This window comes from Pimephales promelas, chromosome 2 (assembly GCF_988280905.1).
Source record: "Pimephales promelas chromosome 2, fPimPro1.hap1.1, whole genome shotgun sequence".
Classification (NCBI taxonomy): Eukaryota; Metazoa; Chordata; class Actinopteri; order Cypriniformes; family Leuciscidae; genus Pimephales; species Pimephales promelas.
The window spans coordinates 48,114,779-48,238,245 of NC_142770.1; the positions used below are offsets into that span (position 1 = coordinate 48,114,779).

Genomic DNA, 123,467 nt, shown 5'->3' on the forward strand with positions numbered 1-123,467 from the left:
ACAAATGATGTATAATTACATTTTTAGAAGATATGAGGCTTTTAGTGTTTACTTTTTTGACATTACTTTAATCTTTTGCCAAAGTTGCACATGCCTACTGGCTAATAAATGTGATGTATCTGTCGAGCTATCTGTATCTATCTGTTTCAAGCAATTTCAAGCATGCTAAGAGTCCCAAAAGTATCAAAAAAGAATGTTAAAGTTTGATTTGTTGCCACAGCAACAGTATCAAAGATATCAAGAATCCATTCACAGGTCTACATCTGCTGTATTTTTACATTATACAGATGAAGTTTGAAGCAAATCGGTTAAAAATAAGAGGGTGATATCAAAGCATTTTGAAAGTGACACACTTCCTGCTGCCAGTTGGTGGCGCTATAACTTTGACTCACAATAGTCACATCCATGTAATCAGCCTCTTACAGTGAACACACTGCTGAAGTTTCATCAAGATCAGTTAATGTATGCTGAAGTTATAACACACTTCCTGTTTCACGTTTCTCGCCATAATTTTGTTTCCTCGCCACGGCCAAACCGTTCGAGATATCAAAAATCCCCTCGCAAACTTTCATCCTCAATGCCTTGACTTCATGCTGACCGAGTTTCGTGCCGTGTGTTTGAATTCTCTAGGAGGAGTATTGCACATTCCACTGCGAGCGTTTTACAAACAAACCTCAATAGCCGACTTCCTGTTTAGCTGGGGTAAAAAGTAAGAGCGTGAGGTATAGATGAAACGATGAGATCAACATGTGTACCGAGTTTCATATTATTACATGCAAGCGTGTTTGATTTATGGACCAAGTGTTCGGACCCCGTTCCAGGGGGCGCTGTCTAGCCCCCCTGCCACACCCAGGTACCATCTTCAGCCCGGCTCTGATGGCTGTGGGATCTGACCTGTGTGCAAAGTTTCAAGAGTTTTCAAACCCGTTAAGGGCCCCAAAAGCCGCTAAGAGTCTCAAAATCATAAAAAAAAAGAATTTTAAAGTTTGATGCGTTGCCACGGCAACAGTATCAAAGATATCAAGAATCCATTCACAGGTCTTCATCTGCTATGTATTTACATTATACAGATTAAGTTTGAAGCACATCGGGTAAAAATAAAAGGGTGAGTTCAAAGCATTTTGAAAGTGACACACTTCCTGCTACCAGTTGGTGGCGCTATAACTTTGACTCACAATAGTCACATCCATGTGATCGTCCTCTTACAGCGAACACACTGCTGAAGTTTCATCAAGATCAGTTAATGTATGCTGAAGTTATAACACACTTCCTGTTTCACGTTTCTCGCCATAATTTCGTTTCCTCGCCACGGCCAAACCGTTCGAGATATCAAAAATCCCCTCGCAAACTTTCATCGTCAATGCCTTGACTTCATGCTGACCGAGTTTCGTGCCGTGTGTTTGAATTCTCTAGGAGTAGTACTTCAAATTCCATTGCGAGTGTTTTATGAACAACCCTAAATAACCGACTTCCTGTTGGGCTGGGGTAAAAAGTAATAGTATGAGGTATATATGAACGATGAGATCAACATGTGTACCGAGTTTCATATTATTACATACAAGCGTGTTTGAGTTATGGACCAAGTTTTCGGACCCCGTTCCAGGGGGCGCTGTCTAGTCCCCCTGCCACGCCCGGGTACCATCTTCAGCCCGGCCCTGATGGCCGCGGGTTCTGACCCGTGTGCTAAGTTTCAAGAGTTTTTGAGCATGTTTAGGGCCCCAAAAGTGCCCGAATAGTCGTATAAATAATAATAATAATAATAATAATAATAATCCTAAGGAAAACAATAGGGCCTTCGCCCTTTCAGGGCTTGGGCCCTAATAATCCCAAGGAAAACAATAGGGCCTTCGCCCCTTCAGGGCTTGGGCCCTAATAATAATCCTAAGGAAAACAATAGGGCCTTCGCCCTTTCAGGGCTTGGGCCCTAATTATTATAATAATAGAGAAGAAAAATAATCGCAAGGAAAACAATAGGGCCTTCGCCCTTTCAGGGCTTGGGCCCTAATAATAATCGTTAGGAAAACAATAGGGCCTTCGCCCTTTCAGGGCTTGGGCCCTAATAATCGTTAGGAAAACAATAGGGCCTTCGCCCTTTCAGGGCTTGGGCCCTAATAATAATAGTAAAGAAAAATAATCCCAAGGAAAACAATAGGGCCTTCGCCCTTTCAGGGCTTGGGCCCTAATAATAATCCTAAGGAAAACAATAGGGCCTTCGCCCTTTCAGGGCTTGGGCCCTAATAATCGGAAGGAAAACAATAGGGCCTTCGCCCTTTCAGGGCTTGGGCCCTAATAATCCTAAGGAAAACAATAGGGCCTTCGCCCTTTCAGGGCTTGGGCCCTAATAATCCTAAGGAAAACAATAGGGCCTTCGCCCTTTCAGGGCTTGGGCCCTAATAATCGTTAGGAAAACAATAGGGCCTTCGCCCTTTCAGGTCTTGGGCCCTAATAATCCTAAGGAAAACAATAGGGCCTTCGCCCTTTCAGGGCTTGGGCCCTAATAATAATACTAAAGAAAAATAATCCTTAGGAAAACAATAGGGCCTTCGCCCTTTCAGGGCTTGGGCCCTAATAATAATAATAATCCTAAGGAAAACAATAGGGCCTTCGCCCTTTCAGGGCTTGGGCCCTAATAATAATAATAATCCTAAGGAAAACAATAGGGCCTTCGCCCTTTCAGGGCTTGGGCCCTAATAATAATCCTAAGGAAAACAATAGGGCCTTCGCCCTTTCAGGGCTTGGGCCCTAATAATCGGAAGGAAAACAATAGGGCCTTCGCCCTTTCAGGGCTTGGGCCCTGATTATAATAATAATACTAAAGAAAAATAATCCCAAGGAAAACAATAGGGCCTTCGCCCTTTCAGGGCTTGGGCCCTAATAATAATAGAAAAGAATAATCCTAAGGAAAACAATAGGGCCTTCGCCCTTTCAGGGCTTGGGCCCTAATAATAAAAAAAACACTGCTGACAAAGTATTATGATGCTGTCTACATTACTCAAAGATACCAACTTAACTAAGTTAAAGATAAAAATGACTCTGCATAATTTTAAAAAAGGATAATTGCATAATGGCAACAACTTGAATGTAATATGATTTTATTCTGTCTTAAGTGCAATTAATCTTACCTCAACTAATATTCTATTGCATTTTAGGCTCATCAGTGTAAACTCTTCAGATGGGGGAGAAAGGTTAGCCAGGTGAAGGCTGGTCTCCAAAACACAGGGAAGCTTGTGCAGAAAAGGCAGCAACTAATCCTCATGTAGACACCCTTATCAAAACCTCATGGACTTTGAATGGAGATTTATTTAATCATCTGAAGTCATTGTTCTACTACAACCAGATGCTAATGTTAAGTCACAGCATTAATTCACATGTTCAGTCTCACTGGCGAAATAGCGGTAATGAATGTATTTGATACATTATTAGCTTTAATAAAAGCATAAGGTTTTAAGGCCATCTTTTGTTTGAGTCATTTGTTTGCAAGTAATTTTTAGTCATTTTCATTTAAAGGTGCAAAACGCAAGTCTCTGAGTTTCTGCAGAACTACGCCTCCTCTGGCGACAAGCGAAACTGCAACCAGAGGTGTGCACGCTCATGGATCACACACACACACACACACGTTTGCATGAGCTGTTCATAACCAAAGGAGCATCAGCCACACACATCTTTTGTTACAGTCATAATGATGTAATAAAGTTATAAATCTGCAAGTCATTTAAAATATATGAAAGGCATTTGAGTAAATTACACACTTATGTGTGTGTATGAGGGGGAAACAGGGGTGGTGGAAAACTTGTTTTTGTTTCCATCTGGTTTTTGTTTCCATCTATCTCCATTTTGAACTGTTTTATGTGCTTACTGTATCCACTTATGATTGTATTATTATGGAAACACGTTCATGAACAATATTTACTTTGTATAGGATCCGTTTGAGCCTAGAGCAGACCGGAGATCTTTCCGTTTGTTGAAAGCCTTCACGATGTTGACTCTCGTATTATTCCGACATCTGGCACTGGACTAGACAGACAGAAGTTTTATTTGCTTTGTCTTACGTGGAGTTTGCGTTGCGGTTTGGAATGAACTACAAGCCGGTCTCTTTGGGGCTGTTTACACCTGGCCACTTCATGCGTTTTCTCAGATCAGATATCTGATTTATCAAAACGATTCCATTTACACCTGGGGCCTCATGTATAAACGTTGCGTACGCACAAAATGGGCATAGAAATATGCATACTCATTTTTCCACGCGCACATCGGGATTTATAAAAAATAAACTTGGCGTAAATAAATGCGCATGTAAGGATGCTCTTGACCGTGCGTACGCACTCTTTTAGAAGAGTATGGGTTTTGGCGACACTGATGGTGAGCTGGAGTCAAATGTCTTTTTGCTCACTATTAGACAGAGAATCTAAAGAAAATTATACATCTACAGAAAGATAATACAAATATAATTTCACAAACCTATCATCACTTGAAGCAAACATCCATCCCTTCTTAAATGACCGCGCCAGCACGCGCGTTGGGCCGTTTGGTGAAACTGACGCACATATAGCCTATAATCTAACGGCAGATGGAGTAAAACCGTAAATCTCCATTATGAGTCCAAATCATAAATACAGTCCATATTCACAATAGCAGTTTAAATAAATAAATGGCATATTTAATCTAAATGTTTATATCAGAAGTAAAAGTTTTACTTCTGATATAAACATTTAGATTAAATATGCCATTCTCATTAATGGAGTTAAACTCTTAAACTACATGAAATCATTACTGAGAAGTTACAATATGTATATATATATATATATATATATGTATATATTCAATAAATAGAAATAGACCTATTTGTTGTGGATGCATTGCTTTTGAACACTTTCCCTCTGGCCTGTTGTGTTTTATGTTTTAACTAGAGATTGTCTGAGAAAACTGTTTCGTGCAAATAATGCACAACCATGTCTATCTCTTTCCATTAAAATATGAATCAATTAAAAATACTATTTGGCCAGTGGAAAAGATTGAGAAAAACTTTCTCTGAAATGTATTTAACACTATTTGATTTATTCATTCAAAAACAAGGCAAGGATATAGGCTACTAAAAAAAAATGTTTGTAATAATGTGACGGCACATCCGCATTTCATATTTTCCTAACGTCTTGTACCGTTAAACTTGGTATCACGTGGATGAATAATCATACGCAAATGATATGCAGATGAGAATATGCATATTTAAACTAGGCGTTGTAATCTCCATATATGGTTATTTCGGGGAGGAGACGAACGTGCACACAATCTCCCGCTGACTGGGATTTATAAAGTGAATTCTGCGCAGGTTCTGGCGTACGAACGGTTTTATAATTCTGAAAACTTTTGTGCGTACGCAAATTCTGCCTTATGTGCGTACGCACACTTTAAGGATGAAATCTACGCAAAGTTTTATACATGAGGCCCCTGGTCACATAAATGTGTTTTTGCAAAACGGATATAAATCTGATCTTCAATTCCCGCGCTATATACAAATTTAATTGGGTGCACGTCACCGAAAGCAACAGATATGAGCTGCATTATATTAATCATCGGCTAATTTCAAAATCAGCAAAGACAGCAATAAGAGAGAGTGGCAACAGCCCTGGTAAGATCATTTCATTTCTTTACTTTTAATGAAGATGGTAGTGTTAAGCGTCTGCGACTTACTTTCACTTTGATTTGCGATAGATTGCGGAGCGCTGGCTTTATGAATAGGCGCTCAGCTACTCATCTGAGGTGATGCGCATCGTCATATATGACTAAAATAACATGAAATACAGCCTGGTTTCAACAACCAGATGCACTTGTCCAGTTTCGTCTGGAATGCGGCCCAGACCACGTCCTCAAGTGGTTTGAGCGATCGGATTCAAATCCGTCTCGAATGCATTTCGGAGGGTCTTTTCACGATCGAATAGCTATCCGATCACAGAAAACGCATGAAGTGACCTGGGGCCTCATTTATAAATCTTTGTGTAGGATTTGCGTCAGAAGTGGCGTACGGATGAAACATAGGACGTGCGTACGCACAGAAATATTCGGATTTATAAAACCGTGCGCACGCACATCCTACGCATTTTTCCCTTAATAAATCACAATCAGTTCTAAATGTAGCGCAGCTTTTGCGGCTTCATGTCACGCCCATAGTTGCCCATAAATAGGCCGTGAAACGCCCACAAGTTAATATTCATCAGTTGCGAAATCATGTCAAACACGGAGAGGAATTTTTAAAAAAAAAAACGTAACTCAATGTGAAGTAGAAGTATCATTGGCGAGGTGGAAAAGATGAGAAAAAATGTTGTTTGGAGGGCACAGTGTGTGCATTACTAATGCCAAAAAGGCACTTGAGTGGCTAAAGGTTGCAGACGCCGTAAATGCTGTAGCCTCACAACCTCGGACTGTGGCCGAAATCAAAAAGAAATGGTCGGACGTCAAAGTCGAGGCAAAAAAGCGTCTAGTCATTAATTCAATTAGAGAGGTGGACAAGGAATTGGGCGAAATCAAGACTGTCCTAACTGAAATAAACTGCACAATGAGGGAATTCTTGAATAAATAATATATTTTTTCCACACCTTTTGTTATGTTATGTCTAGAGTTATCCATTCTTCCGCACTAGATGGCGCTGTTTGCTTTAGTTTTAGTTGAACTTCCATTGGAAAACTTTATTTGTTGTACTTCATAGTGACAATCACGCAAACTTCAGTAGCCATTTTTCCAGTTATGCGCAGCAGAGATCGCGTGCTGTTTTCTCTGGATTCCAGTGTTGTTGTGTAATGCCTCAGAGAAGCTTTGCTTGTAAGTTTATTTCATATAATTGTAATATTATATACTTTGTATCTGTATCTTATTAAGATTAGACGCACGTTAGTGGTTCCACGTGCTTTATACGGACATTTCAAAGATCGCCATGTGATCTCGTAACAATTACTTTAACGATGTTAATGTAAATTTGTGTAAGTAGTAATTGTATTTTGGTTATATTCTAATAAGTATTTTTGTATTTCTTTTCAGTTTCACAAAAAATAATGTAACATTGAGAGAAACAACATGATTGCACTCAAGTAAAGAAGATAATTGACATCCTCTGAGTGGTCATTGAAGCCTTTTCATCACGTTACATAGTGTTTAGCTATCTGTATATGCATGCCCAATGTACACGCATGCAGAGGACAGAATAGTGAAAAAGCATCATGACGGGCTTACGACAAAACTCTTGAGAAGGACAGCCATCCAGTTATTCCACTTATCACAGTTGACTCAAGATGGATCTTAAAGAGAAAACTGAAGAGCAACAGCTGTCCACATCGAATGCCTCACTCCGTCAACTGGAAACCAGATCGGTGATATCTGCATCTTCCAAGAGCTCAAGATTATCCACAGCAAGTATGGCGGCAACCAGAGCACGAGCTAAAGCAGAAGCAGGAGCACATACAAATTTCGTGGAAAGAGAGGCTGAGGTACTTTTAGAAAAAGCTAAACTGGAATCTGAATTGTTATCACTACAGCATAAAAAGGAGTTTGCAGCGGCAGCAGCAGAGGCTGAGTTTCTTGAAGCGGCTGCATTAGAGATTGAGTCAGGAGAAATTAATACGACGACTGATGTCACAGCGTTTCCACCGAAGACTATTGAAAAGCGTACAAAGGACTGTGTCGACAGTCTTTCTGGATTAAATTTTCACCGTCTCCCTCATGTTAAAGCAGAGTCTGACTCCTGTGATCACGAACAGTTTATGATCGCGCCTGTGTTTCCCACCACGGCTGTCATCATGAGCAATGCCACACAGAACGTTGACAGACTTAACCATATTTCAACTCCTAGACCAGACACTGTAAACCAGCAAAGAATGCCCAGTGCACGGTTATCATTTCCCCAGCACACTCCTGGCAACCTGTCAGACACATCAATCTCTCATAACAAAGACTATGTAAAATTTCCGGTTTCAGAGAAAGTGAGCCAACCTCAGACTTCCTATCTCAGCAGTTCTACGCAACAGCCTCCCTCGACAAACCATGCAGGTATGAGTGAAATAGCCAGATACCTTGTGCGCCGTGAACTTGTGAACTCAGGGCTTAGTAAGTTTGATGATCGTCCAGAAAACTACTTAGCCTGGAAGTCATCATTTAAGAGTGCTTTAGAAGGATTATCGCTCACCCCAAGCGAGGAGCTTGATCTTCTGACAAGGCGGCTGGGACAGCAATCCTCAGAGCAAGTCAAGAGATTGAGAGCTGTGCATGTTGCTGATCCAGCAGCCGGTTGTAGAATGGCATGGTCCCGTCTAGAAGAAAGCTTTGGGAGTGCCGAAATTATTGAGAAAACACTTTTTGATAAGCTGGATTGTTTCCCTAAAGTGAGCAATAGAGAACCCCAAAAGTTAAGAGAACTTGCAGATCTGCTCAAAGAAGTGGAGTCAGCAAAGCTTGGCGGCTACTTACCCGGGCTCTCTTTCCTGGACACAGCAAGGGGCGTGGCACCTATTGTCAACAAACTTCCTCTTAATCTCCAAGAAAAGTGGATGTCCCAAGGGTCTCAATATAAGCTTCAGTACCAAGTACCATTCCCTCCATTCACATTTTTCACAGATTTTGTATGTAGGGAGTCCTATATGCGCAACGACCCAAGTTTCGCACTCCACTTATCTACAGCTGCCCCTGTAAAGCCTGAAAACTCAGTAAAAAGAGGTGGACCACTGAAAAGCTTGTCAGTAAGCCTGATATCAGCAAACAATGCCCCATTCACAAAAAACCCCATCCTTTCAAACGGTGCAGAGCCTTTAGAACTAAGAGCATTAAGGAACGGAAAATGCATAATATCTGAGCATAATATCTGCTTCAGATGTTGTTCTTCGAATGAGCATGTGGCCAAAGACTGTGAAGTTGTCATACAGTGCACAGAGTGTGGCAGCAACAAACATGTCACAATTCTTCATCCCGGACCACCTCCATGGATACTAAAAACACCCAACACAGAGCATGGCGGGGAGAGAGAAAGTGCAAACCCTTCCATCAACTCTAAATGCACAGAGGTTTCTGGGGATACAAATAGTTCACAGTCCTGTTCGAAAATCTGTCTCATCAAAGTTCACCCTAAGGGAAAGCCAGACAAATCATTGAACGTCTATGCTATTCTCGACGATCAAAGTAATCGCTCACTTGCCAGAGCTGAATTCTTCGACTTCTTCAATCTCAAGGGCACAGAATTTCCCTACACTCTGCGTACATGTGCTGGAGTCACAGAAATGTCTGGGAGGCGGGCTATGGACTTCATCCTGTAGATTGGCAGTCTTTCAGTACCACTCCCTACGCTCATTGAGTGCAACTACATGCCTGAAGACAGGTCAGAGATACCCACTCCTGAAGCAGCAAAACACCACCCACATCTCAAATCTATTGCTCATCTCATCCCTCCTCTAAGATCCAAATGCTCAAATACTTCTCCTTCTTGGACGTGATATCCTCCAAGTCCACAAGGTAAGAGAGCAACGCAATGGGCCACAAAATGCTCCCTATGCTCAGAGACTGGATCTGGGCTGGGTTTTGGTTGGTGAGGTGTGTCTTGGGGCTGCTCACAAGCGTTCAACTGTTAGTGTTTACCGCACAAACATTCTAGAAGACGGGCGTCCATCTTACTTTAGTCCTTGTCCCAATAAACTCTACCTCAAGGAGAGATTAACTGCACAGCCAAGTGTTAAGGTCTCTCACCTGCCCCAATTTGCTCCCAGCCCTCCAGCCACTTCAGTCTTTGAAAGAACGGAGAATGATGAAAAAATAGCCCCTTCGATTGAGGATAGGCAGTTCATTCAGTTAATGGTCAAAGAAATGTTCATGGATGACACTAACAGCTGGGTAGCACCCCTTCCTTTCCGTGCACGTAGACAACGGCTTCCAAACAATCGAGAGCAAGCCCTGAGCCGTTTGAACTCTCTCTGCCGTACACTACGTAAGAAACCTGAGATGAGAGAACACTTTGTAGAGTTTATGCAGAAGATCTTTGATAACAATCATGCCGAGCCAGCTCCTCCTGTGAAACCAGGGGAGGAGTGCTGGTACTTGCCCTCCTTCAGCGTATACCATCCACGCAAGCCTGGTCAAATTCGGGTAGTGTTCGACTCCAGCGCCCAGTTCCATGGCGTGTCTTTGAACGATGTGCTGCTAACAGGCCCAGATTTAAACAACAGTCTGCTAGGAGTCCTACTTCGATTTAGGGACGAGCCGATAGCCATCACTGCGGACATAGAGCAAATGTTCCACAGTTTCATCGTCAGAGAGGATCATAGGAACTTCCTCCGCTTTCTGTGGTTCAAGAACAACGACATCTCCCAAAGCATGGTAGAATGCCGCATGAAAGTCCACGTCTTTGGCAACAGCCCCTCCCCAGCTGTTGCCATTTATGGCCTCAGACGTGCTGCTTTGTATGGGGAAGCGGAGTTCGGTGCTGATGCGAGACATTTCATTGAAAGAGGCTTCTATGTTGATGACGGACTCAAGTCATTTCCTTCCATCAACGAAGCTATCAGTTTGCTTAAGGCTACTAAAGATATGCTCGCCATCTCTAACTTGAGACTCCACAAAATAGCATCCAATAGCCCTGCTGTGATGCACGCATTCTCTCCAGCCGACTATGCCAAAGACTTAAAACATTTGAATCTAGACACTGATTCACCCCCTTTACAGCGCAGTCTTGGCTTGAGTTGGGACCTTCAGAAGGATACTTTTACATTCCATGTCAACCTCAGCGACAAGCCATTCACACGCAGAGGAGTCCTGGCGACTGTAAACAGCTTGTTTGACCCTCTTGGCATGGTGGCGCCAATCACAATCCAAGGGAAACTGCTACTCCGTGAACTTTCGAATGGGAAGTCGGACTGGGATTGCCCCCTCGCAGCTGAAAAGGAAACGGAATGGAACCTCTGGAACGAATCGTTGCAGGACTTGGAGCAGCTCCAAATTCCCAGAGCTTACACCGTAATGTCCATTTCTCAATCTGTAAAAAAGGAGATTCACATCTTCTCAGACGCATCTGTTCAGAGCATATCTGCTGTTGCATACTTGAAAGTGACGGATCATGATGGAATGTGTCAAGTTGGATTCATTATGGGAAAAGCCAAGCTAGCCCCACAGACTGGACATACGGTTCCCAGACTCGAACTGTGTGCGGCCGTCCTTGCAGTCGAAATGGCTGAACAAATCGTCCAGGAACTAGACATCAAACCTCACACCCTACTGTTCTATACAGACAGCAAAGTTGTATTGGGGTATATCTACAATGAGACTCGCCGCTTTTATGTGTACGTCAGTAACAGAGTTCAAAGAATTCGAAAATTCTCTCACCCAGAACAGTGGCTTTACATTCCAACCTCACAAAACCCTGCGGATGTTGCTACTAGACCAGTTCCTGCGTGCCGTCTGACTGAAACAAACTGGCTCACCGGTCCTACATTTCTGCGGCATCCTTCACCCACCCCTGTGAATGAAGCTTCCTATAATCTTATCGACCCAGATACAGGAAGTGCGAGCAAACGTCACCACCTGTTTAAACCCTACTTCTGGTCTTGGTTCTCACCGCTTTGAAAGATTTTCAACCTGGAGATCCTTAAAAAGAGCTGTTGCTTCTCTTATTCACGTCGCTCAGTCTTCCAGAAACAAAGAAAAGTCGTGTTGCGGCTGGCACCACTCCAACTGTTCGTACACGCCCGAGTTACTGACTCACGCTGAAAGCGTCATCATCAGGTGTGCACAACAAGAGGCTTATAAAGCAGAAATCACTTGTCTGGAAAATGAGAGTGACATTTCTAAGCAGAATTCTCTCAAGAGATTTAACCCTATCCTGGAGGACGGACTCCTAAGAATTGGTGGCAGACTAGAACAGTCCACACTCCTCAGCAGAGAGAAACACCCTCTCATCATACCTGGCCATAGTTACATAGCAACCCTCCTAACAAATCATCACCATGAGAAAGTAAAACATCAAGGCCGAGTATTTACAGAAAGAGCAATCCGCTAATCCAGCGGAGATTTTCCGAAAAAAAAAAGAGTTTCCGCAATCCGGTAAAACAGCTGAACAAAAAATGGCAGACCTCCCTTCTGACCGCATCAGCATGGAACCACCCTTTACTAATGTCGGCTTGGATGTGTTTGGTCCTTGGAATATTTCAGCTCGCCGTACCCGGGGGGCCAGGCCTTCAGTAAAAGATGGGCTGTAATATTCACATGTTTATCCGTGCGAGCCATTCATATCGAACTGATAGAGTCAATGGACACATCAAGTTTCATTAATGCGCTTCGCCGTTTCTTCGCCATACAAGGCCAGGCAAAGATCATCCGATCCGACTGTGGTACTAATTTCCAAGGAGCATGCAGAGAGTTGAATGCACTTGTGGTCTCGACCAAAGATTCAAGCGTAACCAAATACCTCAGTGAGGAAGGTTGCAAATGGATCTTTAACCCACCTCATTCATCCCACATGGGAGGAGCATGGGAGAGGATGATCGGACTTTCGAGACGAATCTTAGACTCCATGCTTCCTCAAATCAGCTCCTCACATCTGACTCATGAAATGCTGTCAACTCTAATGGCTGAAGTGTGTGCTGTGATCAACGCAAGACCTCTCGTACCCATTTCCACTGACCCCGAGTCGCCCTTTCTCCTCACTCCAGCAATGATCCTCAACCAAAAGGTGTGTACCCCGTACGCACCTCCAGGACCTTTTGAAGGTGCCGATCTATATCGGAAGCAGTGGGAAAGAGTGCAGTACCTCGCAAGCATATTTTGGGAAAGGTGGAGACGAGAATACCTTGCATCTCTTCAATCGCGCAAGAAATGGCAAGACAACAAGCCTAATATCAAAGAAGGAGACCTGGTCCTCATGAAAGATGATCAGGTGAAAAGGAACGAATGGCCAATGGCTCTGGTCACCAAAGCCATCCCCAGTTCAGATGTCAAAGTCAGGAAACTGGAACTCAAAGTTACAAAGAGTGGAACTGCTAAGACATTTTTAAGGCCTATTACAGAGGTTGTTTTGCTTATGTGTTAAGTTACTCTGTGAATGCGAATTCACTTGTTGAAAATTCAAGTATGGCATTATGCTTAATACCAGACGGGGAGTGTTATGTTATGTCTAGAGTTATCCATTCTTCCCCACTAGATGGCGCTGTTTGCTTTAGTTTTAGTTGAACTTCCATTGGAAAACTTTATTTGTTGTACTTCATAGTGACAATCACGCAAACTTCAGTAGCCATTTTTCCAGTTATGCGCAGCAGAGATCGCGTGCTGTTTTCTCTGGATTCCAGTGTTGTTGTGTAATGCCTCAGAGAAGCTTTGCTTGTAAGTTTATTTCATATAATTGAAATATTATATACTTCGTATCTGTATCTTATTAAGATGAGTATATTAGACGCACGTTAGCGGTTCCACGTGCTTTATACAGACATTTCAAAGATCGCCATGTGATCTCGTAACAATTACTTTAACGATGTTAATGTAAATTTGTGTAAGTAGTAATTGTATTTTGGTTATATTCTAATAAGTATTTTTGTATTTCTTTTCAGTTTCACAAAAAATAATGTAACATTGAGAGAAACAACATGATTGCACTCAAGAAGATAATTGACATCCTCTGAGTGGTCATTGAAGCCTTTTCATCACGTTACATAGTGTTTAGGTATCTGTATATGCATGCCCAACATACACGCATGCAGAGGACAGAATACCTTTTGTTGTGAAGATGATGCGTTTACTCCGAATCCTTCCATTTAATCGCCACATCTTCTAAGAGCGCAAGATCAGCCACTAAGCGTCATGATGCTGGGACATTTTATTTACATCCATTTAATTCTGCATCTGACAAGCTACGGATGTCGGTTAAAATCTAAATGGGAAATAGTTCAGCGCAAATGTAATTTCTTGCAGCTTTCTGAATGGTTGAGACATACGTCATACGTTATTTTATCAAAAATAAAACAAACTAAAGGCATATGCATGAATACCATGATTCCGTAGCTGATGAAGATATTTTTACGCTGAAAACAACTTTCCCCAGTGGACAAATAATACATCTATCTATTTATCGATCTATCTATCTCAATTATCTATCTTTCTGACTGACTATCTAAATGCTATATCTGCTCCGTGGATGAATTGTATATGCCAATATTATTGAAGAACATATGAAGAGTTCAGATGCAAAAGCCTCTAAGTGCCATTTGAAATTTTCTTCTAGAATGATCATTTTTATCAAGCTTGTATATTTAAGTTCAGTGATTTCACTTAAATGGCAATGATAATTACCTATTAATTGTTATTTAAGTGAAATTACTGAACTTAAATATACAAGTTTGATAAAAATCATCATTAAAGAAGAAAATTTCAAATGGCATTTAGAGGCTTTTGCATCTGAACTCTTCATATTTCTTTCTTTTTGGAAATAGGCCTTTGTGTTAATTTGCATTTCTGTTACAGATCGATCAAACGGGTGTTCGTGTAGGCTGTTAATTGTAAGACTTGCTTTGTGAAGTCTTCGTGTTATTTATGAGGCAGTATTGCCATTTATTTTACACAACCGTCTACAGTTTCACACACTTTCACGTGTTTTTTCCAACTGCCGACGGTGTCGCCATTTCTCATTTCACCCGTTTTTGTGCGTACGCCTGGGTCAGAGCTTGTGTGAAGGACCGCACATTTTACCGTCAAGTTTGCTTTTTATAAATACCAACTATTGCGTAGAGAGCGGCGTGCGCCTTCTTTTGTGCGTATGCAACGTTTATAAATGAGGCCCCAGGTGTAAACAGCCCCTTTGAATCCATGTTCTACTTTTGTGGAAAGTTGACTAAAGTTGTGTCGCTCGAGTTGTCTTCTCTGAGGGGCTGTTTCTGGCCACTTAATGCGTTTTCTCAGATCGGATAGCTATCTGATTTATCAAAACGATTCCATTACACCTGGTCACATAAATGTGTTTTTGCAAAACGGATATAAATCCGATCTTTAATTACCGCGCTATGCAGATTTAATAAAAGTGCACATCATTGAAAGCAACAGATATGAGCTGAATTTTATTGATCATCGGCTAATTTCAAAATCAGCAAAGACAGCAATAAGAGAGAGTGGCAACAGCCCTGGTAAGATCAGTTTCTTTACTTTTAATGAAGTTAAGGTTAAGCGTCTGCGACTTACTGTCACTTTGATTTGCGATAGATTGCGACGCGTTGGCTGTTCCATACAGCTGCTCATCTGAGGTGATGCGTGTCGTCATATCTGACAAAAATAACATGACATATAGCTTATCACGCGCTCTCATGCGTTTATTTTTTTAGCATTTTTGGGAGTAGTAAAATGTACATATGTGGTTTCAACAACCAGATGCATTTACACATGTTCAGTTTCATCTGGAATGCGGCCCAGACCACCTCCTGAAGTGTTTATTTCACTGTACAGGATTATAGAGGAAATCGCAGTGATCAGAGAAGGGCTCATTCAGCCCATCAGGCAATTGTTTAAGCATGTATGGGTTAGAAAACGGGTATTTTTAATATGAAATGTTGCGCAATGCACCTTTAAGAACAGCAGTGATTAAAGTACTTTAATACATTTTATAGTAATAATGGAGATTAGGAACATTAAAATAACAACCACCTGACAGTATTATACTGTACAGCTTATATTTTCTACAGCACACCCCTGTAATGTTTTTACAGTATTAACTGCTGTTGCAGATTACAGTAGCTACACTGTAAAATTACAGCATTCTACAGGCAAATCTAGCTGCCTGTAGTTTACTGTAAATTAACAGGGACTTTTTATTTACAGTGTATAAATGTATGAAGCCCACTATAAATAGGTATACTTTCTGTTAAATTGTAACGACTAATTTTGTACTAGAAGCATCTTAGTTGTCCAAAAGTAGTGCTGAAGTTCAACCAAATTTGTTTTTTAATATACTTGTTTGTGCTAAAGTGGAACTATTCCAAGTATACTTAAGTAGACTTTAAACGCTTTAAATACACTTTTGTAATTACGTTATGAAATGCATAATTCACTCAGCATAAACCTCAAATGTACTTTGGTGACATCACAATTCATTTCAATTACACTTTAAGAGTGTTGAACATACATTAATTTTATACTGATAACATATTTTTGTGCTTTTAAACACATTGCAATGGAATTCCAAGTAAACTTGAACTATAATCAATATTGTGTGCTTCAAATACAATAAAGTGATGTTATAAATTATGGAACAGCTTAAGAATTTGCCTTTTACTGACACCCACCAGTATACCAGTCTCTTACTTATCTGGAGAACATCAGTGAGACAATGAGAACAGATTATGTACAATGAATGTAGGAACCACTACAGACTGGGATTGAACCCGGATTGCTGCGACACAAGCTCATTCGTTTTACCAGTGGCAACACCAACTCAAATACAGTCAATTGTATTGGACATTTAATAACAGGTCAACAGAGGATTTAACACTAAAGAATTACTTCAGTATTTAATTGCAAATTTAATATAATTTATTGCAAATTGCTCGTTACATTTGCGCTGTAGGCAAAAGTTGTGTTTGGAAATTCTCCCATTACAGCACCTGTTGGCAGAATCAAATTATCTATTTTCTTTGATTTGCACAAAAAGAAAGTCTCATCTAAAAACAATACATAGCATCATCTAAAATAATTTAATCATTCTCAGAATTGAAATACATGGCGAGACTTGTGTCTTTAGCTGCAATGAGTTTCCTTCTGACAAATGTGCCAAATCCGAAACACAGATTACCATTAGTGTGCAATCTATTGCGTTTGGTTGTTCAGATAAAGCACAGCATTGTTGGTGAATGGGATGGCATTGTCTTTATGGCGTGTTTGAAATAGATCATGTTTGAAACATAGATCAAGCATAGCGGTCTGACATGTCAACTTCTGGTTCAACCAATGATAGACGCTGGGCAGGCCAATGGGTGTTAAGGTTTAGCAGGCAGTTACAGTGTTTTCAAGTCATCTCAGAAAGAATATACTGATTAGATCAAATGCACAAGAACATCAGCACAACTCGTATTTATGAGTTTTGGTAACTTTGGATTTCCTTAAGAGTTTCTGAGTTAGGTGCGTGATGGAGAGAAAACATGCAGAGGAAATAATTGGAGAGTCTGCCCTATAGTGAAACAACTATACCAAAATATGTTTTAAATAGGCCTACATTTATTTCATGTTACCTATACTACAAACCCATGAATATATTTACTGACATATTGCTTGAGACTTGATATAACTGAGACTGATATAAATATTATAATTAAACTTTATTTGGAGTACTTTTCTTAATATTAATAACATTATTAGTAACGATAACATATGATTAAATATCTTAAATACAAGATATTTAAAGTGTACCTAAAGTATACTTGCAATAGTTCCACTTCAGCACAATCAAATATACTTAAGTTTATCTTTAGTTGAACTTCAGCACTATTTAAAGGTGGGGTATGTGATTTTCTTTTTTAACCATTTTTTTCAAAATCACTTGAAATCCTATTCGTAACCCACTTACTGGCTGTAAATTAGAAGCACTGAAATGAAAATTAAGCAATTTAATCATCTGTGGAACGGGCAGGACTCGAAAAACTCCAGCCAATCATTTTCAAGAACCATCTAATATCATTGGACAGAAAATGCGTCAATCAAACGGTCTTACCATGCCCCCCTCCCTCCAACCCCCTCGCGCACGTGTCCCGTTCTACTACCAACAGATGCGTGGCATTTTTTTTCTGCTTGACAGGTGAGAAGCCGATTGACTAGTAACATTTACTACTAATCAGGGAACTGTATTTACTGACGATATGCGCTTGAGAATTGTAGCTGTTCTAACGTTATAGCCCAGCCATATGTATAGCTAGCTAAACAACCTGTTTGGGGAGGAAGCTGATGTGAGCGATTGTATTTATGCATCTGAGTTTTCGCTCGTGCTTGATTGCGCGTCCATGTTTTTCAAATGGGGCCGGCCGTTTTGCAAATCACATACCCCACCTTTAAGATAGCCTTACTATTTTAAGATAACAGATAACTAAAGTGCATTAAGTACACAATTAGTTGTTCCAATTTAGCAGACTTAAAGTATACCAATTTAGTAGGCTATACTAATTACAATTGCAGGGTATTAAGTACATACATGTACTTGTAAATGTATTTGTAGTATACTTAGCATAAAATAAATGTATTTCAAATACATTTTAGTATATTTTTATTTTTAGGCATATCATGGATGAACACTATTTATTGTCACTCCATTTTCTTTATTTTTTTAGTCATTTATGCATCATAGTGCTCCTCGGATAGTTTTCCTTCTCCTGGGAAAGTTTTCCTTCTCTGGCTCTCTTCTTGATGTTTTCCAGTGATTCAGCTTTTTGAGGCTCTTTGATTTCCTTCATCTTCTCAATCAGAAAATCAGTGTGCAGAAGTGTGATCAGTGAATCAGCGTTGAGTGTGATCATCTGCAGAGTTTCCACACACTGAAAAGCTTCCATCACCAGCTTTACTTTCTCAATCTGTAATTCCTGCAGTTCTTCTTCCAGCGTCTGGACCACAGACACACTGTCCCCAATCTTCCCATCATATTCCTTCTTTAAATCTTCATATGTCCTCGTCTCCTTCTTTGTCTTTGTTACATATATTTTTGCTTCTTTGACATGTTTGGTGTAGTGGCATTTCTTTGTGCACACTGTACAGTGATTATCTTTCATCTTGATGCACCATGAGAGAGGGGTGTAAGACCAGCAGTCTGGATAATGACAGTTCTCCTCACAGACGCTGCAACACATCGCCACACTGGCTACAGAGAGATCAATATCAACCTTCTCTTGATAGGACACTTCAACTTCATACTCAAAGTTCTTATTGTTCTTGACATATTTCTGGTTCTGATTCAGAGCTTTCTGAGTTTGTTTCAGGTCATTTTGTTTTAGTTCCATTATTAGAACTTTTGATTGGAGATTGGAGATGTTTTCTTCTAACTGCTTCCATTTTTGAAAAACAAGCTGTGTCATCAGCAAGGATTTCGGTTTAATGTTTTCAAGAAACTTGAACAATCCTCCCATTCCTCTAAAACTGAGATTCCATGATTGTTCATGGATCATTTCATATTCTTCATCAGCAGCTTCTGACTGACAGTTGTCAAACAGGAAAAACACTGGCTGATTCTGTTCATTCACTGCACACTTGATTTCAGCCTCTTTAACAGCCTTCAGAGCATTTTTAGGAGGAGCTCCAGTTGAACGTGTGAAGAGCAAGATGATGTTTTCAGCGATATCTCTTCCAAATAAAGACTGAACAGCATCAAACATGTATATTTGTCTGCCAGAGAGTTGATTTTGGGTTGAATTAATCACCAGACAAACTGCATCTACTTCACGAACCAAGTCATCAAATCCACTTAAAGTAAGCAACCTCATGGTAATTTTCTTGTCATTCTCAACTCCACGTGTACCTCCATATCCTGGTGTGTCGATGATTGTTAAATGGATTGGACTCTCTTGTAGATAAAACCCATAAACAGTGATGCTGGAGGTCTGACTGTGAACTGATGTTCGGTCACTCTGATCATCTGTGATCTCAAACCAAACCTTGTCTTCTCTCTGAACACCCAACATGTAGTTGATCATCGTGTTGATCAGGGTTGTTTTTCCTGTTCCTGTTTCTCCCACCATCAGAATTGTTTTATAAGGTTTGCTTGTGTCTCTCTCACCAAATGTTATTTTTCTATATGGTTCAGATTGAACCAAATTGTCTGAACTTGTTTGCAGACGATATCGAGCAGGATTTCCATCTTCGATTAAGATCATGTTTTCCTTTTTGCATAAATCTTGTCTTAAAGTAGCCATTTTCCTCTCTGAAAAGTTATATAAAAAAAACATTATTTTGCACAGCTTGTTAAAACAGAATAATGTTCAATGTGTATTTTTTTTATTGTATTAGTGAAGCAAGGGTACCTTTTTATATATATAAAGGTCTTTATGATTAATAACAAAGTCTTTATAATCAAGCCAACACCACATCGTAGACCCACACTTTCAGTTACTGTCACATATCCTGCCTCTGTGGCTCCCTCTGATCACCACCAGAGGGCACCGTCACCACCTGGTGCTGATTACTGACACCTGGGCCTGTATAGAGTGCCGAAGTTACGACGTCACTTTGTAGGCCAAAATGCGGAAGTGAGTCAGCATTTTAGCACTCCCGGATTTTTGAATGGGTTTTTGCTAATTCGCCTGAAATAAGGTCTGTGGTGAACAAAGCCTCGAAATATTTTCACGTTTTGATCTATGACATAAAACCCACAGTTATAACCTGCTTGTGTTTTTTTAAACTTTATTGTGTCTGCTTGTGTTTTTTTTATTTTGCAAAAGTTTTTTATACAGGCTTCAAAATGTATAAATTGTGGATTAACTTGTAAAGATTATCTTGATAGACAAAACGTGTAAGGGTCACAACTCTTTGTTAAACACAGATCTTATTTTTTCTAATTTTCCAAAAGTCTATAGGGAAAATTCATATCTTTTCGATTGAGGAAACCCATGCGCCGCTTGCTTCCGAGTTGTCCTACGAAGTGACGTCATCACTTCGGCACTCTATTCATAAAGATTCTAAGAATCCTCAGAGAAAACTCTTAATTTAGCTTAAACTTTTACGTAGGAGTCTTAGCTTAAGAGCGATTCGGGACCGATCTGAGAGCAACTCTGAGTAAGGAAAAGACAGAAGGCTTGTTCGACCTCATGCAGCTCTGCGCAGACCGATCGGTGGCTGACTTGAAGCAGTGCACGCATAGAAATTTTGTCCGACTTAATGCAGCGCTGACTCCACGTGACTGTGACGTATGCTATCAAAGTACCGCGAGAGTGTTTCGAGAGTAGCCGGAGGACTCAGCCAGCGCAGTTTCTCAAGAGCGGCTGAACAAGCTCTGATGACGACACAGCTGTTCCATGATTCGCCGGATTCACCGCATGACAACGATCACGTGCGTTTCGTGCTTATTCTCACACTTTTAGTTCCACTAAAGCTCACAAATCAGTTTTTTTTATAACAGTAAACAGTCTTTTCATGTAGTCGCGATGTTATATTGTGTCATGTTTATCATGTTTATCAAAACCACAATATCTCACATATTTTAACAGTGTAGCCGATCTTTATTATTAGGCTATTTATTATGAATTTATTAAATAACCAAACTTCAACAACATAAGGGCAGATCCTCTTAGCGCTGCTGATGACACAGTGAAGTGACGCTCACGTGATCAAGTATTCCAAAGTAGGCCTATATAAAAAACTTTTATTCGATTCCTCCATCCTCATTTCCTTTCCTCGCTTCCTTCCCTCGCATCCTACAGGGGGTGGAGCTGAGACGCAAGGAAAGGAAGCGAGGAAAAGAAACGAGGATGCACAAATAAGAAATGAGAAGCACCCCTAGAGACTCTCATCTTAGTGAGGAGGTGGGGTTGACCCTGTTGCTATGACACAATCTTTTGAAGACTGTGATTGGTTGGTAAAAGAGCCTTTTAAGTATCCACCCTTTTCTGCGCTAAACAATGGGCGCCGCCATGACGACGATGTCGGTAGTCAACTTCCGGTTCCAGTCTGGTCTATGCATTTTTGCCATGTGTTTTAGATTGTGTCATCCCCACATCGCTAAACTAAATTGAAAAAAAAAACATTCCTCAAATGTGATCTGATCACGTTATTTTTTAATAAATCACAGATTAAAACAAAATGAATCTGTGAATGAATCTTTTTCTTTGCTTCATAACTTCCAAAGGATAGCTGATGCATGACTGCACCATCTCCCTAATCCAGCAAATATTCGACAGTTTCTATCACCCCGACTGCTGCAGAATAACAGTACTATAAGGTTAGGCTGGTTAGCCCTTTGACTCCTGTCTACATCTGCTTTCAAAGATGCATAGTCTATATATTTCTCAGGCCTGTGAGGTTAGCCAAAACGTTACGCAGAGTTTCATTCATGAGACCAAAGTCCAGTTTGCGCGCTTTCGCCTCCGTCATGATCATCTATTGTTTACTATATACTTCTTATTTATTAAAACCAGGCGATTGGTTGATGAAACATTAATTGCAATTAAGATACAATTAGTGAAAAACAGACAGCAGGAAGTAGAAAACCGTCACGTCAGTTGAATCTGCTATGAATCACGGGAAGGCAGAAAAAGGTGGATAGAGTTTACTCGCACACAAGCACATTATATTTATGTATATATATACATACTTTTTTTTTTTTTACCATGCTGTTAATTTCCTAAGGTATTTGATTGGCTTAGAATGTTTAAAAAATTGTTCCACTCTTTCCAAAACTGATTGCTGTCTATTTAACTGATGGTTTGAATGTTGGTTTTAATATAGCAAACATCGAATAAAAAACGAGAAAGGCGAGAAAGCCCGACTGGACAGAAGAACCGTGTTTACTGTTAGCCCAGTTAGTGAATGAACACTAGGCATCATTAAAGGAAAATTCGGTCAGGGTGTCACAGCACGGGGCAAGAAGTGGATGTGGGAGCCTGTAGCACAAATTATTAACGGTTCATTCCCCTGCTTGTGCGCACCAGGGAAGCTGTTATATTCATCACTGCAGTTTTTTGAGCCTGCAAGATGGGAATGTCCAGTGGCCTCTTCTGCGACACAAGAAGAGGTTCTGAAAGTGCTGTAATTGTTTGTGTGATCACTGCTTACAGAAGGTTGTGACAGACCCAAATCACTGTTGCTTTATTGCATTTTCCCATTTGCCAAATATCTTAAGATAACTTTCATTTCTGGCAATATGGCATTCCTGCGCTGTGTCTGAGATATTAGCCTGTCTCTAATAAGATCAGTCACAAACATGATCCCTGCATGATCTCATCTATAGTGTCTTATTAACTCACTGTCATCCATTGTCTGCAACACATTTATTCTCTCTCTTCATCGTTCTTCCATTTTCTCCTCTGCTAAAGAAACTCTTAAGCCTCTTAAAAGTCCTCATCCGTACTCCTAACAATTTTGACCTTAAGACCTCTTTAAAGGGTTAAGATGCTTTCTGAATTACTTTTTTCTTTACTATGATTTTTTCTTTAATTGTAAGAGTAAACGTCCACATTTCTGAGAATTTTCTTAGAATTTTGACACTAGGGGCTACTCTGCACTAAGATTCTTTATGAATACGGGCCCAGATATTCAACATCAATCCAAAACAATTGGGTAAATACACATTCAAAGAATAAATGTTTTATTGATTCTTCTTCCGTGTTACAAAAGATGCATGTTGTCTCCATATCTCTAAAAAATCTTGAGACTACTTGTCTCACTGGATAAATCAAATGAATTATCTTATATAATAACTTATGTAATTTCTTTAACTTTATTAGTAAGATAGTATTTACTGGGTAAACTCCAGGGCCTGTATTCATAAAGAATCTTAATGCAAAAAGTAGCTCCTAGTGACAAAATTCTAAGAAAATTCTTTCCTTCGTTTACTCTTAAAATTAAAGAAAAAATCCTAATAAAGAAAAAAGTAATTCAGAAAGAATTTTAACCCTTAAAAGAGGTCTTAAGGTCAATTGTTAGGAGTACGGATGAGGACTTCTAAGAGGCTTAAGAGTTTCTTTAGCAGAGGAGAAAATGGCAGAGAGACGGAGAGGGAGAAGAAATGTGTTGCAATAGATTACAGTGAGTTACTAAGACGGTATGAGATCGTGCAGGGATCATGTTTGTGACTGATCTTATTAGAGACAAGTAAATATCTCTGACACAGCGCAGTGCCATACCGGCAGAAATGAAAGTAATCACTACATTAACCCTCCTGTTACCCTCAAATCTGATAACACTTTTTACCCTCTGGGGTCAATTTGACCCCAGTAATTTAAACCTCCACAATATGTGTATTTTTTTTACAAACTTTTGTCTTAGTTAATTTATGTCTTTGTTGACTACTTAAGTAACGTTTTAAGTTGACATCCACCCACCACCCCCCTCCCCACCCCACCTAACCCCACCTAACCCCACCTAACCCCTTACACATCCAGAATACCCATTGTACGACTATGGACAAATTTACAAATCAACATAAAATCTTACTGATTTGACCTAAAATTGGAAAAGTATAACTACATCTGGTGTTTTATTTTGTTTTATAATATTTCTAAGTATAGATTTTTGTAATCTATAAAATTTGGAAAGAAAAACTATTTATTTTATCAAGGATAGTAACACGAGTTATGTTTGGGGTCAATCTCACAAAAATTATGTTTTCTCCTCCCCCATGGCACGGGAAACATCCAAGTTCTCACAAAAATGATGTTTTCCCCTCCCAAATACACAGGGAAGAATTATTAGTTATCTTGAGAATTATGTCACATGTCATGTGAACTACTAGTAGTTCTCGCAATACTACAGATATGGTTATGTTTGGTTAGAGCCCTAAAACAGAGGGACGTTTTTTGAAAATGATATTGAATATGTAAAATTACAATGAACATTATAAATTCAAATTATAACATGTTATAATGACCTCAATATAACAACCAAAACAAATGTGTGTGAAATTTCAATATTTCTTCTGTTTTATTATACAACTAAAAGAGCCTGGGGTCAAATTGACCCCAAGGAACACCGATGCTACAAAATTTGTACAGGACTTTGAAAAAATATTAGCAGGTAAATTTTATGTTTTCAGAGTTGTCCCCATTAAATTAGGACAAGTCATTAAATTTGAAGCAAAAAATAAAAATAAAATTATGTTTTTACAGACGTTAAACATTGAATGGGGTCAAATTGACCCCAAGGATAATAGGAGGGTTAAGATATTTGGCAAATGGCAAAATGCAATAAAGCCGCAGTGATGATTTGGGTCTGTCACAACCTTCTGTCAGCAATGATCCTACAAACAATTACAGCACTTTCAGACCCTCTTATTATGTCACAGTTTTTATATCCCACCTTATTATGTCCCACCGTGCAGGCTCAAAAAAACAGCATTTATGAATATACCAGGCTTCCCTGATGCGCACAAGCAGGGGCGTGAACCGTTAATAATGTGCGCTATAAGCTCCCACGTCTGCTTCTTGCTCCGTTTTTTTCTTTAATGATGGCCTAGTGTTCATGCACTAACTGGACTAACAGTAAACACTGGTCTTCTGTCCAGTTTGGCTTTCTAATCTTTTATTCCTTGTTTGTCATATTAAAACCAACATTCAAACCACCACTTGAATAGAGATCAATCAGTGTTGGAAAGAGTGGAACATTTTTTATAGTTCTAAGCCAATCAAATACCATGGGAAATTAACAGCATGGTAAAAAAAAAAGAAGGGATTTATATATACATAATATAATGTGTTTGTGTGTCTGTCTGTCTGTCTGTCTGTGTGTGTGTGTATGTATGTGTGAGTAAACTCTATACTTAAAATTGCTCTTTTTTTCCTTCTTGGACAACCAACCAATCACAGTCTTCAAAAGATTGTGGCATACATAGCAACGGGGTCAGCCCCGCCTCCTCACTAAGATGAAAGTTTTTTTTTATCTTTTCCTTACTCAGAGTTGCGCTCAGATCAGTCCTGAATTTCTCTTAAGCTAAGACTTCTACGTAAAAGTTTTTAAGCTTAATTAAGTGTTTTCTGAAAGGATTCTTAGAATCTTTATGAATACGGGCATCTTTCCATTCAATTGGATTATACAATGAGTTTCAAAAAGGTTTACATTTAGGCAATAATGTAGTCCTACATAATTCTCTAATATAAAAGTTATCACATTTTTTGTCTATAATTTTATTAATAATATATTTATTGGTAGTATATGTGGAGATAGATTCAGAAGATACATACAAAAAATTGAATAAGGCCACTAGGAATGGCACCAAATACTACTGCAAACTCTTTAGCAGTTACAGGGATCTTATAATAGTTCAGGAATTCACAGTAATTAAAATGATGTCCATTACTCTTAAATAACTGTCTGACCAAAATAATATCATTCTTGTACCAGTTTCTATAAAATAAAGACTTATTTTTAAAGGTAATGTATTTATTGTTCCAAATCAAAGATGTGTGTGGAGAAAAGTTAGGCTTATAAATGAGCATCCATAATAAAAAAAAAACCTGTTTATGAAAAGAAGAAAGCTTTATCGGAACCTTATTTACGTCAAAAATACACCTAAAAAAAATTGAAACCCCCCATCTTCCAAATGTATTCCAAATGTTTCCTTTAGAGTTCAAGTAGTTCTTTATCTACTTATTCTTAAATACGGAATTCGCAGTATTAAAGTCAAGTGCATTAGACCACCATGCTCAATTGGATTGCAACGGATGTAACCCTCGTTCCCTCTGATCCAAATTCGACGAAACTCAGTCAGCGTGAAGTCAAGACATTGAGGATGAAATTTTGCGAGGGTATTTTTGATATCTCGAACGGTTTGGCCGTGGCGAGGAAACAAAATTATGGCGAGAAACATGAAACAGGAAGTGTGTTATAACTTTTGCATACATTAACTGATCTTGATGAAACTTAAGCAGTGTGTTCGTTGTAAGAGGCCAATCACATGGATGTGACTATTGTGAGTCAAACATATAGCGCCACCAACTGGCACCAGGAAGTGTTTCACTTTAAAAATGCTTTGAAATCACACTCTTACTTTTACTCGATTTGCTTCAAACTTCATCCGTATAATGTAAACACACGCCAGATGAAGACCTGTGAAAGCATTATTTAATATCTAAGATAATGTTGCCATAGCAACGCATCAAACTTTAATTAGGGCCTAAGCCCTGAAAGGGCGAAGGCCCTATTGTTTTCCTTGAGGTTATTCTTCTTTTCTATTATTATTATTTTTCTTACGATTATTCAGGCACTTTTGGGGCCCTTAACGTGCTCAAAAACTTTTGAAACTTTGCACACAGGTCAGAACCCGCGGCCATCAGGGCCGGGCTGAAGATGGTACCCGGGCTTGGCAGGGGGGATCGACAGCGCCCCCTTGAACGGGGTCTGAAAATTTGGTCCATAAGTCAAACACGCTTGCATGTAATAATATGAAACTCGGTACACACGTAGAACTCATCGTTTCATATATACTTAATACTTTTACTTTTTACCCCAGCCCAACAGGAAGTCGGCTATTTAGGGTTCTTTGTAAAACACAAAACGGTCAGCGTGAAGTTAAGACATTGAGGATGAAAGCTTGTGTCGGGATTTTTGATATCTCGAACGGTTTGGCCGTGGCGAGGAAATGAAATTATGGCGAGAAACGTGAAACAGGAAGTGTGTCATAACTTCTTCATACATTAATTGATCTTGGTGAAACTTCAGCAGTGTTTTCGTTTTAAGAGGCCGATCACATGGATGTGACTATTGTGAGTCAAAGTTATAGCGCCACCAACTGGCAGCAGGAAGTGTGTCACTTTCAAAATGCTTTGAAATCACCCTCTTATTTTTACCCGATTTGCTTCAGTCTTCATCTGTATAATGTAAATACACGGCAGATGAAGACGTGTGAATGGATTCTTGATATCTTTGAAACTGTTGCCGTGGCAATGCATCAAACTTTACCATTCTTTTAGGATGCTTTTGAGACTCTTCAAAAGAGTCAAACACACTTGCATGTAATAATATGAAACTCTGTACACTTATAGATCACATCAGGCCAAACAACTTTCGTGCTCTAAGTTTTACGACAGTTCAAATGGAAGTTAGGAATTATGGGTTGTTTGAATAAATCTCCTAGGAGAAATACATCAAATTACAACGCATGTGTTTACCAATCACCACCAAACTCGGTGTGCATGAAGTCAAGACATTGATGATGCTCAATTCCGGACGGATTTTTGATATCTCCAACGGTTTGGCCGTGGTGAGGAAATGAATTTTATGACTAAAAAAGGACACATAAAATGTGTTATAACTTTGCTCGTTTTACCTACATTTACAAAACTTGCCACGTATATTGTTCTCGTCAAGCCGATCAACTTTCTAATTAACAGTAAGCAGCTCAGACCAAAAGAAAGTCAGATATTGTACTTTGGATATGTATCTTGTCTGTATCGGTGTCTGTGTGTGTGTGTGTGTGTGTGGGGGGGGGGGGGTTGCTGGTGTCTGTGTTTGTGTGTGTGTGTGTGTGTGTGTGTGTGTGGCTGACTGTAGATTTTTCCTGCATGTCCTTATCTTTTTGCATAACAATTTTGTATTTTTTTTAATGACAAAATATGCATATAACCCTAATCTTTTAAATGTATAGTTTGCTTTAAATAAAACTAAGATAAATTGGTAAACTACAAATTGGTAATTGAAGCTGAATGAATTTAAAATCCATGTGCTATATTTCAATATATTTGCTTTCCTTAATATTGTAAAACACTAACCTCATTCTCATCTGAATTACAAATATTTTTTTTTTCTGTATAAAATAATAAAATAAACAGATTAGTGCTCTGTTTGAGGACAATCCTGTGTGGGGAGTGGGCAGGGGGATTTCTCTGTTGGGTGAGATTTAATTAATTTTGTTTTTCAAGGTAGCATTCTAATCAGGTAAAGCAAGTAATATTCTCTGTCTTTATATATACTTGTGCAAAGTGCCCGTGCAAAATCAGTTTTTGTGTGTTTTTTTAGTAATTGTTGGTTTGGTGTGTTTGAGTGCTCATTGTTAGAAATACACAGCAAAAGTTCAGTGACATTTTTATTTGTTTGTAGCTAATCTAAACAACGTCAAACTCGGCACTGCACCCGTAGCAAGACACCCGTCAAGTGTGAAATCCATCAGACTAACACAAACACACACACACACACACACACACACACACACACACACACAGAGACGTTCCTGTAATTTATAGATAGAATTCCTGCAATTTATAGATAGATAGTGCAAAATGCCCGTGCAAAATAATGGCCGTGTGTTTTTAGCAATTGTTAACTTGGTTTGGTGTGTTAGTGCTCAAATGAATAAGCGTGACGATTCAGGGAGGAAATCTGCTTTCTTCATCCCTCTGTCTGTGGTCCTGCGCTAATAATGCCCGTGTGTTTTTAGCAATTGTTAACTTGGTTTGGTGTGTTTGAGTGCTCAAATGAATAAGCTCGACGATTGAGGGAGGAAATCTGCTTTCTTCATCCTTCTGTCTGTGGTCCTGCGCAGTGCTAGCCTGGTAATACCAGACTCTGCTACTTCACTTTGCTTCGTAGACAGAGTCTGGAATGGCATAATAGAGAAGTGTTTTCTCTCTCGCAAGGGGGCGCTTCTCTGAAGTTTAAAATCATTGGTTACCCGTAAGCCAATCAGATAAGTTTATTTATGACGTATGTTATGCGCCGACAAGGCCGCATCGAGACATTATGCATCGAACTCAAATCTATGATCGAGCTTCCACTGTAAACAGGGAGCGGCGCTTTTGTAAGGGCTGCAAAATGTGTGCCAACCGGGAATGAACAATTCACAAACTAGGTTATTTATATTACTGAGTTGCGGCCGCCTCACGAGTCATGAATAGGAAGTTCATTTTACTGATTTTCAGAGTCATTCGAGTCATTTTGTTTATTTAAGTGGTTTAATGTTTTAACAGCCAAATTCCCCGATCATATCCACCTACGCAATGTTGATCATATTCTGAATTAAGAAATCATAATGCAGTAAAAAATGATTTACAGGGAACATAAATCACTTTACCTTGCTTCCGAGTCTTACGTTCATTTGTCATGTGACATACACAATGAACAGATTGTTCATGAATCACATATCTGGGACTAATGCAGCAGGATGTCGAAACGAAATATGGTGGATTATTATTATGATAATAAGAGCGCGCCCAGGAGCGTTCACAGCCGAGGAAACCGGCGTTATTGTCATGGCCGTAAAAGACAGAGAACTGACGTTGAATGGGGGTAAGTTATGTCCTTATAGTTATGCATATAGTTATGGCCAAACAGGTCTGATCCGTCATTACTACAATTAGCCGGAAAAAAATGGGTAGCCTAAATGCCTAAGCTTGAAGTGTTAATATTTGTCCTTGTTATAATGATTTGCAAAAATTAAAAACGTCTGCACGCGCCAGTCCTAGCTGTAAACACTGATGATGCGAGCGAAATACTGGAGTGGCTGTAAACGACTTTTGCTTCAGTTTGAAAAACCCCGGAATGTTCTCCATAACAGAGCGAATTGCATCCCATGTCTTGTTTCCCATTTCTGCGGTTGTTTCGGTATTCGGTTTTCGATTTCTCTAACCTACAATGTACTCCTCGGCGCTTAGCGGCTACGTCACGGCTCTCAGCCCGCCCTCTGTTCGTTGACTGGCCGGCTGTTTTCAGGCCGGTGGAAAACTGAAAAATAGGCCGCTATCTCAGACTGACTACAGGAGCGAAATGAAATTAGCGGAAGTAGGAAGTCTGACATAGTCAGGCTAGCGCAGTGCTCAGTCAGTTTGCAGTGTGAGAGGGGGAGTGGCCAGCGGCTAGAATGGCAAAAGCCAATGTGTGCTTCTTTTAGCGATATCTTTTGCATTTCTAATCCAAAGAACTTCAAACTCGGCACTGCACTTACTCGTGCCCATAGACACTTGTGAAGTTGGAGATCCATCGGACTAAGAGTTCAAGAGATATGCGATTAACAGACAGACACACACACACGGACAGACAGACAGACAGACAGACAGACGTTCCTGTAATTGATAGATAGATAGATAGATAGATAGATAGATAGATAGATAGATAGATAGATAGATAGATAGATAGATAGATGTGTGTGTGTGTTTGTTATATATATATATATATATATTTTGCAGAGCCCTCACTGATGCAAATGTTACTCAAAAAAAATACACTTTAGAATCAATCCTCCGTTTATTCGATCACATTGCCTGTAACACCACCGCGGTGTACGCTCAAAAACAACAACCCCCACACTTCCGGGAACTTCATAATAAGAGTCCCCTTTTTCCTTTAGTAAACAGTCATATGAAATCGTAAACAATATTCAGCACAGAGGTTCAATGTACATTAACACATTTTTTACTGACTTAAACTTAACAAAAAGCTCTTCAGCACACTTCTCTTCGACAGTCAAAGCGGGGGTTAAGTTTTTGCACGTCGTGCAGAATAACCCTCTTTATATATATTCAGAAGATACATACAAAAAATTGAATAAGGCCACTAGGAATGGCACCAAATACTACTGCAAACTCTTTAGCAGTTACAGGGATCTTATAATAGTTCAGGAATTCACAGTAATTAAAATGATGTCCATTACTCTTAAATAACTGTCTGACCAAAATAATATCATTCTTGTACCAGTTTCTATAAAATAAAGACTTATTTTTAAAGGTAATGTATTTATTGTTCCAAATCAAAGATGTGTGTGGAGAAAAGTTAGGCTTATAAATGAGCATCCATAATAAAAAAAAAACCTGTTTATGAAAAGAAGAAAGCTTTATCGGAACCTTATTTACGTCAAAAATACACCTAAAAAAAAATTGAAACCCCCCATCTTCCAAATGTATTCCAAATGTTTCCTTTAGAGTTCAAGTAGTTCTTTATCTACTTATTCTTAAATACGGAATTCGCAGTATTAAAGTCAAGTGCATTAGACCACCATCCTCAATTGGATTGCAACGGATGTAACCCTCGTTCCCTCTGATCCAAATTCGACGAAACTCAGTCAGCGTGAAGTCAAGACATTGAGGATGAAATTTTGCGAGGGTATTTTTGATATCTCGAACGGTTTGGCCGTGGCGAGGAAACAAAATTATGGCGAGAAACATGAAACAGGAAGTGTGTTATAACTTTTGCATACATTAACTGATCTTGATGAAACTTAAGCAGTGTGTTCGTTGTAAGAGGCCAATCACATGGATGTGACTATTGTGAGTCAAACATATAGCGCCACCAACTGGCACCAGGAAGTGTTTCACTTTAAAAATGCTTTGAAATCACACTCTTACTTTTACTCGATTTGCTTCAAACTTCATCCGTATAATGTAAACACACGCCAGATGAAGACCTGTGAAAGCATTATTTAATATCTAAGATAATGTTGCCATAGCAACGCATCAAACTTTAATTAGGGCCTAAGCCCTGAAAGGGCGAAGGCCCTATTGTTTTCCTTGAGGTTATTCTTCTTTTCTATTATTATTATTTTTCTTACGATTATTCAGGCACTTTTGGGGCCCTTAACGTGCTCAAAAACTTTTGAAACTTTGCACACAGGTCAGAACCCGCGGCCATCAGGGCCGGGCTGAAGATGGTACCCGGGCTTGGCAGGGGGGATCGACAGCGCCCCCTTGAACGGGGTCTGAAAATTTGGTCCATAAGTCAAACACGCTTGCATGTAATAATATGAAACTCGGTACACACGTAGAACTCATCGTTTCATATATACTTAATACTTTTACTTTTACAGCCCGCCCTCTGTTCGTTGACTGGCCGGCTGTTTTCAGGCCGGTGGAAAACTGAAAAATAGGCCGCTATCTCAGACTGACTACAGGAGCGAAATGAAATTAGCGGAAGTAGGAAGTCTGACATAGTCAGGCTAGCGCAGTGCTCAGTCAGTTTGCAGTGTGAGAGGGGGAGTGGCCAGCGGCTAGAATGGCAAAAGCCAATGTGTGCTTCTTTTAGCGATATCTTTTGCATTTCTAATCCAAAGAACTTCAAACTCGGCACTGCACTTACTCGTGCCCATAGACACGTTGGAGATCCATCGGACTAAGAGTTCAAGAGATATGCGATTAACAGACAGACACACACACACGGACAGACAGACAGACAGACAGACGTTCCTGTAATTGATAGATAGATAGATAGATAGATAGATAGATAGATAGATAGATAGATAGATAGATAGATAGATAGATAGATAGATAGATAGATGTGTGTGTGTGTTTGTTATATATATATATATATATATTTTGCAGAGCCCTCACTGATGCAAATGTTACTCAAAAAAAATACACTTTAGAATCAATCCTCCGTTTATTCGATCACATTGCCTGTAACACCACCGCGGTGTACGCTCAAAAACAACAACCCCCACACTTCCGGGAACTTCATAATAAGAGTCCCCTTTTTCCTTTAGTAAACAGTCATATGAAATCGTAAACAATATTCAGCACAGAGGTTCAATGTACATTAACACATTTTTTACTGACTTAAACTTAACAAAAAGCTCTTCAGCACACTTCTCTTCGACAGTCAAAGCGGGGGTTAAGTTTTTGCACGTCGTGCAGAATAACCCTCTTTATATATATACACCGGCTTATATATATATAAAACATATCAAACACATTACACATACAGTATCTGTTCAAAGTGAACTATCCCTTTAATAAAATTATAGATAAAAAATGCAATAACATTTACTGTATATTTGAGAGTTATGTAGGACTACATTATTGCCTAAATGTAAACCTTTTTGGAACTCATTGTATAATCCAATTGAATGGAAAGAGGTCTGGACTGGAGTTTACCCAGTAAATAGTGTCTTACTAATAAAGTTAAAGAAATTACATATAAGATTATTAATTTGATTTATCCAGTGAGACAAGTAGTCTTAACATTTTTTAGAGATATGGAGACAACATGCATCTTTTGTAACACAGAAGAAGAATCAATAAAACATTTATTCTTTGAATGTGTATTTACCCAATTGTTTTGGATTGATGTTGAATATCTGGGCCCGTATTCATAAAGAATCTTAGTGCAGAGTAGCTCCTAGTGTCAAAATTAAAAAAAAAAAAAAATTCTTAGAAATGTGGACGTTTACTCTTACAATTAAAGAAAAAATCCTAGTAAAGAAAAAAGTAATTCAGAAAGCATCTTAACCCTTAAAAGAGGTCTTAAGGTCAACATTTTTAGGAGTACGGATGAGGACTTGAGGCTTAAGAGTTTCTTTAGCAGAGGAGAGATGGTAGAAAGATGAAGAGGGAGAAGAAATGTGTTGCAGACCCACTAAGATGAGAGTTTCTGTCTTTTCCTTACTCAGAGTTGCTCTCAGATTGGTCCCGAATCACTCTTAAGCTAAGACTCAAAGTTTTTAAGCTAAATTAAGAGTTTTCTGAGAGGATTTTTAGAATTTTTATGAATACGGGCCCTGATATTTAAATGCACCGTCTATCTGGTAAAGATATATATATATTTTTTTGTTATACAAAAATAAGAGTGTGGAGAAAAATTTGGTGATTAACTTAATAATAATTATATATGGAAATTAAAGCTGCAAGCAGCGATGGGCGGGCCCTCGCACCTGTAGCGCGTCGGGGTGTGAGGCGGCCGCGTTGCATATTTTGCAGCTCAGCCGGTGCGGCTGTGAATTTGCTACGCTGCTTAATTAAAGGTCACTTCCTGTTGCCAGCAGGTGGCGCTATGATTGTGGGTGAATGTCGGCATGTAGATTTGTTCAGGACGGGACTCTTGTCAAATGTGTACAATTTGGTTCAGATCTGGGCATTTACAGCCAAGTTACTACAACTTCCTGTTTCATGGCGAATCATCGACGCCACGGACACGCTTATGGACGAAAACGCGCAGATAGCACAACTTTACATCGTCAATGCCTTTAGAAGGTACAGCAGAAATTTGAAGTTGATCCGACTAAATCCCTAGGAGGAGTTCGTTAAAGTACGGAGTGTGTAAATCGTCCCAAATCGGTCGCCGAATTCAAAATGGCGGACTTCCTGTCGAGTTTAGGGTATAGGTTCTTGAGGCTTTTTTGTGCGTCTGGTCATGGTAGATGTACCACAGAAATTTCGTACATGTCGGTCAAACAAGCGGCGGGGGCTGCTTCGTTAAAGGTCACTTCCTGTTGCCAGCAGGTGGCGCTATGACTGTGGGTGAATGTCGGCATGTAGATTTGTTCAGGGCGTGACTCTTGTCAAATGTGTAAAATTTCGTGCAGATCTGGGCATTTACAGCCAAGTTACTACAACTTCCTGTTTCATGGCGAATCTTCGACGCCACGGACACGCCCATCGACGAAAACGCGCAGATAGCACAACTTTACATCGTCAATGCCTTTAGAAGGCACAGCAGAAATTTGAAGTCGATCCGACTAAATCCCTAGGAGGAGTTCGTTAAAGTACGGAGTCTGTAAATCATCCAAAAATGGCCGCCAAATTCAAAATGGCGGACCTCCTGTCGAGTTTAGGGTATGGGTTCTTGAGGCTTTTTTGTGCGTCTTGATATGATACACGTCCCCACCAAATTTCGTGCATGTAGGTTGAACGTGGACGAGGGGCTAATTTTTTCCAATTTTCTAGGTGGCGCTAGCGTGCCATTTTGCCCCGCCCATCCGCGAAACCCACAAAATACGAAATTTTTCACCAGTCCTGACATGCGTGCCAAATTTGGTGAGTTTTTGAGCATGTTGCGGCCCCGAAAATGGCACTTACTTTGCAGAAAAAAAAAATAAAATAAAATAAAAAAAAATTAAAGCTGCAAGCAGCGATGGGCGGGCCCTCGCACTTGTAGCACGTCGGGGTCTGAGGCGGCCGTGTTGCATTTTCTGCAGCTCAGCCAGTGCGGATGTGCATTTGCTATGCTGCTACGTTAAAGGTCACTTCCTGTTGCCAGGAGGTGGCGCTATGACTGTGGGTGAATGTTGGCATGTAGATTTGTTCAGGGCGGGACTCTTGTCAAACCTGTTAAATTTCGTGCAGATCTGGGCATTTACAGCCAAGTTACTACAACTTCCTGTTTCATGGCGAATCATGGACGCCACGGACACACCCATCGACGAAAACGCGCAGATAGCACAACTTTACATCGTCAATGCCTTTAGAAGGTACAGCAGAAATTTGAAGTTGATCCGACTAAATCCCTAGGAGGAGTTTGATAAAGTACGGAGTGTGTAAATCTTCCAAAATCGGTCGCCAAATTCAAAATGGCGGACTTACTGTCGAGTTTAGGGTATGGGTTCTTGAGGCTTATTTCTGCGTCTGGTCATGGTAGATGCACCATAGAAATTTCGTACATGTCGGTCAAACAAGCTGCGGGGGCTGCTTCATTAAAGGTCACTTCCTGTTGCCAGCAGATGGCGCTATGACTGTGAGTGAATATCGGCATGTAGATTTGTTCAGGGCGGGACTCTTGTCAAATGTGTAAAATTTCGTGCAGATCTGAGCATTTACAGCCAAGTTACTGCAACTTCCTGTTTTATGGCGAATCTTCGACGCCACGGACACGCCCATCGACGAAAACGCGCAGATAGCACAACTTTACATCATCAATGCCTTTAGAAGGCACAGCAGAAATTTGAAGTCGATCTGACTAAATCCCTAGGAGGAGTTCGTTAAAGTACGTAGTGTGTAAATCGTCCAAAAATGGCCGCCAAATTCAAAATGGCGGACCTCCTGTCGAGTTTAGGGTAAGGGTTCTTGAGGCTTTTTTGTGCGTCTTGATATGATACACGTCCCCACCAAATTTCGTGCATGTAGGTTGAACGTGGACGAGGGGCTAATTTTTTCCAATTTTCTAGGTGGCGCTAGCGAGCCATTTTGCCCCGCCCATCCGCGAAACCCACAATACGAAATTTTTCACCAGTCCTGACATGCGTGCCAAATTTGGTGAGTTTTTGAGCATGTTGCGGCCCTGAAAATGGCACTTACTTTGCAGAAAAAAGAAAAAAAAATTAAAGCTGCAAGCAGCGATGGGCGGGCCCTCGCACCTGTAGCGCGTTGGGGTGTGAGGCGGCCGCGTTGCATATTCTGCGGCTCAGCCGGTGTGGCTGTGAATTTGGTTCGCTGCTTCGTTAAAGGTCACTTTCTGTTGCCAGCAGGTGGCGCTATGACTTAGGGTGAATGCGGGCATGTAGATTTGTTCAGGGCGGGACTTTTGTCAAATGTGTCAAATTTCATTCAGATCTGGGCATTTACAGCCAAGTTACTACAACTTCCTGTTTCATGGCGAATCATCGACGCCACGGTCACACCCATCGACGAAAACGCGCAGATAGCACAACTTTACATCGTCAATGCCTTTAGAAGGCACAGCAGAAATTTGAAGTCGATCCGACTAAATCCCTAGGAGGAGTTCGTTAAAGTACGGAGTGTGTAAATCATCCCAAAATGGGCGCCAAATTCAAAATGGCGGACTTCCTGTCGAGTTTAGGGTATGGGTTCTTGAGGCTTTTTTGTACGTCTGGTCATGGTAGATGTACCACAGAAATTTCGTACATGTCGGTCAAACAAGTGGCGGGGGCTGCTTCGTTAAAGGTCACTTCCTGTTGCCAGCAGGTGGCGCTATGACTGTGGGTGAATGTCGGCATTTAGATTTGTTCAGGGCAGGACTCTTGTCAAATGTGTAAAATTTCCTGCAAATCTGGGCATTTATAGCCAACTTACTACAACTTCCTGTTTCATGGCGAAACATCGACGCCACGGACACGCCCATCGACGAAAACGCGCAGATAGCACAACTTTACATCGTCAATGCCTTTAGAAGGCACAGCAGAAATTTGAAGTGGATCCGACTAAATCCCTAGGAGGAGTTAGTTAAAGTACGTAATGAGTAAATCATCCAAAAATGGCGGTAAAATTATAAATGGCCGACTTCCTGTTTAGTTTAGGACATTGCTCCAAGAGGCTTTTCTGTGCGTCTGGACATGGTAGATGTACCACAGAAATTTTGTGCCTGTCGGTCAAACATGCGGCGGGGGCTGCTTCGTTAAAGTTCACTTCCTGTTGCCAGCAGGTGGTGCTATGACTGTGGTTGAAAGTCGGCATGTAGATTTGTTCAGGGCGGGACTCTTGTCAAATGTGTAAAATTTCGTGCAGATCTGGGCATTTACAGCCAAGTTACTACAACTTCCTGTTTCATGGCGAATCATCGACGCCACGGACACGCCCATCGACGAAAACGCGCAGAGAGCACAACTTTACATCGTCAATGCCTTTAGAAGGTACAGCAGAAATTTGAAGTCGATCCGACTAAATCCCTAGGAGGAGTTCGTTAAAGTACGGAGTGTGTAAATCATCCCAATTTGGTCGCCAAATTCAAAATGGCGGACTTCCTGTCGAGTTTAGGGTAAGGGTTCTTGAGGCATTTTTGTGCGTCTTGATATGATACATGTCCCCACCAAATTTCGTGCATGTAGGTTGAACGTGGACGAGGGGCTAATTTTTTCCAATTTTCTAGGTGGCGCTAGCGTGCCATTTTGACACGCCCATCCGCGAAACCCACAAAATACGAAATTTTTCACCAGTCCTGACATGCATGCCAAATTTGGTGAGTTTTTGAGCATGTTGCGGCCCCGAAAATGGCGCTTACTTTGCAGAAAAAGGAAAAAAGAAAAATTAAAGCTGCAAGCAGCGATGGGCGGGCCCTCGCACCTGTAGCGCGTCGGGGTGTGAGGCGGCCGCGTTGCATATTCTGGAGCTCAGCCGGTGCGGCTGTGAATTTGCTACGCTTCATTAAAGGTCACTTCCTGTTGCCAGCAGGTGGCGCTATAACTGTTGGTGAATGTCGGCATGTAGATTTGTTCGGGGCGGGACTCTTGTCAAATGTGTTAAATTTCATTCAGATCTGGGCATTTACATCCAAGTTAATACAACTTCCTGTTTCATAGCGAATCATCAACGCCACGGACACGCCCATCGACGAAAATGCGTAAATAGCACAATTTTACATCATTAATGCCTTTAGAAGGCACTGCAGAAATTATAAGTCGATCCGACTAAATCCCTAGGAGGAGTTAGTTAAAGTACGTAATGAGTAAATCATCCAAAAATGGCGGTAAAATTAGAAATGGCCGATTTCCTGTTGAGTTTAGGGCATCGCTCCAAGAGACTTTTCTGTGCGTCTGGATATGTTATTTGTACCACAAAAATTTCGTACATGTCGGTCAAACATGCGGCGGGGGCTGCTTCGTTAAAGGTCACTTCCTGTTGCCACTAGGTGGCGCTATGACTGTGGGTGAATGTCGGCATGTAGATTTGTTCAGGACGGGACTCTTGTCAAATATGTAAAATTTCGTGCAGATCTGGGCATTTACAGCCAAGTTACAACAACTTCCTGTTTCATGGCGAATCATCGACGCCACGGACACGCCCATGGACGAAAACGCACAGATAGCACAACTTTACATCGTCAATGCCTTTAGAAGGCACAGCAGAAATGTGATGTCGATCCGACTAAATCCCTAGGAGGAGTTTGTTAAAGTACGGAGTCTGTAAATCGTCCAAAAATGGCCGCCAAATTCAAAATGGCGGACCTCCTGTCGAATTTAGGGTATGGGTTCTTGAGGCTTTTTTGTGCGTCTTGATATGATACACGTCCCCACCAAATTTCGTGCATGTAGGTTGAACGTGGACGAGGGGCTAATTTTTTCCAATTTTCTAGGTGGCGCTAGCGTGCCATTTTGCCCCGCCCATCCGCGAAACCCACAAAATACGAAATTTTTCACCAGTCCTGACATGCGTGCCAAATTTGGTGAGTTTTTGAGCATGTTGCGGCCCCGAAAATGGCACTTACTTTGCAGAAAAAAAAATAAAATAAAAAAAAATAAAAAAAAAATTAAAGCTGCAAGCAGCGATGGGCGGGCCCTCGCACCTGTAGCGCGTTGGGGTGTGAGGCGGCCGCGTTGCATATTCTGCGGCTCAGCCGGTGCAGCTCTGAAATTTTTCGCTGCTTCGTTAAAGGTCACTTCCTGTTGCCACTAGGTGGCGCTATGACTGTGGTTGAATGTCGGCATGTAGATTTGTTCAGGGCAGGACTCTCGTCAAATGTGTAAAATTTCGTGCAGATCTGGGCATTTACAGCCAAGTTACTACAACTTCCTGTTTCATGGCGAATCATCGACGCCACGGACACGCCCATTGACAAAAACACGCAGATAGCACAACTTTACATCGTCAATGCCTTTAGAAGGTACAGCAGAAATTTGAAGTTGATCCTACTAAATCCCTAGGAGGAGTTCGTTAAAGTATGGAGTGTATAAATCGTCCCTAATCGGTCGCCAAAATTCAAAATGGCGGACTTCCTGTCGAGTTTAGGGTATGGGTTCTTGAGGCTTTTTTGTACGTCTGGTCATGGTAGATGTACCACAGAAATTTCGTACATGTCGGTCAAACAAGCGGCGGGGGCTGCTTCGTTAAAAGTCACTTCCTGTTGCCAGCAGGTGGCGCTATGACTGTGGGTGAATGTCGGCATGTAGATTTGTTCAGGGCAGGACTCTTGTCAAATGTGTCAAATTTCGTGCAGATCTGGGCATTTACAGCCAAGTTACTACAACTTCCTGTTTCATGGCGAATCATCGACGCCACGGACACGCCCATCGACAAAAACACGCAGATAGCACAACTTTACATCGTCAATGCCTTTAGAAGGTACAGCAGAAATTTGAAGTTGATCCTACTAAATCCCTAGGAGGAGTTCGTTAAAGTACGGAGTGTGTAAATCGTCCAAAAATGGCCGCCAAATTCAAAATGGCGGACTTCCTGTCGAGTTTATGGTATGGGTTCTTGAGGCTTTTTTGTGCGTCTTGATATGATACACGTCCCCACCGAATTTCGTGCATGTACGTTGAACGTGGACGAGGGGCTAATTTTTTCCAATTTTCTAGGTGGCGCTAGCGTGCCATTTTGCCACGCCCATCCGCGAATCCCACAAAATACGAAATTTTTCACCAGTCCTGACATGCGTGCCAAATTTGGTGAGTTTTTGAGCATGTTGCGGCCCCGAAAATGGCGCTTACTTTGCAGAAAAAAGAAAAAAAAAATAATCCTAACAGTTTCAATAGGGTCCTCGCACTGTTAGTGCTCGGGCCCTAATTAAAGCTGCAAGCAGCGATGGGCGGGCCCTCGCACCTGTAGCACGTCGGGGTCTGAGGCGGCCGCGTTTCATTTTCTGCAGCTCAGCCAGTGCGGCTGTGCATTTGCCACACTGCTTCGTTAAAGGTCACTTCCTGTTGCCAGCAGGTGGCGCTATGACTGTGGGTGAATGTCGGCATGTAGATTTGATCAGGGCGGGACTCTTGTCAAATGTGTTAAATTTCGTGCAGATCTGGGCATTTACAGCCAAGTTACTACAACTTCCTGTTTCATGGCGAATCATCGACGCCACGGACACGCCCATCGACGAAAACGCGCAGATAGCACAACTTTTCATCGTCAATGCCTTTAGAAGGCACAGCAGAAATTTGAAGTTGATCCGACTAAATCCCTAGGAGGAGTTCGTTAAAGTACGGAGTGTGTAAATCGTCCCAAATCGGTCGCCGAATTCAAAATGGCGGACTTCCTGTCGAGTTTAGGGTATAGGTTCTTGAGGCTTTTTTGTGCGTCTGGTCATGGTAGATGTACCACAGAAATTTCGTACATGTCGGTCAAACAAGCGGCGGGGGCTGCTTCGTTAAAGGTCACTTCCTGTTGCCAGCAGGTGGCGCTATGACTGTGGGTGAATGTCGGCATGTAGATTTGTTCAGGGCGTGACTCTTGTCAAATGTGTAAAATTTCGTGCAGATCTGGGCATTTACAGCCAAGTTACTACAACTTCCTGTTTCATGGCGAATCTTCGACGCCACGGACACGCCCATCGACGAAAACGCGCAGATAGCACAACTTTACATCGTCAATGCCTTTAGAAGGCACAGCAGAAATTTGAAGTCGATCCGACTAAATCCCTAGGAGGAGTTCGTTAAAGTACGGAGTCTGTAAATCATCCAAAAATGGCCGCCAAATTCAAAATGGCGGACCTCCTGTCGAGTTTAGGGTATGGGTTCTTGAGGCTTTTTTGTGCGTCTTGATATGATACACGTCCCCACCAAATTTCGTGCATGTAGGTTGAACGTGGACGAGGGGCTAATTTTTTCCAATTTTCTAGGTGGCGCTAGCGTGCCATTTTGCCCCGCCCATCCGCGAAACCCACAAAATACGAAATTTTTCACCAGTCCTGACATGCGTGCCAAATTTGGTGAGTTTTTGAGCATGTTGCGGCCCCGAAAATGGCACTTACTTTGCAGAAAAAAAAAATAAAATAAAAAAAAAAAAATTAAAGCTGCAAGCAGCGATGGGCGGGCCCTCGCACTTGTAGCACGTCGGGGTCTGAGGCGGCCGTGTTGCATTTTCTGCAGCTCAGCCAGTGCGGATGTGCATTTGCTATGCTGCTACGTTAAAGGTCACTTCCTGTTGCCAGGAGGTGGCGCTATGACTGTGGGTGAATGTTGGCATGTAGATTTGTTCAGGGCGGGACTCTTGTCAAACCTGTTAAATTTCGTGCAGATCTGGGCATTTACAGCCAAGTTACTACAACTTCCTGTTTCATGGCGAATCATGGACGCCACGGACACACCCATCGACGAAAACGCGCAGATAGCACAACTTTACATCGTCAATGCCTTTAGAAGGTACAGCAGAAATTTGAAGTTGATCCGACTAAATCCCTAGGAGGAGTTTGATAAAGTACGGAGTGTGTAAATCTTCCAAAATCGGTCGCCAAATTCAAAATGGCGGACTTCCTGTCGAGTTTAGGGTATGGGTTCTTGAGGCTTATTTCTGCGTCTGGTCATGGTAGATGCACCATAGAAATTTCGTACATGTCGGTCAAACAAGCTGCGGGGGCTGCTTCATTAAAGGTCACTTCCTGTTGCCAGCAGATGGCGCTATGACTGTGAGTGAATATCGGCATGTAGATTTGTTCAGGGCGGGACTCTTGTCAAATGTGTAAAATTTCGTGCAGATCTGAGCATTTACAGCCAAGTTACTGCAACTTCCTGTTTTATGGCGAATCTTCGACGCCACGGACACGCCCATCGACGAAAACGCGCAGATAGCACAACTTTACATCATCAATGCCTTTAGAAGGCACAGCAGAAATTTGAAGTCGATCTGACTAAATCCCTAGGAGGAGTTCGTTAAAGTACGTAGTGTGTAAATCGTCCAAAAATGGCCGCCAAATTCAAAATGGCGGACCTCCTGTCGAGTTTAGGGTAAGGGTTCTTGAGGCTTTTTTGTGCGTCTTGATATGATACACGTCCCCACCAAATTTCGTGCATGTAGGTTGAACGTGGACGAGGGGCTAATTTTTTCCAATTTTCTAGGTGGCGCTAGCGAGCCATTTTGCCCCGCCCATCCGCGAAACCCACAATACGAAATTTTTCACCAGTCCTGACATGCGTGCCAAATTTGGTGAGTTTTTGAGCATGTTGCGGCCCTGAAAATGGCACTTACTTTGCAGAAAAAAGAAAAAAAAATTAAAGCTGCAAGCAGCGATGGGCGGGCCCTCGCACCTGTAGCGCGTTGGGGTGTGAGGCGGCCGCGTTGCATATTGTGCGGCTCAGCCGGTGTGGCTGTGAATTTGGTTCGCTGCTTCGTTAAAGGTCACTTTCTGTTGCCAGCAGGTGGCGCTATGACTTAGGGTGAATGCGGGCATGTAGATTTGTTCAGGGCGGGACTTTTGTCAAATGTGTCAAATTTCATTCAGATCTGGGCATTTACAGCCAAGTTACTACAACTTCCTGTTTCATGGCGAATCATCGACGCCACGGTCACACCCATCGACGAAAACGCGCAGATAGCACAACTTTACATCGTCAATGCCTTTAGAAGGCACAGCAGAAATTTGAAGTCGATCCGACTAAATCCCTAGGAGGAGTTCGTTAAAGTACGGAGTGTGTAAATCATCCCAAAATGGGCGCCAAATTCAAAATGGCGGACTTCCTGTCGAGTTTAGGGTATGGGTTCTTGAGGCTTTTTTGTACGTCTGGTCATGGTAGATGTACCACAGAAATTTCGTACATGTCGGTCAAACAAGTGGCGGGGGCTGCTTCGTTAAAGGTCACTTCCTGTTGCCAGCAGGTGGCGCTATGACTGTGGGTGAATGTCGGCATTTAGATTTGTTCAGGGCAGGACTCTTGTCAAATGTGTAAAATTTCCTGCAAATCTGGGCATTTATAGCCAACTTACTACAACTTCCTGTTTCATGGCGAAACATCGACGCCACGGACACGCCCATCGACGAAAACGCGCAGATAGCACAACTTTACATCGTCAATGCCTTTAGAAGGCACAGCAGAAATTTGAAGTGGATCCGACTAAATCCCTAGGAGGAGTTAGTTAAAGTACGTAATGAGTAAATCATCCAAAAATGGCGGTAAAATTATAAATGGCCGACTTCCTGTTTAGTTTAGGACATTGCTCCAAGAGGCTTTTCTGTGCGTCTGGACATGGTAGATGTACCACAGAAATTTTGTGCCTGTCGGTCAAACATGCGGCGGGGGCTGCTTCGTTAAAGTTCACTTCCTGTTGCCAGCAGGTGGTGCTATGACTGTGGTTGAAAGTCGGCATGTAGATTTGTTCAGGGCGGGACTCTTGTCAAATGTGTAAAATTTCGTGCAGATCTGGGCATTTACAGCCAAGTTACTACAACTTCCTGTTTCATGGCGAATCATCGACGCCACGGACACGCCCATCGACGAAAACGCGCAGAGAGCACAACTTTACATCGTCAATGCCTTTAGAAGGTACAGCAGAAATTTGAAGTCGATCCGACTAAATCCCTAGGAGGAGTTCGTTAAAGTACGGAGTGTGTAAATCATCCCAATTTGGTCGCCAAATTCAAAATGGCGGACTTCCTGTCGAGTTTAGGGTAAGGGTTCTTGAGGCATTTTTGTGCGTCTTGATATGATACATGTCCCCACCAAATTTCGTGCATGTAGGTTGAACGTGGACGAGGGGCTAATTTTTTCCAATTTTCTAGGTGGCGCTAGCGTGCCATTTTGACACGCCCATCCGCGAAACCCACAAAATACGAAATTTTTCACCAGTCCTGACATGCATGCCAAATTTGGTGAGTTTTTGAGCATGTTGCGGCCCCGAAAATGGCGCTTACTTTGCAGAAAAAGGAAAAAAGAAAAATTAAAGCTGCAAGCAGCGATGGGCGGGCCCTCGCACCTGTAGCGCGTCGGGGTGTGAGGCGGCCGCGTTGCATATTCTGGAGCTCAGCCGGTGCGGCTGTGAATTTGCTACGCTTCATTAAAGGTCACTTCCTGTTGCCAGCAGGTGGCGCTATAACTGTTGGTGAATGTCGGCATGTAGATTTGTTCGGGGCGGGACTCTTGTCAAATGTGTTAAATTTCATTCAGATCTGGGCATTTACATCCAAGTTAATACAACTTCCTGTTTCATAGCGAATCATCAACGCCACGGACACGCCCATCGACGAAAATGCGTAAATAGCACAATTTTACATCATTAATGCCTTTAGAAGGCACTGCAGAAATTATAAGTCGATCCGACTAAATCCCTAGGAGGAGTTAGTTAAAGTACGTAATGAGTAAATCATCCAAAAATGGCGGTAAAATTAGAAATGGCCGATTTCCTGTTGAGTTTAGGGCATCGCTCCAAGAGACTTTTCTGTGCGTCTGGATATGTTATTTGTACCACAAAAATTTCGTACATGTCGGTCAAACATGCGGCGGGGGCTGCTTCGTTAAAGGTCACTTCCTGTTGCCACTAGGTGGCGCTATGACTGTGGGTGAATGTCGGCATGTAGATTTGTTCAGGACGGGACTCTTGTCAAATATGTAAAATTTCGTGCAGATCTGGGCATTTACAGCCAAGTTACAACAACTTCCTGTTTCATGGCGAATCATCGACGCCACGGACACGCCCATGGACGAAAACGCACAGATAGCACAACTTTACATCGTCAATGCCTTTAGAAGGCACAGCAGAAATGTGATGTCGATCCGACTAAATCCCTAGGAGGAGTTTGTTAAAGTACGGAGTCTGTAAATCGTCCAAAAATGGCCGCCAAATTCAAAATGGCGGACCTCCTGTCGAATTTAGGGTATGGGTTCTTGAGGCTTTTTTGTGCGTCTTGATATGATACACGTCCCCACCAAATTTCGTGCATGTAGGTTGAACGTGGACGAGGGGCTAATTTTTTCCAATTTTCTAGGTGGCGCTAGCGTGCCATTTTGCCCCGCCCATCCGCGAAACCCACAAAATACGAAATTTTTCACCAGTCCTGACATGCGTGCCAAATTTGGTGAGTTTTTGAGCATGTTGCGGCCCCGAAAATGGCACTTACTTTGCAGAAAAAAAAATAAAATAAAAAAAAATAAAAAAAAAATTAAAGCTGCAAGCAGCGATGGGCGGGCCCTCGCACCTGTAGCACGTCGGGGTCTGAGGCGGCCGCGTTTCATTTTCTGCAGCTCAGCCAGTGCGGCTGTGCATTTGCCACACTGCTTCGTTAAAGGCCACTTCCTGTTGCCAGCAGGTGGCGCTATGACTGTGGGTGAATGTCGGCATGTAGATTTGATCAGGGCGGGACTCTTGTCAAATGTGTTAAATTTCGTGCAGATCTGGGCATTTACAGCCAAGTTACTACAACTTCCTGTTTCATGGCGAATCATCGACGCCACGGACACGCCCATCGACGAAAACGCGCAGATAGCACAACTTTTCATCGTCAATGCCTTTAGAAGGCACAGCAGAAATTTGAAGTTGATCCGACTAAATCCCTAGGAGGAGTTCGTTAAAGTACGGAGTGTGTAAATCGTCCCAAATCGGTCGCCGAATTCAAAATGGCGGACTTCCTGTCGAGTTTAGGGTATAGGTTCTTGAGGCTTTTTTGTGCGTCTGGTCATGGTAGATGTACCACAGAAATTTCGTACATGTCGGTCAAACAAGCGGCGGGGGCTGCTTCGTTAAAGGTCACTTCCTGTTGCCAGCAGGTGGCGCTATGACTGTGGGTGAATGTCGGCATGTAGATTTGTTCAGGGCGTGACTCTTGTCAAATGTGTAAAATTTCGTGCAGATCTGGGCATTTACAGCCAAGTTACTACAACTTCCTGTTTCATGGCGAATCTTCGACGCCACGGACACGCCCATCGACGAAAACGCGCAGATAGCACAACTTTACATCGTCAATGCCTTTAGAAGGCACAGCAGAAATTTGAAGTCGATCCGACTAAATCCCTAGGAGGAGTTCGTTAAAGTACGGAGTCTGTAAATCATCCAAAAATGGCCGCCAAATTCAAAATGGCGGACCTCCTGTCGAGTTTAGGGTATGGGTTCTTGAGGCTTTTTTGTGCGTCTTGATATGATACACGTCCCCACCAAATTTCGTGCATGTAGGTTGAACGTGGACGAGGGGCTAATTTTTTCCAATTTTCTAGGTGGCGCTAGCGTGCCATTTTGCCCCGCCCATCCGCGAAACCCACAAAATACGAAATTTTTCACCAGTCCTGACATGCGTGCCAAATTTGGTGAGTTTTTGAGCATGTTGCGGCCCCGAAAATGGCACTTACTTTGCAGAAAAAAAAAATAAAATAAAAAAAAAAATTAAAGCTGCAAGCAGCGATGGGCGGGCCCTCGCACCTGTAGCGCGTTGGGGTGTGAGGCGACCGCGTTGCATATTCTGCGGCTCAGCTGGTGCGGCTGTCAATTTGGTTCGCTGCTTCGTTAAAGGTCACTTCCTGTTGCCAGCAGGTGGCGCTATGACTTAGGGTGAATTCGGGCGTGTAGATTTGTTCAGGGCTGGACTCTTGTCAAATGTGTCAAATTTCATTCAGATCTGGGCATTTACAGCCAAGTTACTACAACTTCCTGTTTCATGGCGAATCATCGACGCCACGGACATGCCCATCGATGAAAACGCACAGAGAGCACAACTTTACATCGTCAATGCCTTTAGAAGGCACAGCAGAAATTTGAAGTCGATCCGACTAAATCCCTAGGAGGAGTTAGTTAAAGTACGTAATGAGTAAATCATCCAAAAATGGCGGTAAAATTAGAAATGGCTGACTTCCTGTTGCGTTTAGGGCATTGCTCCAAGAGACTTTTCTGTGCGTCTGGACATGGTGGATGTACCACAGAAATTTCGTACATGTTGGTCAAGCATGTGGCGAGGGCTGCGTCTTTAAAGGTCACTTCCTCTTGCCACTAGGTAGCGCTATGACTGTGGGTGAATATCGGCATGTAGATTTGTTCAGGGCGGGACCCTTGTCAAATGTGCAAAATTTCCTGCAGATATGGGCATTTATAGCCAAGTTACTACAACTTCCTGTTTCATGGCGAAACATCGACGCCACGGACACGCCCATCGACGAAAACGCGCAGATAGCACAACTTTACATCGTCAATGCCTTTAGAAGGCACAGCAGAAATTTGAAGTCGATCCGACTAAATCCCTAGGAGGAGTTCGTTAAAGTACGGAGTGTGTAAATCGTCCCAAAATGGGCGCCAAATTCAAAATGGCGGACTTCCTGTCGAGTTTAGGGTATGGGTTCTTGAGGCTTTTTTGTGCGTCTGGTCATGGTAGATGTACCACAGAAATTTCGTACATTTCGGTCAAACAAGTGGCGGGGGCTGCTTCGTTAAAGGTCACTTCCTGTTGCCAGCAGGTGGCGCTATGACTGTGGGTGAATGTCGGCATGTAGATTTGTTCAGGGCGGGACTCTTGTCAAATGTGTAAAATTTCGTGCAGATCTGGGCATTTACAGCCAAGTTACTACAACTTCCTGTTTCATGGCGAATCTTCGACGCCACGCACACGCCCATCGACGAAAACGCGCAGATAGCACAACTTTACATCGTCAATGCCTTTAGAAGGCACAGCAGAAATTTTAAGTCGATCCGACTAAATCCCTAGGAGGAGTTCGTTAAAGTACGGAGTCTGTAAATCGTCCAAAAATGGCTGCCAAATTCAAAATGGCGGACCTCCTGTCGAGTTTAGGGTATGGGTTCTTGAGGCTTTTTTGTGCGTCTTGATATGATACACGTCCCCACCAAATTTTGTGCATGTAGGTTGAACGTGGACGAGGGGCTAATTTTTTCTAATTTTCTAGGTGGCGCTAGCGTGCCATTTTGCCCCGCCCATCCGCGAAACCCACAAAATACGAAATTTTTCACCAGTCCTGACATGCATGCCAAATTTGGTGAGTTTTTGAGCATGTTGCGGCCCCGAAAATGGCACTTACTTTGCAGAAAAAAGAAAAAAAAAAATAATCCTAACAGTTTCAATAGGGTCCTCGCACTGTTAGTGCTCGGGCCCTAAAAATTAAAGCTGCAAGCAGCGATGGGCGGGCCCTCGCACTTGTAGCACGTCGGGGTCTGAGGCGGCCGTGTTGCATTTTCTGCAGCTCAGCCAGTGCGGATGTGCATTTGCTATGCTGCTACGTTAAAGGTCACTTCCTGTTGCCAGGAGGTGGCGCTATGACTGTGGGTGAATGTTGGCATGTAGATTTGTTCAGGGCGGGACTCTTGTCAAACCTGTTAAATTTCGTGCAGATCTGGGCATTTACAGCCAAGTTACTACAACTTCCTGTTTCATGGCGAATCATGGACGCCACGGACACACCCATCGACGAAAACGCGCAGATAGCACAACTTTACATCGTCAATGCCTTTAGAAGGTACAGCAGAAATTTGAAGTTGATCCGACTAAATCCCTAGGAGGAGTTTGATAAAGTACGGAGTGTGTAAATCTTCCAAAATCGGTCGCCAAATTCAAAATGGCGGACTTCCTGTCGAGTTTAGGGTATGGGTTCTTGAGGCTTATTTCTGCGTCTGGTCATGGTAGATGCACCATAGAAATTTCGTACATGTCGGTCAAACAAGCTGCGGGGGCTGCTTCATTAAAGGTCACTTCCTGTTGCCAGCAGATGGCGCTATGACTGTGAGTGAATATCGGCATGTAGATTTGTTCAGGGCGGGACTCTTGTCAAATGTGTAAAATTTCGTGCAGATCTGAGCATTTACAGCCAAGTTACTGCAACTTCCTGTTTTATGGCGAATCTTCGACGCCACGGACACGCCCATCGACGAAAACGCGCAGATAGCACAACTTTACATCATCAATGCCTTTAGAAGGCACAGCAGAAATTTGAAGTCGATCTGACTAAATCCCTAGGAGGAGTTCGTTAAAGTACGTAGTGTGTAAATCGTCCAAAAATGGCCGCCAAATTCAAAATGGCGGACCTCCTGTCGAGTTTAGGGTAAGGGTTCTTGAGGCTTTTTTGTGCGTCTTGATATGATACACGTCCCCACCAAATTTCGTGCATGTAGGTTGAACGTGGACGAGGGGCTAATTTTTTCCAATTTTCTAGGTGGCGCTAGCGAGCCATTTTGCCCCGCCCATCCGCGAAACCCACAATACGAAATTTTTCACCAGTCCTGACATGCGTGCCAAATTTGGTGAGTTTTTGAGCATGTTGCGGCCCTGAAAATGGCACTTACTTTGCAGAAAAAAGAAAAAAAAATTAAAGCTGCAAGCAGCGATGGGCGGGCCCTCGCACCTGTAGCGCGTTGGGGTGTGAGGCGGCCGCGTTGCATATTGTGCGGCTCAGCCGGTGTGGCTGTGAATTTGGTTCGCTGCTTCGTTAAAGGTCACTTTCTGTTGCCAGCAGGTGGCGCTATGACTTAGGGTGAATGCGGGCATGTAGATTTGTTCAGGGCGGGACTTTTGTCAAATGTGTCAAATTTCATTCAGATCTGGGCATTTACAGCCAAGTTACTACAACTTCCTGTTTCATGGCGAATCATCGACGCCACGGTCACACCCATCGACGAAAACGCGCAGATAGCACAACTTTACATCGTCAATGCCTTTAGAAGGCACAGCAGAAATTTGAAGTCGATCCGACTAAATCCCTAGGAGGAGTTCGTTAAAGTACGGAGTGTGTAAATCATCCCAAAATGGGCGCCAAATTCAAAATGGCGGACTTCCTGTCGAGTTTAGGGTATGGGTTCTTGAGGCTTTTTTGTACGTCTGGTCATGGTAGATGTACCACAGAAATTTCGTACATGTCGGTCAAACAAGTGGCGGGGGCTGCTTCGTTAAAGGTCACTTCCTGTTGCCAGCAGGTGGCGCTATGACTGTGGGTGAATGTCGGCATTTAGATTTGTTCAGGGCAGGACTCTTGTCAAATGTGTAAAATTTCCTGCAAATCTGGGCATTTATAGCCAACTTACTACAACTTCCTGTTTCATGGCGAAACATCGACGCCACGGACACGCCCATCGACGAAAACGCGCAGATAGCACAACTTTACATCGTCAATGCCTTTAGAAGGCACAGCAGAAATTTGAAGTGGATCCGACTAAATCCCTAGGAGGAGTTAGTTAAAGTACGTAATGAGTAAATCATCCAAAAATGGCGGTAAAATTATAAATGGCCGACTTCCTGTTTAGTTTAGGACATTGCTCCAAGAGGCTTTTCTGTGCGTCTGGACATGTTAGATGTACCACAGAAATTTTGTGCCTGTCGGTCAAACATGCGGCGGGGGCTGCTTCGTTAAAGTTCACTTCCTGTTGCCAGCAGGTGGTGCTATGACTGTGGTTGAAAGTCGGCATGTAGATTTGTTCAGGGCGGGACTCTTGTCAAATGTGTAAAATTTCGTGCAGATCTGGGCATTTACAGCCAAGTTACTACAACTTCCTGTTTCATGGCGAATCATCGACGCCACGGACACGCCCATCGACGAAAACGCGCAGAGAGCACAACTTTACATCGTCAATGCCTTTAGAAGGTACAGCAGAAATTTGAAGTCGATCCGACTAAATCCCTAGGAGGAGTTCGTTAAAGTACGGAGTGTGTAAATCATCCCAATTTGGTCGCCAAATTCAAAATGGCGGACTTCCTGTCGAGTTTAGGGTAAGGGTTCTTGAGGCATTTTTGTGCGTCTTGATATGATACATGTCCCCACCAAATTTCGTGCATGTAGGTTGAACGTGGACGAGGGGCTAATTTTTTCCAATTTTCTAGGTGGCGCTAGCGTGCCATTTTGACACGCCCATCCGCGAAACCCACAAAATACGAAATTTTTCACCAGTCCTGACATGCATGCCAAATTTGGTGAGTTTTTGAGCATGTTGCGGCCCCGAAAATGGCGCTTACTTTGCAGAAAAAGGAAAAAAGAAAAATTAAAGCTGCAAGCAGCGATGGGCGGGCCCTCGCACCTGTAGCGCGTCGGGGTGTGAGGCGGCCGCGTTGCATATTCTGGAGCTCAGCCGGTGCGGCTGTGAATTTGCTACGCTTCATTAAAGGTCACTTCCTGTTGCCAGCAGGTGGCGCTATAACTGTTGGTGAATGTCGGCATGTAGATTTGTTCGGGGCGGGACTCTTGTCAAATGTGTTAAATTTCATTCAGATCTGGGCATTTACATCCAAGTTAATACAACTTCCTGTTTCATAGCGAATCATCAACGCCACGGACACGCCCATCGACGAAAATGCGTAAATAGCACAATTTTACATCATTAATGCCTTTAGAAGGCACTGCAGAAATTATAAGTCGATCCGACTAAATCCCTAGGAGGAGTTAGTTAAAGTACGTAATGAGTAAATCATCCAAAAATGGCGGTAAAATTAGAAATGGCCGATTTCCTGTTGAGTTTAGGGCATCGCTCCAAGAGACTTTTCTGTGCGTCTGGATATGTTATTTGTACCACAAAAATTTCGTACATGTCGGTCAAACATGCGGCGGGGGCTGCTTCGTTAAAGGTCACTTCCTGTTGCCACTAGGTGGCGCTATGACTGTGGGTGAATGTCGGCATGTAGATTTGTTCAGGACGGGACTCTTGTCAAATATGTAAAATTTCGTGCAGATCTGGGCATTTACAGCCAAGTTACAACAACTTCCTGTTTCATGGCGAATCATCGACGCCACGGACACGCCCATGGACGAAAACGCACAGATAGCACAACTTTACATCGTCAATGCCTTTAGAAGGCACAGCAGAAATGTGATGTCGATCCGACTAAATCCCTAGGAGGAGTTTGTTAAAGTACGGAGTCTGTAAATCGTCCAAAAATGGCCGCCAAATTCAAAATGGCGGACCTCCTGTCGAATTTAGGGTATGGGTTCTTGAGGCTTTTTTGTGCGTCTTGATATGATACACGTCCCCACCAAATTTCGTGCATGTAGGTTGAACGTGGACGAGGGGCTAATTTTTTCCAATTTTCTAGGTGGCGCTAGCGTGCCATTTTGCCCCGCCCATCCGCGAAACCCACAAAATACGAAATTTTTCACCAGTCCTGACATGCGTGCCAAATTTGGTGAGTTTTTGAGCATGTTGCGGCCCCGAAAATGGCACTTACTTTGCAGAAAAAAAAATAAAATAAAAAAAAATAAAAAAAAAATTAAAGCTGCAAGCAGCGATGGGCGGGCCCTCGCACCTGTAGCACGTCGGGGTCTGAGGCGGCCGCGTTTCATTTTCTGCAGCTCAGCCAGTGCGGCTGTGCATTTGCCACACTGCTTCGTTAAAGGTCACTTCCTGTTGCCAGCAGGTGGCGCTATGACTGTGGGTGAATGTCGGCATGTAGATTTGATCAGGGCGGGACTCTTGTCAAATGTGTTAAATTTCGTGCAGATCTGGGCATTTACAGCCAAGTTACTACAACTTCCTGTTTCATGGCGAATCATCGACGCCACGGACACGCCCATCGACGAAAACGCGCAGATAGCACAACTTTTCATCGTCAATGCCTTTAGAAGGCACAGCAGAAATTTGAAGTTGATCCGACTAAATCCCTAGGAGGAGTTCGTTAAAGTACGGAGTGTGTAAATCGTCCCAAATCGGTCGCCGAATTCAAAATGGCGGACTTCCTGTCGAGTTTAGGGTATAGGTTCTTGAGGCTTTTTTGTGCGTCTGGTCATGGTAGATGTACCACAGAAATTTCGTACATGTCGGTCAAACAAGCGGCGGGGGCTGCTTCGTTAAAGGTCACTTCCTGTTGCCAGCAGGTGGCGCTATGACTGTGGGTGAATGTCGGCATGTAGATTTGTTCAGGGCGTGACTCTTGTCAAATGTGTAAAATTTCGTGCAGATCTGGGCATTTACAGCCAAGTTACTACAACTTCCTGTTTCATGGCGAATCTTCGACGCCACGGACACGCCCATCGACGAAAACGCGCAGATAGCACAACTTTACATCGTCAATGCCTTTAGAAGGCACAGCAGAAATTTGAAGTCGATCCGACTAAATCCCTAGGAGGAGTTCGTTAAAGTACGGAGTCTGTAAATCATCCAAAAATGGCCGCCAAATTCAAAATGGCGGACCTCCTGTCGAGTTTAGGGTATGGGTTCTTGAGGCTTTTTTGTGCGTCTTGATATGATACACGTCCCCACCAAATTTCGTGCATGTAGGTTGAACGTGGACGAGGGGCTAATTTTTTCCAATTTTCTAGGTGGCGCTAGCGTGCCATTTTGCCCCGCCCATCCGCGAAACCCACAAAATACGAAATTTTTCACCAGTCCTGACATGCGTGCCAAATTTGGTGAGTTTTTGAGCATGTTGCGGCCCCGAAAATGGCACTTACTTTGCAGAAAAAAAAAATAAAATAAAAAAAAAAAAATTAAAGCTGCAAGCAGCGATGGGCGGGCCCTCGCACTTGTAGCACGTCGGGGTCTGAGGCGGCCGTGTTGCATTTTCTGCAGCTCAGCCAGTGCGGATGTGCATTTGCTATGCTGCTACGTTAAAGGTCACTTCCTGTTGCCAGGAGGTGGCGCTATGACTGTGGGTGAATGTTGGCATGTAGATTTGTTCAGGGCGGGACTCTTGTCAAACCTGTTAAATTTCGTGCAGATCTGGGCATTTACAGCCAAGTTACTACAACTTCCTGTTTCATGGCGAATCATGGACGCCACGGACACACCCATCGACGAAAACGCGCAGATAGCACAACTTTACATCGTCAATGCCTTTAGAAGGTACAGCAGAAATTTGAAGTTGATCCGACTAAATCCCTAGGAGGAGTTTGATAAAGTACGGAGTGTGTAAATCTTCCAAAATCGGTCGCCAAATTCAAAATGGCGGACTTCCTGTCGAGTTTAGGGTATGGGTTCTTGAGGCTTATTTCTGCGTCTGGTCATGGTAGATGCACCATAGAAATTTCGTACATGTCGGTCAAACAAGCTGCGGGGGCTGCTTCATTAAAGGTCACTTCCTGTTGCCAGCAGATGGCGCTATGACTGTGAGTGAATATCGGCATGTAGATTTGTTCAGGGCGGGACTCTTGTCAAATGTGTAAAATTTCGTGCAGATCTGAGCATTTACAGCCAAGTTACTGCAACTTCCTGTTTTATGGCGAATCTTCGACGCCACGGACACGCCCATCGACGAAAACGCGCAGATAGCACAACTTTACATCATCAATGCCTTTAGAAGGCACAGCAGAAATTTGAAGTCGATCTGACTAAATCCCTAGGAGGAGTTCGTTAAAGTACGTAGTGTGTAAATCGTCCAAAAATGGCCGCCAAATTCAAAATGGCGGACCTCCTGTCGAGTTTAGGGTAAGGGTTCTTGAGGCTTTTTTGTGCGTCTTGATATGATACACGTCCCCACCAAATTTCGTGCATGTAGGTTGAACGTGGACGAGGGGCTAATTTTTTCCAATTTTCTAGGTGGCGCTAGCGAGCCATTTTGCCCCGCCCATCCGCGAAACCCACAATACGAAATTTTTCACCAGTCCTGACATGCGTGCCAAATTTGGTGAGTTTTTGAGCATGTTGCGGCCCTGAAAATGGCACTTACTTTGCAGAAAAAAGAAAAAAAAATTAAAGCTGCAAGCAGCGATGGGCGGGCCCTCGCACCTGTAGCGCGTTGGGGTGTGAGGCGGCCGCGTTGCATATTCTGCGGCTCAGCCGGTGTGGCTGTGAATTTGGTTCGCTGCTTCGTTAAAGGTCACTTTCTGTTGCCAGCAGGTGGCGCTATGACTTAGGGTGAATGCGGGCATGTAGATTTGTTCAGGGCGGGACTTTTGTCAAATGTGTCAAATTTCATTCAGATCTGGGCATTTACAGCCAAGTTACTACAACTTCCTGTTTCATGGCGAATCATCGACGCCACGGTCACACCCATCGACGAAAACGCGCAGATAGCACAACTTTACATCGTCAATGCCTTTAGAAGGCACAGCAGAAATTTGAAGTCGATCCGACTAAATCCCTAGGAGGAGTTCGTTAAAGTACGGAGTGTGTAAATCATCCCAAAATGGGCGCCAAATTCAAAATGGCGGACTTCCTGTCGAGTTTAGGGTATGGGTTCTTGAGGCTTTTTTGTACGTCTGGTCATGGTAGATGTACCACAGAAATTTCGTACATGTCGGTCAAACAAGTGGCGGGGGCTGCTTCGTTAAAGGTCACTTCCTGTTGCCAGCAGGTGGCGCTATGACTGTGGGTGAATGTCGGCATTTAGATTTGTTCAGGGCAGGACTCTTGTCAAATGTGTAAAATTTCCTGCAAATCTGGGCATTTATAGCCAACTTACTACAACTTCCTGTTTCATGGCGAAACATCGACGCCACGGACACGCCCATCGACGAAAACGCGCAGATAGCACAACTTTACATCGTCAATGCCTTTAGAAGGCACAGCAGAAATTTGAAGTGGATCCGACTAAATCCCTAGGAGGAGTTAGTTAAAGTACGTAATGAGTAAATCATCCAAAAATGGCGGTAAAATTATAAATGGCCGACTTCCTGTTTAGTTTAGGACATTGCTCCAAGAGGCTTTTCTGTGCGTCTGGACATGGTAGATGTACCACAGAAATTTTGTGCCTGTCGGTCAAACATGCGGCGGGGGCTGCTTCGTTAAAGTTCACTTCCTGTTGCCAGCAGGTGGTGCTATGACTGTGGTTGAAAGTCGGCATGTAGATTTGTTCAGGGCGGGACTCTTGTCAAATGTGTAAAATTTCGTGCAGATCTGGGCATTTACAGCCAAGTTACTACAACTTCCTGTTTCATGGCGAATCATCGACGCCACGGACACGCCCATCGACGAAAACGCGCAGAGAGCACAACTTTACATCGTCAATGCCTTTAGAAGGTACAGCAGAAATTTGAAGTCGATCCGACTAAATCCCTAGGAGGAGTTCGTTAAAGTACGGAGTGTGTAAATCATCCCAATTTGGTCGCCAAATTCAAAATGGCGGACTTCCTGTCGAGTTTAGGGTAAGGGTTCTTGAGGCATTTTTGTGCGTCTTGATATGATACATGTCCCCACCAAATTTCGTGCATGTAGGTTGAACGTGGACGAGGGGCTAATTTTTTCCAATTTTCTAGGTGGCGCTAGCGTGCCATTTTGACACGCCCATCCGCGAAACCCACAAAATACGAAATTTTTCACCAGTCCTGACATGCATGCCAAATTTGGTGAGTTTTTGAGCATGTTGCGGCCCCGAAAATGGCGCTTACTTTGCAGAAAAAGGAAAAAAGAAAAATTAAAGCTGCAAGCAGCGATGGGCGGGCCCTCGCACCTGTAGCGCGTCGGGGTGTGAGGCGGCCGCGTTGCATATTCTGGAGCTCAGCCGGTGCGGCTGTGAATTTGCTACGCTTCATTAAAGGTCACTTCCTGTTGCCAGCAGGTGGCGCTATAACTGTTGGTGAATGTCGGCATGTAGATTTGTTCGGGGCGGGACTCTTGTCAAATGTGTTAAATTTCATTCAGATCTGGGCATTTACATCCAAGTTAATACAACTTCCTGTTTCATAGCGAATCATCAACGCCACGGACACGCCCATCGACGAAAATGCGTAAATAGCACAATTTTACATCATTAATGCCTTTAGAAGGCACTGCAGAAATTATAAGTCGATCCGACTAAATCCCTAGGAGGAGTTAGTTAAAGTACGTAATGAGTAAATCATCCAAAAATGGCGGTAAAATTAGAAATGGCCGATTTCCTGTTGAGTTTAGGGCATCGCTCCAAGAGACTTTTCTGTGCGTCTGGATATGTTATTTGTACCACAAAAATTTCGTACATGTCGGTCAAACATGCGGCGGGGGCTGCTTCGTTAAAGGTCACTTCCTGTTGCCACTAGGTGGCGCTATGACTGTGGGTGAATGTCGGCATGTAGATTTGTTCAGGACGGGACTCTTGTCAAATATGTAAAATTTCGTGCAGATCTGGGCATTTACAGCCAAGTTACAACAACTTCCTGTTTCATGGCGAATCATCGACGCCACGGACACGCCCATGGACGAAAACGCACAGATAGCACAACTTTACATCGTCAATGCCTTTAGAAGGCACAGCAGAAATGTGATGTCGATCCGACTAAATCCCTAGGAGGAGTTTGTTAAAGTACGGAGTCTGTAAATCGTCCAAAAATGGCCGCCAAATTCAAAATGGCGGACCTCCTGTCGAATTTAGGGTATGGGTTCTTGAGGCTTTTTTGTGCGTCTTGATATGATACACGTCCCCACCAAATTTCGTGCATGTAGGTTGAACGTGGACGAGGGGCTAATTTTTTCCAATTTTCTAGGTGGCGCTAGCGTGCCATTTTGCCCCGCCCATCCGCGAAACCCACAAAATACGAAATTTTTCACCAGTCCTGACATGCGTGCCAAATTTGGTGAGTTTTTGAGCATGTTGCGGCCCCGAAAATGGCACTTACTTTGCAGAAAAAAAAATAAAATAAAAAAAAAAAAAAAAATTAAAGCTGCAAGCAGCGATGGGCGGGCCCTCGCACCTGTAGCACGTCGGGGTCTGAGGCGGCCGCGTTTCATTTTCTGCAGCTCAGCCAGTGCGGCTGTGCATTTGCCACACTGCTTCGTTAAAGGCCACTTCCTGTTGCCAGCAGGTGGCGCTATGACTGTGGGTGAATGTCGGCATGTAGATTTGATCAGGGCGGGACTCTTGTCAAATGTGTTAAATTTCGTGCAGATCTGGGCATTTACAGCCAAGTTACTACAACTTCCTGTTTCATGGCGAATCATCGACGCCACGGACACGCCCATCGACGAAAACGCGCAGATAGCACAACTTTTCATCGTCAATGCCTTTAGAAGGCACAGCAGAAATTTGAAGGCGATCCGACTAAAGCCCTAGGAGGAGTTAGTTAAAGTACGTAATGAGTAAATCATCCAAAAATGGCGGTAAAATTAGAAATGGCTGACTTCCTGTCGAGTTTAGGGTATGGGTTCTTGAGGCTTTTTTGTACGTATGGTCATGGTAGATGTACCACAGAAATTTCGTACATGTCGGTCAAACAAGCGGCGGGGGCTGCTTCGTTAAATGTCACTTCCTGTTGCCAGCAGGTGGCGCTATGACTGTGTGTGAATGTCGGCATGTAGATTTGTTCAGGGCGGGACTCTTGTAAAATGTGTCAAATTTCGTGCAGATCTGGGCATTTACAGCCAAGTTACTACAACTTCCTGTTTCATGGCGAATCATCGACGCCACGGACACGCCCATCGACGAAAACGCGCAGATAGCACAACTTTACATCGTCAATGCCTTTAGAAGGTACAGCAGAAATTTGAAGTTGATCCGACTAAATCCCTAGGAGGAGTTCGTTAAAGTACGGAGTGTGTAAATCGTCCCAAATCGGTCGCCGAATTCAAAATGGCGGACTTCCTGTCGAGTTTAGGTTATGGGTTCTTGAGGCTTTTTTGTGCGTCTGGTCATGGTAGATGTACCACAGAAATTTCGTACATGTCGGTCAAACAAGCGGCGGGGGCTGCTTCGTTAAAGGTCACTTCCTGTTGCCAGCAGGTGGCGCTATGACTGTGGGTGAATGTCGGCATGTAGATTTTTTCAGGGCGTGACTCTTGTCAAATGTGTAAAATTTCGTGCAGATCTGGGCATTTACAGCCAAGTTACTACAACTTCCTGTTTCATGGCGAATCTTCGACGCCACGGACACGCCCATCGACGAAAACGCGCAGATAGCACAACTTTACATCGTCAATGCCTTTAGAAGGCACAGCAGAAATTTTAAGTCGATCCGACTAAATCCCTAGGAGGAGTTCGTTAAAGTACGGAGTCTGTAAATCGTCCAAAAATGGGCGCCAAATTCAAAATGGCGGACCTCCTGTCGAGTTTAGGGTACGGGTTCTTGAGGCTTTTTTGTGCGTCTTGATATGATACACGTCCCCACCAAATTTCGTGCATGTAGGTTGAACGTGGACGAGGGGCTAATTTTTTCCAATTTTCTAGGTGGCGCTAGCGTGCCATTTTGCCCCGCCCATCTGTGAAACCCACAAAATACGAAATTTTTCACCAGTCCTGACATGCGTGCCAAATTTGGTGAGTTTTTGAGCATGTTGCGGCCCCGAAAATGGCACTTACTTTGCAGAAAAAAAAAAAAAAAAAATAATAATCCTAACAGTTTCAATAGGGTCCTCGCACTGTTAGTGCTCGGGCCCTAATAATCCTAACAGTTTCAATAGGGTCCTCGCACTGTTAGTGCTCGGGCCCTAATAATAATCCTAACAGTTTCAATAGGGTCCTCGCACTGTTAGTGCTCGGGCCCTAATAATACTACGTGATCCTCTGTATGTGTGTGTTATATATTGTATAAAAAAAAAACACACACACACACACATACACAAAATAGTTTAAGAGTGGTCATTTTTCCTTACTAAGCCTAGGTCTGAAAGGCGTTGTGAATAACTTTTAAGAGAAAACTCCTAGCTAAAATATTTTAGTGCGATTTTAGGAGTAGGCCTACTCCTAGTGGTATAAAATTCTTTGAATACGGCCCCTGATCTACTGCCTGTCTCTCATCTGCCTGACACACCCCTGTTCGCTGTTGACTGAACCCTGCCTGTTTGATAAAACGACTATATCTCTTTGAAAAAAAGCGAGATGGTTCTCACTGCAGAACATGAAATCCACGGGGAGGAGTCGGATCCAGATCCAACTCCTTCCACCTTAAATACACCTAAACCTACCCAACTCCGCCCCCTGATCCCTAAACCCACCCCTAATCGCTCTTGGTCCGACCCATCCCCGTTGATCTCATGCACTGCATTGAGGTGCTAATGGAAAAAGCGGCAAATGGATTCCAACTGTAAAGGACGGTATGTATATATACTGTATATATACTGTATATATATATATATATATATATATATATATATATATATGAAATTGAGTCATCTTAAATAAAGGCTATAGGTAAATAAGGCAAATTTCTGCAAAGCATTTTTGAGTTCTAAACTTCTGTAGTAGAAATTACTTTTGATATAATTCTTATTAATATTAATTGATTAAAAGTCTATTTAAAATTGAATTTTGACAATTTAGTTGAATAAGGGAATAATCTGTGTCAGACAAAGCATAAACCCAAGATATTCATTTGAAAAGTAAAAATATTCTTTGACTTAGCCTATATAAATATGAATATTTACATATTTATTTGCCCATATTAAAATTGAAGATATGTCATAATAGCAACACTATGAATGTAAATGTAACATTTTCACTTAACTAATTGCAATTATTAAATGTAAAAAATAACACTAGCATTCTACCTGGGGCATTCTGTGCCAATCCCATCTCAACCCAAGGGTCTAATTTAATCTTTTTACTTAAAAATAAAAAAATAAAAAATTTACTCATCATTGATGTGTCCAAAAATCCCTCATTAACCAATAGCTATTAAAAAGCTTTGATATTCAACATAATAGATTAAATAACATACATAGTAAATTAAATAACTTACAAATATAATATTGCCGATAATTCGTGCTGTTACATGCACATGACTGATGACTTAGAAATTTGAGTACAGTGCAATGCTGCTAATAAAACGAAACAAAGGTCTTCATGTGCTCCATGCCTTTTGATGGTGACCATGAGCAGGGAAATTTACTCTTGCAGTCCAGTTAACCTTATATGCAAGACATTTATTTTACAAATAAATATGTATTTAGATATGAAGACAATGTTAGGAAAACAAAAGGACAATTATTTTCAAATTAATATTACAACTTACCCACTAATAAAAATATAAAATATGCAAATATCTTGCAGTTTTTTTTAAGTATAAAGAATGCATCACACATCATTAGGTAGATTTAATGCCAGCATAATATGCTACAAACGGCTATACATTCATTGTACATAAAATATTATGCCATGTAATTTATCCTTTAATCAGACGTTCAGAAGGGGGGTCATTGGATATTCTTCGCTTTGCCCTAAACTGGTTGAATTTTGTACCATGCTTTGATTAAATATTAGAATATAATATAGCCTACATTAAAATTAAATGTTAACATGTCACATCTGGAAAGGTCAGTGTTCATTCGTTTTTCGATTTAATATCGAAAGTAGTCTGGATTTTTAGGCTTGATTTTATGATTAAGGTTCAGGGGTATAAAATGGATAAACGCTTTGAATATTCGATTTCCACATGTGGGTGGGCATGAAACGCCCCCTTATCCGCTGATTGTTTAACCAAAGTTCAACCCGTGCCGCTTTCAGTTCTTCCGCAGTTCCGTGCAACAGAATAAGTCATCCATTGCTATAACCTTGTCAATTGCGAGTTTATATCCAGCAATTCTGATAAAGTCTGAATTTTGAGATCTAAACTCAATTGTAATTCAATCATAATTATCGTTTTTTTTTTAATTCAGTGGCGGAAACAAGCTTACATAATTTTCTACAGACCTATAAACATAAAATCAAGCCATATTTTCGTTTAAAAAGGAAAGAAAAAAGGAAAAGACAAACGAATAAATGCACCGTTTTCTACTTTCAATATTTATTGAAAAAACAACGCAACGTACACGGACCCCTTGAAGCTATCATAATATTTCGTTAATCAGATTAAACTAAAAATTTCCGGCTATATTAAGTGTTGAAATTCTGACCAAAAGACAAACTTTAAAAAGTTTATTTAGTTTCTTCAGGCTTGTCTAGAGAACTGAAGGCTAAGCAATCATTTAAATGAGCACTATTTGTCATGAAAAACTTACAGTTTGCAACAGATTTTATGCATTAAAAGCAGCTCTAAATGAAGAAAATTAATGAAAACTTAGTGAGAACTCAGTAAAATGATCTACTTACAATATCATCTGTGTAAAACAGTCTGTCCTTCAACTGATTATGAGAACAAAGAACAAGCTCAGAAAGGGCTTTTATAGGCTACGAAGCCAACACCTATTACTGAAGGTCATGTGATTTCTTGGAAATCGAGAACGGGCAGTTTGTGGCTGCAGCTTTTGTGGCTGCATGCAGTTTTGAACTTTATTGTGTCCGGCAGGTAAAAGCATAACATATTTTCCTATAAATCACATGATCTTCAGTAATAGGTGTTGGCTTCGTAGCCTATAAAAGCGCTTTCTGATCTTGTTCTTTGTATAGCCTAGTTCTTATCGGTTGAAGTAGGACAGACTTTTACACAGAACATATTGTAAGTACAATTTTACTGAATTATAACATAGTCTAATATTGTATATACAATGCATAAGAGAAATAAGGTAAATATTTTTTTACATTTATTTACATGTTTTTTTTTTTATTATTAGCATCAATTTCCTGGGTAACCTTGAAGACCTCCACCGTTTGAACGAGTTAAGACATATTCTATACTTCTGTTCTTTGAAAGGTAAAAATACATCATCATATATCCACTGCCTTTTTAGTTTGTCTGTTTTAATTTTACTGTTACTTGGGCGATATACTTTCTCGTCTTCATCCATTTAATTTTGATATTTGGGCTATATAGGCTAGCCTATAGGGGGGAAAAGTTGGGAGTAAAAACAATTTCACATCAAAATTGCTAGGCCTGTACCACAAACAATTACAAAGAAACCACAAGTAACACAATGAATTAAACTTGACATTTTGAAGTAGAAAAACTGATAGTATTTTCTTGAAAAAATGTGTTCCCTTATTATTGGTGGTATGCTTATAGCCTATAGAGCCAGATCTCTTGAAACTAATTTTAAAGTTATTTCTCGTGCCATTTACACACCAAAAATTTTTTGCGTGCATATTACAAAACTAAAATATATAAGTTTCGTGCTAGCATGTGTGGATCAAGAGCCCCAAATCGGCTACCATCACAATTCAAAATGTGACATTGATTTATATTACAGTTCAATAAACAATTATATTAGGCTAATATTAAGTCACTTGCATTTAAGACGCAATATTGATTTGTTGTTGTTTGGAACGATCACAGCAGAGCCATAACGCATCTCACAGGAACACTCAACCGTGTTCCATTCCTGAATCAGCCGTTTGAACGACTCGTTTGAATAAATGACTCGCTCATTAAGACGTCGCCTGACGCCACCTAGGCCTGGTGGTTTAGTTTTGTGTTTAAAAGTATGATTCTTTACATTTCTTTGTGTTCAAAAAATATTTAAGATCTAAATTTTACGTGATGCAGTTGTATTTTTGTCTGTGTAAATTATTTCATTTGATTGGTGCGTTTAGCATCTTATTATTCTATATTAGCCTAATGTATTGATCAAATTTAAGAATTTGAAATGAAAGATGAAGCGGCTATATTGAAAATGATTAGGGTAAAATGCCCTTTATAAAGGTTAAAATATCATACATATGCAGATTTAAATAGGATGTGTCAACAGTGATGATAATATTGATTTGGAATAAATTGTATTTACAACACGCATAAAAAAAACTTTTTTTTTCCTGGACAAGCATATTTTTTTACTCGGACAAGTGAATGACCAACCACAAGCTAGACGCTTGATCTCTCTCTGTTGGAAAGATGTCAAGAGCCCTTCTATTGGTCGATGGCTGAAAGAATTATCAACATGCCTTATCCTTGAAAAGTTAACATACACAATGAAAAAGAAATCAGCCGAATTTAAGGAGATCTGGAATCCCTTTCTTGCATTTTTGGAGAATTGTGAGGCCGAGGAAACTCTGGAAACTTGAAGGTCATATATACCTAATTGCCTGTATTTCCTAAGCTATGTATGATTATTATATAATGTCGTTATCCAGTGCGTTGGTTGTTTTTTTTTTTTCTTGGGGGTGGGGGGAGTGGATTCTTTTCTTTTATAGTTTGATTGTTAAACGCTTTGTTAAAATTTATTTGTTAAATGTAAATGTAATCCTTGTTAATTGTAAAAATTCAATAAATACATGTTTATAAAAAAAAGTGAATGACCAACCGAAGGACAAGCAAATGAAAAGGCTTAAATGAATCATACAAATATATCAGGGCTCAACATTGTCTGCAAATAAACTTGTCTTTGGGAAGCCATAAGTTATAGTGGCAAGAATAACTTTGAAACATTTGGGGGTGGTTTCTAGCTTGTTCCGCCCTCCTACGTAGGCTACTTGATTTTCCTTCAGAACTGTAATAATACAGGTTTGCTGTATTATTAAAGGAACACTCCGACTTTTTGGGACTTTAGCCTATTCACCTTACCCCCCAGAGTTAGATAAGTCCATACATACCTTTTTCATCTCCGTGCGTGCTATAAGTCTGTTTGACGCACCCACCGCTAGCCTAGCTTAGCACAAAGACTGGATGTGAATGGTTGCAGCTTTCATACTGATCCAAATGAGTGGCAAAATAACGCAAACGTTTTCCTATTTACATGTTGTGGTTTGTATAGTCACAGAGTGTGCAAATACCAAGGCCATATGAGACACAGACATCTTTTGACCGTATAAATACTATATTTTCTGAAGGGGAAGCACTGCTACTTGGGCAGAGTGATAACAATCACCTGAGACGCACCGTGACGAGGAGCAGAGAGTTCGCTTCGCTCAGCGTTGGAATAAAGAGTCAGCAATTACTAACGTTAGATAGAAAAGCATAGTTTATCATGGGTGTTTGCTTTATTGTATGAGCTGTGACAATAAACAGGGGAGACCAGGTAATACAGTACCATGTTTCATTGATTTCCAACCAAAAACGCACCCAGATTTATAAATATCACATGAATAAATAATAATTATTACAGGAATCAATATATTTTAAATGCAATTTATTAGCTGAACCAAATGTATTCAACAGTAGCCTATATAATATACAGTATTGCATTACTATAGGATAGAATAAGGGGAAAGTAATAGCACAAATTGTTTTTGCACAATGAACTCACAGCCTATCGTACCCTTTTGCACGCTCAAGTTCGTTATTTCCATGGTTATTTCAAATTTAGGCTAGGCGCGCAGCGCGCAGGGTGCAAGTTCAACGCGGTGAACGCGCTCGGTTTTTTTTCCCAAGCGCGTCCGCACCGCATCAAGATAAAAACATATTCATACCCTAATCATATAATAGTCTCACTAACGTTACATTAGATCTGGCTAAAGGCACTGTTACAGTAGGTCATCTAAAAACATAACGGAACACTTACCTCAGCCGCAGGTGATCCACTTGTCCTGTCTGTGCTATCGATGGGATGGCCGTATCCTTCAGCACATTATGGTCCGTGTGGCAAATTCCATTTTTTCAAAATAGTCGTCCTCATTGAAATGTACCGAGCAAACATAATGTCCCTTGATAATCTTAGGTGTGTTTGGATAAATATCCAGAGTAAGTTAGCCATTTCTTCATCCAGTCAGCGTTTTTAGTTGGAATTCTGTGAAACATGGTATTACCTCCCCTGTTTACAGTCGCAGCTATTTACAATAGAGCGAAAACCCATGACTGTAATTAACTACGCTTTTACTATTTATAAATTGCTGACTCTATTACCCAAACACCGAGCGAACTCTCCGCTCCTCACCACGGCGTGTCTCCGGTGATGCGGTTATTACGCCGTCAAAGTAGCAGTGCTTCGCCTTCAGAGAATAGTTCCCAGGTTTTATACGGTTAAAAGATGTCTGTGTCTCATTTGACTTTGTTATTTGTACATCATGTGACTATACAAACCACAACATGTAAATAGGAAAACGTTTGCGTTATTTTGCCACTCATTTGGATCAGTATGAAAGCTGCAACCAGTCACATCGAGTCTTTGTGCTAAGCTAGGCTAGCGGTGGGTGCGTCAAACATACTTATAACACGCACGGAGATGAAAAAGGTATGTATGGACTTATCTAACTCTGGGGGGTAAGGTGAATAGACTAAAGTCCAAAAAGTCGGAGTGTTCCTTTAAGGCTTGTTTGAGATGCGCCCCCTTGCCACTGTAATAATAATACAGGTTTGCTGTATTATTAAGGCTTGTTTGAGATGCGCCCCTTTGCCGCGCCTGAAATGTATGCGAGAGTAGGCGGCTGTGAGAGAAGGAGTGAAAAAAGCGCAGGAAAGCCGGACAGACTCGCTTCTCGCAGTGGATCAGACAGCTGTGAGATCGGTCCGGGATCAAAGGCGGATATCACGGGATTCACGCTCGTGCATGGTGCTGCTAATAAGCTGGATGTAATTTAAGTTCTGTTGCTTTTATATGAAAATAAATATAATGAACAAGACACCCAAAGTGTTATTTAATTACATTCCAATTACATTTAATTACATGTGTGTTTATCAATATTTTTTTTCTTTAATACAGACGTGTTTTTATATTTTAATAATATGTTTTAATAAAAATGACATTACATAACCCATATGACACTGTCAGAGAGCTTATTCACCCATATGTAAGTGGTTCTCAAAGTGGGTGCCGCGGCCTGGGGTGCTGCCGTGACAACTGGCTAGGGGTGCCGCAGAATCTCAGTTATTTTCCAATGTAAACAGCCTAAAATTAAAGCTGCAAGCAGCGATGGGCGGGCCCTCGCACCTGTAGTGCGTCGGGGTGTGAGGCGGCCGCATTGTATATTCTGCAGCTCAGCCAGTGCGGCTGTGCATTTGCTACGCTGCTTCGTTAAAGGTCACTTCCTGTTGCCAGTAGGTGGCGCTATGACTGTGGGTGTGTGGGCATGTAGATTTGTTCAGGGCAGGACTCCTGTCAAATGTGTAAAATTTCATGCAGAACTGGGCATTTACAGCCAAGTTACTACAACTTCCTGTTTCATGGCGAATCATCGACGCCACGGACACGCCCATCGACGAAAGCGCGCAGATAGCACAAATTTACATCGTCAATGCCTTTAGAAGGCACAGCAGAAATTTGAAGTTCATCCGACTAAATCCCTAGGAGGAGTTAGTTACAGTACGTTATGAGTAAATCATCCAAAAATGGCGGTAAAATTAGAAATGGCCGACTTCCTGTTGAGTTCAGGGCATCGCTCCAAGAGACTTTTCTGTGCGTCTGGACATGGTAGATGTACCACAGAAATTACGTACATGTCGGTCAAACATGCGACGGGGGCTGCTTCTTTAAAGGTCACTTCCTGTTGCCACTAGGTGGCGCTATGACTGTGGGTGAATGTGGACATGTAGATTAGTTCCGGGCAGGACTCTTGTCAAATGTGTAAAATTTCGTGCAAATCTGGGCATTTACAGTCAAGTTACTACAACTTCCTGTTTCATGGCGAATCATCGACGCCACGGACACGCCCATCGACGAAAGCGCGCAGATAGCACAAATTTACATCGTCAATGCCTTTAGAAGGCACAGCAGAAATTTGAAGTTCATCCGACTAAATCCCTAGGAGGAGTTAGTTACAGTACGTTATGAGTAAATCATCCAAAAATGGCGGTAAAATTAGAAATGGCCGACTTCCTGTTGAGTTCAGGGCATCGCTCCAAGAGACTTTTCTGTGCGTCTGGACATGGTAGATGTACCACAGAAATTACGTACATGTCGGTCAAACATGCGACGGGGGCTGCTTCTTTAAAGGTCACTTCCTGTTGCCACTAGGTGGCGCTATGACTGTGGGTGAATGTGGACATGTAGATTAGTTCCGGGCAGGACTCTTGTCAAATGTGTAAAATTTCGTGCAAATCTGGGCATTTACAGTCAAGTTACTACAACTTCCTGTTTCATGGCGAATCATCGACGCCACGGACACGCAAATCGTCGAAAACGCGCAGATAGCACAACTTTACATCGTCAATGCCTTTAGAAGGCACAGCAGAAATTTGAAGTCGATCCGACTAAATCCCTAGGAGGAGTTCGTTAAAGTACAGAGTCTGTAAATCGTCCAAAAATGGCCGCCAAATTCAAAATGGCGGACCTCCTGTCGAGTTTAGGGTAAGGGTTCTTGAGACTTTTTTGTGCATCTTGATATGATACACGTCCCCACCAAATTTCGTGCATGTAGGTTGAACGTGGACGAGGGGCTAATTTTTTCCAATTTTCTAGGTGGCGCTAGCGTGCCATTTTGCCCCGCCCATCCGCGAAACCCACAAAATACAAAATTTTTCACCAGTCCTGACATGCGTGCCAAATTTGGTGAGTTTTTGAGCATGTTGCGGCCCCGAAAATGGCACTTACTTTGCAGAAAAAAATAAAAATAAAAAAAATAAAAAAATAAAAAAATTTAAAGCTGCAAGCAGCGATGGGCGGGCCCTCGCACCTGTAGCACGTCGGGGTCTGAGGCGGCCGCGTTTCATTTTCTGCAGCTCAGCCAGTGCGGCTGTGCATTTGCCACACTGCTTCGTTAAAGGCCACTTCCTGTTGCCAGCAGGTGGCGCTATGACTGTGGGTGAATGTCGGCATGTAGATTTGATCAGGGCGGGACTCTTGTCAAATGTGTTAAATTTCGTGCAGATCTGGGCATTTACAGCCAAGTTACTACAACTTCCTGTTTCATGGCGAATCATCGACGCCACGGACACGCCCATCGACGAAAACGCGCAGATAGCACAACTTTTCATCGTCAATGCCTTTAGAAGGCACATCAGAAATTTGAAGTTGATCCTACTAAATCCCTAGGAGGAGTTCGTTAAAGTACGGAGTGTGTAAATCGTCCCAAATCGGTCGCCGAATTCAAAATGGCGGACTTCCTGTCGAGTTTAGGGTATGGGTTCTTGAGGCTTTTTTGTGCGTCTTGATATGATACACGTCCCCACCAAATTTCGTGCATGTAGGTTGAACGTGGACGAGGGGCAAATTTTTTCCAATTTTCTAGGTGGCGCTAGCGTGCCATTTTGCCCCGCCCATCTGCGAAACCCACAAAATACGAAATTTTTCACCAGTCCTGACATGCGTGCCAAATTTGGTGAGTTTTTGAGCATGTTGCGGCCCCGAAAATGGCACTTACTTTGCAGAAAAAAAAATAAATAAAAAAAAATAAAATAAAATAAAATAAAATAATCCTAACAGTTTCAATAGGGTCCTCGCACTGTTAGTGCTCGGGCCCTAATAACTATCGTAACATATAGGCTAATAACCTTTTACGCCATTTTTTTAAAATAATATCAAAACACCAACATATGAATGTCCAAAAGAAAACGAATAAGCGAAAAAATCCTATTATTTCATACATTTAAAGTTGAAATGTTTATTTACCGCTAATTGGACTGTTATCGGGAGAGAATCGACCCGTTTCCTCTGCCCTTTGTAATGGGCTCAATTGTATATTTCACGCAGATTGACAGAACAGGACAAATGGATAAATGTATTCTTGCGGTCGGCGTTACGTCACTAATCATGTGACCTGCATAGCAACCGGCCACGAAGGGTAAAACAAACCGAATGCCCGAGGCAAATCAAAAAGGTATCTATTCACAGAAGTTTTGCTGTGGATTATGTCAGTTATGGATACTAACGGACTACTTTGTATTAATAATGAATGATATCTGTGTATGCGGATGTATATATGTCGGTGGTGAGAAGTGAATAATAAAACACTCATGTAAGGCTTTGTGACTTGCTAACGTTACATGTCTGTGAAAGGCGCTAGCAGCTAACTATATGAATTTATATCTTCTTCATCTGTTATTACATAATGTCGTATCAATATATAGACAGTCTCCTAGCGCCTGCATTGACCAGGTACAACAGAAAGCTGTCGCTTGTAGGTTTAACATTACAATCTTGTCCCTATCGGCATCCAGCTGAGTCTTGGTACAACAACCCAAAAGCATGGCCCACCTCATCAAATCCCCTGAACACCATGTGTACATACCATGTGTCCTACACTTGCAGTCATGTTTAAATACCAATCAAGCATCGATTACATATTAACTATGTTATCGATTTTTTTTATTCATTAAAACAAAACTGTTCATTCAAAAGCACTGTGTTACAAAGTGGCGTTGCTGTAATGAGCTCAGTCTGTCAGTGGCACAACTTGTAGCTACAATGTCAGTGAGGGACACAGTTTATTAGAAAAAAGCCAAAAAAGGCTAACACAAAAATACTAGTGCATTTCATTGTTGCTTATCGGTGTAGAGCTGCCGACCATTATGCATAGCAATGTCATAACATAGCAGAAAATTGAGTGGCCATCCCTGCAGTGGTATTATTTTGATATTCTTTGATTTGTCCCTCAATTTGTCCATTCATTTGAGATTACATTTCTATTTAGATTCATTTTAGACGCGTATTTATCTCCCGCTTTCGTGTAGCTTAATGGCGGGGGCTTGTTTGTTTTACCCTTCGCCGCGTTGCTATGCGCGCACAGGAGTAAAAGTCCCGGATGTCCGACCTTGAGAATCGGTTTAAACAAAAGAAAAGCAGAAATGTCACAGCCCAGAAGACCGACAGTCTTTCTCTTTTTATTCACTTAACATAAATAAATACATAAAACAAAAGACCGTCTTTCTTGGCTTCAATTAACATGTGTTTTTCTAAAACATAAAACAAGAGATAGTCTTTCTTGACCTGACTCGCGATCACTTGTGAATGAGCCAGAGAGAAATGCACATTTCAAATGGATTACATAAGCAGAGAATAGTCTGTTCCCTTTCGAAGGGAACTCAACAATACGTCGAATGACGCAATGGGGAACGCCTCAAGCCTTGTTTATACTCGACGCGTTTGCAAGAGCGCGAAGGGCGCGCGCCAAAAATGACGTCATTGTGGTGTGGGCGGCATGTTTATGATCATCCTAGTATAGTATTCTATTATTACAAGCATGTTTATGATCATCCTAGTATAGTATTCTATTATTATTTCTGTTTTACATTAAGCGCCATCTAATGTCAGGGAATGAATTTGCATGTTCACTCAGCTCATCGTCAGCGAAAAACGCTTGGGTGTGAACACAAAAAACGCGTTGAAAAACGCTGACGAATAACGCGCGCTGATATTCGTCCCGGTGTGTACGGGCCTTTACATTACTCAAATATTTTGAAGAGAGAACATAAACTGACAGTTTTAATAGCCTTTCTATTAGTGCTACGCTGAATATATACAAAGGTTACTTTTCCAATTACTTTCCATCCGTCCCCAGGATTGGTTTGCAGCGATCGACCTGAAGGACGCGTACTTTCATGTCTCGATTCTGCCTCGACACAGACCGTTTCTTCGGTTTGCGTTCGAGGGTCGGGCATATCAGTAAAAGGTCCTACCCTTCGGCCTGGCCCTGTCGCCCCGCATCTTTACGAAGGTCGTGGAGGTGGCCATTGTTCCCATGAGAGAACATGTCGTTCACATAATGGCTCACTCGCGAGATCTGTTGTGCGATCACAGGGACCTGGTGCTCCAGAACCTCCCTTTTGCCATTTGGGGCTTCAGGTCAACCGGGACAAGTGCAAACTTTGCCCCACGCCGAGGATCTCTTATCTCGATATGGAGCTGGAATTGGTCAACCAGACTGCGCACCTCACCAAGGAGCGCGTCCAGTCAGTGGTCAACTGCCTCAGGTCCTTTCGAGGCAGGTCAGCGGTCAAACTGAAGCAATTTCATAGGCTCCTGGTGCATATGGCAGCCGCAGCCGCAGTAACACCGCTTGGCCTGTTGCATATGAGACCGCTTCAGCGCTTCCGCTTCATTATCGAGTCCCGAGATGGGCGTGGCAGAGTGGCACGTTCCAGTTCAAAGTCACCCCCCACTGTCGCCAAACCTTCATCCCTTGGTCGGACCCTGCGTTTCTACGGGCCGGAGTGCCCCTAGTCCAGGTGTCCAGGCATGCTGTAGTCTCCACAGATGCCTCAGCCATTGGATGGGGGGCCACGTACAACGGGCATGCAGTCTCAGGTCTGTGGACGGGGCCTCAGCTGCATTGGCATATCAACTGCCTAGAGTTGCAAGCAGTACGATTAGCCTTGTGCCGCCTCAAAGGGTTGCTTCGTCACAAGAACGTACTGGTCAATTCAAACAGCACTGCGGCCGTTGCGTACATCAATCATCATTGTGGTCTACGCTCCTGCCGTATGTCGCAACTCGCCCGTCATCTCCTCCTATGGAGTCAGAAGTTTCTGAGGTCGCGTCGTGCTGTTCACATCCCGGTTGCGCTCAACCCTCTATGCGTTGAAGTGGAACCTGTTGGTCATTTTGTGCTCTTCCCGCTGGGAAGACCACCGAACTTGCCCGATCAGTGTCGTGCTTTCCTTCTTACAAGACGGGTTGGAGCGAAGGCTGTCTCCCTCCACCCTCAAAGTATATGTGGCCGCAATAGCCGCCCATCATGATGTGATTGACCGAAACTCGTTAGGGAAGCACGACCTGATCATCAGATTCGTTAAAGGAGTAGTTCAATTTTAAAAAAACTTTTGGTGATAATTTATTCACCCCCATGTCATCCAAGATGTCCATGTCTTTCTTTCTTCTGTCGTAAAGAAATTAAGGTTTTTGATGAACACATTCCATTTTTCTCCATATAATGCACTTTACTGGTAACCAAACGGTTCAAGGTCCAAAAGACAGTTTCAGTGCAAACTGCAAACTGTTCAAAGGGCTTTAAACGATTCCAGACGATGAATAAGGGTCTTATCAAGCGAAACGATCATTCATTTTAAAAAAATAACAAAGTTTAAGTTTTATAAGCTCAAATGGTCGCCTTGCTGTTCTGTGATGCGCGTTCGTGACTCTCCTGTTCGAACTTGTTCATCAAAATGAACGAATCTTTTCCAGAGTCAATTCGTTAATTTTGTTTGTTGAATGAACCAAATGACACAAAAAAGATGAGTTCATTTTGATAAACGAGTTCGAACAGGAGAGTCACGAACGCGCCTCACAGAACAGAGCAAGGCGACCATTTGAGCTTATAAAACTTAAACTTTGACCCTTATTCATCGTCTGGAATCGTTTAAAGCCCTTTGAACAGTTTGCACTGAAAGTTTCTTTTGGACCTTGAACCGTTTGGTTACCAGTAAAGTGCATTATATGGAGAAAAATCCTGGAATGTTTTCATCAAAAACCTTAATTTCTTTTCGACTGAAGAAAGAAAGACATGGACATCTTTGACATGGGGGTGAGAAAATTATAAGCAAAAGTTTTTTTCAAAAGTGAACTCCCCCTCGTGATTTGCACCCTGTACCCTCTTGGGACTTAGCCCTGGTGCTGAGAGCGCTTCAAAGACCCCCATTTTAGCCCTTAAATGATATAGAGCTAAACATTTTGTATGAAAAGACTGCTCTTCTATTGGCTCTGGCTTCCTTCAAGAGGGTCGGGGATCTGCAGGCTTTTTCGGTCGACGAATCGTGCCTAGAGTTCGGACCGGGCCTTTCTCACGTTGTTCTGAGACTCCGGTTCGGATATGTGCCCAAGGTTCCTAAAACTCCATTTGTAGATCAGGGAGTGAACCTGCAAGCGCTGCCCTTGGAGGAGCCAGACCCAGCCATGGCTTTTCTCTGTCCCATACATGCACTACTTTGTTATGTAAACAGAACGCAAAGCTTCAGGACCTCAGAGCAGCTCTTCATCTGTTACGGAGGCCAGCAGAAGGGGAAGGCTGTCTCCAAGCAGAGGTTAGCCCACTGGCTAGTGGATGCTATTGTCTGGGCTTATGATTCCCAGGACGTTCCTTGCCCTCCCAGGTTGACGGCCCACTCCACTAGGAGTGTCGCTTCCTCCTGGGCCTTGGCGCAAGGCGCCTCGCTGACAGATATCTGCAGAGCTGCGGGCTGGGCGACACCTAACACATTTGTCAGGTTTTATAGCTTACGTGTTGAACCATTTTCCTCCCGTTTACTCGCTACGGCCAGCCTGGATGCCAGCCCGAACCCCGCCCACAACATTTTTTGGTCTGGAAGTTCGGTCTGGACTCGATCCATTGAGGAGTAATTATGATCAGTCAAAAAATGTTCGGGCCAATCAAATTGCCAGGGCGGGCTTTATACGACACGTTATCAAAGAGCACTTAACTGGTTTCCCTCAAAGATGACTGCAGCTGGAGAATTGAGATGTATAGATTCCGCTGTCATGTCTGTTGTAAAATAAATAGACAGCGCATTAATTTTAATAGACGAACAGAAAACTGCAATCAAGGCATTTGTCGATCGGAAAGATATTTTTGACGTCCTTCCAAAATGATTCGGCAAAAGTATAACGTAGCTCCGATGGTCGCTAAGAAGATGGGACGCAATGAAAAGCTTGTGGTCGTTGTGGTTTCTCCTTTGGTCGCACTCATGGAGGACCAAGTAAAAGAAGCAATTCATATCGTTTCAAATCAGCTTTACAAAAAGTAATATTTTATAAGCTTTAATATTGAGCAGTTTTTTAGTTTGGGAGCAGTTTTTAGAGCAGTTTGCCACTTTTAGTGAGCAATGGGCATGACTGCATGAAATCACTGATATTGCAAAAACTTTTTTTGTTGTTGTTGTTTTTTTACTAAAACATATGTTATGTCGATCTATGGCAAATTATTAATGTGCTCAAGAGCGTATTTAAACAAATGTTTATATCACTTCTCTGCTGGGTATTTTTAATAATTTTTGAATTAAGCCTGCTGCAGGTTCTAGCCTATTGCACAGATTTAAAGCAGTTTTTTTTTTTTTATTTTTTTTTTATAGTAATGCAGCAATGAATGTTTAATATTTGAAACTATTTTCATCCCATAAAGGCTACATACGCAGATTATAACATGAACACACAATGCGGGGGTGAAGAAATAATTTAATAGGCTACCTGATGTCACAAATAGTAATGTAAACTGGTTGACACTTATTTAGGTCTAATAGAAACATTTAAAAACTATAACATACACCTATACAAAAAACAATATAGGCCCTCATTTTATTAGGTAAACAAGGAAACATGAGTTTTCCATTTAAACATTTTATTTACATTTTTGAACCAAATAATACAAGCATTGGACAAATCTCACTAAAAAAATGTGTAACATAATAAAAGGTGGTGCTTTCAAATTCAAACTCAACTGCTTGCCTCCGGGTTTAAAATTTAAAACTCTATGGGCTTCTCCCTTGACTTTATGCCTCCACGTTCCCCCGATTACCTGTGAGTAGGGATGGGCGATACGGCCTAAAATCCATATTGTGATATACATTGCAGCCTCTTGCGATAACGATATATATCACGATATATATAACGATATATAAATTATAATAGAACCATCACAACAGGTTAGATAGACATTAAGGAAAGCTAAACTGCTAAATGTATTTGTTTTAAAAAGAAACGTTTTGAGAACATTTATTATGCAAAACTGTAGTTATACAACATAATGTTGCAGATGAATAAAATTCAAGTACACTAGCTGCAGAGACTTTAACAAAGAATAAGCTTAAAGTATTGGGTTTCTTTACTTTAGTGCATGCCTGTTCACATATACTCCGTGTGCAGTGCATATGTGGTGTGTGTTGCGGTGTGTGTGTGTGTGTGGTGCAGGAGCAGCACGCGCTATTGTGCTTTCACATGCGTTTGCACTGTGCAACTGATCTACGGCTGGACGACAAACAACATTAATCCTCTATTTTTATTTCAAATCACTATTTTTATTATCAGTGTCTTTTATAAAATAATATAAAAGAGTTTCAGCATTGCGATTCTATTTGTATACAGACAGTAGTAATACGCACTCTTTCACTCTTAGGCTATTCACTTTTAAACTTAATAGGCCTACGCTTAAAAACGTAGTATTCCTTCTACATAGATTTATATATTAAGTTGCTCAAGCAAGTGGCAAAACATTTATACATTTATGGTAACATCGCAAACGTTTTAAATTAAATCACAATTGACAAAAACACCTCTCTCATACCTTTTCTTTTGCATTTAAATCTTTTTTTTAACAAGAAATATTGCAGTCACAAAGAACTTGTTTCACAAAGAGACAAGTGCATCCATTATGCCGTGTTGCTGAGGTAATGTTACTGTGTAGTTTCCTTGCTTTAATTACCTTGTGTTATGTTGCAGATCAGTTTAACCCGTTTACATTTTCTAGTTGTTGGAAATACTGGTTAACTGTTTTTTTTTTCTTAATATTTTGTGACTTTTTTTCTCATTTATCATGGTGAACATGCATGCAAAGTTTCAACATGCTGATGTGTTTTGACATATACAAACAAAATTACTGTTACGTTTGTGATGTTCGCGGGTCAATTTGACCCACATATTTTAAAGCTCTAAAGCAACTGTACCAACCCAAAATAATAACAATGTTTGGTTATATGTTGTTATTTTGTATTTTTACAACCGTATTAAGCAAAAAAAAAAAAAAAATAGCTTTTCCATACGTTTCAATACAGAAAAATATTTTGTCAGCCAGAGATGGCAAAAATGAGCTATCATTTATTTATTTCAAGTTACCCAAAATAATATTAAACCTTTGTTTTTTTTCTTGATATTTTGTGACTTTTTTTTTTATCTATCATCATGAACATGCATGCAAAGTTTGAACATGCTGCTGTGTATTGACATATACAAAAAATAATAATATTACGTTTGTGGTGTTCGCGGGTCAGTTTGACCCCCATAGGTCAATAGGTCAAATTCAATAGCAACTGTACAGACACAAAATAAAAAACATTTAATTACTTATTTTACTGTCAATCTTTGGGAGCTATTTTTTCTGCTTTCTATGTTGAAGTCTCATGCCACACTAAGCAAAATTGTGCGAAAGCTCATTATTCACTCACAGGGGATTGAGAAACCAAACATAACAAAAACATACATACAATAAATGTTTTTTATAAATTTTTTGACTCTGTAATGCTGCATTTGAAAATCCCACAAACATTTTGGTTAAAAGCTAGGTATTTCAGATTGAATATAGAAATGAGAGCTTATTTTACTCTGTGTCTGACAAAGATTTTCATCTGTAATTTGCAAATAATTTGATAAATTTGATAAATAATTAAACACTGTAATTTTAGCTTTTTCAATTGTGTTTGGTTAGAGCACTTTTAGATACACATGCACATTAGAATGAAACATTTTCATTATACTTCATTTTATATATACATATATATATATATATATATATATATAAATTGAATTGTTCAGTTATGATGTTCAAAGCATAAAATGTAAAAAAAAAAAATTTAAACGTAAAATATATGCATAAAAGTTAGTATACTGTTTATTTCCAAATTTTGTCAGAATAAAACTGTTTTAAAATATGGTTAATTTTTTTTTTCATGAATTATATTTTCAGAAATGTTGTTTTGTAATGTTTGACAAATGTTGATATTAAAAGTTTACAGTTTGTATCTAAATCTTTGGGGGTTTTTTTTCATAGTGTGATTTTTAAGGAATTGTATTGAATCCAATTAGGCTCAATTTGACCCGGTCTATAAACGGTGTGCACAGAAATCGAACAGTTTACAAGGGTTAAAGTTAAAAAGAAAATGATTGAAAAATAGTAAAAAACTTTTAAGATTACTATATTTTCATATCAATCCATGTTCATTTTGACCATGAACCATGCGCTGTCACTTTAATTCAGCACGCACAGCACAGCAAAAATAGACTGTTTCGAAACGACCGCTGCACTGCTGTATACGCACTGCACCTGTACGCATTGCCGCACCGCATCCAGGCCTGTTAACATGGGTACGGAAAAAATAAACACCCTATTCGCTGCAAACGGAATATGTGTGAAACAGGCGTTAGTCAGAGCTGTTACCCCTACAGAGTATAATTTGCTGCTGCTCATTGGATGGCTTAAATCCGAAACCAATGGATGTTGTACTGGTTTTTTAACCAGCTCTTCCATTTTCGATTTCAACCATGTTTATTCAAGATGACGAATACGATGATGTGTTGCAGTTGGATGCAGCTCGTGGCTCTAAATTTTGCTGGTAGTTTGCGTCAACATGCATTATTGCGATGCAATAGAATTAAAATCCATATCGTAGACCAATTTTGTACCGTTTATATTGCATATCGTTTATATCGCCCATTTACAATCATAGTAACGTAGACCACTGTCATGATGTGGTTTTGTGTCTTGTCAATTTGTATTCAGTTGTTCCCTGTCTAGTTATTATCCCAGGTGTTTCTCATTTCTCACGCCCCCTTGTTACTGTAGAGTTAAGTGCTTCCTGTGTGGTCATAGCATGACTTTATTAAAGTGCCCTTTTTCCAGCCCCCCTTCCAACATCACTTCCTCTCCTCTAAAACCCCTTAACACTACAGTTACCTTGTCTAGCTCGTTTGTCCTGGATTATTTAAGCCCTGTGTTTCTGCCCGGTCTTTGTTGGTTGTTGAATTTATGTATGTGAACATTGGTGTTTTTGAATTCTCGAGTCCTGCTTCTAGTCTTGTATCCTGTTCCTAAGTTTGTTAACAAAGCTACACTGCGTTTGGATCCAGCCTCAGCACTATTTCTCCGCACAGCGTCACAGAACAACCAACCTCAAAATGGGTCCAGCAGTTGTCAGCAACCGGGCTCTGGGAGAATACCTGTCGTCATTCTTGCAAGAGGGCCAGTCTGTCCAAAGGTACTGTCCATTTGCCATCTGGGAGCGCTAGATGATATCCAGCTCATGGGCCTGTTTTTGAATGGGCTGGATTATGGGATCGCTCGATGGATGCCGCGGGACCTACCCAACTGGACTCTTGACCGGTATATAGCTCGGGCTTGTTCCTTGGAGGACCTCTTCTCCATTACTGGCTCGTTTCTACTCGACATCTCCCGAGTTCACATTACCCGCGAAGCCCTCGTCGTCTTCACCGCTGGTTCACGTCAGCCACGACGAGCCTGCGCTTCACCTGTGCATTAACAAGCCCGCGCTTCACGTCAGCCCAGCCGTGCTTCACGTGAGCCCCGCGAGTGAATCTCCTGTTCAAGTGAGCGCTGAATCTCCTGTTCAAGTGAGCGCTGAATCTCCTGTTCAAGTGAGCGCTGAATCTCCTGTTCAAGTGAGTGAGTTGTCCAGCCCAGCGAGTGTGTCTAGCCCTGTGACGCGCCGCCGCAGGAGGAGGAGAAGGAGGACTCGTTCGGTTCGCCAGGCCCCAGTGAGCGTACCCAGACTCCTTGCCCTGCCGGCCCCGCCTCTGCGCCTCGCCCTGCCGGCCCCGCCTCTGCACCTCGCCCTGCCTGTGCCCTTCAAGCTCTGTTCAAGCTGTGCCCTTCAAATCCCTGTGGATTTCCCCAAGTATTTTTTTTTTTGGGGGGGGGGGGGGGGGCAGTAGGTACCCTGTGAGGGCCATGGAGACATGGACCTCGCCTCGTCCTGCTCCGCCCTGGCCCTGGCCTCGTCCTGCTCCGCCCTGGCCCTGGCCTCGTACTGCTCCGCCCTGGCCCTGGCCTCGTCCTGCTCCGCCCTGGCCTCGTCCTGCTTCGCCCTGGCCTCGTCCTGCTCCGCCCTGGCCCTGGCCTCGTCCTGCGCCGCCCTGGCCCTGGCCTCGTCCTGCTTCGCCCTGGCCTCTGCCTCTTCCTGCTCCGCCCTGGCCTCCGCCTCGTCCTGCTCCGCCCTGGTCTCCGGCCCAGTCTGGTATGCCCACGCTCTGTGGCCCAGGCCCGCCTTGGCTACCTCCTGGTCCCGTTCCTCTGCACGGGCCTGGCCCTCCGTCCCTCCCCCAAGACCGTCTCCGCTTCACCGCCCTCCTGAACTTTTTGTTGTTTTTTATGGGCGTCAGGAGCCGCCCATAGGGGGTGGGCTATGTCATGATGTGGTTTTGTGTCTTGTCAATTTGTATTCAGTTGTTCCCTGTCTAGTTATCCCAGGTGTTTCTCATTTCTCACGCCCCCTTGTTACCTTGTCTAGCTCGTTTGTCCTGGATTATTTAAGCCCTGTGTTTCTGCCCTGTCTTTGTTGGTTGTTGAATTTATGTATGTGAACATTGGTGTTTTTGAATTCTCGAGTCCTGCTTCTAGTATCCTGTTCCTAAGTTTGTTAATAAAGCTACACTGCGTTTGGATCCAGCCTCGGCACTATTTCTCCGCACAGCGTCACAACCACGATTTACAACCCAATTTTCCACAAAGAGTTTTGTAATATAAATGTCTCAAAGTAGGTGGTTGAAAGACAAGTTTCGAATAAGGGACCATCTGCAAAGTGCAAAACCAAAACCCGTTTGCACATTTTGTTATGAAAAATATTCAATAACTTCACTGAAACACTGTAATGACACCAAATTCAGTTCACACATCACTGCTTTTCTGCTGGTTATACTACAACACAAATTGTACAATTTTTATGATTATTAATTTTTTTTTTTAAATAACTTCACCTTTTATTGGAAAAATAATCAATAACTTCACTGTTATACGATGTTGTCACAGCCCTTCGTCTGCACCATCCTGTCCGCGTCTCCAGCACTACACTTCCCATGATCCTCTCGTCTGCACACCTGAACTCACTCCCTCATCAGCCTCCCGTTCAGCGTCCTGTTCATCTGTTTCACCTGTCTTCACCTCATTATGTTTGATTCTTCTGTGTATTTAGTTCTCCCTCCTTCAGTCTGTCTTTGTCGGTCAATGTTTGATGTTACTTGGTGTACCCCGTCTTCATGCCTGTATTTATATAATAAATATATCTTCATCGTGATTCTGGACTCAGTCTGCTCGTCTGCCTGCTCAACACCGTGACAGATGTATTGCTATCAAATTCAATAAGCAACTATCATGCAAAGCTAGCTTTGGCTAAAAAAAAAGCTCAAAAACAATATAATTTGTGAGAAGAATATGCCTACTTATTTTATGTGCTATTACTTGTCGAACTAAGTGCTGAAGTGTGACGAGTGGGAGACCAGTGATGTGTAAACTAACTTCTAGATCAATTTAATATTATAAAGCTTGTTTTGAGGAAAATTGAGTTGTAGCTCAGTGTCTGCGTTACCATGATTGTAAATGGGTGTCATTCATGTTTTAACAACATTTAGCTCGATTTATTGGTCCGGAAAGTTTAAATCTGTGAATACCCAGCATGTAACCATTGAAACAATCAGTCTGTGTTTATGCGTCAACGCTAATTGTGTTGAATTAACGTTACAAATTGATGTTGCTTTAGTTTCACTCTTGCACCCTCAGTTAATGTTGAAATAGTGTTTAGATTTCAACAAATCAACGGTAATAGTATTGATTTCGCATTACAGAGTGCATATTTTATCACCATCACTCTTGCATCCTCAGTTAATGTTGAAGCTGTTTAACAAAAAATGGTAATGCTATTGAATCAACATTACACTATGATTGATTCTACATCACAGATGCTGAATCAATATTGAAATTAACAAATATAATCAATGGTAATATTGTTGAATCAACGTTAAACTTGTTGTTGAATCTACATCACTGCTGTTGAATTAACTCTGAAATTAAAGCTGCAGTCCGTAGCTTTTTTTGGGTTAAAAATGACCCAAAATACATATTTCAGAAAATACATAACCAGCCTGTTCAAAACTATCTATGTGTATTACGTGAGTTGTACTTTAACACCCTCGACACGGCAAAGCACTGATGATCAGAATGTTTGAGGAGAGTGTGAGGCTGTCAGTCACCGCGCCGGTGTGGATACTGGCATTCAGAGTCACAGATTATTTTTTTTAGAAGTATGACCAACATAAGAATTTTCACCGGAAAATTTCATCTGAACAAGTAAAAAACATCCACTTTTGTTCTGGTTCTGACATTGCAGTAAATTGCGCTGAATCAGTTATCATATCACGCAAAACTGTGCAAATTATGCTTTGTTCTCAAGTTGTTAATGTTAACAACGTAAGCAAGCATTGCGTGACTACATGTAATGTCCTTCCGATATGTATCCTTGTTTTCGCATGGGTCCGTTTGCAGTCTCTTTTTTTTCTGTAGCCACTGTGAAGTCCGAACGAAGTCTTTTGCATTTTACAGCGGGTGAATCTGTTGTCGCTGGTGATTGTCGTTTGAACCTTTCTGGATCCGCCAACCAATTGATATTTAATTATATCCAGTGCTGTGAGAAAAGACTATAAATCTCGGCTAGTAGGCTACAATGTGACGTAATGACTTAATATAGTCTACTAGCCGAGACTGTTCTTTATGTGTACAGATGTGACGTAATGACGCAAAGAAATGCTTGAATCTCCTGTGGAAATCCACCAGTACCACTGGAATTAAAAACATTATTACAAGCTTACCGCATTAAATCGAGCTACGGCAAGCAGAGTTTTAAACATTGGCTCGTTATGTATTTTCTCAAATATGCATTTTGGATCATTTTTAGGATCCCACAATTACAGATTTGTTTAGTATTATATTATACAAAAACTGAAATGTGTAATTGTTTTGTAGATATAGGCCTAGTGTGTAAATTATAGTATATGTATATGTGATCTATATAATGTCAGAGCGCGTCATTTGACGACTCTGAACAAATCACGTTGTCAGAAATTGGCATTAGCCAATGAGATTGCGCATTTCGAGTTAATCGGCCATTTTACTTCATTTTTTTTTTTTTTATTAAATCTTAACAAAACAGTACACACAGTAAGACACAAATAAAGTCATTAATACAGAAAACACAATATTAAACAAAAACAGAGCCAGGGGGAGCTTCAAATAAATACATTAATACATTAAAGATGGAGCATAACTGAATGGTTTTAGCAGCCTTCTTATTTTGTGAATCATAAATGGATCATTTTGATGTACTGTTCCGTCTCATTATCAAAAGCAATAAAGGAAGGTTTTGAATTACTAAATTTGGCTTTGTGAATATGATATTTTTCTAAAATGATCAATAGATTAATTAAGTATATTTCTTTTTGTTTTTTACCTTTGTCAACATGGAGACCAAACAGCACATCCCTCCATAGCAAAGAAAAATCAGAGATGAGTTTAACAGAAATATATATCGGGACAGATCTTTCCAGAAACTAATGGTTTAGGGACATTGCCAGAACAGGTGTACCATTGTTTCAGGAACTAGTCCACAGAAAGAGCTGTCAACACAAATGTCAAGCTTAAACCTCAGAAGATATTGCTTAGCAGGATAATACCTATGTATCATTTTGAAAGTGATTTCTCTTACTTTATTCGTAAGGAGGTATTTGTAAGGAAGGGTCCAAATAATCCCCCAATTCAGGTTATCAACAAAGTTAGACTAATAGGGAACAACATTAGGGATGCATGTGACATCTCTCTGGAATAAAGAGTGAATATTCCTATTATTATTCCTCGTTGTGATTGCGAAACAAATATTACCAACTGAGGTTAACTTAGGGTCCAAAGCTGGTAGGCAAACGGGTTTTCCAGTCCCTTTTAAGAGAGTTAAGATACCAGAAGGGATGGCATCCATAACAATTGCGAAATCTCTTGGGGTGATTGGAATGCCAAAAGTTCGAAGGAATTCAGAATAATTTAGCATTACAAACCATTACTAGAAAAATGTTATTATTAAACCAGGCTTTATAAAATAAGGATTTATTCTTGAATTTAATAAGCTGATTATTCCAGATGAAGCACCTATGTGGGGAGAAATTATGTTTGTAGATTAATGACCATACTAAGAGCATTTGTTTATGGAATTTCGATAAAATTAGGGGAATTTTTTCTATTTTATAATCACATAAAAGTAAAAAATCTAGACCACCAACCTAAAATATAGTTTGGAATAAAATTCCAGGTAGATGTAGGATTTTTTAGAAAATGCTTTATCCAATTTATTTTAAAAGTATAATTGAGGGTTGTAAAATCAAGAAAGTTTAGACCACCACGTTCAAAAGTGTTCATAATAACAGATTTTTTCACATAATGAGTCTTGTTTTTCCAAATGAAATTGAAAAGAAACTTATCAATTGAATTACAGAGCTTTTTTGTTGACAAATAAGCGGATAGCTGCATATGTAAGACGGGATAAACCTTCTGCCTTTGTCAACAAAACTCGTCCTTTCAAGGATAAATCCCTCTGCAGCCATTGATTTAACTTTTTCTTTGTCTTATCACTAATTAAATTAAAGTTTACAGAGCATCTATCCTCCTCATTTTTAATAATCTTTGATCGGTATGCTACAGAGATCTGGGAGGTATCGCTTTCTTTAAGGGAAAAAGTTCACACTTCTTCAGATTTAAGCAAAGTCCAGAAGCTGCGGAAAATAACTCTATTGTTTTGATAGCGATTGGTACTTGGCTGGCATTTTTAAAAAATAATGTAGTATCATCTGCTAGTTGGGAGAGAATAACTTCTCTATCTGCAATTGAAATACCTTTTAAAGCACTATTTTTAATATGAGTGGAAAGAAGTTGAGTACACAAAATTAATAGGTAAAAGGAGGCAGGGCAGCCCTGTCAGGTGCCTCTTTGCAACTCAAATCTCAGTGATGTCCCACTTTTTAATTTGATAGAGCTATTGCCATTGCAGTACAATGTTCTAACAGCATTACAAAAAAAAAAAAAAAAAAAAAATCCCCAAAACCAAATTTCTCAAGGGTTTTAAATATAAAATTATGCTCTACTGTGTCAAAGGCTTTATAGAAGTCTAAGAAAAAGATAAAGCTATCATCAGGACATAAAAATGAATAATCAATTATATAAGACAAGCCGATTATTATTTGAGGTGTGTCTATTTCTCATGAAACCTGATTGGATATCATCAATAATAGGGTCGAAAACATTTTTTAAACATTTTGCAATAATTGAGGCATAAATTTTGTAATCGGTGTTGAATAAAGAGATAGGTCGCCAATTCTCTATAAACAGTGAATCCTTTTTAGGTTTGGGGATTAACGTAATTAAGCCTTGGGTCAGTGAGGGGGGAAAACTTTTTTCAATACTTTCTAATATTACTTCAAGCAGAAAGGGCGCTAAGTCTTGTGTAAAAGCCTGATAAAATTCTGCAGACAGGCCATCAACTCCAGGAGATTTGTTATTTTTACAATGTTCAATTGCAAAAGTAATTTCCTGCAAAGTTATAGGGTCATCGCAGAGTTTCCTATCATCTTGAGAGATCGGAGTGACGATCAGAGAGTTCAAGAATTTAGTGGATGATTGATGGCAATATTTGGATTTGTATAGATTTCTATAGAATTCCGCACAGAAAAAAAGCTATATTTTTTGGATTATCAGTTACAGTATTATTAATAGTAAGTTGATTAAATTAAGTTTCCCATGATATCTTTCTAAGCCGAAAAAATAGGCAGAGTTCTGCTCCCCTTCTTCCATCCATCTTTTTCTTGACCTTATAAAGGCACCTTTTGCTTTGTTGGAGTAAATCTCATTTAATTTAAGTTGTTCCGAAATTAAAGTTAACCGTTCCTCTTCTGATATATCTGCAGGGTCCTTCTGGTAAAAGGTAAATATATTAGAGACCACTCTTTCTTCCTTCAATTTACGATTTTAGATAACATACTACCAATATACCTAAAATATTGGCCAGCTTTAAATTTCAGAAGTTCCCAATTGCTACCAAAAGCACCCTCGGATATTGCTTTATTCCAGAATTTCAATATTATTTTTTTAATGTCTGATTTTACCTCATCACGTTTTAGAAGCGAACTGTTTAATTTCCAGTAGGCATTCCTACATCTTGAGGAAGGGGCAGATTGTAATGGGATAGATATGTAGACAGCATTATGATCTGTTAATGGGGTTGTGATGATATTAACTGAGATTTTATCAATATTCAAATGATCAGAAACTAACCAGTAGTCCAATCGTGAACGTCTGGTGGCACTTCTATTACTCCAAGTAAAAGCATTTATGTCAGGATTGTTAAATCTCCATACATCAACCAAATTAAATTTTTGCATAAATAAAGTTAAATTAGCATTTACTGCAGTGGAAACACGTGGAGGCCAACAGTCAATATTGTGATCCAGAATCATGTTAAAATCCCCCCCTATTACTATACCTGAATTTGGAAAGTTATTAAGGGAATTTTGTATATGTTTCTCTAAAGTCTCATGCAATATGTCGTCTCATGGTTAGAATTATAACCATATATGTTGATAACTATCAATGTAAAATTTTCAATGGTTAATACTTGAAAAATAAAATGACCTGAAGTATCAGTGACAGATAGAAGAATAGTTCCTGGAAAGTTATATTTTAGAGTCGCAACACCAGCAGAATGTTCAGACCCGTGAGCCTGCCACAGATCATTTCCCCACTGGGATCTCCATAATCTACCATCTTCCGGAACTGAGTGTGACTCTTGAATGAAACAGAAATCAGATTTGTGCTGCTTGACAAACAAAAATAACGCCTTGCGCTTAACAATATTCCTTATCCCCCTGGCATTAAGAGTAATGATAGATAAAGACGTATTAACAACAACAAATAGAACAATGCAAAAAGTAAAGTTTGGATTAAATTAAACTTTAACCATACTGTAAGGAGCTGCACCACTTAACTTAAATGAAAGGTGCAAAACGAAACTTAGTGATACAGTGAAAACTAAAGAGATATCTAGGTTCCCTATCGTAGTCACTTCGAGTTACGTCAGAAGTGACGGAGATTGGGGGTTTCGCATAGAAAGCCAATCCTCTTCGAGTATTAAAACACGAGCCAATGGCATGCAATGCCTTGGGGCTGCGGAAATTTGCATAGCGTACTCCGCCCTACTCCGTGAGTATAAAAGGAGGAAGTGAACGCAACCGCAGTATGTTTTCGCTTCGGAGCCAAGAGAACCTCTTCACTCCTGAAAGCACTGTTCAAGACTCTTCGAGACGAGCGTCCTCTTCAGTGTTGGTGTGACGGCGGTACCCAGCGAGATTCTGCATCGCCTGCGATCTGAGCAGTGGTCTGCCAGACTTTGCGCTTCTCCCTGGTCGCTTCAGCGCTGAAAGAGTGAATTTCCTCCTCTCATTGAAAGAGCTGCACGCGCACGTCTTTTTAAAGACGGTTCGCCCGTGCTCTTCTGGGTGTGATTGATTTCTGTCGTCATCTGATGGTCACGATCGCTGCTTTGTATGCCTGGGCATTTCAGCATGCAGCAGCAGCGTTCGTGGATGACTCATTTTCCTTCTGTGGGAACATGACCATCTCTACACTGAGGTCGAGACTCAATGATCTCACTTGAGTGAGAGTCCCGGTCCCCCCCGCTCGATCGGTTTCCTCCATAGGGGGCCCGTCGACCCGGGGACCTGGTGATTTACGGTGATGGTGTGGGATAAGCCCCGACGATTCCTCGGGCCACACCTCCCGCCTCAGTGCGAGAGCCAGCGAGCGTTAGTTCGATTCAGTCGGTTGCTTCTTCGGTGGCACCGGCTGCTTCGGGCAGCGCTCCAGATGATGATGCGATGTCGATCACAGCATCACTAGGCGGGCTTGACTCCTCGGGAAGTGAGGATGCGGCCGCGTTGCCTCCCTCGGGAGCGTCAGCGCCGCCGTGTCTGATCCCGCGATGATGGCCGTGCTATCTCGGGCGTCCGTGAGCATCGGGTGGGGGTGGAACTCCGCCCCTCCCCGATCTCTCGCGGCTGAATAATTGGTTTTTGGGTAACGCTGCCGCCTTACGGCCACGGCCAACCCCAATTTCCTTTTTTCCCCGAGTTGCATGCGGAACTGACACGCACTAAAAAATAAATAAATAAAAAAAAAAAAAAAAAGCGTGCTTAGTTCCCCGCCCTTCCTCCCCTCGGCGATGCGGCTGTCTGTGGGTACGCTGGGGCTCCCCCGGTCAACCGGCGGTTGCTCTCAGATGCCCCTCCAAAGCCTATGGGTTCTCGTCGTCTATGGCGGCGCGATTCTGTAGAGCGGCGGGACAGGCAGCCTCCGCCCTGCATATGATGAGCACCTACAAAGCTAGCTGCTCAGGAATGTGCACGAGGAGGTGACGGACCAAGCGAGCTGCGAGCCTGTCGCCTACCTTGTCCTTAAACGGGTCACGGAGGCGGTCGCTCGCTCCCTTGGTCAGGTGATGCCCACCGCTGTGGTCCAGGAGCATCATAATGTTCGGCGGTGCGGTCCAGGACTTTGCCCAGCACTTCTCGACCGCCTAGGAGCAGACGAAGGCGGTTTCTCTGCCCCGACGGCCAGCTGCTGCCTCCAACCAGCCGTCGGCTCGGACGCCTCCGCCAGCTCGCCGCCGAGGACGCCCCCCTGCGGCTCCCTTCCCTCCCACGCGGCCCCAGCAGCAGCCTTCAGCCGGTTCGCGTCGCGGAGGAGGCCACAGGTAAGCGTCCCAAGAAAAGAGCCCCCCCTCAGGCCGCGTGCCCCGCTAGATGCCAGGCGAAGCGATGTTCCTGAGGCGGGCCGCTCAGTGATAGTGTCATGGTTTTTCTCAGGAGGCGGTGGCAGGGCCCCTCCTTCCCCGGTGGAGGGCCGGTGGAGAATCTTTTGTTCTAGCTAGCTCCCTGAGCTGGTTGAGGAAAAGCTGACACTGTCATTGAGCACACAGACTGGAATGAGCGCGCACGACGTCCAGTGCGTCGCCCCGTTCATTCCTCTCTGTCTCGGAGGGCGCGGAAGGGTGCGTGTGTCGTCCCCGGGCTACGCCAATCCCTTCCCCCTCTGTCGCCAGACCCCCGGCAGAACAGACCCCCGTGGAACGCTCTGCCTTCCCTGGTCTCTTCTGTCGGGGAGCGGGTTTCGACGGTGCATCCGGACGGGGTAACTCCTGCACGCATGCCGGTCGACCCGCCTCGCTGCCCCTCCGGGGGGACGTCTGTGGTTCGCATGACCCCGTTGGCTCACTTCCTGGAAGCCTGGCTAGCGCTTCCCGGGGTTCCCGCTGGGTCATCAGAACGATCGGATTCGGCTACGCGATTCAGTTCGCACGGTCTCTTCCCCGCTTCAGGGGAGTTCGCTCCACGATGGTTGGTGGCAATGCCCCAGTCTTGAGAGCGGAGATTGCGACCCTGCTGGCGAAGGGTGCAATCGAGACGGTCCCTCCAGCCGAGGTGAGGTCCGGGCTTTACAGCCCCTACTTCATTGTCCCCAAGAAAGACCGGTGGGTTACGACCGATCCTGGACCTGCGCATTTTGAACCGTTCTCTCCATCGACTACCGTTCAAAATGCTCACGGCCAAACGCATTTTCGAATGTGTTCGGTATCAGGATTGGTTTGCAGCGATCGACCTGAAGGACGCGTACTTCCATGTCTCCATTCTCCCTCGACACAGACCGTTTCTTCGGTTTGCCTTCGAGGGCCAGGCATACCAGTACGCCGTTCTCCCATTCGGGTTAGCTCTGTCCCCTCGCGTCTTCACTAAGATCGTCGAGGCAGCCCTTGTTCCCCTTCGCGAACACGGGGTTCGCATCCTGAACTATCTCGACGACTGGCTGTTACTAGCACACTCTCGAGCTCAGGTTTGCGAACACAGAGACCTGGTGCTACGGCACCTAGCCCGTCTGGGCCTTCGGGTCAACCGGGAAAAGAGCAAACTTTGCCCCGTGCAGAGGATCTCTTTTCTCGGCATGGAGATAGACTCGGTCGCCATGTCCGCGCAGCTCACGAACGAGCGCGCGCACTCACTGCTGGCTTGTCTTCGACAGTTCGAGGGCAAGAGTGCGGTTCCACTGAAACTTTTCAGAGGCTCCTGGGGCATATGGCATCCGCGGCCGCGGCAACGCCGCTCGGTTTGCTTCATATGAGACCGCTTCAGCTGTGGCTTCGCGATCGAGTCCCGAGGTGGGCATGGCATCGCGGCTCGCTCCGAGTTCCAGTGACTCCGACGTGCCGCCGATCCTTCTTCCCGTGGTCGAACCTCAGCTTTTTACGGACAGGGTCCCTATTCAGCGAGTTTCCAGGCATCTCGTTGTCTCCACGGATGCGTCTACCACGGGTTGGGGTGCCATGTGCAATGGGCATGCAGCCGCCGGTTCCTGGACAGGAGCCCAGCGCCTCATGCACATCAATTGCCTCGAGCTGTTGGCAGTACGGCTCGCCCGGCACCGCTTCCGAGCGTGCTCTAGGGCCAGCATGTGCTTGTCCGCTCAGACAACACTACGGCAGTAGCGTACATCAACCACCAGGGGGGGTCTACGCTCGCGCCGGTTGTCGCAGCTCGCCCGCCACCTCTTGATATGGAGTCAGAAGCACCTGAGGTCCCTTCGTGCAGTTACATTCCTGGAGACCGGAATCGGGCAGCCGCGAGCTGTCCCGGGCCCGTCCCATCTCCGGCGAATGGCGACTCCATCCCCAGTCGGTCCAGCTGATTTGGGACCAGTTCGGGGAGGCACAGTTAGACCTGTTCGCCTCTCGGGACTCGTCCCACTGCGCCCAGTTATTCTCTGACCCGCGGCTCTCTCGGCTCGGATGCGCTGGCGCACAGCTGGCCACGGGGCCCACGCAAGTGTGCGTTCCCCCAGTGAGCCTCCTTGCACGGGTGTTGTGCAAGATCAAGGAGGACGAGGAGCAGGTCTTGCTGGTAGCCCCCTACTGGCCCACCAAGACGTGGTTCTCCGAACTCTTGCTCCTCGCGACAGCACCTCCTTGGCCTATTCCTCTGAGACCGGACCTACTCTCTCAGAGACGGGGCACTCTGTGGCACCCTCGTCCCGATCTTGGAGGCTGCACGTGTGGCTCCAGGACGGGACGAGGCAGGTTTGAGTTCGCTGCCACCTGCGGTGGCGGCAACCATCACTTCCGCAAGAGCGTCGTCCACGTGACACCTTTATGCGTTGAAGTGAAACCTCTTCGTCAATTGGTGTTCTTCTCGCTGAGAAGACCCCCGGAGATGTTCGATCGGAGTCATGCTTCCTTCCTGCAAGAGGGGTTGGAGCGCAGGCTGTCGCCCTCCACCCTTTGGATTATGTCGCGGCCATTGCCGCGTCTCATGATGCAGTGAAAGGTAAGTCTATGGGAAGCATGACCTGGTCATCAGGTTCCTGAGGGGAGTGAGGGGGCTAAATCCGCCTCCCTCCCCTCCTGCCCTCTGGGGACCTCTCAGTAGACCTGGGTGCTCTGCAGAGGCCTCCCCTGGAGCCTTTGCAGTCGGTAGAGTTTTTGCCCTGTCCTATGTGACAGCACTCCTGATTGCATTGGTATCCATCAGGAGAGTAAGGGACCTGCACGCACTCTCTGTTGACGAAGTCATGAAGTTTTTTTTTTTTTTTTTTTTTTTTTTTTTTTATTATTATTATTTTTTTTTTTTTATGTATTTATTTTATTATTATTTTTTTTAGTGCCTTCTTGTCTCATTTAGTTTTTAAGTTTCTATTGCAGTTTTATATCTGTGTCTCTTTTATTCCTTGTAAAGCACTTTGGTCAACCTCGGTTGTGTTTTAAATGTGCTCTATAAATAAATGATTGATTGATTGATTGATTGAAGTGTGCCTGGAGTTCGGGCCGGCTTACTCTCACGTATTCCTGAGACCCCGGCCTGGATATATGCCCAAGGTTCCTACCACTCCCCTCCGGGACCTGGTGGTGAACCTGCAAGCGCTGCCCCTGGAGGAGGCAGACCCAGCCTTGGCACTGCTCTGTCCGGTACGTGCTCTCCGCACCTATGTCGACAGAACGCAGTGTTTCAGGACCTCAGACCAGCTCTTTGTCTGTCATGGGGGGAGCCAGAGGGTAGGGCTCTCTCAAAGCAACGGCTGTCCCACTGGATAGTGGATGCCATTGCTTTGTCTTACCAGCAGCAAGGCCTTCCGTGCCCCCTTGGTGTGACGGCCCATTCCACTCGGAGTGTAGCCTCCTCTTGGGCTTTAGCGCACGGCGCCTCGCTAACAGACATCTGCAGAGCTGCAGGCTGGGCGACACCCAACACCTTCGCCAGATTCTATAATCTGCGAATTGAGCCGGTATCCTCTCACGTACTCGTTTCGGCCAGTTCTGGATCCGCTCAGGTGTTTTCGCTTGCTCGCCACTCCACTCCCCGGACTGGATAAGTGCGATATTTCCTCAGTTCTTCCATTGAAGTCTTGAGTCCTCCAGCACCGACGATGCGGGCACCACTGCGTTGCTCTGGATGCTAGCTAGGTGCCTCCATGCGCACGGTTCCCCAGGGTAACCGTCTCATGTGTATTATCCACTGTAAGCCTCTCTGAGCATGTGTCTTCCCTTGGCAAGCCATCTGCCACCCCTGGAGTTTAAATCAGTAGCCACCTGCGGTTGGTACTCCAGTGTTCCATATGCGTTCCTATGTGGCCATATGTGTATTCTTAAGTCCTCCCTTCGGTAGGCAGCTGGTAGCATGTCCCCTTCGGGATATGTTCCCAGTGTACCTTGGTAATCCTGTGTCAAAGTCGGATCCCCAAAAAAAAAAAAAAAAAAAAAAGAGGTAAGGCTCGGGGGTTCAGTCTTTCGCAGGGCACTGGAAGACAGCTTGAAGATGGCGTGATGGCACAGACCCCCAATCTCCGTCACTTCTGACGTAACTCGAAGTGACTACGATAGGGAACGTCTCGGTTACGTATGTAACCCTCGTTCCCTGAGTAGGGAACGGAGACGTTACGTCTCCCTGCCACTTCTGCTGTATCGCTGGGTAGAGGCCGAGTTCAGTCTTGGCTCCTCAGCGAAGACATACTGCGGTTGCGTTCACTTCCTCCTTTTATACTCACGGAGTAGGGCGGAGTACGCTATGCAAATTTCCGCAGCCCCAAGGCATTGCATGCCATTGGCTCGTGTTTTAATACTCGAAGAGGATTGGCTTTCTATGCGAAACCCCCAATCTCCGTCACTTCTGACGTAACGTCTCCGTTCCCTACTCAGGGAACGAGGGTTACATACGTAACCGAGACGTTTTCAGACGACAACTTAACACAAAGTTATTAGCAATCAGTAGACATAAAATGTTAGCCTACAGAATATTGAATATTGAATAAATTGAACAGGAGTAATAAAAGTTGTCTTGAAGGTATGTTAAGTTGAGTGTCATTAAAGTGCTCAAAATTCTTATAAAGTGCACATTTTTTCCCTTAGAAAAACAGAGTGGATGACAAGTATTAAGGATATTATGGCTTAACTCGACTTAAGGCACATGTTAACAGGTGTGACGTTTACCACTTTCAGGTAACTGGAAAAAGTTCAGCCCCGTTGGCAAAAGCACGACCACCCACGAAGTAAGCAGCCTTCCCTTGTTCTCGCGCTTTAGCCACCTGTGGCCACAACACCATTCTTCGCTCTCTGACGGCTGGGGACAGGTCTTCGGCAAAACGTAGCTTGTTGTTTTGCAGGAAGGTGGACTTCTTTGCAGCCTTCCATACAGTGTCGCGGTAAATACGAGCACTAAACTGTAGAATTATCCCTCGAGGCTCGGTGGTACCTTTCTTTAGTTGTCCCAGACGATGCACTGAGTCAATAACATCAGGGAGTTTGGCCTTGTGCTCCGGTAGGATTGACTGGCAGATGTGTATAACCTCTTGGTGGACGTTTTGATCTGCTACGTTTTCAGCCATACCGTAGAGACGCAGGTTCCAACGTCACGAATAGTTTTCCAGCTCAGTGATTCGTTGTTCCAGAAGGATCGTCTTTTTCTCTGCCATGTTGACTCGGTCATCAATGTGTGTCACTTTACCTTTCACTTCACGAATCTCAGCGCAGGCAAAATCAACAGTCTTCTTTAGCCCCTCAATCTTTAGAGTATTGTTGGAAATCATTTTCTCCTTACTCTTTTCCAGAGAGTCGATTCTCGTGTTGAAGATGACTGAGATTCTTTGCACAATATCTGCACTGTCTAGATCCACGGAGCACCGCGGCTTCATTTTTTTTGGAGGGAGTTGAGGAAGGAGTTATGGGGAGAGAGGGGAAATCTGGGTCCCCGAGGGAGATCACCGGAAACATCCGCCATACAGTAGTCGTGTAGGTTGTTGACAAGCGGATTGTCTATCGGTACCTGCATGCTGCTGAAGTAGTGGTTTGCTAGCTAGGTAAGCCATTAGCCGAGGTTTTCCTCACGTGTGACGTTAAGAAGCGAAAATTTTACATGATACAAGTTTAACAATAAATAGAGACGGTGCACTCAACTCAGTGTTAATGTATCTCCAAAAACAAATCTAAAGTAACTATGATTCACTAATATGCATGTCTTAGGGTGAACAGCTCCATCACGCACATGCACTCACTCCGCCATCTTGCCCGGAACACCCATTTTACTTCATGATTGGTTGCTGATAAACAGGAAATTACCTGTTCCATATTTGGATCCGACAGCATTACAAATGAGAGGGAGAGCTTTCTAACGGTATATGTGATGGCAGGGACAGCGATGTTATGATTTAGAATGCCAACTTTTGATGAGTTTAGGCAAAATCTACACACGCAAACAGACAAAGTGTAGTAAAATAAAGACCTAAATGTGTATTTTAGACTTTTTTTTCAGCATAAGTCTGAAAGGCATGTTGTTGAAGAATAGCCCAAAATCTCAAAATTGACCAGTGAAAAAAAAAAAAAAAAAACTATGTTTTTGCCTGCCTTGTCTCGCCCATTTTTCGAACCCATTTTTGATATTAAAATAATATTCATTTTTCCAATGTCCTCAACTTCATGCTGTATGGTAAATGCTTGATGTGTTAACATACAATGTTAATGTGAATTAAAGTTGTTTGATAAAAGAAATATATGTACAGCCATAACATATTACAAGCAGTTTAAAATAACATGTTTTTCTGTTATAACATTACAGAGGGGAAAAATGACTAGTTTAAGTCAAGAATTGAACAAAATGGAAGTCATCAAGAAAGCCATCTTAATTAAAGATGGAAATCCAGCTCAATATCATCTGCAAAAAAGTTCAGACAGATTGGATGAATCTGAACCGTACAGGAAAATTACCTTTGGTGAGAGAGACACAAAAAAAACCCATAAAACCATTCTGATGGTGGGAGAAACAGGAACAGGAAAAACAACCCTAATCAACACGATGATCAACTACATGTTGGGTGTTCAGAGAAAAGACAAGGTTTGGTTTGAGATCACAGATGATCAGAGTGACCGAACATCAGTTCACAGTCAGACCTCCAGCATCACTGTTTATGGGTTTTATCTACAAGAGAGTCAAACTGATCTAACAATCATCGACAGTCCAGGATACGGAGACACACGTGGAGTTGAGAAAGATAAAAATATTGCCATGAGTTTGCTTAGTTTAAGTAGATCCAAAGAAGGGATCAATGAAGTAGATGCAGTGTGTCTGGTGATTAAAGCAGCACAAAATCGACTCTCAGAGTTTCAACAATACATATTTGATGCTGTTCAGTCCTTATTTGGAAGAGATATTGCTGAAAACATTGTTTTGCTCTTCACACACTCAAATGGAATGCCACCAAGAGATGCCCTGACAGCTGTTAAAGAGGCTAAAATCAAGTGTGCAGTGAATGACAAGAGTAAGCCAGTGTTTTTCTTGTTCGACAATTGTCAGGCAGACTCTGCTGATGAAGAATATGAAATGATCCATGAACAATCATGGAATCTCAGTTTTAGAGGAATGGGAGGATTGTTCAAGTTTCTTGAAAACATAAAACCAAAATCCTTAGTGATGACTCAGCATGTTTTACAAAAACGGAAGCAGTTGACCTCAAACATCTCCAATCTCCAATCACGAGTTCAAATGATGGAACAAAAACAAAATGAGCTGAAACAAACTCAGGAAGCTCTGAATCAGAACCAGAAATATGTCAAGAACAATAAGAACTTTGAGTATGAAGTTGAAGTGTCCTATCAAGAGAAGGTTGATATTGATCCTGCTGTGGCATATGAGGCGATGTGCTGCAGTGTCTGTGAGGAGAACTGTCATTATCCAGACTGCTGGTGGGTCAAAGATCTCTCGTGGTGTAGTGTGATGAAAGATAATCACTGTACAGTGTGCACAAAGAAATGCCACTACACCAAACATGTCAAAGAAGCAAAAATATATGTAACAAAGACAAAGAAGGAGACGAGGACATATGAAGATTTAAAGAAGGAATATGATGGGAAGATTGGGGGCAGTGTGTCTGTGGTCCAGAAGCTGAAAGAAGAACTGCAGGAATTACAGATTGAGAAAATAAAGCTGGTAATGGAAGCTTTTAACTGTGTGGAAACTCTGGAGATGATCGCACTCAATGCTGTTTCTCTGAACACAATTCAGCACATTGATTTTCTGATTGAGAAGATGGAGGAAATAAATGAGCCTAAAAAGGCTGAAGCACTGGAAAAGATCAAGAAGAGAGCAAAAGAAGAAAATTGACTGGGATAGTACATCAAATATTTCCAGAAAAAAAGACGGATAATGCAATGAGTTAATGCTGCAAACCTGCTGAAACAATCAAAATAGAACATCATTAGCATATGTTGTGCTTTGGAGACAGGTCTCCTTCAGAAGATGTGATATATATGCTGATATAACAATTAAAAATCTAGTAATCTGTACTATTCCAATACTATGCCTTGAGCCATTTTGTTAAGAAAAAAAAAAGATGTTTGAGGCGGGGCAATTCTTAATAGACATTTCACTTATTTCCTCCACTTCTGGATTCAATAATTTTACAAAGTCATTTTAAATGTTCAATTGTCAATACAAATGAAAATTTTAAAGAACATCACATGAGCTGACTTCATAAATGGATGTTGGTTTTCCAAGGTTTTTGTTTGAACTCACTATTATGGTGATCGGTGTTTCATTTGGTCTGACACTTTATTTCATATATTATTGTAATTCATTTCCTATTAATGCAGTGATGCAACAAGAAAGCTGAGGGTTTTTTTTTTCATTGCAAAGGAAGGGATGTACTGTGTTTGTTTATGTTTGTGTGTAAACTTTTAATTTGGTTAATACAATCCCTCAATGTGTGTGACAAATCAGGTGAAACTCTGAAAATTTGAATATCGTGCAACAGTTCATGTATTTCAGTAATTCAAATTAAAAGGTGAAACTAATATATTTACATATACATATGCATGATTAGACTATGTAATATTCTAATTTTCAGACATTTCAAATTTGGGGTTTTCATAAGCTGTAACCCATAATCATCAAAATTATAACTTTGCACAATGTTCTAATTTTGAGTTTCACCTGTATCCTGCAATTGATTATACTTGATAATTTACATTAGATTAAATTTAATTGTTACCATTGTTGTGTTTTGCATGTTGAATATTGTTTAAGTACTTTCAGTTATTTTTCAGTTACTAAAACTATACTAAATAACCTTTTTCAGGACAACATACTATTCTTATTTCACTTTTTTAAAGGGAAAAGTTTTGTATGCTTTTAAGTCTGACTAATTCTAATTTTATAATGTAGTAGTACTATTTTTTTTCCTTTACTAACTTTTAAAGTTTAAAAATGTTCTTAGTGCATGTAATACAGGACCAACTTGAGGGGGATATTGTGGAATAGCATGGCTATGTTGAATTTCATGGATGCTTTTGTGATTATACTAATAGCCATAATATCTAAATAATGTCATTCTGCTGTTCTAACAAGTTCTAGAGACTGCTTTAGATGGGGATATAATGCATACTATCATCACACATAGGTGTTTATAAAGGTTTGGTATAAAATCAACAAATAGCCAGAAACTGTTGATATGGAGTATAAATATCTTTGTACCTTATTGAAATTTACAGTTGATTGTATTAATTACGTACGTGATTACAATAAAATGGTTAAATAAACATACATAAACCAACATGAACATGTACTGTTTTCTTTCTGGAATACATGAGAATAAAAACAACTTAAAGCAATGAGTAAGCCAACAGAACATAATGGTGACAGCTGTTTTAATTTTGCAGAAGCTTTTTATGATTGTGTTCCTTTAACTTGGAAATACAGCAAAATATCTTGCTGGAATATACAAATTTATCATAACTTCATAACCACAACATATTCTTATAACCACAATATGAAAGCTACATTGTACATTAGGGATTATAGGAGCATAGAGCAGGGGCTGGGGGTATTTCAGAAAGCAGGCTATGTGACTTACCCGGTTATGTTTAAGGATAAGTAAGTAAAGATAAGTTGAGAACCTCAACTTTCGGTTCCAAAAACTGAGGTTTTGAGATGAGATCTTTACGACATTAAGAGATGACTTGAACGCACCATATGTGGACGTGTTTTTGTCGGGTGTTGTTGCCGTGGTGAATCATAATGTGAGGGAGGGGTTAAATCCACTCAAACTAAAATATTGCGAAGATTAGGTGATCTCTTGCATACCACACACAGTGGTTTTTCAGAGCATTTCTTGAGATTAGGGTATGTGTCCACAATTTGCTAAAGTTTAAAGAAAAACACCTTCTATGTCTTTTGCCAGTGGTGTATATTGAATATATAATTTCACTCGATGGTCCAAGATGCCTTTTAACCAGACACTCACATTGTGACATATTCATAAAATGACTTGCAGCAGACTAAATCCACTCTTTCTTATATGCTCTTGCTCTAAACCTATCTGATAAAAAAATGCTGCTTGATGTTGGAAGTGTTTGTCTCTACAGAAAATACAACTTATACGACTAAAATGAAAGATATATAAGGAACGTTTTAGTGATGCAGGATGTAAAAGTGTATTAATAAGAAGGTTTATGATAGCTGGTTTCAAAACCTGATACATGAACACATCTAAAAAAAAGAAAAGAAAAGAAATCCTCATTCCTCTATGCCATTAGGGTACGTAACAATACATATCATTAACCAGTCTATGAAAATCTAACAATTCTAACTAAGTCTCACATTACATAGCATAAAAACATCATCAATGTTTTGTTTCCATACATAGTACAATATGTCTTAAGAAAGGGTTACAATCTGGCTGCACAAAGCATCGTTCAAACATACCCCAAAACAGGGATGCAAACTGGTGGCAAATTTCAAACCCATAATGTCAGCAGAAATCTGTATATAAAAATCAGACCCAAATAAAAAATAATTATATGACAACACCAATTTGGTCAATTCAATTAGAACATCGAGCAAATGTTTTGTGGCTTCTAGTTCACCCTGGAATGATACATTTGTATATAAAGATTCAACACCCAAGGTCACAAAAAAGAACAGAAGAGTTATTTAATGTAACAGAAATAGAGTTTCAGAGTTCAATGAAGCCCATAGTGTCTCTGATATAAGAGGGCCATACATTATGAGACTAAAGGTTGAAAAAAAGAAATTGACAAAGGCTGAAATCTTTCTGTGAGTGAACCAACTGCCTCTCAAGGGGAAAGTCTTTATAAACTTTAGGAATTTTAGGAAGCGTGTATAAAACCGTTGTAATGGGATGTTCAACATATAATCTACTTCAACTTTAGTCAACAGTCCCAACTCTAAAAGGTGGTTTAGTGAGTCATCTAGAGATGTTTTAAATTGGGATACAGGGTTGCTCTTCAACTTCTCATAGAACACTGTATTGGAGAGTTGTCTCCGAATTTCAGACTCATAATCATGTTGATCTAATATTACCTGTGCTCCACCGTTATCAGCATTTTGAATCACTAAAATCCAATCTTTTTTAAGTGATTCTAATTCAGCACATTGCGACTCTGTGAGGTTATGTGCCAGTTTTTATTGCCTTTTACATTTCATCATTTTTTTTTTAATTTCAAAGGAAGGGATGTATTGTGTTTGTTTATGTTTGTGTGTAAACTTTTAATTTGGTTAATACAATCCCTCAATGTGTGTGACAAATCAGGTGAAACTCTGAAAATTTGAATATCGTGCAACAGTTCATGTATTTCAGTAATTCAAATTAAAAGGTGAAACTAATATATTTACATATACATATGCATGATTAGACTATGTAATATTCTAATTTTCAGACATTTTAAATTTGGGGTTTTCATAAGCTGTAACCCATAATCATCAAAATTATAACTTTGCACAATGTTCTAATTTTGAGTTTCACCTGTATCCTGCTGTTACGTTCCAGCCCCCTGAAAGGGAGGGGAACCTGAGAACCCTCTGCTCAGACCCACAAATGCCAGCAAAAGAGGAATGGAGTCGTGGTGCGAGAAAAGGAGACAAATTCCAAATACCGTACAAACTGTGTTTCTTTATTTTTGTCACGGTAATAATGTAAATGATAAACAAATTTAAGGGAGAAAGGGGAGAGCTGGACGAACCAAAGAAAAGAAATAAACAAAAATACCCCACCCCTAACCTACACTAATTATACACATCACCTATCTGTCACACAATCAAGGCGCCCTAACCAAAATTACAGATGGTGGTCCGCCCAGGTCTAACTGGTGTTTATAGACAGAGAAGTATGCCAACGGGTGATGTATTCCCCGGGGTAGCTCTAAATCTACTCCCCCAACTCCCTATAAAACAAAGAACAAGAAAAGAGAAGTTAACACAAATAATAATAATAATAATTCACAAACAACAAACTCAGTCCTGCTGCTCAAGTTCCAAAAGTGGAACACAAAACTAGTGTGTTACTAGCTAACAAATCAGATTACAACATTATCAAAAGCATTGTCAAATGTTCCAATCCTAATCTCAAAATAGACAACAATAAAGTTATCTACAAATCACAAGGTTCCCCAAAAAGGGATACCAACCACACCAACAGTAGGAACAGTGTGCAAAGCCCAGAGCAGAGAAAGAACAGATCTAAAACTAGGCTTTTTAAAGAGCCCAGCCAGCTGCAGCCACTGACGAGTAGGAGGAGTTCCAAGATCCAATCTGCCATTAAACCACCAATCAGCTGCTGGAATGGTTACAGAAGCCATCTTACCTGTAGGAAGAAAAACACAAGAACCACAAGCAATGCCAGAAAATAAAATCACTATAATACGTACCCAGTTCTCTGGGGACGTAACATGCCACCTCCCAAAAGTTGTGCAAACCACCATTTGCACATCATTTAGTCTTGGTACACACGGGACAATGCGTCAGCAACAACGTTAGATGTTCCTTTGACATGAGTGATGCAGACATTATATCCCTGTAGAATCAGAGCCCACCGCATAAGACGACGGTTCTGATTGTACATTCTTTCGAGGAATGTAAGAGGATTATGGTCTGTGAATACTTTTACAGGCTCAACACTAGAACCAACATATACCTCAAAAAACTGTAAGGCCAACAATAAAGCAAGCGTTTCTTGTTCAATAGTAGAATACCGAGACTGGCATGGATTGAACTTCCTGGAAAAAAAACTAATTGGCCGATCTACACCATCCTCATCTTCCTGTACAAGGACTGCCCCAGCCCCCACCATACTGGCGTCTACCTCCAATTTGAAAGGTTTGTCAAAATTAGGAGCGGTTAACACAGGGGCGTTACAAAGCAGTGCTTTTGCGGACTCAAAAGCAGAGTTACACTCTGCAGACCATTTAAAAGATATTTTTGGACTAAGCAAAGTGGTTAGGGGTGCTACTACCGTTGAAAAGTTTTTACAAAAAGTCCGGTAATAACCCACCATTCCAAGAAAACGACGTAACTGACGACGTGTCTTAGGGGTAGGATAGCTAGCAATAGCTTCCACCTTGCTAGCAATAGGACGCACTTGCCCACGACCCACCTGTTTCCCCAGATATGTTATAGTAGCCTTACCGAATTCACACTTAGCCAAGTTGAGGGTTAGCGAAGCGTTCTCCAACCGTTGGAACACCAACCTCAACGTGGATAGATGTTCATCCCATGTGGGTGAGTATACTACTACATCGTCAAGGTAAGCTGTACAGTTAGGGACGCCATCAAACACAATGTTAACTAAACGCTGAAATGCAGCGGGTGCATTGCACATTCCAAACGCCATAACCGTATACTGTACAAAAGTATCGGGAGTCACAAAAGCCGAAATATCAGAAGCACGTGGGGTTAAAGGCACCTGCCAATAACCTTTAAGTAAATCAAGTTTACTTACAAAAACAGCCGAACCAATCCGGTCAATACAGTCTTCTATCCTGGGCAGCGGATAAGAATCTGGCACCGATACTGCATTGACTCGACGGTAATCTGTGCATAGACGGGACGTGCCGTCCGGTTTTGGAACTAAAATACACGGAGAGCTCCAAGCACTGTGACTATGTTTTGCCATGTCATGTTTTAACAAATAGTCAACCTCTTCTTTCATTAACTCACGTTTTTTTATATTTACCCGATAGGGATGTTGGCGAATAGGAGTTGTACTGCCAACATCCACATCGTGCATCAAAACAGACATGCTCTTAGGTACATCCTGAAACACAGTAAGAAAAGACTGTATTAGAGACACAAGATCATCTTTTTGACTACCATCCAAATGTTCCATCAACGAAGGCAAGTTTTGTAGCATCTCTGAATTACTAAGTCGTTTACACTGTTGTAATGAGAGACGCAATTCCAAACCATCATTGTTCTCTAGGTCCACAGTAGGCACAGGTACCACCAACACCACGCTGGATCCTACAGACTGGACTGGAACACTAGAGGGAGTGTCGGAAGAATTACGCACATGATAGGCCTTCAGCATGTTAACATGACACAAACGAGAAGAGCGCCTGCGATCTGGTGTTTTAATAATGTAGTTAGTATCACTAACTTTGTGCTCTACAACATATGGCCCAGAAAAACTGGCAGACAATGATGAACCTGGAATTGGTAACAAAACCAGTACTTGATCCCCTGGCAAAAACGCACGGTCTTTTGCTTGTTTGTCATACTGTCTTTTCATACGAGACTGAGAAGAAGAGAGAGACTCCTGAGCTAGCATGCGGGCAGCATGCAGCCTCTCTCGCATCTGACTTACAAAGTGCAACACATTTTTAGGGGCACTGCTAGGCGCATCAGATAAAACATGCTCCTTTAACACTTTTAACGGACCCCTAGGTGTATGTCCGAACACGAGGTCAGCTGGGCTGAACCCTAAAGATTCCTGCACCGTTTCCCTTACAGCAAACAAAACAAAGGGCACACCCTCATCCCAATCAGCACCTGTCTCCATGCAATACTTCCTCAGCATAGTTTTGAGGGTCTGGTGCCAGCGTTCAAGAGCCCCCTGACTCTCTGGATGGTAAGCGCTGGAGACCTGATGCGATATGGACAATGTTTTTAATGCAGAAGAAAACAGTTTGGACATAAAATTAGTTCCTTGATCCGTCTGGATCACTCTGGGGAGACCAAAGGTGGAAAAGAACTTGATCAGACTCTTTATAATCGTCTTAGCTGTAATTGTCCGGAGAGGAATAGCCTCTGGATACCGAGTGGCACTGCACATAATGGTAAGCAGAAACTGGTTACCTGTTCGAGTTTTTGGCAATGGACCCACACAATCAACAATCACCCGCTCAAACGGTTCTCCAATCACGGGAATCGGTTGAAGTGGCACACAAGGAACAGGTTGGTTCACTTTTCCTGCAAGTTGGCAGACATGACAGGTTTTACAGTATTTCACAATGTCCGATTTTAATCCTGGCCAGAAGAAATGTCGGAGGACTCTGTTGTAAGTTTTAGTTACCCCTAAATGTCCGGACCATGCAGGGTTATGAGCCAGTGACAATACTTGCTGTCGTAGTGGAGATGGAACGACTACCTGCCAAACTGTATCCCAGTCTTCACCGGTATTATGTGCAGTCCATTTGCGCATTAGAACACCAGCGTCCACAAGGTAAGCAGCCCCCTGTACTTTTGCCTTTTCGAGAGAGACCACAGAATCAAAACATTTATTAAAGGGTTAGTTCACCCAAAAATGAAAATTAAGTCATTAATTACTCACCCCCATGCTGTACCAACCCCGTAAGACCTTCGTTCGTCTTCGGAACACAAATGAAGATATTTTTGATTAAATTTGAGAGCTGTATAACTACCACATTGGCTCCTAAGGGACTGCCTCTTGACGGCCCAGAAAGTCAATGAAGAAAATGTTTAAATATCCCAAGTGACTACCGTGGCTCAACTATATGTTTATCAAGCGACGTGAATACTTTTTGTGCGAAAAAACAAACAAAAATAACGAGTTTATTCGACTATTTCTTTTCTTCCTTGTAGGCCAGAACGAGAATTCCTTAGATTTCCACGACGCATGCGCGAGATTTGCGATCTGCTTAGATCGCAATTCTCGCGCATGCGTCGTGGAAATCTATAAGGAAGTCTCAGTCTGGCCTACAAGGAAGAAAAGAAATAGTCGAATAAACTCGTTATTTTTGTTTGTTTTTTCGCACAAAAAGTATTCGCGTCGCATTTCCAGAAATTACTGAAGAGAATTCTCTTTCGGTTTCGCCGAATTGACGGTCATAGATGGTGTTACGGAAAGGCACGAAGAGCGCCGTCTTCCGGGTGACGTCATCCGGCATCTGTCGGAAAAAGCCGAACCCTAATTACGAGCGCACCTGATAAAGATTGATTCCTCAGAGCGCATTAGAGACTAAGCACAGGCAAAAACAAGAGAAATGAGAACAATGCTTGTCGCTTGCAGGCTTTTCCAGCTTCCCTCCTTTTACAAAATGGGGAAAACTTTGTAACTGGAAGTTATGAGGTATGAGAGAGAAATACAACGCAAATCGGATGTGCATCAGTGATTAATCAACCCGAGACCCTGCTGGTAGGATGACTGCTTGACGCTTGATTGATTTATATTGCTATGAGACATTTTACACGATTGTGAACAAGAGTATTATCTATAAATGAATTTAAAATGTCTAGTACAGTGTATATTGCTGTGATGTAATGTCAATATCCGTTTATAATTAGATCTTGTATTTTTTTTTTCTCTCTTCCTGTTTTTCTTTTAAAAAGGTTATCAACCTAGTTTGAGCTTGAAGCCTTCTATCAAAGAATTTACTGTTTGAAGATAATCTGACTGCAAATGAAGCTCATCTGTTCCAATGTATTGTGACATGAATGAAAAGAAGAGACTGCAAGTTAAGATTGTAACAACTTTAATGAAGAAAGTAAAAGCCATTTTTGAGATGATTCCTGTGTCCGTGGTTGACTAAGCATTTGTCAAGTTTAAAGCAGAACTGATGCGTGAAATCCCCCAGAAACTTGACAGTTGATAACCAAAGCTGACAGCCCAGCTTATCAACACAGTTTGAAGATCAGCATAACAGCGGTGGACTTCACATTTAGGGCAGTGCTGAACGTCCAAGCTCAGACTGTGCGTCATTGGAGCAAAAAGGTGAAGGACAGGAAGGTTGTTGATGCTGTTAACGTGTTAAGTGGATAAGTTGAAAATGGCTGAAGAAGCAGTGGGGAAACCAATTGAGCAACTTAAAAAAGAAAGGACTGCTGCAAAAATTGGTTTCACAAGACAAGTCAATTTTCTTAAAAGAGAAGCTCACAGGCTATTAGAAGAGGAGCTCAAGGAAGAGTTCAAAAAGCTCTCACTTAACGCACGAAAGGTTTTCGAGACAAACGATGATTTCAGATCTGGACTTCTCGCTGATATGGAGGATGATGAGAGCAAAGATGAAGAGCCATTGCAGCAGGAAGCTGATATTAAGAAAACTGCAAGTGAGTGTGATGAGAAGTTTAATGAAGTTGAAAAAATTGTTCAAATTAATCTTTGGTCAAGATATGGACTGCATGAAGTGACTGGTGCAATAACTGCAGCGGAGAAGACTTGTGATTGAGTAGCAAACATAGCTATTGATAGTAGTGAGTATGAAAACTATGAAGTTCAACTCATCTTTCTTGAAAATCTTGTTAAAGAAGCACTAAGAGCTTTGTCAAGCTGGGAGAAGTGGACCCCTGATGCCGAAAAGAAAGTTTGGGAAGGACGTGTGAGGAAATTAAGGGAAGATCGCAATGAGCTCGAAGCAAGGAAGGGTGAGTTTGCTAGAGCGCGGAGGGCCGCTGAAGATGCATTGGTCGCAAACCCCACTGTGCCACACGCACCGCCTTTTATGCCTCCAAGCAACCCAATCGTGAGATTCAGACCAGCAAGTTTGCCTGTGTTTGATGGAAACAAAAGAAACTTCTATCGGTGGAGGAAAGACTGGGAAAAACTTCAACAACAGGGAGAACCTTCTGGATCTGTGGAGATCAAGAAAATTCAATTATTAGACAGCATAGATGCCAGGATTGTGAAAGATCTTCGTTTGTCCTCTTACAACACTGCTGTAGAGATTTTCAGGGTGCTTCAAAATCGATACGGGAACAATTATGCAATTACAATGGAAATTGTGGAGGAATTAGAGAGAATTCCTGTGATGAGAGGAAACCAGCCACGCAAAGTGATCGAATTTGTCCAAACGGTGGAGAAGGCTTTAGTGGATCTTACTGACCTTGGAGACACGGAGGTCATAAAAAATCCTCTTGTAATTAAGTCCATAGAAAGTAAACTTCCTGAGTTTATGAAGAGGGACTGGCTTGCTTTGGTGACTGCTCCAGATAGTGAGGTTACATCAGTAAATTACTTTGACAAACTTCTTGAGTTTTTGAAGAAGAAGGAAGGAATCCTTGAGAGACTTGAGCAGCTAAGAGTCACGGAAAAAGTGGAAAGGCTGGACAGAAAGCCAGAGAGAAGTTATGCATTTACTAAGTCAACAAAGATAACTCCGTTTGAAGGTGTGTGCATTGTGTGTGGATCTGAGAAGCACAAAGGTAAAATCTTCTTTTGCAATAAATTCAAGGAACTGCAATTTACAGAAAAGAAGGTAATCCTCAGGAAGCTTGGGTTATGCAGAAGGTGTTTGGGTTATCATGAAGATGACAGTAAGTGTAGAGAGATGTTTCTGTGCAGGAGAAAGGAATGCAAAGGAGGAGGCTCTGCAGATCATCATTATCTTTTCTGTCCCAAAGGGGAGACCAGATCTGAACATGAAAGCAAAGTTACCATCAAGGAGGAGAAAAAAGGAAGTAGACTAACTGTGGAACAAGAGAAATTTCTCTCTGAGCTTTCTCCTGAAATGGTGGAAAGGTGTATGAAAGCATTTACCAACAGAGCTATGAGGGAAAGTTCCAAAGAAGGGAAACCTGGATTGTTGGATGAAAATGAACTTCAGGAACTTCCAGTCATCATGATGCTCAAAGAGGTGACAACAAATGCAGGACAAACAATTGGAACTCTAATTGATCTGGCATCTGACACAAATTATATAACTCACAAAGCTGCCGACAGGCTCGGATTGAGTGGAGAAGAAATCAACCTGGTTGTTCATGGAGTGGGTAAGATGGCTATCCGTGTAAGAACCAAAAGGTATCTCCTCAGAATTCGAGTAAGAACATCAGCAGGAAAAGACAAAGCACATCAACTTGTCTGTTATGGTCTAGAAGAGATTGCAAGAATGCACAAGAGAGTGAGTCCACAGCAACTGAAAAAGTTCTTTCCAGATGTTGAGTTGGCAGAACTAAAGAGGCCTGAAAAGATAGAACTACTTCTCAGTCATCGGGAAGGAAAGCTCGCACCACAAAGAGTAAAGATTGTAGGAGATCTTGTCCTTTGGGACAGCCCACTTGGAAAAATGGTAGGTGGGGCACACCCAGACTTGTTTGAAGAGATCCATATGACAGCTTATGAGTCGAAGACACATTTTGCAAGGTCAATGAGAACTGCTGTGACCAGGTATACAGAGGTCCGTGGAGAAAGTGAGCCACTATTTTTCTCCAAAATCTCAAAGAAAATTCCCTGTATTGATGGAAGAAGCACATTCACAAGTGGAAAGGAATTCCTTCAATGGTGGAGCTGGGATAGCATAGGAGCTGCATGCGAGCCGAAGTGTGGAGGTTGCCGCTGCGGGACCTGCCAGCCAGGAGGGAAAGAGATGACTTTGGCTGAGGAAAAAGAGTTAGAAATCATAAAAAGTGGACTTACCTATGTGCAAGTGGATTCTCATAGCAATCGACCTCATTGGGATGCAAGGTACCCATGGATCCAAGACCCTGTTTGTCTTCCTTGCAATCGGAGCGGAGTGGAATCGACGTTTCTGAGAACCGAAAAACAGCTTGGGAGGGTGCCTGAGTGGAAGAAAGTTTACACTGCACAGGTTCATGAGATGGTTAGAAGAGAAGCTGCAGTAAAACTGACAAAGGAAGTGCTTGACAAGTGGACAGGACCGGTCTGGTATGTAAGCCATCTAGTTGCACCAAACCCACATTCAGTCACCACGCCTGTGCGTCTTGTATGGAATAGCAGCCAGAAGTTTAAGGGACTGAGTATGAACGACCTTCTGTTAAAAGGACCTGATGTGCTGAATTCTATCAGAGCTGTCCTGCTCAGATTCAGGAAAGGAGTGTTTGGAGTGTTGGGAGACATAAGGAAAATGTATAATTCAGTATGGCTGGAAGAACGAGAAATGCATCTTCACAGATTTCTTTGGCGAGACGCACCCGAGGAAGAAATAGGAGAGTACGCCATAACTAGGGTTAACATTGGAGATCGTCCAGCAGGTTGTATCGCACAACTAGCGATGAGGGAGACCGCTGAATTGGCAGCTTTTGCTCATTTGAAGGAGGAGCGAAGAGTCCTAAAAGAAGACTGCTACGTGGATGATATCCTCACATCTCAAGATGATCGGAAGAAGCTGGCTGAGATTGTCAAGGGCATTGAGGAAATCCTTGAAGCTGATGGATTCGCATTGAAGGAATGGGTCTGGTCTGGTCGAAGTGGGAGGTTTGGATCTGAAAAGACAAGCAAAGTTTCAAGCCTGACTCCTGAGAGAATTGTAACACTTCCTAATCAACTGGTAGAGGGGGATGAGAAAGCCCTGGGAATTGGATACCTGCCGGAGGAGGATAGACTGTATATGATGACTTCTGTAAATTTCTCCAAAAGGAAAAGGAAAGTGAGGACTGAGCAGGATCTTCTTGAAGAGGAGGTTAGGTTGAAGACACCCAATCCATTGACGAGGAGACACCTTTTGAGTCAAGTAGCGGGACTCTATGATCCACTTGGTCTAGTCACACCAGTAAAACAGAAGGGCGCAATTCTCGTTAGAAGAGCGTTCCAGGAAGGCGGAAGTGGGTGTCTAACAAGACATACATGGGACTCTGCGCTCTCTGAGGGAATCCGAAGAGAGGCCATTGAATTGTTTGAAGAGTATGTGCGACTCCAAAAAATAAAGTTCCACAGAAGTCTTACGCCTGCAAACTGGAAAGGAAAACCATGGGGAGTCACGTTCTCGGATGGGAGTGACAAAGCTTATGGTGCAGTACTATACCTCAGGTGGGATACCAGTCAAGGAGTGGATGTTCGCTTAGTTGAGTCTAAATCCAAACTGACACCACTAGAACTGAAGGGAGATCCAGTGAAAGCTGAAGTCTGTGGTGCCGTCTTTGCAATTCGTCTGAGGAAATACTTTGAAAAACATGGACGAATCAAAGTGGAGAAATGGTTCCATTTTGTGGATAGTCAGACGGTGCTGGGAGCCATTCACCGTGACAGCTATGGGTTTCAAACTTTCTTTGCAAATAGGATTGGAGAGATTCAGAAGACAGGGGCAACTGATGACTGGTGGTGGATTCCAGGGAAGCTGAACATCGCTGATTTTATCACACGAGGGGCGAGCTCTAAAGATCTTGATGAAGACTCTATGTGGCAAAATAGACCTGAGTTCCTTAAAGAATCAGTGGACAAATGGCCGAAGAGATCAGCAGCTGAAATTGCTGATAATGCTAGAGAAAGTGTTAACAAGATCCAAAGGAAAGTCTTCACTGCAGCAGTGACTAGAGCCCAAATGGAGGAGATAACTGAAGGGAAGAAGGTATCAGCAGCTGAGAGGTCGTTTCACTGGAAGATGCTGAGTAGACTAATTACTGGAGGACTGGTGGATGTCGAAAGATTCAGTAGTCTGTCAAGGTTGGCAAGAGTCATTGGCTGGGTATGGCGCAGCGTGAGAAAATGGCTTGGGAAAAGGAGTATAAATTCATCATCTGGGAAAGAAGATAGAGTTGGAAACAGTGGATTTGTACTGACAGTTGAGGAAAGGGAGGATGCTTTGAAGGCACTCTTTTTGGCAGCACAAAAGAGTACAAAATTCCCTGAGACTACACTGTGCAGACTGGTTGTGTTTAAAGAAGAAGGAACAGGACTTCTTGTGTGCAGAGGAAGATATGAAGCCTTTGGAAGAGACAGACCCACAATTCCACTATTACCTATGGAAGCACGAGTATCGCTGCTACTGGCTCATGAGGCGCATAATGTCAACCATGAAGAGATTGCTGGAACACTTCTGAGGATGAGGAGAGTAGCATGGGTGGTGAAAGGTCGGAGATTGGCCAAAAAGGTGGTGGAAAATTGTGTCATCTGCAGGAAAGCACGGGCAAAGAAATGCAAGCAGATCATGAGTGATCTCCCACCTGAAAGAACTGGACCAGCTGCACCCTTTGAGTTTGTTACGGTAGATCTATTCGGCCCTTTTGAAGTGAAGGATGAAGTGAAGAAAAGGGTGAGGTTGAAGGTTTGGGGCATCGTGTATTGCTGCATGGCTTCAAGGGCTGTTCACACGGATGTTGTAAGCGATCAATCCACTGAAAGTTTCTTGTTGTCGTACAAGAGGTTCACTGCTTTGAGAGGACATCCCACAAAAGTGTGGTCAGACTTAGGTTCGAACTTTGTGGGAGCACAGTCAGCCCTGAAAGATCTGTATGAATTCTTGGAGCGAGTAAAGAAACCAGAATTTGAAGAGGAAGCTGGGAAACATGGAACTGAGTGGGTTTGGAAGTTTCATCCAGCTAACTCACCCCACAGGAATGGAGCGGCTGAAGCTGCTGTTCGTGTTGTGAAAAGAGCTCTTCTCAATCTAGGAGGCGATGGCATCTTCACCTGGGGGGAATTCCAGACTTTTCTGTATATGGCAGCAAATCTTGTAAATGAGAGGCCGATAGATGCACGAACTCAAAGTCGTGAGTATTGTTTGGAATATGTCACACCGAACTCCCTGTTGCTGGGAAGAGCAAGCCCAAGAGGAGATCCTGGCGATTTCGATTTTGCAGGATACCCATACAGGAGGTTACGGATTATCCAAGGGGAAATTAACAAGTTCTGGGAAAGATGGAGCCAGTTGGCAGGACCAAACCTGTTCGTAAGGAGTAAATGGCACACAAGGGAAAGGAATGTTACCGAAGGGGACATTGTCTGGATTGCAGACCAGAATGCTCTTAGAAGTCAATACAAATTAGGAAGAGTCACCAAGGCAAATGCTGATCCTAAAGGTATTGTGAGAGATGTGGAAGTAAGAGTTTCCTCAAGTCACCCAGTTTTTTGTTCAGGACCAGAGAAATCGGTAACGAGGAAAATTACCAAATGGGAAGTCACTAAAATTCCATCAACCATCATTCGTAGGGATGTTCGGCGATTAGTTGTTTTGCTCCCAGTGGAACAACAGTACAAGGATTTGGAAGGAAAGTAGTAGGTTTGACCTCTTGGATTCAAGAATCAAGAAGGTCAAGTGGGAGGTGTGAAGTCAAACATGTAATTTATTATTACTTGAGAAATTACTGAAGAGAATTCTCTTTCGGTTTCGCCGAATTGACGGTCATAGATGGTGTTACGGAAAGGCACGAAGAGCGCCGTCTTCCGGGTGACGTCATCCGGCATCTGTCGGAAAAAGCCGAACCCTAATTACGAGCGCACCTGATAAAGATTGATTCCTCAGAGCGCATTAGAGACTAAGCACAGGCAAAAACAAGAGAAATGAGAACAATGCTTGTCGCTTGCAGGCTTTTCCAGCTTCCCTCCTTTTACAAAATGGGGAAAACTTTGTAACTGGAAGTTATGAGGTATGAGAGAGAAATACAACGCAAATCGGATGTGCATCAGTGATTAATCAACCCGAGACCCTGCTGGTAGGATGACTGCTTGACGCTTGATTGATTTATATTGCTATGAGACATTTTACACGATTGTGAACAAGAGTATTATCTATAAATGAATTTAAAATGTCTAGTACAGTGTATATTGCTGTGATGTAATGTCAATATCCGTTTATAATTAGATCTTGTATTTTTTTTCTCTCTTCCTGTTTTTCTTTTAAAAAGGTTATCAACCTAGTTTGAGCTTGAAGCCTTCTATCAAAGAATTTACTGTTTGAAGATAATCTGACTGCAAATGAAGCTCATCTGTTCCAATGTATTGTGACATGAATGAAAAGAAGAGACTGCAAGTTAAGATTGTAACAACTTTAATGAAGAATGAAAGTAAAAGCCATTTTTGAGATGATTCCTGTGTCCGTGGTTGACTAAGCATTTGTCAAGTTTAAAGCAGAACTGATGCGTGAAATCCCCCAGAAACTTGACACCGTCAATGCAGCCAACGTGACATGCGACAAAGCGGGAGCCGGTAAGAGGACTTTTCAAACCCGGCGGAGTATCCCTTTAAGACATAACTGGCTGTGTTTACGTTAATTTTGCACAAGTACATTAAACCACGGAGACGCACAGCCGCATGCGCGAGCAGTCTACACAAACAAAGCGCGCGTGAGGATTTGAAATTTAAAGCAGTCTTCCGTTAGTGAGGTTGATATTTTAAATATATAAGGCCACTGCATTCCAAACCACATAAATGATGACTTCGTAGAGCATTCGTAAGGAAAATATACCGACGGGCGAGACAGCACACTTCAAGTGTAACATCAAACAAAGTGCGCATTGAAGCGCGTGCAATGAAGCCTGTGAATGTCCTCGTAATTCGCTCGTAATCTTTCCGAACTTTATGAAAGATTATTTTACGGAAGGTTCGAGTGGTGTTTGTAGGCCTATGTGAGGAATTGGAAGCAAGCAGAATACGGGTGTTTCTAAAGCAAACTCAGCGTCATCGCACATCTGGTTAAAAACTAGGCTCAGAATCGATCCAGAATCGTTGGAGAGAGAATCGCGATGCATCGATGGATCGATTTTTTTTCTCCCACTCCTAGTTAAAATGGCTTGCCATACTCTACCTGTCGTTTCGACTAGTCACAATTACGTTACAGATATCTTAAATGATAATACAAACTATCCAAACTGTAATTACGACTAGTCAGAAAGATGTTGTTGATATTTACAATGTTAATTCTGGATAGTCAAACTTAGCTTTTAAATCTTAAAGGGGGGGTTGACTGCTTTTTTTCTTTGCATGATTGTATTTATGGGGTGCAATATAACATGTATTCGTGTTTTTTCTTTTTTTAAAAGTCTTATTTTTCATAAACTTCACGTTTATTGTCAGCCGCGCTCTCTGTCCTCGAACGAGCGGTTGACTTCCTGAGTCTATGAAAACACTCCTTCAGAAACACGTAGTGGGCTCAGATTGGTTAGTTTGGCCCGGTGTGTTGTAATTGGCTAAACTGTCGCTCCGGAACGTGAGGTCCGGTCCATAATGTAAATATGTGTCGAACTGCAGTATCAGTTTGAGGCAGAATCAGACCGAGAAAGCCGCGATGAAGAGAGTCAAACAGAACCTCACCACACACGGCTCTTAATAAACGTTTCTGAATAATAATTTGCTACATTTTTTAACTTTTTGCACGTTTTGCATGTTTTACACAATAGCATCTGACTGGCAACAATAGCAACTGACTGGCTACTAATGTCATACTCAAACAGCGTTGGTATGTTTACGTTCTTGATCAAATCGAAAATAACGTCATAAAGCATATTTCTACCATAAAGACTCGGGAGATAAAATGATGTTACAAAGCATCCATTTATTGACAGCCCAGCAAGCAATTATTTTCAAAGTTCTTTGGCGTAGGCCCCGTCCATAGATCGTAATCCGAGGGTAGCGGATCAGCATTTCCTGCCTGAAGACGAAGGCAGGGGCGCAGCCGATCCCCCAGGGAAGTGTAGACGGGACCATCCTGGTGGTGGTGGGGAGGGTGGAGGTTGTTGTCGCGTCGGCATCTGCAAACTCAAACATGTGTAAATACCGATCTTTTATACCACAAGAATAAGATGATTGGATAACATGATTGGATAACCTGAATGTAACACCTGACGCGGTAATTAAGTCTTCCTGGCAGAACTTATGCTAAAGCTTTCACATGAAAAATACGTTTAAAACATTAGTACTTATAGAAAATTAAGATCCATAATGTTTGTACGAGTTTGTCGTGGACACAAAATAGCATAGGCTAACTAGTAGTGGCTATAAAGCCAGCGCTGGCATTTGAAAAAAACTAAAACACAAGGCTAACGTTACGTCTGGAATTATACATGCAAATACATTTAAAATGATGAAGTCTTAGCCTACTTACAGATTGTGGCCCAACACTGCTGCCTCTTGTTTTAAAGTCGGAACTGCTTCATGTTTCTTGTTGAATCCGGTGTTGAACTCGTGGAGATTCTGGAAGCTGTCTTCCGTAAAATGCGCAGCACAGAGAGCTAGATTACCATCGTCATTTTCAGGAACATAATCAAACATAAATTGTATCCATTGTTGAGGAAGTACAGCTTCTGTGGGAAGCCTGAACACAGAAGACCTGACAGCTGCGTGAACAACACACTCGACGAGCTGGAGCTGCTGAAATATGGCCATGCCCTTTTCTGCTTATTCCGGAGGGAGGGTTGATGCAAATGTGTGGGTTAGTGACGTACCATAACCCAGCTGTAGTCCCATTCGTTTTTGTAGGCATTTATACTTCCTGATTTTTAAAGGACGATATCTCTGCTTACACTGAACTTTCAGCGCTGCAACTTTGCAGATACTGTTCATGCACCAACAGCAACATTACACACTATTTAAAATGAAAAAAGTGAAATCGCAGTCAACCCCCCCTTTAAAAGGGCTTGCCATACTGAGACGTAGGCTCAGATAGAGGCTCACCATATTCAAACCAAAATATCTGACTTTCTGTTGGTCAGACCTAATAATTTTAAATTAGAAAGTTGTCTGGCTTTAGGAGAACAATATACATACCGACTTTTCACCGTCCAGGGTGGGGCAGGAGGGACAAAACATTTAGTTCTGGGAAACACTGGCGAAACACAAAGTCCATCGGGGGGCCAGGATGAACCACAAAGTCGATCGGGTGGCCAGGACGAAACACAAAGTCCATCAGGCGGCCAGGACGGTGCAAACTCCTCAGGCGGCCAGGGCGGAGCAGACCCCTCAGGTGGCCAGGGTGGTGAAGACCCCTCGGGTGGCCAGGGCGGTGAAGACCCTTAGGGTGGCCAGGGCGGTGAAGACCCCTCGGGTGGCCAGGGCGGTGAAGACCCTTAGGGTGGCCAGGGTGGTGCAGACCCCTCGGGTGGCCAGGGCGGTAAAGACCCCTCAGGTGGCCAGGGTGGTGAAGACCCCTCGGGTGGCCAGGGCGGTGAAGACCCTTAGGGTGGCCAGGGTGGTGCAGACCCCTCGGGTGGCCAGGGCGGTGAAGACCCCTCGGGTGGCCAGGGCGGTGAAGACCCCTCGGGTGGCCAGGGTGGTGAAGACCCCTCGGGTGGCCAGGGCGGTGAAGACCCCTCGGGTGGCCAGGGCGGTAAAGACCCCTCAGGTGGCCAGGGTGGTGAAGACCCCTCGGGTGGCCAGGGTGGTGAAGACCCCTCGGGTGGCCAGGGCGGTAAAGACCCCTCAGGTGGCCAGGGTGGTGAAGACCCCTCGGGTGGCCAGGGCGGTGAAGACCCTTAGGGTGGCCAGGGTGGTGCAGACCCCTCGGGTGGCCAGGGCGGTGAAGACCCCTCGGGTGGCCAGGGTGGTGAAGACCCCTCGGGTGGCCAGGGCGGTGAAGACCCCTCGGGTGGCCAGGGCAGTGAAGACCCTTAGGGTGGCCAGGGTGGTGCAGACCCCTCGGGTGGCCAGGGCGGTGAAGACCCCTCGGGTGGCCAGGGCGGTGAAGACCCCTCGGGTGGCCAGGGCGGTGAAGACCCTTAGGGTGTCCAGGGCGGTGAAGACCCTTAGGGTGGCCAGGCCGGTGCAGACCCCTCGGGTGGCCAGGGCGGTGAAGACCCCTCGGGTGGCCAGGGCGGTGAAGACCCCTCGGGTGGCCAGGGCAGTGAAGACCCCTCGGGTGTCCAGGGCGGTGAAGACCCATAGGGTGGCCAGGGTGGTGCAGACCCCTCGGGTGGCCAGGGCGGTGAAGACCCTTAGGGTGGTCAGGGTGGTGCAGACCCCTCGGGTGGCCAGGGCGGTGAAGACCCCTCGGGTGGCCAGGGCGGTGAAGACCCCTCGGGTGGCCAGGGCGGTAAAGACCCCTCGGGTGGCCAGGGTGGTGCAGACCCCTCGGGTGGCCAGGGCGGTGAAGACCCTTAGGGTGGTCAGGGTGGTGCAGACCCCTCGGGTGGCCAGGGCGGTGAAGACCCCTCGGGTGGCCAGGGCGGTGAAGACCCCTCGGGTGGCCAGGGCGGTAAAGACCCCTCGGGTGGCCAGGGTGGTGCAGACCCCTCGGGTGGCCAGGGCGGTGAAGACACCTTGGGTGGCCAGTGCGGAGCAGACCGTTCAGGTGGCCAGACACATGACACCTTTGCAATTGTGGTACAGAGGAGTGATTTGTTGTGTTGGACAGAATAACATGGCAGTGAACAGTGCATTTGACATGAATGACTCTTCAATTAATGTTGACACTGGACCCTTGGCAGAAGATGCGCTCAGCAACCAAGTTGCAATTCCTGAAACCACTTTTCATGTGAATGACACTACCCTTAATGAAATCCATCAGACGTTTGATCTTTTACAAGATGATGGTAATCACGGAATTGACATTTTCTTGGCTTTTGTCAATTTTTTTTAAATGAGACGGTAACTGTAAATTTGTTCTTGCAAGAACCTTAAACAATGTTGAGAGTCATCTCTTTTATGTACTATATTGAATAGTGATAAAATCTTTAAAACATTCAAAATACACAAGCAAAATGTCATGTTCATTAACTGAATTGTTTATTGTACTATACAATAAAGAGGTCAAGAGCCACAGAACATGTACCATTTATTTAAAAAAAATGTGCATCTTCACTTACAAAGTTTGCATTTAGTCAAATAATTGCACATAAAGTTTTTAGTCAAATAATTGCACATAAAGTGTTTAGTCAAATAATTGCACATAAAGTGATTACTCAAATAATTGCACGAAGTTTTTTATACCAAGGATTTTTAAACTGATACAATAACAGGATGTCATATTTTGACTGTGATAAGTTCGCCGTGTTGAAAGTCACATCCTGTGTTTTTGAACGGCCACCAAACCGCTGATTACAGGAACAAAACAAGTACAGGAAATAGGGTCTTTCACAGAAGCAAAACAGACAGAAAGTCTGGTTTGTGTGTAGAGCAGGAGAGTGCTGCAGATATCAGTGACTACACACACACACACACACACACACACACACACACAGACGAGGCTTTAGTCAAATAATTGCATGTTGTGATTCCAAAGAATCACCACAATTAAGGAGAGAACGAATACATTTACATTGATGCAAACGGCACTTTATTGCACATTATTCTTTAAATTACCGTTTTTTACAATTGCTATGACAGATTTTTCAATACTTTTAACAATTTTCCAAAACTCTTAACACAGTTAGCACTACATCCGGCTGTGTAAGCTATACTATTAACACATTTCTTGTTGCTTTAACACAAAATGCATACAATGAACACAAATTTAAAATGCTTGAACTTCTTTTACACACAAGCCCAAAACAATGGATTTTTACTGCCAAATTTACCATTGCTTTAACACTGTATGTCAGAACAGATAACACCATGTTCTAAACCAAATCTTACAGGCTAAAGTCAAGGTAAACAGCTGGTTATATTGTGACTTGAAAAACAAATAAATCCCCTGTATTTTATTCTATTGTTACTGAGAAACAGCCGATTGAATAATGCAAATATGGGACAATGTGGCATTTCACAATTCCAGTGCAGTCATGGCCTGGTTTGATCCCATCAGAGGATGATGTCCTCTTTCCCTTTCTTAGCCTGGAGATGGAAGGTTTTTGACCATCGTCTATAGGTATGTATGCCAATGCTTGTATATATGGAGGTGTGTGCATACATATGCCTATATATACTGTATATGTTGGCTACATATATCTGTACTCTTTTTCTGTGGCTTGTACATACCTGTATTGCCTTCTAAAAGGAAAAATAAATAAAAATTTGATCAGGACCAAATGTCCCTCCTGGATGCAATGGATTCTGCATCCCAAGACATAAACACAGCCAGGGGTAAATAAGGAATGCCAAATGAGTCTTCCCAAGATGCCTTGATGCCTTGCCAGAATAGTGTGTGATGTGGATGAGAACATGTGGCCAAACGGAGAAGACCGGGATGATTACAGTCAATATAATTTGTATTTTCACATACAGTAATGCTGTAAATGGCAAGTATTGCATATTTTTGTTATCTTGCAGAAATGTCCTGTTGCAAATAAAGCCTTTACTGCGCCAATTCTGTCTCTGTCTCATTTTTTTTTTCCATAAACCGTACATTCTATTCTACGGAGGCCTATTGCATTCACTTGAAGAAAAAAAAAAATCTACTCTGTTTTTCCGAATTAACGAGTTAATTTTTCATGAGAAAAAAAAATTTGCTCTGTTTTTCTGAATTAATGACTTAATTTTTCATGAGAAAAAAAGTTTTTGCTCTGTTTTTCTGAATTAACGAGTTAATTTCTCATGAGAAAAAAAAAATTTTGCTCTGTTTTTCTGAATTAACGAGTTAATTTCTCATGAGAAAAAAAGTTTTTGCTCTGTTTTTCTGAATTAACGAGTTAATTTTTCTTGAGAAAAAAAGTTTTTCTCTGTTTTTCTGAATTAACGACTTAATTTTTCATGAGAAAAAAAGTTTTTGCTCTGTTTTTCTGAATTAACGAGTTAATTTTTCATGGAAAAAAAAAATATTTTGTTCTGTTTTTCTGAATTAACGAGTTAATTTTTCATGAAAAAAAAGTTTTTGCTCTGTTTTTCTGAATTAACGAGATCGCTCAAAATCCTGCGAGAAAGCTCTCACCTGCAGGAAGAAACGTCGATAATCAGCCTGACCCTCCAACAACAACAATCAGGCCTATATGGGTTCAATGCAGGTAAGATAACTATTATAGTTACTATATTATTATAGTTAAGCCAAATGATATCTGCTACTGTTCGCGTGACATGTAAAACGAGGTTAGAATAGCTTTTTATAAACACTTGACCGCAGTATGTAGGCTAACGTTAATGTTACGGGCATATTTTTTACTTACTACGTCGTTAACTTCAGTTAAACCATCCACTGCAGTTGGTAGGCTAATGTATGTAATGTAAGCTACCATTTGTACCGTTAGTCAGCAAAAGGAACCTTAACTTTTAAGGTCGAGGGGATAATTACGTTTGATTTTTTGGAGGAATGTTACGTTAACAAACCACTCTTTTTTAGTGACTTTATAGTGCTTAATTTGTAAATTAAGATCTCATCGAACACAGGGGAAGGAAAAGTCACATCAGAAATCTCTAGTGCATGCATGCAGCACGTTGGACATCGTGACATTACATAACAGAAAACAATCAGAACTTTGCCAGTTTCAGAGCCTGCAATGCATGATACTATTTTGATTGTTTTGCAGGGCGTTTACTATAGTGTTCAGCGTGCTACACCAGTAATAATGTTGAATATATTCTGACATTGCTTTCTTTACTGTTTCTTTACTAAATTTGTTTGTGGTGCAACACATACACATAAATGCTGCATTTTTCCGACATTTGTTTAGGGCCAGCTATGGCTACGTCTTCAAATACCCCCCTCCCACAAGATGATGATCTGTGGATGTTTCTTCAGAGTCGAGGGATTCCGGAGGAAAATATTCAGAAAATGCAGCAAGATCATGTAGGTGACAGCATATTAATTCCTGCAATTTATTATTTTATATTGTTTTACATGTTACTGAATCTCATCAGATTATACAACTAATCATCATAAAGTGTAACCCTATTACATTTAGTGCCAGTGCTTCCGATTTCTTTTTTATGCCAAGTACACCTGCCTCTCCCAACAATGTATTCATGTCTTTCCTAGGTCAATTCAATTTTGGTCTCTACCCTACATAAATAAGTAACAGTAGTTAGACTGTAACACTCAGTACCATAACCACTATACATTTAGGCGTACTGACTTATATGCAGGGCCGTGTACAGATATTTTTAGGGGCAGTGGCTTAAACCAAAAAAGGCAAGGGAATAATCCATCAGCTGGAAGTTAAATCCTTGCTAGAATCACCATCGTAGCAGAACTTTACCTGCTGTTAGCATCCCATTGACTCACATTCATTTTGGCGTCACTTTGACAGCGAATAACTTTACCATTTTTACAATAACCATTTGTCCATTATTTATTTCTAAAGAAACACGACAACAAAATATTTTTGTAAAAATAGGCTAAAGATTGTGTCATAACCATGGGACTTTCTGTCGCACAATAGAGACATTGCCATATAGACAGGAGGAGAAGCTCACAGACAATCTTTCACTGTCTATGAGGTAATCAGGGGGACATGGAGGCATAAAGTCAAGGGAGAAGCCCATAGATAGAGAGTCCATAACGGCACAAAATATTTCAACAGTGTTTTTGAGGAATTAGGTGATTCAGATTTGTCTCAGCACAGCTAATAGAAGATTTACAACTGTCAGACTGTCGTCACGATCAGATAGGAAGTGCAATAATCGGGCTTCAGTCTTCTCTGCTGAAATCAATGGGGTCGCTGTGTTCATTTCTTTTATTGTCTATGGTGAAATCAACGTATAAGAAGTTTGACTGGAAGGATCATCTTAATATAGAGAATTAATAACGAGCCTTTTATAATCATGCACTATTGTAGTCCTAACAATTAGGATTTAGTGCTCAATTTTACCAATTTATGTTGTTATAATTACTCTTCCCATTATTAAATAATTAAAAGCCTTTTCACACTCTAGCATATTTATATACTGTCAGCAAGTTTAACTGTCTAATTTGTTTGATGATCAGTGGGCTCTCACTCACTCTGTAAGCTGCCTCATCTTAAATGGAAGTAATGGACATTTAATTTATTATACAGTATAAATTGAAATGATATACAGTAGGTTACAACAGTTCTGAAGTCACACTGGGGTAAAATGCGCATTTGACTTAATTCTCTTTTAGACCACTCGATGGCAAAAATCAGTACTTTTCTTCATAAATGCTTTTAATGATGGACTTGGAAAGGGAATCCTCTGGTGGGTTAGGGAGGGGGGAGGGGGGGCGAGAGGGGCACCTCAGCTGATGAGGTCAGAAGAGCAGTGGCTCTAGCCACCAGGCCACCCTGTCCACGGCTCTGCTTATATGTTTGAATAATAAATATATTCACAAAATAAAATATTGTGCCCTTACAACTACTGCTTTCCATTTTGTTGTGATTTGATATCGTTTTAAAGGAACACTCCACCGTTTTTGAAATTTTTTTGCACAGCTGCACTATTTCATGAACTTCAGCCAGCTCCTTGTTTCCTGTCTGCCATTATTGGCTAAATTGATTAATTCAGGTGTGCTTGACCTCAGTAGTCACGGCAACAATAATCAGACACACCTGAATTAATCAATTTGGCCAATAATGGCAGACAGGAAACAAGGAGCTGGCTGAAGTTCAGAAAGTAGTGCAGCTGTGCATAAAGCCAATTGGGGTTATTCACTAGCCTGGGTTTCCCCATGCTGCCTTTCCGCAGCGTGATTTTATTCACGCTGCCAGGCAGCCTGGACACCATGAACCAAATTCTCCCCTGAAATAGGGAACCAATCACAGAACGGGGAGGGAGCACAGGCGCATTTGATAGACATTCGTAGCACCCAATAATACGGCTCTGGGCATTCGTAAACCATGCCTCAAATACGAGAAAATTAATATGTGGTTTCCAGACTACGTCTCATTCTAAAGAATACGTGGTCTGGCGTTAGCCAGGCTAGTTATTCACCATCTCCCCTACATTTAGTTCGGTGGGCAAATGCATTTTTGTCTCAGTGCATGCAATGTCTTGGTTTGGCTGCGCTGCTGCTAGCTTAGCTTAGCATAATGAATGGAATCCTATGTTGTCCGGTAGCATGTTGTGAGTAAAAGTGATCAAAAAATACTTCTTTGGCCTGCTTCTTCACAACGAGTAGAATAGCAATGCAGATTAACACTAGGCAATTTCCTGGGCAGAGATTGATTTGGGACTATATTGGAGTAAAGCACAGGTGAAGCACTGCTTCACGGCTAAAGTAATCATTATGCATGAAACATTTGAATTGTTTATTAATAAACTAGTTTTTTCAGTCAGTGGCTACAAACATAAAGTTCATGATGCAGACTCACAATCTCCGCAGTAGTGAACGGCCTATAGAGAGAAATGCATACTTCATATGAACTAGCTACGCAGAGAGTAGCCAATTTCTACTTCACACACCAGAGCATGTGAGCAAAGTGGAGCAGTGTGATGCTTAAATATAAGTAAAACAAACTTAAACATAGCCTACGTTTTATATATATTTATGTTTAAATAATATAATGTTATTTTTTAAATTTCATCTATGTTGATTAAATGAAAAGGAAACCGCATGAGATGAGTAAGATATAGGCTAGGATCATAGAATACCAATATATCTGAAAACATTTGGAATGGGTCATTTTGACCATTTATTACATTTTGTTTTATAGAAAGCCTTTCTTTAAATTGAATTTTGTTTTGGATAAATTGTATCTTAATTTTAATCAATGTTTCATCAGCAAATTTGCCTGGATTAATAAATAAGAAGCAAATATAGTAGACAATATAATCAGGACACAGAGATGCCAGTGCGTGAACTGGAGTGTGTCTCATAAATGAACCGAAAATCAGCATATAATCTACTTGTCTCACAGACCTGAGAAGTATATAGAAAGCTTGAAATGTCTACTTTTAATAAAAAAAAAAAACAATTAAAAAAAACAATTAAAAACTCAAAGAAATTGGCTACTTTCTGCATAGCTATATGAAGTATGAATTTCTCTCTATAGGCCGTTCACTACTGCGAAGATTGCGAGTCTGCGTCGTCAACTTTATCTTTGTAGCCACTGACTGAAAAAAACGAGTTTATTAATAAACAA

General features: G+C 42.2%; 2 protein-coding genes across 6 annotated transcripts; one reads left to right on the top strand and one right to left on the bottom strand.

Moving 5' to 3' along the window:
* Positions 1-16,504: 16,504 nt before the first annotated feature.
* LOC148997678 (uncharacterized) lies at positions 16,505-62,847 on the bottom strand. 2 transcript variants are annotated; one of them, XM_089119059.1, is made up of 2 exons: positions 62,740-62,847; positions 16,505-19,891 (listed from the first exon to the last, which is right to left on the bottom strand). In XM_089119059.1, the coding sequence occupies exon 2, from the start codon at positions 19,881-19,883 to the stop codon at positions 18,312-18,314; it is 1,572 nt and encodes a 523-aa protein (XP_088975185.1). In that variant the 5' UTR covers positions 19,884-19,891; positions 62,740-62,847; the 3' UTR covers positions 16,505-18,311. The 2 variants fall into 2 exon arrangements, with proteins under 2 accessions (XP_088975185.1, XP_088975186.1); XM_089119060.1 differs by lacking the exon at positions 62,740-62,847 and adding an exon at positions 33,646-33,714.
* Positions 62,848-63,042: 195 nt separating this feature from the next.
* LOC148997679 (uncharacterized) lies at positions 63,043-97,071 on the top strand. Of its 4 annotated transcripts, XM_089119064.1 has the most exons (4): positions 63,043-63,085; positions 63,201-63,280; positions 93,662-93,711; positions 95,274-97,071. In XM_089119064.1, the coding sequence occupies exon 4, from the start codon at positions 95,283-95,285 to the stop codon at positions 96,813-96,815; it is 1,533 nt and encodes a 510-aa protein (XP_088975190.1). In that variant the 5' UTR covers positions 63,043-63,085; positions 63,201-63,280; positions 93,662-93,711; positions 95,274-95,282; the 3' UTR covers positions 96,816-97,071. The 4 variants fall into 4 exon arrangements, with proteins under 4 accessions (XP_088975190.1, XP_088975187.1, XP_088975188.1 ...); XM_089119061.1 differs by lacking the exon at positions 93,662-93,711 and having other exon boundaries at positions 63,067-63,085; XM_089119062.1 differs by lacking the exons at positions 63,043-63,085; positions 93,662-93,711 and adding an exon at positions 94,270-94,518.
* Positions 97,072-123,467: the final 26,396 nt, after the last annotated feature.

Bases quoted from the DNA above. Each gene is read 5' to 3' on its own strand.
- LOC148997678 (XM_089119059.1), bottom strand. From the start codon at position 19,883: ATGGCTACTTTAAGACAAGATTTATGCAAAAAGGAAAACATGATCTTA.
- LOC148997679 (XM_089119064.1), top strand. From the start codon at position 95,283: ATGACTAGTTTAAGTCAAGAATTGAACAAAATGGAAGTCATCAAGAAA.